We start from the raw sequence: 116634 nt of genomic DNA, 5'->3' as shown, positions 1-116634 counted from the left end.
AGTGTGTGCTGGACATTTGGGAATGTTATCCCACAGACCTCCTCCTAGGTAGGTTCTGTGTGGTGGATAACAAGACGCCAACGACCCAAAGCTCTCTCAGCGAGAAGGCTGGGTTCAGAGGAGGGTATCTTTTCCTCCAGGACATGGTGAGCACAGTGCCACAGTTACCATTTAGAGGAAAGCTTCCAACCACATGTGAGGAAGTTCAGAGGCCCAGGATGCTGGGAAAGAGTCACAGACTAGTAGGCCTCTTGGTAAGGCTAACAAAAGATTTTCTCCTTTTCTTCGCATTTCCTTATCTATGCTTCTTCCTCCAGGCCAATTAGCTATCTTCTGGGGTCTTTGCAAGGTGACGTGACATTGGTCTATAATGTACATGAGAGCTGAGCTCTGAGAACATGCATTTCATCCTCCTTATTCACTGATCCTGGGTTTGTGATTTTTCCCTATTTGTTAAACTTTATTTGCAACCCTGAACCCAATACTCCTGGTGCTGTAGCAGAATTCGTGGACATGCACAGAGCAGCACAAATCTGATTCATCCAATGTGAATGTTCCCACTTGATGTGGAACAAGGCAATGCTCTGCCTTCTTCTTTCAACTCTTATTGCACACGAGGGTCCTTTTGGTGGTCTAGGGTAGTGCCAAGATTTTTTACATTTTTGTGCTTTTTGTTGGTGATTTCATGGCTTAGATTGACCTCTAAGCCTGATGTTGAAGTTGGCTCATGTCCTGGCACAAGAAGTATTTGCAAATCAGTGCTCGCAGTGACTTGATAGAACATAATTACTGGGAATAATGAAAATCATTTGTATTTGATTGGGATATGAGTTGTAGTGGCTGAGAGATTTGTTTTTTAAATTTTATGAGTATCAGTGGGGTTGGTGATGTAAGAATGCTATATGGCCTAGGAGCATTTTGGGAAAATAGGATGCATGAAGGATACCACTGGATGAAATAAATTGTGTGTATGTGTATGTGTGTGTGTATGGGGGGGGGAGGGTATCAGATAGGAAAGAACCAAATGGATACTATAGGAATCCAGGGCTCCCCTGGCTAAGTATCAGGATAAAAAAAAGTAAGTAAAAAATGATTTGGATTTTTGGTCTTTAATTCAGGGTAAATTGACCTGAAGGTCAATTTCTTCTTGAGATCGTAATAATGGAAACCAGTATAAATTGGGGGACTTTTTTGGTTGTTGGAATTGGGATATTGTTGTATTATCATTCTGACTTACTGAGTATTTCTTCTGATCTATATGGATATTGTATTTGGCCTAACTTAAGGCTAGAAGGAGATTAAGTTACGCCATGAGTTTTTGTCCTCGGTTGAGAAATATATTTGATGTGCTGTGTCGACCCCTATCCTATTTGAGTGCCCAAACCCATCTTCTTTCTCCTAAGAACAGAGTGTACTGGAACAGTCTCAAAACAGGAAGCAACACTTCCCTGATCAACCACATATCTCTTATATATCAACACATATCTCTTCTTCCCAAGAAGATATCAAAAGTGTAAGTCACACGCTTGCTTGCTAAGTCTGAGGAGTTAAGAGAACTCATAACCAGGGAAGGTTATAAATTCTCTATCCTCCCTTCTTCATGTTCCCCTTGGGCTTCTGTTACTGATGAGACTGGAGTCTGACTTTCACGCAGCCCCTTACTGAGAGGATGGACCTGTGGCCCTGAAATTCTATCAGGTGGGATTACTCTTTATCTCCCATCTGTTCCCTCCTTCTTATCCTTAATTCTTTCTGTCTTTTTAGATAGCAGACACAGGCTTTCCTTGCTCACAGAATCAGGAGGGTAAATCAGAGTCTTATGGTTCCAAGACTTATGTTAAGGAAGGAGGTAAGAGGTTCTATTTTTTTTCTCTAATCCAGATTTACTGTTAAGGATGGCTATATATCGTGGTCCATAGCAGATGTCTTGTATGTATTCATCAATGACTAGAATCCAGAGAGGATTAGTATCCTGGAAACCTCATCAAGAAGGAGCAAAGGGTTGAGTCCGAACTGTGATGTCAGGCAATGACTCCAAAGGTGGTCTGAGGGAGTTCCTGGGTGGCTCAGTTGGTTAAGCATCAGACTCTTGGTTTTGGCTCTGGTCATGATCTGGGGGGCATGAGACCGAGCCTCAAGTTGGGCTCCACACTCAGTGGGGAGTCTGCTTGAGATTCTCTCTCTCCCTCTGCCCTTCCCCCTTGCTCATGTGTATACACACACACACTCTCTCTCTCAAATAAATAAGCACATCTTAAAAACAAAAATCCAAAAGTGGTCTGAGGAGTCCAATATCACTGGTCAAAGGTGTAGAGGGCATTCAAGTTCAATCTGCGTGTGATTTAATTCACAAAGAATCTGACCAGCAGAAGAGGTGGATCAGTTTCAGAACTCGTACTGCTGCTTTATTTTCTCCAAGTGGGCGTCTGGTTTAGTGATTCATAGACATCTGACGACTAAGACCCAACATAGGAGAAGGGGCTCGACAACAAAGTGAGGCTCAGACTCCTTGGCCATTGGTGCAGTTGAGGATACATCTGAAGAGGAGATCTGAGGAGGTGAGGTTTCCCTCCATCCTGCCGGTGCAGTGAGGGGTGTGATCCTGCAGGAGTTCAAACTCACATGTGCATATACAAAGAGCTGCTCCCCTTGGCAGACTCACTGTACACAGGGACAGAGGAGATTTTCAGATCCTCCTTGTTAGGGAAGAGAAATAGAAAAAACAATAGTAATTGAATTAAAAATGGCCAGAGGAGCAGAACATATTTTTTTTTCCTAAAGAAGACATATGAATGGCCAATAGGTACATGAAAACATGCTCAATATCACTAATCATCAAGGGAATGCAAATCAAAACCACCTCACACCTGGAAGAGTAACTATTATCAAAGAGACAAGAGAGAACAAGTGTTGCTGAGGATGTGGAGAAGAGGGAGCCCTCAAGCACTGTTGGTGGGAGTGTAAATTGGTGCATCCACTGTGGAAAATAGTATGGAGCTTCTTCAAAAAGTTAAAAATGGAACAACCATATGATCCCACAATCCCACATCTGGGTATATATTTAAAGGAAATGAAATCACTACCTTTAAAAGATTCCTGCACCCTCATCTTCATTGCAGCATTATTTACAATAGCCAAGGAGTGGAAACAACCTAAGCGTCCATCTATCTAGATGAACGGATAAAAAAATATGTGGTATATGTATCACACATACAGCCACAGAGAGAAGGTGATGCTGTCATTTGTAACAACATGGTTGGACCTTGAGGCATTTTGCTTTGTGAAACAAGTCAGAGAAAAATAAATACTGTACAATATCATTCATATGTAGAATCTAAAAATGTTGAATGCATAGAAATAGATTAGAATGGTAGTTTCCAGAGCCTGAGGGAAATGAGGAGACATTGGTCAGAGTACAAACTTCCAGATATAAAATGAGGAAATTCTCGGGGTCTAATAATATACCACATGGTGACTATAGTTAAAAATACCACATTGTAGGGGCTCAATCCACTGAGTTTCCAACTCTTGGTTTCGGCTCAGGTCATGATCTCAGGGTTGTGGGATCAAGCCCCACACTGGGCTCTGTGCTCAATGTGGAGTCTGCTGGAGATTCTTTCTCCCTCTGCCCCTCCCTCTTCTCATTCTCTCTTTCTCATATATATATATATATATATATATATATATATATATATATATATATATAACCTTTTTAAAAATACTGTAGTGTATAATTGAAAGTGGGCAAGAAAGTAAATTTCAATTGTTCTCACTATATACACACAAAAGAAGAAGGTAATTATGTGAGGTGATGGATGTGCTCTTGTAGTAATCTTGTGGTAATCACTGAGCAGTAGATATGTGTACAAATCAGCATGTTGTACACCCTAAATGTACATAATGTTACATGTTAATTATATCTCAGTAAGGCTGGAAAAAATCTTCTAGAACATTCTGGAAGCCTCTTGTTCACTACTATCCATAAGCTATCCCTTTGTTCCTGTCATGTCTGGCTATGGCTGCTTTTTACGTACATTTCAGCCCTTTTCAATCAAAGGGAATGCAATTCTGAAGGTGTCTCTTTACTTTCTTACCTAAACATCTGCCTCTGCTGTGTCATCCTCACCCTTTGGTTTCAGTCTGATTCTACTCACCATCAGCAATTAACTGAGACAATCTGTGCAAGTCATTGGATACATGTGACTGTTTTGAAGTGGTGCATTTAAATGAAGCTTGGGAGCAGGCTGCCTGGGATCATGTCCCAACTCTAGTTTTTACTAGCCTGCTAGAGATTCTTTCCTTTTTTCTTTCTGTGATTTTGGGGAAATTCTTTAACTTCTGTTTCAGATTCCTCATCCTATGAAGTGCCTGCAGTGCCTACCTCCTAGGGCTGCTTTGAAAAGAAATGTATAATAGCTATAAAGAGCTCAGCAAAGTGTCTGCCCCATAGCAACTGCTCCTACGTGTAGCTCTTATTAGTATGTTTAAGCAGAACAGGTAACTCTTCTTGACATCTTCTCATCAGAGGAAAACAACTGATGAACGGTTCTATCTTCAGTAAATGACAAAGGTTTTTGTTTGTTTTTTTTTTGAAAAAGCAGGCTTGTTTTTTGCACAACTATTTTGGGCATCTACTATGTGCCAGACAATATGTGCTTGATATAGTCTTCATATAATACTTTGGAAAATCTGTTGAAAGTTTCCATAGGTAAATTATTCCAATAACTCCAATGGCTGGTGGGTCAAACCAAGAGGTCAATATACGGTTTCATTAATAGCACATGTTTTTTTTCCCCCCAAAGTAGCCATTGCTTCACTGGCAATAGCAGTTGAGTTAATCCTTATACAATGAGCAAATGCACAGTAGGACCATTCACCTTAATTTTAAATCTTTAAAAATTTATGTGGAATGTTTTTATAACCAAATTTGAGTCTATAATATCACCATGCAGTAGCGTCCGTGTTGCAGTCACAATGATAGTGCAAATATGACAATCACCAGAAACAACTTTCTCAGAATTGTCTAATGGTGGTACATCCTGGTCTTGCCCATTTTGTGCATGAACATGATCACCTCTGAAAGTGTTAGGAGCTATATAAAGCTATATAGAGAAAACAAGGTTGTGTTTTCCCAAGGTGGGCCTTCTTTTGACAGATGCTACATCTCCATATTGTTTAATGCACAGGCAAAATGGCAGGGCTATGTGTCACAACCTGAGGAGGTGTTGGTGGGTCTTAACTGATCCATACATTAAAATGTTCTGGGTCAGGCATTCCTTTTGAGAGCTCTTTGTAACAAATAGGTCTCTAAGAGATAACTACCTACGTAAAACTAATAATGTAAAAGAAGCAAAGGAGCAAAAGTTGGACCATATCACCTTCTAACATACATTATTAGTAAGTCATATTTTGTAGAAATTTTGGAATTTGTATGGCATATCCTAATGATTTCACTGAGATTAAATTATAGGCCTACTTACATTTCATCCAATGTTCTTACCAAGATTGCATTCGACCTGCAATTAGGGCTGCTAATTCTATCCTGTAACAAAGAGCAAAACAAATGACAAAATAGCAAATAGCACCAATCAACCTCTGAATTCCTGCAAGAATCTGGATGGAGATTCAGAATTCTTCTTAACACAGCAGTCTAGGGAACCACCAAAGGATCAGATCTGATAACAAGTTGGAATCTATTAGTCATTCTTAATTTTCTAGAGTCTTCCCCTTTCTATTTTAATCAGCCTATCACATTGCAAGATAGTAACACATCAAGAAGATGACTTTGGGGAACTATTATCAGGGAGCCTGATGTGTGGGTCCTAAATCCACACAGGTGTATCCTTGGATCTGGGTTATTGCTGTGAAAATGGAGATTCATGCTATCCAGGTGAATGCAGGAGACTGCCCTGGAAGCGTGTGCCCATGAGAAGCAAAAAGGCAGAGATAAGTGCAAGAAGCCAGAAGGTAGCAAAAAAGCAGAAGGTGACGTCAGAATTTGAGATATAGGGAACTAGAAATAGAGAAGAGCCGGTGGCAAGAAGAGTATATAGGGCAAATTTAATTTAACTTTGGGTATGGGACATTGTTTGCTTCAGCAACAAGCTCATCTGCATTTGGCCTCGGAAACAGCCAGAAATCCTTGGGCACAGGAAGAAACACCTGGGATGGAGATGTGCGTGTAGGCCGCCATCCTACAGGCAGGTGTGCAATCTCGAGGTAAGTGAGGCTGTGAGGGAGACAGAGGGCCCAGGCTGAGTCAGGGGGATGCCCGCAGGTGGGTGGTGGGTGGAGGAAGACCGTTAATTTAAGCACAGAAGAGAGTTTTCTGAGAGGTATATGTTTGCTGAGAAATATAAAATGTAAACAAAGAGGTGCCTCTCTTTAGTAAGAGAAATTATAGAGGCAGAGTGATTAAAAGTGCCAGTAGTGGCACTCACTCACTGGCTTTGAACACATTTCGGTCACCGGTAACTGCAGAATGAAAGTCTCGGGTCTCTTTCTACCTCCATTTCAGACAGGCTTTTCCCCACGATGCACCCATGACTCTATGGAAAAAAGATCTCATGATCGACAATAATCACCTCCCTGCACTAGATCCTCAGACCTCTTCTCATCTAGTCTGTCATCAGCATCTAACACTGTTGACCACTCACCTTTCCTAACTCCTCTCTTTTCTGCGATTTTGATGTGCAAGCTACTCTTTGTTTTCTATTAACTCCGGAACTGCTCTCCTGTCTCCTCTTCACGCTGCTAACGTTAAAGTTGCTCAAAGATTTATGCTTGTCGCTCTTTCCTTTTCACTGGATATTCCCTCTCTGATCCCACCTGCATCTATGATTTCAGTGACCACTGAAATGGTAACAACTCGCATAGCCAGTCCCAGTATCTCTGTTGAGTCCATGCATTTAGCTGCTTACTTGACTTTCATATGAATGTCTCCAAGTCCCTCCCAACTCAGCATTTCCAAAACCAGATTCAAGTTCTCTGTCCCACAAACCAGATTATGGATGCCCCAGTCCTTTTCCTGTGTTCCACAGCTTAGTAAGTGGCACCACCATCTGTTCTGCTGCACAATCTAGAAGCCTCTCCCTTTTCTTCATATCCATTCAATCACCAGGTTCTGCTAATGTAACCTCTTTAGTACTTTTCTCTACCTCAGCTACCACCACATCAGTTTAAGCTACCCTCATCTGCCACTATCTCTACTGAAATGATGTTATTTTTGATTTCACTATCTTAAACATTTCCTCTAACTGAAGCTCTTCGATATATCTCCTATTGACAAGTGAAGTCTATGTTCTGTGCCGTTGAAATCGGCTGCACTTGGGACTGCCCTGACCAATAAAGTTTCATTAAAATAGCACTGTGTTACATCAGAGTCGAGTCCTAAAAGGCAGTGCAACTTTATCTTGCTTGCTAGAATGCTCATGTTAGAGCCCTGAGATGCTCAGATCCCCATGCTTTTAGGAAATCAAGCCATATGTAGGCATTTTGGTTGGCAGTTCTAATTTCTGTGCTATCTCAGCTAAAGCCTAGACAAGTGAGCAATCAAGTCATTTAGGTGGTTCTAGACCCTGGCCATCAATTCACTCCCAGTTTTTAGTCTTTCCAGCAAAAATCCTAGGCCACATAGAATAGTGGCAAGTCATGCCTGTCCTTCCTTTGCCTTCTACTCTCTCCACCTTCCACCTCACCCCTATCTGTCCAAGTTGTAGAAGCACTAAGTCAATCAGCATAATAAAAAGATTGTTCTAAGGCATGAAAGGGACAGCATAGGGAATATAGTCAATGGCATCATAATCACATTATTGGTAAGAGATGTTGGGAGTGTAGCCTCATGTACAGACTTATCAAATCACCATGTTGTGCACCTAAAACTAATGTTATGTGTCAATTATATTTTGATTGAAAAAAGCTGAGAAATTTGGGGGTAATTTGTTGAGCAGCAGTAGTAACTGAAGATATCCCATTTGTGCCTGCACTTTGCTACTTTGCTCTTGGCATTGCAGAACCACGCTGGTCTCCTTACTTAAAATTGCTGTGTCTCACTGCTCTTAGGCTAAAGATGGAAATTCTTCTTTGGCTTTTAAGATTTATTTATTTATTTTAGAGAAAGAGAGGAGCAAGAGTGTGTGAACCAGTGGTGGGGAGGGGGAGAGAGGGAGAGAGTCCACAGGTAGTCTCCTTGCTAAGCACAACGCCTGATGTGGGGCTCGATCCCAGGACCCTGAGATCATGACCTGAACCAGAATCAGGAGTCACCTGGTTCACTGGTGGAATCACCGGGCCACTCCTAAAGATGGAAACTCTTAATGTGACCTCAAGGACGGAACCAGGCATCTCCACCCTCATCTTGTAGTGCACACACAGCCTCTGTCCTCTGATTTCGGTTCTCTATGTTCCCCACCCTCATTCCTGCCATGGTGCCTCTGTTCAGTTTCCTTTGCCTGCTCTATTGTTCCTCCCTCTCTTCACCAGAAAAAGGCAATTCATGCTGTCTGTCACATAGCAGTCATGCTTCCTCAGGGAGACCTCCCTTGGCTGCACAACTTTAGGTCACATTTCCTCATTGCATGCTTTCACTGATCCCACGTACCTCTCAGCAGGACAGTTACCACTGTCAGAGAGTTTGCACTTTCTTTGGAAGGCAGTAGGAAACCACTGAATGATTTTAAGCAATTGGCAATGAGATATAAAATATATTTAAGTGAAGCATGGATACGTTTTTCATATTTTGTTGTGGTTGTTTGTTTTTGTTTTTGGTAAATATTTCATTGGTGTCTGTCTCTTGCATTAGACTGTCAGCTTGACTGGGGCAGAGACCATGTCTGTTTTTGCTTCCAGTGGTATTCTTGCTGCTTTGTATGGATCTTTGGTCTTTAATTTATATAGCACTGAGTAGATGCTTGCAAGATGAATGAATAAAACTTGGGGGTTTAGTTACAAGGTCAATGTTTTTAACCATTATGGTTTATGGCACAGCTTTAAGTTATGGGAAGAGTAAAGAGATGAAGTAGTTATAAGTCTGTTCTTCAGGAAATTACAGTTTACTTGGGGAGAGATGCATTACTAGGATATGTACATCAATACCTCTGACGGTTGAGCTTTTATTATAAGACAGACACTATGCTGGTTACTTTATATAAATCCTGGTATTTATTCTTCACCACTCCTATGGGGTATATATGGTTCTTATCCTTATTTTACAGATCAGAGAACCAAAGCTCAGGCAGGATTTGAACCAAAGGCTCTGATCCTAAAAACTAGGTGGAAAGCATGAGATTTTTCTTGGTAGAAAAAATATTTTAAGAACAGAGGTGGGAAATAAAGTAAATTGAATCAGATTTTCAGGCTAAGGCATTTTGAGTTTATTCTATAAATAGTGGTGATCTACTAAAAGATGTGCAGGAGACTGCTGTAATCAAAATTGGTTTTTCAGTATCATGACAGAGTGGTGTTGGACTAACATTCTTACCACAAATAGTTAGAGAACTGGACAATACCTATGAAAAAAATCATCCAAACTTTGGACAACAGGCACGGTATACCTTTAAAGAAGGAAAGCTATTTAGGGAATTCCCTCATTATCTGAGATTTCTGCTTGCAGGCACTTTCTGGACTGCGGTGCAAGGTAGAGAACACAAGCATTACTGTGGTCATACTTAGTGATCTGAGTTTGGAGATATCTAGATGGGAAAAGAATACAAAAGGAAAGGAAACTATACAGAGAAGCATCAGGAATCTGCAAGGGAGTCCTTTGGGGATTTGGCTAAATACTAAGCTACATAAACACAGAACGAGCAAAGAACATCTTCTAGGAAGCTATGAGCTAAAAATGAGGTCCAAATCTCTCTAAGAGGTAGGAGATATTTTACTCCTACTTGGAGATACTTTATTGTATCTCCAAGCCAAAGTGGAGAGATCTTGTTGAAACTCTGAGAAGTAGGTAGAACTAATTCACCAAGAGTAAAGGCTATGCTAGGCAATCCCCACCCCCAAGTAAAGTTTTATAATCAAGCAGATCCACAAGTAAATTACTTCTTCCTAGAATGAGATTCACATTGTTTGAAATAATCCAAGGAAAATAACAAAATACAGACACACAACAGCATAGCATCCCAAATATCCAACATACAATAAAAAAATTACAAGACATGCTGAAAAGCAGGAAAATGTGACCTCCAGATCAAGAGAAATAGAAACAGATATGAGAGAGATGATTGAATTAGATGACAAAGGGTTTTTAAATAGCTATTTTAATTACTTTCAAAACTTTAAAGAAAATAGGACCACAGTAAAGGACCAAATAGGACATCTAAATAAGGAAATGGCAATAAAAAAGAAAAAATGGAAATCCTATAACTAAAAAACATACAATATCTGCATTGGCAAAGTCTCTCAGTAGGCTTAACAATAGATTTAACTGTGCAGAAGAAAAAAAATAAAGGGACTTGAAAACAGGGTAATAGAAACAGACTATAGCATAGAAAGAGGGAGAAAAGGTGGAAAAAAGAAAGAAAAGAGATTCAGAGACTTGTAGGATAATATTAAGAGTCTTAGAAGGAAGAAATAAATTTATGTACAAAAAATATTTAATGAAATAATCATGAGAAAATTTCAAAATTTGATGAAAAAAATAAATACACAATTCTAAGAAGCTCAACAACCACAAATAGAATAAATACAAAGCAATGGCATGCATAATCAAATTGTTGAAAACCAGCAATAAATAGGTCAAATATTTTTTACCTGAAAGCCAGGTCAAAAATAATGAAACAACATCTGTAAAATGCTGACAGAAAAAAAAAAACCCAGTTAACCTAGAATTTTATATTCATGGAGAATACCTTTTATACTGGAAGGTGAAATAAAAAATATTTGTATACAAAGCAAAGCTGAGAAAATGTATTACCAGCAGACTTCCATGAAAAAGGCAAGTTAAAGGCAGTTCTTCAGGGTAAAGAAATGTGATGCCAGGTAGAAACAAACTTAATGAAGGAATGAGGAGTGTAGAAAAATGGTAATTATGTGGGGAAATACAAATTAATTTCTTTGTCTGATAGTGGATTTAAGACATAATTTACTGGTTAAAGTAAAAAATGACTAACCATGTATTGTAAGGCTTTAATTCATGTACAAGTAATATGTATCACAGCAATAGCCTAAAGGAAGAGATAAAATATATTGCTTTAATGTTCTTTCATTTTATTGATATGGTATAAACTGCTGGAAGGTAGACTATGAAAAGTTAAAAGGCATATTGTAAACCCTAGAAACCTGTAGCAACAATAAAAATAAAACAAAGACTTTGAGGTAAGGAGCCAAAAGGGAAAAAGATGCAGTATCGGGACACCTGGGTATCTCAGTGGTTGAGCATCTGTCTTCACCTCAGATTGTGATCCTGGGGTCTTGGGATTGAGTCCTGCATTGGGCTTCTCACAGGGAGCCTGTTTCTCCCTCTGCCTGTGTCTCTGCCTTTCTCTGTGTGTCTCTCATGAATAAATAAATAACATCTTAAAAAATGCAACATTAAAATAATCCAAAAGATGCCAGAAAATGATGAATTAAGAGTAATAAACAAATAGCAAATAAGTAGCAAGATGGTAGACCCAAAACTAATATTAGTATTTACATTAAAATATTTAATTCTCTAAAGACAGAAATTGTTAGACTGGGTAATAAATAATAAATAATACCAATACCAATAATATCAATTTCTGGTGTCATTCAGATAATATTTGGCTATTTACTAAATAAGTCAAATCATGGTGGCACTTATCAGCTTGTACAGTGCTTCTCTTGAATAAGAAAATCTCTGTGCTAACAATGCTTTTGATTTCTTCTACTGCAAATAGGAACTTGCAAATTCATTTCTTTTTTTTTCTTTTCTTTTTTTTAGAGAGAGAGAGAGAGAGAGAGAGAGAGAGAGAGAGGCAGAGACACAGGCAGAGGGAGAAGCAAGCTCCATGCAGGGAGCCTGACATGGGACTCGATCCCAGGTCTCCAGGATCATCCCCTGGGCTGAAGGCAGCGCTAAACCGCTGAGCCACCGGGGCTGCCCAGGAACTTGCAAATTCAAAACCAAACTTGTGTAATTCAATTCTGCAAATATTTGAAAAAAATTAGAAATGTCTATAATTCCATGTAGCTACCACATCTGTTTTGAAATAATGTTTCAGAGTAATGAGAATATATAAAACAAAGCATTTGGCTATAGAAACATTGGGAAAACAAACAAATTTAAGAGATGTTGTAAATTATAGATCTTTATCTTATAAAGGTAATCATTTTGAGTACAACCTGAATAAACATTCTTAGTTGACTCAGTAATGTGGAGCTAGTAGCTGGAAAAAGAAAAGCTTATGGTAATGGGAGGAAACTAACGGGAATTCAGTTCACTGTGTGCATGAAGCAAATACGTCGACTTGTGAGTGTCTAAGATATTCTTAACATTGCCGATGAGTGGGATCCAGATCTACTCAAGATAAAGTAAATTATACTACAGAATCATAGAATTTTAGAGCAGTTAAAAAAAAGAAAGTAAATGGACTAAATGCCCCAATTTAAGACAGAAAGCATCAGTTGGGATTATTAAAGCAAAGCCCAAGTATATGCTGTTTATAAGGCACACATTCAGTAAAAAGACACAAGTATATCATGTACTCTATCAGAATGCTGGAGTGGCTCTATTAGTATCAGGCAACGTAGGTTTTAAGACCAGGAGTATTGCCAAGAAAGACATTTCATAATAGTTTAAAAAAAGGAAATTCATCAAAGAAAGTAATTATAAAAGTATATGCACCCAATAACTGAGTTTCAGAACACAGTAAATAAAAATTGCCAGAGCTGAAGTGAGAAATCACCAAATCCACAAAAATAATTGGAAATTGCTTTGGTTTTCTTTTAGTAATGTACTCTTAGCCGTAAAACAGACCAAAAACACCACAGCCTCTTTATGATATAGAAAGCTTGATAAACACAAGTGATTCACTCAAACTACCTGACATTTACAAACATTTCACCCAATAACCACAGAATCAATATTCTTTTCAAGTACATACGGACCATTCACCATGATAGATTATATTTTACATCCTAAAGCAAGTCTCAATGTTTTAAAAGTATTAAAATCATACAGAGTGAATTATCTGACCAAGAGAGGATTAAACTGGAATTCAATAACAAAAAGTAATCTGAAAAATTCCTAAATTGTTTGGATATTAAATAACGCATTTTTATATGATCAATGGGTCAAAGAAAAAGTTACATGAGAAATTAGACCATACAGGGAATAGAATGTGTTCAGGTGTGTGTGTTTATATGTATATATTTGTGTGACAAAATTAAAGCGCCCTTAAAGAGATATACATAGTTCTGATTTATAGTACTCATGAGTTATAGTAGAAGATAAGGAAGGATTAAAATCACTGAATGAATATCTATCTTAAGGAAGATAGAAAAAGAACAATACAAATTTGAACTGCCTGGGTTCATTTATACATGCTTTCTTGTAATAAAAACATAGAACTCTAAATATATTGTCTCTAACTCCTGCATTGTTCAAGGGTCAACTGTAATCAAATACAAACTTTAAACCTAAAGGCAAAAAGCTGAATATTTTCTCCTTAAGAACAAGCAAGATATCTGCTTTTCCCATTCCTATTCAATATTATACTAGGGGCCTTAGCCTGTATAATAAGATAAGAGATAAAAGACATAAATATTGGAAAGGAAAAATAAAATTATCTCTGTTTCTCAAAGAAATAAGTCTGTATGCAAAAAATCACTCAAAGGAATCTAAAACATAAAAGCTTCCAGGGCTAATAAGTGAATTCATAAGGTTGTAAGATATAAGATCAATATATGGAAATCATTGTTCTCCTATACTAACATATATGAATAGTTAGAAAATAAAAAATTATGATATGTATAAAACCTTTCTTTACATTTCAAACTATAAAACACTGCTGAGAGAAATTAAAGTAGGTATAAATAAAAGAGATATAGAACATGTTTGAGTTGAAAGTCTAAATAATTATAAAATGTTAATTCCCTTCAAACTTATCTACTGATTCAATGTAATTCCAATCAAAATTCTGGAAGATTTCTTTTTCCTTTGCAGAAATTGCCAACCTGACTGTATAACTTATATAAAACATAAAGAACATAGAATAAGCCAAAATAATTTTGAAGAAGGAAAATTTGGGAGACTCATAAACACCTGCTTTTAGTACTCACTATAAAGCTATGGTAATCAAGACTGTGTAATACCAACAGAAAGAGAGGCAAACAAATGAATGATGAAATAGAGAGTCCAGAAATAAACCCACATGTATATAGTTTTGACTAAGACACCAAAATACTTTACTGAGAAAAAGATTGTTTTAAGAAATAGGAATATAAGAGCTACATATCTCTATAAAAAAGTACCTACATTCATATTTTACATTACATAAAAACTTTAAGATGGATTAGACATTAAAGGTAAAAATTAAAAATACAATACTTCTGTAAGAAAACAGGAAAAAATTCACTCTACAACCTTGGAGTAAGCAAAAATTTCTTTAAAAGGATAACTTAGAGAGAAAAAAATATGTTAGACTTCTTCAAAATGAAAAACTTCTGCCCATGAATATTCACTCAGCATCATTGTTTTTAATAGCCCAAAGTGGAAACAACCCAAAGGCCCATCACCTGGTGAATGGTAACAAAATGTGGTCTAACCCTACAATGGAATACCACTCAGCAGTAAGAAAAGGTGATGTTCTGATACACAGTAAACATGGAAAAGCTTCCCAAACATCCTACTAAGTGAAAGAAGTCAGGCACAAAGACCACACAGTGCTTCCAGTTGCATGAAATATTATAGCAGACAAATCTACAGAGACAGAAAGTAGATGTGGTTGCTGGCGCCAAGAGTGGGAAGAGAGGTTCACTCTGTAAATGGGCCTCAACTGTCTTGTTGGAGTGATGGGAATATCCTAAAACTGGATTATAATGAGGATAGCACAACTTGCTAACTTCACTGAAAATCGTTTGATTATACACTTAAAATAAGTGAATTTTGTGGAATTAAATTATTCCTCAATATAATTGTTAAAAAATCCTTCAAAACTGTATAGACAGTGAGTTAGAAGAAATGAAAAGATAGAACAAAAGATATAAATGGAAGCACTCTTTAAAATGTTTACAGTGGGCATTGTATAACCTATTTTTTTAAAGATTTATTTATTTATTTATTTATTTATTTATTTATTTATGATGGACATAGAGAGAGAGAGAGAGAGAGAGAGAGAGAGAAAGAGAGGCAGAGACACAGGAGGAGGGAGAAGCAGGCTCCATGCCGGGAGCCCGACGTGGTACTCAATCCTGGGACTCCAGGATCGTGCCCTGGGCCAAAGGCAGGCGCTAAACTGCTGAGCCACCCAGGGATCCCCCATTGTATAACCTATTTAAAAATTAAACATTTTTTTAAAAAAACAATGACTTTGGGGGTAAACAAAAAAGATGTTATTGATAACAATGAAATATAAATACATATCGAATGCTTGAGACTTCTATGATTAAAATCTCTAAATCTATAAAACCTTTCTAAAAAAGCACAAAAGAGGACAATGCGTGGAATGGCATGTCATGTATTTGGAAAAGGACTCTCATCATTGTAAAGATAGCCCTTCTCACTAAATCAATCCATAAACCACATCAAAATACTAAAGACTTTATTTATTTTATTTTTAAATATAAAGACTTTAAAAAATGAAACCTAGAGACTTGACTCTAAAATTTATCTTCCCTATTAAATACACCTATTAAACAGAAAGTTACTGCTGTAGTAATGGACAAATACAACAATGGGACAAAAGCACCAATTTTCATAAGAGGATTCAAGTCTGGAAACAGGTTCAAATATTGGAACAAATGAGGAAGAGGGCTCCTCACTGAATTTGAAATACTGCCAACTCAGTAAAAGCAAATTTAAAGTATAGACTCAAGGTTAAGTATACAGGGAAGAGGATTTGGTGTACTCCTCATCCTCATCACTGTTTTCATGTCACATTGGGGTGACCCTGAGTATGGCGACATCTCTGTCAGCCTTGTCCAGGTGTCCCACATGATGTATCCATGCTAAGGGCTCAAATGTGAGCTGGGGAGCACCTGGGGTGAAATGGGTGGGCTGTGTTGAGAGCCTTTACCTGCCTGCAGAGTCTCTAGGAGGTATTTGGATCTCTGGGTCTTTCCCAGAAATGGTAGAGCCCTAGCCAAATGAGCCTGGGATTAGGAAGGTGCTGCCAAAATACCTTCATCCCTTATTGGGACAGCCGACTTGGCCTCTCCTGTACCCTTTTACATCCAGTTCATAGATCTGGACCCACAGACCTATCTAGCTTAGTTGTGCCCACTCTTAGAGAACCATTTGGATCCAGCCGATAATAAACAAACAAACAAACAAACAAACTTCTGCTCAAACAGGAAGACAGCATTAAGAAAATGGATAGGCAGGGTGCCTGGGTGGCTCCATCAGTTAAGCAACTGCCTTCGGCTCAGGTCATGATCTTGGGGTCCTGGGATCAAGCCCCGCATCTCGCTCCCTGCTCAGCAGGGAGTCTGCTTCTCCCTCTCCCTCCCTCTGCTGTTCCCCTCTGCTTGTGCACTCACTTACCTTCTCTCTTTTTGTCAAATAAATAAATTTAAAAATATATTTTTTAAAAAGAAAATGGATAGGCAAACTACAGAACAGGAAAAATATTCACCAAAATTTATATTTGACAAAGTTCTTTTATCCAGAAAAAAATGTATATCCAAAATACATATGTTCCCTATGACCCCATAGTTCCATTTCTAGGTGTGTACTCAAGAGAAATGAGAGCATATATTCACAAATAAACTTGTACAAGAATATTTTTAGCTGCCTTTTTTTCATAGTGGCTCTAAATTAGAAACAATTCAAACTTTATCAACAGGGGAACAAAGGAACAAACTGATAGAAATCCATAAAATGAACTATTACTCAGCAATAAATATGAATGAGCTACTTGAAATCCGTAACAACATGGAGACACCTCAGGAAGGTTATGCTAAGTAAAAGAAAGCATGCAAAAAAGAGTACTGGATATTTGTTTTTGTTTTTATGAAGTCCTAGAATAGGCAAGTTGAATCTATGGTGAAAGAAATCTGAGCCATGATTTCCATCATAGGGCGAGGGGGTGGGAGTGGTGGAGATTGACTGAGGTGGTATGGTAGCCAGCCTCCAAGATGGCACTGGATGATTTCTTCCCCTGATGTTCTCAATGTTGTATAATTCCCTCCCTCATCGTACCAGGCTTGGCCTGGGTGACCAATAGAATAAGGCAAAAGTGAAGGCATGGTACGCTTCTTCTGAGATTAGGTTACAGACTTTGTAGCTTCAGCCTTATGTTCATTCTCTCTCTCTCTCTCTCTCTCTCTCTTTCTCCCTCCATCTCCCTCTCTCTCATTCTCTCCACTACTCTGGATCATGTCATGAACATCCCTAAGGAGAGGCCAACATGGTAAGAAATTAACTTCTTGCCAATAACTAAGTGAGCTTGGAAGTGAATCCTTCAGCACCAGTCAAGTTCCCCAGAGCCTGTGGTCCTTTCCCCAGCTTGACTGAAGCTTCACGATAAATGCTGAGCCAGAACCACCCAGCCAAGGCTCACCCAAACTCCTGACCCTCAGCAGCCATGTGAGATAATAAAACAGAAAGCTTGTCGTTTGACATTGCTAAGCTTTAGGGGGTAGCTTGTTGTTGAGCAAGACGAGATGTAACTAGTACAGGTGGGCATAGGGGAGCTTTTAGGGGGAACGGACATGTTCTATACCTTCACTGAGGCATTGGTTATACAGGTTAATATATATGTGGAAAAAGCTCATAGCATCATATGATTAACATCTGTGAATGTATATAAGTTGTAACTCAATACAATATATTCTGTATATAAAAATATTTAGGCTTAGGAAGTTTCTTTCAGTCAAAGTTTCTTTTAGTCATTCGCTTCTTAGAGACGAATTTGTATAAAGTCTGGTGTATTTGAGAAATGTTCCAGAATAGTATGTGAATGATTTCTCAAAATATGTAGTTGAGGGGTTTTTATGTAAGTATCCAACACTCGGGCAGGGTCCTGGGGAGATGAGGACTGTTTGGCAGACACCAGGGGCACTTGAGTAGTAGATCATGTTGTTTCTCATGGCTTCTGTCGTACTTTGTAATATCTGAGCAGACTTTTTAGTTCTCTTCCATGGCTGGCAGTTTGGGTGGTGAGAATGCTTTTGAAAGTAGGTGCCCAATATGAAAGTGTAATTGTCAGACTGCAAAAATCTTAATTCTTGTATAAGTAGGTATATCTGTCAAATTTTAATTAACGGGGGAAACAACAGAACATCGGGATTAATTCCTTGAGGTTATGAGAAGCTGGAATGTTGAGATAATATTGGTGAGCTGGATACAAAATTGCTTAATTTTTTTTATTACGTTATCTTACATACCAGATAGGAACAAACACTCATCCTACTTATCATTTTTCTGCAAAGTAATCTCTTACTTTAGAGAGTTGCAAAATAGCTGGGCTCTAACCAATTTTAAGTCAAAATTATATTTTTTGAAAGAATATGATGATTTCCAGACTGGCTTGTTAGAAAATGTCCTACTATTTTTTTTTACATTATTTTCAATATATCTTAAACATCAGTCAACCTTATGTTGATTTCAGATTGGGGATCTCCAACTCAGCTTTGTCTTTTGTCTTTCATGCTCCCTAGAATGATTGTGTTGGGGAAACTAGTCAGCTGAGCAGAGGGTATACAGGAAACAAGAGAAGGCCCCAGAGATGGTCCAGGTGATGGACAACCAGTGCCTGAGGAGATGTTGGTGGTGGAAAGTGAGAGGACATATGAGAAAGATACTGTGTTGTTAGAATTGATAAGGTTTGGCACCTGGTTGGACATGGAGAGTGAGGGAGAGAGTTCCAACTTGCTGAGCCAGCGGACCCATTAATGAAAACAGAAACCTTCTGCACGTAGGGGCAGGGAATGAGAGTGAGACCAGGAAGGAGGGGTCGGTGGAGGGAGTAAGAGAGCCAGGAAAAGGCAGAAACTTGACTTGGTGTGCCCTTGTCTGATGGTCTGGAACATGGCACTGGACTCCTATAGGTTAGGGTTTACCTTTTGGCTCCCTGTGTATGCCTTGACAAGTCACATCATCTCTCCATGCCTGTTCCCTCTCTAATAAGATGGGGAAGTAATAGCTCCTGCCCTGGATCATCATGAGGATTAAAAATGACTGTAAATGTTCAGGGCAGTGCCTGCCACATAATAGCAATACAGGGGTCACTCAGCAGCCGACATTATTCTCGAAGAGTCATGGGTGCCTCTACATGCAAGGGAAGCTCCAAAGGATGACGTGGCAAGGACAGATTCAGGAGTATGGAGACTGGGAAGAGTCCCTTGGATTTTGTACTTAGGGCATTGCAACTTTCAATGAGAACAGTCTTAAGAGACAAGCAGGTGGGGGTAATCTATTTCAGGGTTAAACAGCGAGTGGGGTCTTGAAAAGTTGGGCGCAATGAAAATACAGATTAGTTTTTCAGTGGAGTTGAGAAGGCAAGCCTTGGGGGTGGATCAGGGAGTGGCAAGGCTGGGGAACATTCTTCTTCGTGCTGGCTTTTCTAGAGCAGGGAAGACTGAGATAAGCTTGTAGACCGAGAGGAAGAGCCTAATAGAGGCAAGAGGGGGTGAGAGCTGGCATAAGATTTCAAAGAGATGAAAACATGGTGGAGGGAAACTTCCTTTCCACAGCAGAAGGAGGGAGGAAGGAGACAAATGGAAGAAGATAAAGGGAGTTTGAGTTGAAGAAAATTGCAGTGAACTATATATCTCTGTCTATCAGGGTCACAGGGGTGATAAGCTGGTCTGCAGAGACTGTGGGAGTGGGGTGTGCCCTCCAGGGAGCTGGGAGCTGCATGGTGTGGATGCAAGTGGGCAGAATCTGATAAGGAGACCATGCAAGAGCTGAGAAGCGGGTGTGGGGCTGGGTGAGAAGGAAGGAGGGGTGACATGGCCTGTGTAACCAGGAACTGGGCTGAGGAAGGGAAGGGCTAAGGTCAGGTCAATGGCAGCTTTGGGAAGAGTAAGGCATGTGGCAGACTGGCAGGGTTTTTTTGTTTTTTGTTTTTTTTTTAACAATTTTATTTATTTATTCATGAGAGACACAGAGAGAGAAGCAGAGACACAGGCAGAGGGAGAAGCAGGCTCCCCTCAGGGAGCCTCCCTCAGGGAGCCTGATGTGGGACTCTACCCTGGGACCCCAGGATCACGCTCTGAGCCAAAGGCAGATGCTCAACCACTGAGCCCCACCAGCGTCCCTAAGATCAAGTTTTAAGTCCAAGGATGATCAGTCAAGATCAGTTCCAAGGTAGGTCTCTGCCTCAGCCACGTTGGAGGTGAACTTGGGTCAAACTGTAGGAACTTCCAGGTGGGAAGTAAAGGCAGAGAAACAGAAGCAAGAGAGGTGAGTCAGCAAGTCCCTGGGCTCAGTACTCACCCATAGCATGGGGGTGTCCAGACCGGAATCACCTTGTGAGAGTCCTATCAAGGGTCAAGGTGGGCATCACTAACAAACGGGCGGTTCTGCAACCAGTTCCTGAAACCCAGAGCCTCTGAAGGCCTGTTGGGGACAGGGAACCTTTGGCTGGAGTCAGGGAAGGAGCCTCCATTCTCTTGTGATTCAGCTTCTCTCAGGGAGAACTCTCTGGGCAGTGGTAAGGGGCAGGGGGAGTGTTTGGGATACAAAGTTGCTTTTCCAGCTGACATTTACCAGAAATAGAAGTCTGTTGTGTCTACTGCACCCATAAACCCCAAACCCCACATAACCCCCATACTCCAGTGGGGGAAAATGACTGTGCTTCCCAATTAAGCAGCATGGGCAGAAAGGCTGGAAATTTCTGAAGAGAGGAAGCTGATTTGGCCTCAGAGCTTCTTGTTTGTTTATTCAAATTAATGTTTCATTTGGAAAGTCTTAAACCTCCTAGGGTTATGATTTCTATTTGTTTCTGATGGGACTGTTTTCACCCTGGAAATAGAAGTATGGGACTGGCTTGAGGCAAGGTTGCAAAGCAGAAGTTTTCCAGGAATCTCTTTTTTACAGATAGTCCAGGAAATTCTAGTTAATTATATGTGGGAATCACAATTGAGAAATACTGCTGTAAGCACACATTCCAGCTAAAACCCCTCTCACCTATGTATCAGGCAGGGAAAGGAAACTGTACTGATTCATACTAGAATGTGAGTGGCTAATAAGAAATTATTGTGTTCAGCCTCCTGTATCTCAGAATGCAGTTACGTCTTAGCAGGGACACACGTTTAACTCACAGGAAAGGCAGTGGTGATGGGGTGTCTTCCCATGTTCTGTGAATTCACATCATATGGCAGAGGACTGTAAGGAAACATGTCCTCATAACGAATGGAATGTGTTCTATAAATGATGAATGAGTAAATGTTCTCTTGACTCTAAAGAGTTTATCTGTGTAAAGGCTTTTCTACTACACATTCCTTAAAAAAAAAAAAGCAACATTCTTTGTGGATTTACAAGTCTTTTAATGAGCATCGAGCCACATAATAGATCCCTGAGACAGAAACCACATTTTAGGACTGCATAGCTCCGTAATTTCAAAGTGTTCATACTAAATCCTCCAGCAATTCTATTAGTACCATGATTATTCGCAAGACCGTTTGCTCTAAGTGGTAAAGTTAGAACCCAAACTCCTGTCTTCTCATTTTAGCCTCAGATCTGTCTAGTGTCTCACAGTGGCCCCTGACATCACAGCTGACCCCCGCAAAGCCTCCTTCAGACCAGTCCTCCATCAGAGTGCTCCCCAGGCCATCACTTAACCTGTCAGATATCTTCTGTTCCACAGGAGATGGTCATATTCCCAGGGTTTGTAAACATCTAGCTAAATTTGTTGCAGTTGTCTGGTTTCATGTTGAGAAAGAACACGTTTGTTTCTATTAGGAAAATATGCCCGTGGTTTTCCTCATTAAAGAGGGTAAGACTTGAACTTGAATGAGAGGAGCCAAGTAGCACAGCTGGCAGGTCTGGGAGTGGAGAGAGGAGTTCTAAAGATGTCAGAGGGAGGAAAAGATCACAGTAGGAGGAGTGTGGGAAGGAGGAGAAAGAAAAAGGGAGGGAGCCAGGAAAGAGGAGTGGTTTCTTCCAGGAGGGGCCCAGGAGGTGTACCTGCCCGATGGCAGGTGGAGGGTTTCTAAGTGGATGACCCTAACGGTTTAACTGCCTCTTGGGGCAAGTAGTTACATGAGGGTGGGGTGTGATATGGGAAATGTGAGGTGCTGCGCCTTTGCAGCTGTGATGGATGCCATCAGCAGGAGGCACTTCTCATCCAAAAAGACTTCAGGACCCTCTTTGTAGTATTCCTTGCAGAATGTGTCATCAAAGCAGGTCCCTGCAGTCTGAACAGAAATAGTATCTACTTAGAAGTACGGTGTACACAAACTTCCACCAGAGTCAACAGTGAAAGATTCCTCACTGAGACTAGTAGCAATGCTTTATTTTTATTTTTTAAGTTTTATTTAAATTCCACTAGTTAACACGCAGTGCAATATTAGTCTCGACTGTACAATTTGAGTGGCTCCACACTGCTGTACAATGCTGTGGTGGACTCATCGCAAGTGCCCTCCTTAATCCCCATCACCCATTTGCCATTTGCCCCTCCTCCTTCCCCCCACTAGCCTCCTCTCTGGGAACCATCCATTTGTTCTCTATGGTTAAGAAGGAACAAAGGGGCAGTGCTGAGTTGTCAGCACTGGCAAAGCAGCCCCACTGGTAAATACTGGTGACTTAGGTTGATCTTCGTATTCTCAGTGATGGGAAGTGCGTCTTTTACCACTCTGTCTGTCAGATGTGCTTTTCCAAGTGCCTTTGAGGGCAGGTGGTTTTGGGCATAAAAGTCTATTGGGAAGTTGCTGTTGGTTTTAAAACTAATATTCAATTTGTCAAAGTTAGAAATTTTTTAAAAATCTACTTTATTATGGGTGGAGTTCACCTTAAAAATCACATAATGCCATTTATGAGTCTAGCACATTTTAATAAACATTAACACCAGGTTAATCCATTTACTAATTTAGTAAACTAAATATCTTCAAATATTTTCAAATTGCATTTATAAATTTAATGTATTTGATTTTCTTGCTTTCTTTTCTCTGACTAAAATCTTTCTAAATATTTCTTTTATTTATTTATTTATTTATTTATTTTTAGGGTGATATGGAAATTTTTATTTTTTATAAATTTATTTTTTATTGGTGTTCAATTTGCCAACATATAGAATAACACCCAGTGCTCATCCCAGCAAGTGCCCCCCTCAGTGCCCGTCAACCAATCACCCCCACCCCCCGCCCACCTCCCCTTCCACCACCCCTACTTCGTTTCCCAGAGTTAGGAGTCTTGCAATTTTAAGTAGAATCCTTACTAAACTTATTTATACATAACATTTAAGTTTATATGTAGTATTGGAAGCCCTGAGAGAACTTAAACATAGAAGAATTAATTAATAAATATTTCTTAATTTCTCTCTCAGGGCTTCCAATACTACATATAAACTTAAATGTTATGTATAAATAAGTTTAGTAAGGATTCTACTTAAAATTGCTAGTCTAAATCATTGCTCAATTATGCCTTTTTCTCTTCTCTCCTTTTCTTGTCTTTTCTCTTCTTTTTCTTTTTTCTTCAGTAAACTCTATGCCCAACATGAAATTTAAATCAGGACCCAGAGATCAAGAGGTGTGAGCTCTGCCAACTGAGCCAGCCAGGTGCCCCTCAATTATATCTTTTAAAATGGAGTTATAGGGTCATCATTCCAATAGGTTGATTTCCTAGGATTAAAAGTACATCATCTCAAGCATGCTGATTCCTTACTACACAAACTATATATGTATGATTCTCATTACATAGACATTGTGCGAATCTTCCTCCCCAGGTCTAAATACCGATGAACCCAACACAGAGGTGTGTTTCTAGTGCCTCAAAACTTTAATGATTATTAAAAAGCAACCTAGTTATTTACGCTACGCTTTATGGATGTGCCTTGATACATGGTCCCACATTCTATTGACAAATTGTATAAAAAATACACAAAATAAAAAAATACACAAAATATATGGCATATACTTGTCATTTCAGCATGTGTGTTCAGATTTTGTTAATGAATCTATTTGAATTCTACGCAAGGTCCTGACCTAGAGAAGCCATGATGGCTACATAGTGACACTTAGTACTGCCACAATGGTATTCACATCTTAAGGTCACCATGCTCAATGCCCAGAGCAAGCAAAATGAGGCACGCAGTCTCCCTTGCAAAGTGATGTCTGGAGTGTTACAAGCTCCCCCCCCCCCAATAAAAAAGAATTCAGATTTTTTATGGTGAGGATTAAATGAAATAATCTCTAAAGGCATCTGAGATTCTGTAAGTAACAGGTGTTCAAAAAGCTAGTTGCAAAAGAACAGACTGAACAGGAATTGAACTAGAAAAGGAGAAAAAATGAGTGGGAAATATCAGAAAGGGAGGCAGAACATGAGAAACTCCTAACTCTGGGAAACGAACAAGGGGTGGTAGAAAGGGAGGTGGTTGGGGGATGGGGGTGATTGGGTGACGGGCACTGAGGGGGGCACTTGATGGGATGAGCACTGGGTGTTATGCTATATGTTGGCAAATTGAACACCAATAAAAAATAAATTAAAAAAAAGAAAATTAGAGATTTTAAAAGTAGTTTTAATTCTCTGTTATGATCATCTCCTTTATCTCTCTCCTTATCTTTAGTCTGGGGGAAGAGACTGTAAACATTGCCAAGCAAGCTATGCTGCATATTGTTAGTCACAATCAACATGACTTACTCACTCTGTGTACATGATTTATTTGCATTAGTCAGGATGGAAAAATGAGCCCCCAAAATAGAGTGACTCAAACAAAACGCACATTTATTCCTATCTCACATAACTGAGTATGGGTAGCCAGGTGCTCTGGGGCTTGAAGATGGATCTGCTTCAGGAAGTCGTTCAGAATCTTGGATTCTATCTAGCTGACAGCCTCGTCACTCCAGAGGGTCTACTCCTCATCCCCATGGAGGGAACTGATTTGCCCCTGATTTTGTAGCGCATCTAAAGGAGAATATATACTGTTTCTGTTCAACTTGTGATATGGGTAACAGATGCTTGTCATACAGAAGTTAGCCAAGAACCTTGGTATTTACTTTATAGGTAATATGACCTGTCTTTCTATAGAAATATCTCACTTAAAATTTTATTCTGCTACTGTTTAAGCATCAGGATGAAAGCTTAGCTTGTAGAAACAGGAATTATCCTATATTGAGGCAAAGCATGTATCTATCTGTGTGTCATAATTGGAGAGGACACCAAGAAGTGGTTTCTTCCTTAAAATAGCCCCTCCATATGAATTTCCACCATTAACTGTGTGTTCAGTTCTCTCCATTATCACTCCAATGGTGTGAGTGCATGTAATTACTAACGTATAATCTCTGCTCCAAAGTGGTTAGTCTATAGTCACTTGGGAATAAAGTCTTTAGGGTTGGAAAGGAAATTTACAGTTAAGTTTATACTATTGCCAGACACTGCTAGCCTTTTCCACGTTATCTTATTTACACCATCCAACAACTTGGTACCATATTCTTTTTATAGATGCGCATTTGTGACTTATATTGGAATTTAGATGACTTCCTCCAGAATAGATGGTTAGAAGCTTCCTGGGTGGAGCAGTGGTCCTAAGGAGAAAGGGAAAGTCAAAAGACATGTGTCAACTACTTTGAGTAAAGAGCTCAGGCTCAGTGGCATTGTTGGGTCTGTCTTTGAACTGGCCACAAAGTAGTTGTATATGGTATTGGACACATCCTATCACATCATCAGGCTTCATTATAAAAGAGAGAGTTGAGTGTAGATATTCTTTGAATTATCTTCTGTTCAAGATTTCTACTCCATTTTCTCACCTTTGACTTCTACTGAGTATTTTGAGCAAATGCTAACTGATACAATCCATTTTACCAAGAAGGTTATCTGATGACACTTTAGCTGAGTTTCTAAAAGTGCAATGTTTTCTTTTTGGCAGCTTTTTTTGAAGTGTTCAGAACCTCTGTTTCATTTTTACAGTTGGCCTTTCCATGTGAAGTGTAAAAGGAGGCTGTTGAAAAACCCAGAAGGTCTCTTCCCTAATGTCACTTGGCTGATGGGGGCTTTGGTGAAGGAAATACTGGGCTTCCTCTCTGATTTGGCCCTCTAACCAACTTACGGGTCCTGGAGAGCTAAGGACTTTACTCTTAAGCCGAACATTTAAAAAAATGTCTGACCTTTACCAATTTGGTAGTAAAATGTTCTGGTACTGACCAAGATTCTGTATCCAATACTACTATATGTGTGTGGAGGGGGGTGGGGAGGTGGTTCCCACACCAACAAAAAATTCTTAGATAGTGGCAGATCACACATATAGGGGCCCAGTCCCACAAGGCTGCCCTCACCCCTACCCCCCAGCCCCTCAAACACCAGTTGCAAATCCAGGTAGGTGTCCCTTGTGCTTCTGACGAACTGGCTATGGATTAGAGGTTCTAATGATCCCCTCTTTGGGTTTGATTAATTTGCTAGAGTGGCTCACAGAAGCATTTTACTTACTAGGTTATGGTATCACAAAAAGATATACGACAAGGACAGTCAGATGGAAGCGATGCATGGGGACAGGGCTAGGAGCTTCTATGCTCTCTGAGTGCACCACTGACCCTGAAACTCCATGTAGTCACCAACCTAGAAGCTCTCTGAACCACCTATTAGTAGGATTTTATGGAGGCTCCATTTCCAGCCCCTGTCCCTTCTCTAAAGGATGTGGGGAGAGGGTGAGACTGAAGATTCAAAACTTCTAATCATGGCTTGATCTTTCTGATGACCATTCCCGTCCTGGAGCCCACTCAGAGCCACCTCAACAGAACAGAAGATGCTCCTACTGTTCTTTTCACTTAGGAAATTATGAGGGTTTTAGGAACTCTGTGCCAGAAACCAGGGGCAGAGACCAAAATATATATTTTCTGTTATCTCACAGGTAGATAAAAAAATGCAGTAATTATTTAAATTATATTTTTCATATGATGCCTCAAAACATTTATATGCACTTATTGGTCATGGTAACGTCTCTTACTAAGGTCACTAAAGACTGACATAGAAAATTAATCTTTTTTGGAGCACCTGGGTGGCTCAGTCGGTTAAGCATCTGCCTTCAGCTCAAGTCATGATCCCAGGGTCCTGGGATTTAGCCCCACATCAGGCTCCCTGCTCAGTGGGGAGCCTGATTCTACTTCTGCCCCTGCTACCAGCCTCACTGCTGGTGTTCTCTCTCTCACTCACTCTTTCCCTCAAATAAATAAAAAAAAATTTAAAAAGGGAAAATGAATCTTTTTATCTTCCAGTTTTTCATTTGCCTTTTATGTGTTTCAAGATTTATGTATTTATTTAAATTGCAGATGACAAAGAGTTAACATTTTCATCCCAGAAAGCCTGAAATTTGGGGAGATATCAATATTCCTAAGGTTTTATTGACATATACAATTTAAAAATTTTATGATTATAGCTATATCTTTTCCCTGATGCTTTCTTGTGCATTTTATATGGTTACTAGTCTAGATATGTCTCCATGAAGATAGCAAATGCCTGTTATACCATCTTATTCTTTTAATACCTAATAAGGACCTAAAATATATAGAACACGCATAGTAAAAGTTGGTCTAGTAAATAAATAGAAGGTGCATGAGAAACAATTTTCCTATTTGCATATGGTCTCCTGAGTCACTTTAGTAGTGATTGAATAATCAGGATCCATGTTCATCCTTGTATTGACCAAAGTGGGCTTGGACCACCAGGAATAGAGGTGGTTGACCACTGGCCGTCAGGTTTAAATTATACGTGCAGACTGGAGAACAGAGTTTGTAAACTGATTTAAAATGATGACAGAAGGTTACCGGAGGAATTTTCCAGAGAGAAATAATAAACCCCATCTGCCATTACTGAGGCATCTGTTATGCCATAATTTCCTCATCTTGAGTCTCTATAATAAGGAGATTTGTTGTCTGAATTTAGTCTAGGTATCATTTTGCCTGGATTTAGAAGAAGGATTGAATATCCTCTTATGTTTATCTGGAACATGCCCTCCTATGGACCTTCCACATCTCAGAGCCAAAATTCAGAAATTTGCCAATGCCTCTTCATTGAGAATATCATAAAAGTGTGTGTGTGTGTGTGTGTGTGTGTGTGTGTGTGTGTGTGAAACAGGAGCCCTCCTGATGTAAATAGGGATATCTAGGGTTATCTTTGGCTTTAGGGTATGTGATCTTGAATCACCTTTTAACTCATGTAATATCCTTGATCCACAGCTATATCTTTGACTTTTGAACAGCACAAACTTTTGGACTTGTGTATACTCTAGGGTCTGCTTTTGCAGGCATCAAAGTGTATTTTCCCAGAGTGGAGACTAAAGTTCTTCATCATCACTCTTATATAGACATAATATATAGAAATGTAATTTAAAAATTCACAAGTTAACAAAAACAAAAAAATAAAATAAAAAAATAAAATAAAAAAATAAAAATTCACAAGTTAAAGTCAGAAACACATTTGCTATAATATAGTTCACAAATAATACATTTCAATGTAGGAAAGTAGAAATTCAGAGAGGAAGAGAGGAAAACAAAAATCATTTACCCTCTTACTCATGCAGATAATCATTGCCAAGAATGTAAGTTATTGTCTCATGGAGCTTTGTCTCTCTCTCTCTCTGTGTGTGTGTGTGTGCATATATAAGTGCATGTACGTGTGCATTTGTACTTGCAAATGTGCATGCTATTACAAATTGAGGTCATAACTTACATTCCATTTGAAACCTTTTTTAGAGCTTTATTGAGATATAATCAACATATAGTAAATTTCTCATATTGAAATTGTACAATCTGATAAGTTTTGACGTATGGATAAACCTTTGAAACCATTACTGCAATCAGAATAATTAACATATTCTCTACCTCTAGAAGTTTCCACATGCCCTTTGAAGTCCCTTTCTGCTACCTCTCTCACTTCATCCCTAGGTATCCACTGATTGTTTGGTCCCTATCAATTAGCTCACATTTTCTAGAATATTATATGAATGGAATCATCTTGGCTTCTTTCATTCAGCATAATGATTCTGAAATTCATCTATGTTGTTGCATGTATCAATCTGTCATTTCGTATTATTCCTTTAAAAAGTTATTTTATTAAAACTTTTTATTATTTTCATTGTTCATAGTGATGTCAATGCTCTCAATAATCCTGATATTGCAATTTGTGTCTTTCTTTCATTTTTTTTTTCACCCAGTTGGTGTGGCTAGAGATTTAACAACTTTATTCATTTTCTCAACCAACCAGCTTTTGGTTTCATTGATTTTTGTCTTTTGTTTTTCTGTGTTCTATTTCCTTGTTTTTTTTTTTTTTTTTTTTGCATTGATTTATGTTATTTCCTTCCTTCTGCTTAATTTGTGTTTCTTTGCTCTTTTTCTGTGTTCCCCCCCGGGGGGGGGTGCTAGTAGCCACGACTATTGATTGGTGGACTTTATTCTTTTCTGATTTAGTGCTGTAAAATTTGCTATCAGTGCCACTGAACTCCATTTTCCCAATTTTGATGTGTTGTGTTTTTGCTTCCACTCAGTCAAAATACTTTTGAATTTTCCTTTTGATTTCTTTGACCCATGGGTTATTTAGAAGTGTATTATTTAGTTTTCAAATATTTGAGGATTTTCTAGATACCTCTGTTGTAGATTTCTAATTCAATTCCATTTTTGTCGGATAACATACTTTCCTTTTATGCCTTGAACCTTTGCAGATTTATTAAGACTTGTCTTTAGAGACTGGAATATGGACTTTCCTAGTGAATGACCTGTGTGACTTTGAGAAGAATAAATATTTTGCTGCTGTTGCGTGGAGAGTTCTATAGATGTCAATTAGGTCCAATCTGTTGACAATATTTTTCAAGTTTCCTATATTCTCACTGATATTCTATTTATTGTAAAAGTTACTAAAATAGGGATGTTAAAATCTCGGACTCTAATTCAGGATTTCTGTATTTCTCCTTGCAGGATTATGAGTTTTTCTTTCATGTATTTTGAAGCTCTATCATTAAAAACACAAATATCTGGGGCTGTTCCTCTATTTTCTTGATGAATGGACTTTAATATCCTTATGAAGTAACCTTCCTTATTCCTGGTAATATATATTTTTTGCCTTAAAATTGACTTTGCCAGACATTAAGCTTACCACCCCAGCTTTGTTTTCGTGGCAATAATATGGTACAGTATTGTATATCTTTTTTCTGCCTTTTATTTTTTTGACAATTTGTGCTGTTTTTAAAATTGGATTTGTACAGGTAGTTTTTTGCTGGGCTTTCATTTTTTAATCCAGTCTAATAGTTGGTGTGTTTAAGATCATTTTCATTTAAGGTGGATATTGAGGTGGTTTGGTTTAAAACTCTCCTCTGGGGTGTCTGGGTGGCTCAGTAGGTTGGGTGTCTGACTCCTGGTTTTGATTCAGGTCATGGTCTCAGGGTCATGAGAGTGAGCCCCACATTGAGCCCTGCACTGGATTCCTCGATCAGCACCGAGTCTGCTTGAGATTTTCCCCACTCTCCCTCCACCCTGTGCTCCTTCCCTTGCTCACACACGTTCCCTCTTTCTCTCAAATAAGTAAATACATATCTTTAAAAAATAAAGCTCTCATCTTGCTACTTGTTTTCTATTCGAGCCAACTGTTTTTTTGTTCTTTTCTCCTTTCTCTTTTTTTGATAGTTGCATGCTTTTTTATGAAAGCAATTTTCCTCCCCTTAAAGCTCTTCACTGTTAATCTGTTGTTATTTAAGTGGCTTTTTGAGGATTTGTAGTATACATCTTTATTTTATTTTTTATTTTATTTATTTTTTTGAGAGAGTGCACATGTGTGCTTGAGCAGATGGAGGGAATGCAGATGGAGAGGGAGAGAGATTTTCAAGCAGGGTCCACACCCAGCACAGAGCCCAATGAGGGGCTCCATCTCATGACCCTAAGATCATGACCGGAACCGAAATTAAAAGTCACGCACTTAAAGGACTGAGCACCCAGATGCCCCGTACACTACACATCTTTAAATAGGAGTCACCTCCAGGTGATATGTTACCAGTTCACTTACAGTATGAGAGATTTACAGCAGGACACTTCCATTTCTCTAGATCCCCTAACTTTTGCGCTATTGTTTTCATATATTTCACTTCTGCATGTATTATAAACCCCACACTATGTTATAGTTCTTTTTTATTTAAACAACACATTACATTTTAGGTGATTCCAATAGTAAGAAATAAACTTTATATTTACCCACATGGTTAAGTTTTCTTGTCTGCATTCCTGTATATAGACTCAGATTTCTATCTGGTATCATTTCTTTCTGTGTGAAGGACTTTCCACTGAAATGTCTCATAGAACTATTCTGTTATTGATGAATTTTTTTCAGCTGTTATATGTCTGAAAAAAATCTTTATTTCATATTCATTTTTGAAGAATGTTTTCATAGGGTAAAGTTTTCTAAGGTGATTTTTTTTTCTTATAGTACTTTAAAGACTGTTCTACTGTGTTCTTTCTTGCAGGAAATCTGATATAATCTTTAGCTTTGTTACTTTGTAGTAACATATGCTTTTTTTCCCCTATGACTTTTAGGAGTTTTTCTTTATCATTGGTTTTGAGTGATTTGATTCTGATGTGCCTTGGGTTAGTTTTAATTGTTTTTCATGTTTGAGTTCTACTGTGTTTCTTAGACTTAGGGTTTTCTAAACCTTTCATCAAATTTGGAATATCTGGGGACCATTATTTCTTCAAATTGCTTCCCCTCCATCCCCTTTCTACCTCCTTTCCTTCAGAGATTCAAATTATAATACATGAGTTGAAATTTTCCCACAACTCACCGATGCTCTATTGTTTCCTGGCCTTTTTTCTTTCTGTGTTTTATTTTGTATAATCTGTATTCCCATATGATGTATTTTTTTCCAAAGTATTTTCATTTTTATCTGCAGGAGTCATTTTTTAAAAAATATCTATTATATCTCTTCTAAACACAATCTTTCATGTGGTTTTTGGAAACACATGGAATTCAGATACACTAGCAGTTTCTATGTCCTTTTCTACCAATTTTTACCATGTGGGTCAGTACTGGGTAGGTTTCAACGGACTCTCTTCATCAGGGATAGTATTTTCCAGCTTATTCATGTCTTGATACTTTTTGATTGGATGTCAGACCACATTAATTTTACCTTGCTGGGTACTAGATATTTTTGTGTTTCTGTAGCTGTCCATTGGTTATGCTCTGGCTCACTGTTAAATTGCACAGAAACAATTTGATCCTCTTGGGTCTTCAAGTTTTCTCATGTGTAAGCGGGGAAATATTTAGTCAAGGTTAATTCATGTTACTGCTGAGACAGAACTTTCTAGTAAGCTATTTGATGACTCATGAATTATCTCATTTTCCATCCTGGATAGTAGGAAAAGTTGCTATTCCTGGTTCTGTATGAGCTGTGATGATTATTCTCTTTAATCTAATTTCCTCACAAGTGTGAGCTGTTCAGTACCCTGCTGAGTAATGGAAGGGCCCCTCTGTAGATGTCTCAATGCAGTGCTCTCTGAACTCATTACCTTGGCCTTCCCAAACTCCCAGCTCCGATACTTCACCTTAGAGGCACCGCTGGGCCCCATCTCTTTCCCAGTCCCATGCCACAGCCCAGAAACTGTCCAGATGATCAGCTGGGGGGTGACCGTAGGCTCCTCTGTGTGCTTCTCATCTCTCAGAGTTCTTCGCTACTCGATGCCTGATAAGGGTATCTTGAAAGCTGTTGGCTCCTACACTTTGTCCAGTTTTGAGTTGTTTTAGGAAGAAGGATAAATCTAGTCCCTGTTATTCCATCTTGGCTGGAAGTGGAAATCACAAGACTTGTTCTTTAAATACATACACACAAACTATATAAGCTATATATAAATATATACAGTTTGAAGATTTCCCCAGGCTTTTGCTTGTCATTGTATATTCAGATGTAATGAAATTAATTTGACCTTTGTCACTATGGTTTCTGTCTTTATCATTGTGCTTCAGAAAGCCAAATATTACTCCTACCTCAGAACCAAGTTAATATTTCATTCTATGTGTTCACAGCCTAAAATATCTTTCTTTCTTTCTTTCTTTCTTTCTTTCTTTCTTTCTTTCTTTCTTTCTTTCAACCTTTAATTCATTTGGAACTTAATTGTTTCATCAATTGAACTTTATTTTTCTACTGGTTGTATTTTATAATGCTTATATTAAAACATTTACCTTACTTAGGTAAATTTAAATGCCTTTAACACTATTTATTTAAAATCTATTCTTGTCTTCACATTTGTTAGGCTGTTTTTGGTCATGTCATAAGTTCTTCTGAATGTTTAGAGCTGCTTCTAGATTTTTTATTCTATTCCATCAAGCAATTTGTCTCCTCCTATAGTTATTCCATATTATTTTAATTACTGAGACTTTATTGGACAACAGGAGGCCCATGAAAAAATATTTGGAAAGATAAATCACTCATTCTCTCAACCTTTTATTATTATTATTTTATTATTTTTAACATTTTCCTGGAGAATGCTATTCATTTTCTCAAGTATTCCTGAAAAGTTGAGAAGCAGCACAGATATTGGGTAGAGTATAGGCTTCACTTTCCTGGGTTCAAATCAGCTCCCCAACTGACCCAACAAATTAATCACTTCTTCATGGCTCAGTTTCCTTATCTACAAAGTAGGGGTACTAATAGTCCTTACTTGATAAGTCTATTATGAAAATGATTGGTAGTATGGTGGCTGGAACCAATACCTAGAAAACATGAGAACTTCATAAAAAATTAGTTTTGCTATTTTTATTTATTTTCCAATTTAATTTTAGAATTATTTTGCCAAAGTCCAACAAAATTCATTGTGATTTTTATTGTGATTTACATTGTTATTTTTTGGGGGTTTTTAAAAAAATTATTTTTTAAAAGTTAATATATGCATAAAAGGAAACTGAAAAACACAAGAAGCAAAGAACAAAATCATCCATAATCACAAGCAGTTTACAGTTTGACTTCTAGGTCTCGTGTGTAAATCTATCTACACAAGTAAGCATTTTAATGAAAGATTGTACAGTTATATTTCATGCTTTTACACACCATGAATATTTATCATGTCAAAGTCCCCAAACTATGAGTACTTTGATAACCAAGAATACACTACACCAACTCCATCTGAAAAAAAAAAATTAATCCTGCCTTTCTTGGTGACAAAAATGGCAACAGGCCTCTAGATAAAGATATTGGCAGAGTTACAATTAAATACTGCATTCCCTTAATGCTCAATTAAAACTGAGACATAAAGTAACAGAGTACACAACATATAATGCTTCTAAAAAAATCCATCATCCAATCTATAATATTCAATTAGCAAGGAGGTATGTTTCCATTGAATTACTTAATGTATTCCTATAGTACAGCCAAAGAGACTAATACACGTTAACAGTTATCATTAAAATGTAAATATGAAAACATCTGCATACAACTCTCCTTCTATACTTCCTTCTGCCCCTCTGCTGCCAACCTAGTAAGTTCTGACATTTCTCAGAGACAGCTTAACAATCTCATGTCCAAGATGCTTCCTTCCTATCAATGATAACAAAAAGAAACTTATAAATTGGTTAATTCATGTTTTTAAAAATATATATATTTGCCAACGTACTTGCATAACACAGAACTCATGACATCTAACAGGTACTGTGGTTATGTCTAAAGCCCAAAACAACAGAATATTAAAATCATGTGTTTCTATGTTAAGTGATGTTCAGAGAAGACATTTTGAGTATTTCTGAGTGTTATCCCTAATACTCAGAAAATAATTTCCAACATGTTCATATATTTCTAAGCCCTACTTCTAAGAGTGTATATGAATATAATTGTGCAAGATATGCATAATTATGTATAAATATTATGTATATAATATATACATGACCAAAAGACATGAAAGAGACAAAAAAAGGGAAAAGAGAAGTTGTATTTTTAGAAGAGATAATAATAAATCATAATAACATAACTATATATATATATATTAAAACATGTAATCAATGAAGAAGTTAATTTTGGGAGAATCTTTACCCACTTACCAGGAGGCAAAGGACAGGATCCTGCAGAGAAACTTTCTTGAGTGGATGAGTAAAGTGACTTCCTAAAAATGCACGCGGATGGTCTCTGTTGAAATCCCCTTCTTTCCTTTGTTAATCTTTCTAAATTCTCTTGGGATGCTTCAAATTATCTGGACTTATCATGAATATTGACAGGAGTGAAGAATTTCAGCAAATAAAGTCCATACTTAAGCTTTCACGAGTCCTAGATAGAAGTTTGCTTCTGGATTTCTAGGTTTAGGACACCTAGGATCATGAAGGAAAATATTGACATTTATTTAGATGAGAGGAAAGAATGAGAAGATGACTATAGGTTGGCCTTCCTCTTAAGCTCTTACATGAAAAGATATGAGAAGTGACTGAGACTTCAAAGAGCAAGGGCCTCCACACAAGGGAAAGATGGAGGACATGACCTATAGATTGAGTTTTCCTCTTACGCAATCACTGTGTGAGAAGCCAAGGCATTTGCTTGAGATTCCAGGGAGCAAAGGCTACTATAAGAGGAAGGCATCACACTTTCCTTAGAGACCTGTCCCCATGAGGCCTCTCGAGATGTCTTTGCTGACCTGTACAGACATGGTATAGACCCTAGAGTTTGAGGAAATCACCATGCAATATTGCTTTCTATGATAAAACAAGTTTGTTTCCTTCATGGGGCACCTGTGCAGTTGCTTAAGTGCCTGACTATTGCTTTTGGCTCAGGTCCTGGTCTCAGGGTTGTGAGATAGAGCCCCATGAGCGCCATGCTCAGCATGGAATCTGCTTCAGATTCTCTCTCCCTCTTTCTCTGCCTCTCCCCCACTCACATGCATTTTCTCTCTAAAATAAATACATAAAGCTTAAAAAAAAGAATTTGTTTCCTTTTGGTAAGTGGGCAAAGATCTGTTTAATACGTAGATGATGATGTAGTTAATCTGATAAGACTAGGAGAGAAGTGCTTTCAAGAACTGTGGCACAGTCTCTCAAACAGGAAGTCCTGATAATGCAGAGAGCAGAAAGTCTTAAGTAGGAATAGGAGTTGAATTTTTTATACTTTTTAAGGGAAATACAATTCAAAAATCTATGAAGATCAAGTCATTTCATTCTAGCAGGGACCCAGACTTCTATCTCCTCATTGATAGAACCACAAGGAAAATAGTTGTAGACATGTTATTATTAACAAATAGTTATCTACTATTGTATAATAAATTATTCTAAAATTTGGTAGCTTACACAATAAACTATTGTCATCTCGCATGTTTCCTGAGGATCCAGAATCTAAGAGTGCCTTAGCTGGATGGTTTTACTTCAGGGTCTTTCATGAAGTTGAGGTCAACTCGCCAACCAGAAGTTGTCATTTCTCTCAAGACTTGACTGGGCCTGAAAGATTTCCCTCAAACTCACTCTTGTGACTTGTTGGCAGGAGGCTTTGTGATCTTTCCATATGCACCATTCCCTGAGCTGTTCACTGCACAGCTTCTCGTAGAGTGAGAGATTGGACAGAGATCCCTAACCTAATATTGAAAGTGGCAAGTGCTCACTTGTCCCATATTTTATTGGCTATGTAGACCTGCCTGGTACAGTGTGGGCAAGGACTACACAAGGGAGGTAGACATCTTCAAGGGCCATCTTGGATGCTGGCTGCCACACCTACTGAGGATGCATTTTCTTGGACCCTCACAATTTCTAGCTACCTAATTTCTCATCCTTTTGTTTAAACTACTCAAGTCCAACAGGGAACACATGAACCTTGTTAAAGTGTGGAGCAATCTAAATGTATTTTATAGAAGTCATTGACTAAACATCTTTCATTTTTTCTTTTGGAGAAGGAAGGGATGTGTGTGTGTGTGTGTGTGTGTGTGTAACAGAGAGAGAGAGAGAAAGAGAGAGAGAGAGAGAGAGAAAGAAAGAAACAGAGGCAAAGAGACAGAGAGAGAATATAAAAATCGAATCTTTCAGCTCAAGATTGTTTTTTCTTCCAGTCAAACATATGGCTTCATCATAGCTCCCATTGCTCAATTCCCAAGCGAAGTACCTCTGTTAACTCAGCCAAACAGGACTTTTTAAAAACATTGGAATAGGAGTAAGGGGATAGGGGGGCATTTGCATGCTTGGTTTTACTTTTTTAATGTGAAAGAAAGAGATAAAGAGTACTGTGACCCAAAGCTTCTGACCTACATAGATTATATAAGGATAAGTGGGAGCCAATTATTAAGGGTAATTGCTTCAATAAAATCATGAATAGCCAATTAAAGTCCTGAAGATACGAAAATTTTTACCTACCTACAAAATCATAAAAGATCTGAAAGAACTTAGTAGAGTGTTACTATGAATTAAGGTTGAATTTTTATTTCCTCTTAAATAGGAGGAGGAGAACAGGGATACAGGGTGAATGAAGGGTGAGATAGAGACACCCAGGCTAGTTTGATCAGGAAGTAAAGTTTCTGATTATATATTTAATTTGATTTGAGTTTTCTGAGTGAAAATACTACTCCTACATTTTTCTGGGTTTTTTCCCATAGATTCTGAGATTATTTTATAAGTTAGTTAGATTTTGCATTTATAAGATTTTCCTACTTTTCAAGTAATTCTCTACTCCTTGGGAGAATAAAGCAGCAAGGCTCACCAGTCAATATATTCAGTGGGTTGTAGCAAGCAGGTAAGAGGTGAGAAGGTGCGAGAAGGAGGGAAAGGGTATTCATGAGGAGGAAAAGGTAAACCAAAGGGGGATGTGACAGAGAAAATGAATTGGCAATCTATAGCTTCCGTTTCTTTCTAAAAGGGAATGCAGCCTTTTTAGCTGCCTAGCACCTTGGTGGATTTGGGGTGTGCAGAAGGGAAAGGCTCCTGAGCTCCTCTGGGAGGGAAGAGGTGGTGATGAACAGACGTGAGAGAGGAGGATGGAGAGAACGCCCGCATGGGAGGAGTCCATGGTATCTACTTAGCTTGGTGTGCCACATTTTAGAATTGTTTGGTATAAATGGATTTCTTGGGTCCACACTGGAAAAGGAACTAGTTCTAGGCTGCTGAGCAAAACAGAGATGGGACCCATGTTAGGGACAGGGGGAACCTTGACATAATGAGCCCAGGAATTAGTGGACATCACAGGGAGGACTTGGGTTGTCATTTGGTTGTAGAATTGGCAGTGGGTCTGAGCCAATTATTCCTTGGGCTCCAAGGTGCAAGGAAGACTAGCTAACCTCTGGGTTTGGGCCATTTGGTGAGATTTTGACATCTGAAAGCTCATTTTGGTTTGGGTGTAGAGCAAAGATGTCCCCTCCATGTGGACAAAACCCACTCACAAACACACAAACAAGCACTGGCACACCTGTGTGCACATGCACACGTGCACACACATGCACACCCACAAGCAACAAACATGTTGCTGCTCTTCTGGCAGTGCCAATCTGTTGTTCTGCTTTCAGATGAATGAGTTTGGCCAATTTTTATCTTTCCTTTCATGTCCTAGAGTGGCGAGTTGCCACAGATGTTGCTCTGCTTTCTCTTAGAGAAGCATTGCCTTCTGTTGGTTCTGGGGTGCTTCTGTTTAGGGCAGTTACCTCCAAGGAGTCCAGTCAGTTTTAGCGAGTGTGGCCTGTAGGAAAACCATACTTGGAGTGCACCATCTTCAGGCTCGGGAAGAGAGTCTAGAGGGGATTGGGCTCTTGCCTTTCCCAGCCTCCTAGTCTTTCCCTGTCGGTTGAGGGCATCAACAGGAATCTCCGAATGCCTCATTTTTCTGAGCCCTTGCAGCTAGATGGATGGTTGAAGAGAAGTTTTATGAAGCTGCCATGGCTGCGAGACCCCTCTATCTTCCTTCACATAAACGTGTTGCATCTTGAGAGACATTGGTCACCTTGAACTTCAAATTGCTTAAACTGTTGATAGAAACATTGAAAATGCCATCAATCATTTTGATCATATTAAAATATGTAAGTACCAATGCTGAGAGGATCTTTGAAAGATAAATTCCACAGCAGAGTTGGCCCAAGTTTCTTAACAAAGCTGTTTCAACACTCATGTGATGGTAAAGGATATCAAGAGATCTAGAGTTAGGGGAAGCCAGTAGCTCAACCATGCCAGAAGGATTTTTAGAATTCCACTCCTGAATGAAGGTGGCTTGCTAGTATCTCAATAACCTACCCTATTTTTAAAATATATCCAGATTGTTGCAAATTTGTGTCCAATTTAAGCTCAAAATTTTCAGATTTGTAAAATGCTATGTTCCCCCCCACACACCTTATTTTTTCTTTCGAGAGTTTACTTCCTTAGGGTCATGAGTGAGTCTTCCAGTTCTCTTACATCTTTCAAATTGCCCAAAACCATGTTGAGTGCATCAGTAAGGACTGTTTGGTTTCTTGTTTGAGCATATTTTCCCCAGGTCTCAAGCAGGGGCCAAGAAATACTAGATGACCTCATGTAAAAAGCATGTTCCATATAAAGATTATGTAGTGTGAAATTAAATGCTGCTGTCAATTTTCATCTTTTATGTATAGTAACCATAGGTAAGGATAAGAGGTACTCTGACTCCCTTGTTGAGACTGGGTTCTTGAAGCAAGGATGAAAAAAAAGTAAACAAATTTTGAAGTGTGTGTGTGCACGAGTGCGTGTGCACACATGTGCTTAGTATACTTGTGGTGGGAATAGGTTGAGTCCATGATAGGGCAGGAAGCCATTGGTATCCATTAATATCACTGACCCTTTTTACAGATCTTTCACTTCATATTGATAACAATACCCTTTGCACAAAAGTTTTAGAGAGAGTAAGGAATTTACCCAAAGTCTTACTGCTGTTAAGAGGAAACCCAGTATGTATCTAAAGCTCATGCTCTCTCTGCCATAGCAGAGAATTCCTTAGTAGATAATACATCCTGATTATTTGAAAGTCACCAACATTTTGAAACAAAAATCATGTAAATGATTAGTGCTGGTTCATCCAGAGCTCTTATCATTGTACTATGTGTTCAAAGATCTGTATTACAACCTTCCCTGGTGGCACAGGGAAGAAGTTCATTGATGGAGGCTTTGGGTTCTGGGTTTTTCTTGTAGAGCCTGTTGCCTTGGGTAAAGTAATCCTCAGCCTTTCTGGCCTCTAATAACGCTGTGAGAAATGCATGGGATTGCATGTGTAAAGTGCCTGCACACAGAAACAGGCGCACACTTAAGTACCTGATATACATTAAAATTTTCTTCTTTTTTAAAGATTTTATTTATTTATTTATTTGAGAGAGAGAGAGCGTGAGCGGGGGGTAGGGGAAGGGGCAGAGGCAGAGGGAGAAGCAGATTCCTCACTGAGCAGGGAGCCCAATGTGAGGCGGGATCCCAGGACGCTGGGGTCATGACCTGAGCTGAAGGCAGACACTTAACTGGCTGAGCCATCCAGGGCTTCTGTTTTAGAGTTTTCAAGCCATTCACACCGAGGCACCAGCAGCAAAACTTGCTACAGGAACATGCACAGTTGCTTTTGGACCTGCAGCTTTCAGGAAGTTACAGCTGCCAACTCACTTTCAAGGCACTGAATGACCTGCCACCTACATGGAGATAGGAGGTTTTGCTGAGAAAGTCACCCACAAGGGAAGCAAAGTCTACTTAAGGTGAAATGTAACCATCAGCAGAGATAGTGTTAACATCAAGAGGGGAGCATCGTCAGAGATCTTTGAAAAACAGAGATGTGGTGAAAACTGTAGTGCATTTGATAACAGCACTATTCATGAATTTTAGCTTATCAAGAACCTGGTTCCTATGTCTTCAATGATAAAGAAAATGGAGATTTTTAAAGAAAAGTGGCTATTGTGTTAAACAGAGGTCTATTAGACAAATTGATGTTCAGAGTTAAAGTCTGTTGGGAGAGAGTTGGGGAAAGAAAGACCTTGAGTACGACTCGTTGATGGTAAGTGCCCTTGGGTTGTTTTTTAAATACTTTCATCTCAAAGGGAATGACATTTTAAAGCAAAAATTTACGTTAAAAATAATAATTGCTATCCATTTTTTTGTTTATAAGAAAAATAGTGTTACCAATGGGGAAAATCAAGCTAGAGATCGACAGAGTCTTTGGTAGTCTTGTTTGTATAATATTGAACTTTGGCCTCATTTGTTGGAAAGTTCTGATGGAGGGTGGGAGAGCAAAGGGAGCCTCGCAGTGTACACACAGAGTGTGCATATATCAGCTATTCTTTCTGGAGTACATGAAAATCCAGACGTGGAATCTTGTCTGATGGTGACAGGGGAAAGAACTCAGGGAGGAAGGAGCTCTAGGGCTGTAGGGGTGAGGGAGAGACACATGGTGTGGGAGGCGAAGTCAGCCATCAGGGTGAAGGAAACACAGCCTGGAAAACAAGTGGTGGTGGATATAAGGAGGAGGGCAGGGGTGAATAACTGATTTCAGTTCACGATTATCAGTGGTGCCTGTTTGGAGGACTTGCTTGGTGGCTCCATTGTCTTTCTCACCGAAGGCTGCCCAACCAAGTGTGTAGATCCAAAAATGGCAGAGCTGGCCTTTAAAGTTTTACCCACCGAGTGTCAGCTTTTCCTAATAATTTCCTCCAGGAGCTGAGACGTGGGAGGTGGGTTTCCCCATGGCAGCGCCGGTTCTTTTACCAGCTTTGGAGGTCAAACTGTCTGTGTGTCATTGTCCCCCAAATATCAGTATGAACATTGTTATTCCATTTTTGCTATTCTATGTAGAGTATCTGAGACATAAAGCTCTGGGGTTGCACAGAATTGGATTTAATCCCTGTTCTTACACTTAATGTGATGCATGACTCTAAGCAAATCATCCAACTTGTTTTCATTTTTATAGTCCTTACCTATGAAATGATCATGTTAGTACTATTGTCAGACTCTGAGGGTAGTTTCTAAAGATTAAATGGATGCAGAGTACTTAAGTTCAGTACCTAGCTGACAGTAAATACTGGGTAAATGTCAACCCCCATCATCATCATTATTTGTTTTCCTTTTCCACTCTGGGATCTCTTATGTCTATGTCTTACAGACCAGCTGCCAGGGATGCTGATTTGGGCTTTACAGAATACCCAGCAAGTCATCAGGTTCTTTCTGTTCTTAATAACTGGTTGTTTAGATGCGGTGATTGGTCCCAAAGTATCTTCCTAACTGATGCCTCTATTTTGGAGACATGGGCCAATAGCTCAAGGGGACCTGGGTGTCTGGTTTTCAGACACATGCTTCTCTGGGAAAGGAGCTCTTCATCTACATCCTCCAAAATACTCATCCTATGATTGGGAGGGTCTGTCTTTTTCTGCTCACCCCTCCACCCTTCCCAGTTTTCTGTGAATGCAGAGATGGACAGCTTCAAAGGAGAGAGTCTCCAAAGTTCTGGGTGACATTGATATATAAACACAAATGCACTGCGGTCGGTAGGCAACAAGGCAGGAGTCTCCCAGCAGGGGGATGCTGAAACTGTGTGAGTGTAGCCCGTGAGTGTATGTGTGTGCAGGTAGTCGGGTGCTAGTTCAGGGTGAAGGGGAAAAAGGCCCTCTTGTCTGGATCAAAACTCTGACAGCCATCAAGTCCAGGTTTCAGAAAGAAGAAGGGAAAGGGCCAGCTGGGCTGTCTGGATTCTAAACAGGGGCCTTTAATTCTTTTTTTTTTCTAATTTTATGTAGTAAAAATCTTTAATGTGAGACCCACCATTTTAATGAAGTTTTAAGTGTGCAATCCGGTATTGTTGACTAAAAGCACAATATCGTTCAGTAGATCTCTAGACATTATTCATCTAGTTTAACTGAAAACTTATGCCTGTTGAGTCCTAACTCCGATCTTTTCCCCCTCTCCTGAGCTCCAGGAAGCACCATTCCACTCTTCGAGTCTATGTATTTGACTATATACATCACTGGACTCATGTAATATCTGTTCTTCTGTGACTGGTTCATTTCACTTCTCATAAGGTTCGGGCTATTATTCCATTGTATGTACACACCACACTTTGATTACCCGTTCATCCCCCTATGAACTTACATTGTTTCCATACCCTGGCTCTTGTGAGTAGTGCTGCAATGAACATGGGAGGGCTAATATCTCTTTGACATCCTGATAAATAATAAATACCCAGAAATGGGATTGCTGGATCACTAGTTCTGTTTTCTGTCTTTAACTTGTTCAGGAACCTTCATGTTATCCTTAGCAACCGTACCATTTTGCATTCCCACCAGCAGGGTACAAGGATTCCAATTTCTCCACATGCTTTCCAATCCTTATCTTTTGTTTCTTTGATAATAACCATACTGACAGGTGGGAGGTGCTATCTCATCATAGTTTGGGTTTACACTTCCTTGATGGTTAGCGATGTTGGGCATCTTTTCATGTACCTTAGCCATCTGTAGGTCATTGGATAGATGTCTATTCAAGTCATTAGCCTATGTTTTAATTGGGTTAGTCTTTCTTACTATTGAATTGGAAGAGCTCCTTATATATTTTGGGAATCAATTCCTTCTGAGACATATGATTTGCAAATGTTTTCCTCCATCCCATAGGTTGCCATTTCATTCTGTTGATCATTTCCTTTGCTATGCAGAAGTTTTTAGTTCAGTGTAGTCCCTCTGTTTTTCTCTCGATTTTTGTCTATATTACTATGCTTTTGGTGTCTTATCCATGGAATCATTAGCCAAGACAAATGTCATAAAGTTTTCCCCTTGCATTTTCTTTTAGGAGCTTTCCTGAAAACTGAGTGCAGACTCTGGGGGTGGGGATTGGAGATGTGAGGTGATGAAAGGGAGTTCGGTCAGGGGTGGGGAGGCTCCAGCTTGTCTGGGACATAGTTGTGTTTAGCACACTTGTAATAGCATAGCAGAAGCAGCAACAATAATAATATATTGAGTATTTGCTCTGTGCCAGAGCCTGAGCCAAGTGCTCTTCATGTACCATATCCTGTTGTCCTTATAATTGTTCTGTGAAGTAGGGGAGAAACCTAGCTCTGGCTGATTCAGATCCTGTGCGTTCAACTCCTATGCCCTGTGAATGCTGGTGAGAGCTTGGGCTCACTGCAGCAAGACTGAATATGAGCACAAAAAGAGTTGGGTTGAGTCTGTGGGATTGGCTCTGGAGCCATGTGTGGCCCAGCCCTGGGTGAAACGGGTCAGTGCCCTGATGGAAAAACTACATAAAGTTGGTTGGTGTGCACCACAATGTAACTGAGATATAAACAAGACCTTATACCTTATTTTCTGGATGGATGGATAACTTTGAATTTCAATAACTGCAGACCCTACCCAAGACTATTGATGACAACTTCCTTAAAGTGACTCCAGTGTGGATATTAGGTGCCAGTGTGAGCCCACTGTAAGCTGGCAATCCAGACTTCCTCCCATGTTCCTCTCAGAAGCCCTGTGGTCAAGGTGTTAAAGGGACTAGACTCCTCTGTGCACTGGAGCTTCCACACTCTCAGCCCTACTTACGCAACTGAGGATCTCAGGGTGGAGGCTTATCCTCAAGGAAAGGAAATGAGGTGGTGTGAATGCATCTGAGGTTGCTGGTCCCTCTTTGTGCTCCTCATGCTCTCAGCCCACTCTGGACCGACCAGCACTTTCTAAAGTCCTCTTCACCCTGGGTCCTTAGTTGGCCAGAAAATATCAGCCACTCTCTGCTGGAAGCAGAAGTCTTCAATTCACCATCAGAGCGGTAAGCTTCAATGCTAAAAAATACCAGTCTCTTGAACCCTGAGTTCAAGAGAGACAAGTTTCCTTGGGTTTTACTACTCTGTAGGAATGGTAAGCAGAGAAGTAAAGACACAGTGTTCAGTTGTGAATTCCCTCATCTTTTTTCTCCTTTTGTGCAGGGCTCTGAGAGTTTCTGGGCTGGAATGTTCAAAAGTGCCTTATCTTTTTTCATTTTGATTTTTTTGAGGTGGGGGGTGGGTGGCAGGAGTTAGGCATTGTTTCCTGGAAATTTAAGCATGTTACAATCAACAAGTCTTTGTTAGGTCATTGCTAACATAAATATCAACTTTTAAAGGACATCAGAGAAATTACTTTTCTAAAGATAAAACAAAAGATTAACGTTTTCCAAATGTGATCAACATTAAGCTTTATAAAACAAAGACGTTTTAAAATAAATCATGGTGACCAAACAAATGACCTTAGAATGACTTTGCCTCCTGCCATCATTAAGAAGTATTTTGAACCAGAGGTTGAATTCAAACATGAATCTCTTGGCTTTTCTTTTTGCTCTGTCCTTTGGTATATGTGTGTTCCCACTTTAATTCTCCCTTCCTTCAATTTCTTAGGGTTTGTGCCATCCCTGGCCTCTGAGCCAAATGCAGAGCTAATTCACATACCTCCTATTTTCTTAAAAATATTTTATTTATTTGTTCATGAGAGACACAGAGAGAGGCAGAGACATAAGCAGAGGGAGAATAAGGCTCCCTGTGGGGAGCCTGATACAGGACTTGATCCCAGGACCGCGGGATCACGATCTGAGTCAAAGGCAGATGTTCAACCACTGAGCCACCCAGGCATCCCCCCACTTCCTATTTCTACTTCCACCTCTATAATGAAAACTTCCTTAAATATAACATCTTTACAAATAAAAGGGTTTAATTTAGTATCAATATATTTGGAGAGGAAATTAATCTTCATGCTTACCTAACTATGTTCATTTGTTCAATCAAAAGCTATTATTGAGTAACTACTCTGGGATATGTAAGGGAACAAAACAGAAAAAAAAAATATATATATGATGTATAAGTCAAGGATATTGTGTGTGAGAAGGTCATAAAAGCCATGGAAAAAATAGAACAGAATAAGGAGACTGGGAATGGAGGATTAATGGAGGCAGAAGGTAGACCTCATTAAGGAGAAAGTGAGGGAATGAGTGGATAGATGCCTGGTTTAAGGGAATCTAAGATAGAGGAATCAGGTGGTACAAATGCTCGGAGGTGGTGGCAAGTGTGGGGTGTTCAAGGAAGAGGGAGGAGAAAGTTGTGCACGGAGTGGAGTGAGGGTAGGGAACATGGAAGAACCCAAATCAGAGAAGTGTAAAGGGTGGTATACCACGGAGGGCCATTTATCCATTACAAAGAGCTTGGCTTTCATTGAATGAAAGAGAAGTTTTGAGAAGTGGGGTGATTGAAAGGGCCATGATGGTTTCTGCTCCGAAAATAGATTTTAAGAGCCAAGGGAAGGACCAAAGAGATAAATTTGGAGGCAACTGCAAAACTGCAGGCAAGAATTGGGGATGGCCTGCACTGCTGGCGAGGGCCATGACCCCCTTGTCATGGGGTCACATGCTTGGGCCCTGAAGAGACCTGTAAAGTAGATTCATCAGGACTTGCTGATGGATTAGAAGGAATGTGTTGGGGAAAATAATAAAGCCCTGCCCATTCCCCACCAAATTATGCCAAGCAGAAGAAATGAAACACAGAAGAGTACATATTACACATTACACTTCTATGAAGCTCAATGGTTGGCTAAGTAACTTATGCTGGGAATCATAAACCATGTGTTTGAGACTGTAGGAATTTGATGGGAAAAGTGTGGGTAGGAACTTTCTGGGAAGAAATGCTTTCTTATGGTGTTGAGATGGTAATTACATGAGTGAGAATAATAATTAAATCAAATTCAACATTTAGACCTGTGGTTTTAATGGAGTGTTAGTTATTTCCCAGTAAAAAAAAAAAAAAAAAGTAAAATAAAGTCATATTCTCCCACATATGTAATCCCCTGGAGGCTTTGCCAGTGTTTCGTCATCAAACTTCCTAAAATAAATGATCTGTAGGGAAAATTGTTAATTTTAGGGCGGTAGGGGAGGGGTGGAGAATGATTACCAGCATGTCATCAGTGTATAGGTGATGTTTGAAAGTAGGACACTGTTCGGGAGGTCATCAAGAGAATGTGACTGCTGCTTGACAATCAAGCTGTAAGTCAAAGGCTCCTCACCTCTTCCCCTTTCCTTGGAATGTGGGTTCTGCTTGCTTTCTCTAAGGCTGCTCCAAGGGCATACACTGTAGAGAGCAAGTAGTGTTGAGACCATCTGGCTTCAGCAAGGACATGGGAGTATTCACTGACAATGACAATAGCATAATGCCTTTACCATCTCACCTATTTATTAACAAATTGAAATTTAAAGGAACAAGTAATGCAGTGTTCCCAAAGTGGGTTCAGATTCTATCGAGTTGTTTACAAAACAATCAAGCAAACTAACCAAACAAGAAAAAGAAACAAAGAAATAATTGTAAGTTAAGAACTTATTTTAACTTATGCTGAATTCTCAACACTTCCCCAGTGTTTTACACGGAAAGATCCAAATTTATCTTTTAGGGAAAGGTGAATAACTCTCCGCAGGGAAGTCCATGGTGAAAATAAGAAGTTGCTCTTTTTGCTCACTTATGGTTTATCTACTTGCGCTCTTGAAGATCTCTCAGTCTCACAGGCTTAATTTCATCTATATGCTGACAACTCCCAAATTTATATCCTTAGCCTGAAAGTGTTTCCTGAACTTTAGGAACAAGTAACCCAGTATTGACTTGCCATCTTCAGTCGTATATCTAATAGTTGTATGTCAAGCTGAATATGTCCTACACTGAGCTAATCTTATTCCAAAATCTGTTCCACCCGCAGTCTCCCCATCTCAATGAATAGTAACCCCTTTGTCCAGTTGCTCAGGCCACACCTTGGAGTCACCTCTGGCTGCTCTCTTTCTCTCACATCCCAGATCCTATCCATCAAGAAATCCTGTCTGCAATGGGTCAACATATAACCAAAATCCAATCTTCTCTCACCACCTACACTCCCATCTCCCACTCATCTGGATGACCATAGAGCCTCCTGACTTGTTCTCCTCCCTCATCCCTTGTCCTCCTTAAGGGTATTTTGAGCACCCATGCCATTCCTTGACTTAAAATCCTCTAACAGGGATCCCTGGGTGGCGCAGCGGTTTAGCGCCTACCTTTGGCCCACGAATCGAATCCCACGTCGGGCTCCCGGTGCATGGAGCCTGCTTTTCCCTCTGCCTATGTCTTTGCCTCTCTCTCTCTCTCTGTGACTATCATAAATAAATAAAAATTAAAAAAAATATATTAAAAAAATCCTCTAACAATTTCCCTCTCACTGAGTAAAAGTTCGAGTACTCAAGATGACTCATGGAGCTTTGCAGGATTTAGTTGCCAGACCTCTATCATTTCTTACTCCACTCAAGCCACATGGCTCCCTGCTGCCCCTCTGACACACCAGGCCTGCTGTGCTGGGGCCTCCACATTGCTGGCCCCTTCTGCCTGTATATCAAATGTCCCCTTTCCTGTTGTCCTTCCCAGGACCTCTACTTAAAATTCCATTTCTCCAACTCTCTTTCCTTCCCTCCTCTGCTTTCCTTTTCTAATGGTAACACCATCTAAAATCTTTTATAATTTTTTTTTACTTATTTATATTGTCTGTCATCTTTCTTCTCTGCCAGGATGTAAATTCCATGTGGGCAGTTATTTTTGCATGTCTTTGTCTGCTGCATTTGGTATACTAGATACCCCTAGTATCTGAAGCAGTTGACAGACATCTAAGAGGCCCTCACTGGGCGGTCTGGGTTCAGCATTCTGCTCTTCCAAGCCCTGTTGATGCAGAATTGGTATACAGGACCATGCTAATTATTAAAACACTGAAATATTTTCTTACTGATGAGTCAGTAACCCCTACCTCAGCATCCCTGTCCCCATAACACCCTCTGCTGTACTCCCTGGGGCCTCCCCATAATCTAGAAACCACAGGGTTAAGTCCAGCTCCTTTGCAGTGGCGGGTGTCCTTGCAGCTGGTCAGTGCCCATGTGATGTTGCTTCTGTCAAATATTTCAAGCATCACCTTTGCTCTCACCTAAGAAATGACCAATAAGCCTAGCTGGTTGGTTAAAATCTTAGATAGAAAAATTAAAATAAATTCAGAGAGAAAATTTACCTAAAAGTTTTTTGTTGTTGTTGTTTTTTTTTTGTTGTTGTTGTTTTTTTGGAGAAAAAGACCACAGAATTTGTTTTGGACAACTTGTTCCTAGAATCATTCTCCCTTGCTCCCCTGCCCCCAAATTAACAATTTTCTGTACAGATCATTTATTTTGGGAAGTTTGATGATAAAACACTGGCATGGTATCATGGTATCCCAGAAATGAATCTCGGTCTCTTGACTTCAGTACAATGCTGCTTTTATTACTTACGTGGGAGAATATGACTTTATTATTATTATTATTTTTACTGGGAAATAACTAACGCTCAATTAAAACCACAGGGCTTAAATGTTGAATGAGATTTAACGATTATACTCACTCATGTAATCACCATCCCAAACACCATAAGAAAGCATTTCTTCCCAGAAAGTTCCTACCCACCCTTTCCCCATCAAATTCCCACAGGCTCAAACATATCATTTATGATTCCCAGCTAAGTTACTTAGCCAACCATTGAGCTTCATAGAAGTGTAATGTGTAATATGTACTCTTCTGTGTTTCATTTCTTCTTCTTGGCATAATTTGGCAGGGAATGGGCAGGGCTTTATTATTTTTTATTTTGCAGTGAACTCAAATTCACTGGATGTGACCTTGTCGAGATTCATCATGATCATGGTATAATATCAGTGATTCCTTTTTTAAATTGCCTTTTCTTTATCCATTCTCCTGCTAAGAGACATTTGAATTGTTTTCTGTTTCTGATGTATGAACACGACATTCATAAATATTCTTTTGTAAGCTTTTAATGGACATGTGCTTTTACTTTTCTTGGGGAAATACTAAAAGTGAAAATGTGAAGGCACAGGGTAGATGTTCCTTAACTTTTGGTTTTGTTTATCAACTCACTGAGATGTACATGCAATAAAAAGAACACATTTTAAGTGTAAAATTCCAGAAGGTGTGGCAAATGTACACCATATGATACTATCATCTCAATTCAGATATCATCTCATAAATTTCTCTTATTCTCCCTTATAGTTAATTGACTCCCACAGCTGCCCTCCCATTAACTTTGCAGTTTTAGAACATTATAGAAATGGAATTGTACAGTCTATATTCTTTTACTCCTGCGTTTATCACATAGCCAGTTTCTGAAATCCATTCATAGTGTGTTCTTCCTTTTTTTTTTTTTTTTTGCTGAGTAGCACTTCATCATGAGAGAAAAGTAGTTTATCTATTTGTGTGTTGCTGGTCATCAAGATTCTATGAACATTTTGTAGGCATAAATTTTGGTTTCCTTTAGGTAAATCCTTAGGAGAAGAATTTCTGAGTCAATGGTAAGCAGTTACCGAATGGTTTTTCAGTCATTTATCATTTTGCCCTCCCACTAGGGATGTGTGGGGGTTCTAGTTGTACCACATCTTTGCCAACACTTGGTATTTTTGGTCTTTGTAAAGTCATGAAATAGAATCTCGTTGTAGTTTTGATTATTTACATTTCTCAGATAACTCATAATTTTGAGCATCTTTTTTATGTGTTTGTTGGCTATCGGTATATTTTGTGAAATTGCAGTTTGTCTTTTTCTTATTTTTTTTCTTATTTTTAAAATCAGGCTATTTGTTTTCTTCATATTGATCTAGATGAGTCAATTATAAATTATAGATACAAGTCTTACATCGGATGTATAAATTGTATTTTGTCTGCACGCAGTTTGGCCTATTCAAATTTTAATGTTGTCCTTCATTTTGATACAGTCTACATTATTAATTTTTCTTTCATGTTTACTGATTTTTATATTTAGTCTAAGAAATATTTGTCCTAGTCCAGTAGGAAAATTATGAAGATTTTCCACTGTGTAATTTTTTACAAATATGATCCATTTTATTTTTATTTCTGTGTATAATGTGAGGTAAAGATATGTCTTCCATCCATATAGATAGCCTGTCTTTCTATCATTATTTCTTGGAAACTATGTTTTCCTTATAGACTTATGTTGATGCTTTTATCAAAAATCAGTTTTCTGTATGTTTGAATCTATTTCTGGACTCTTTTTCCTGATCCTTTGATCTGTATGTTCATCCTTATGCCAATATCACACCATTTCCATTATTATAGCATTATATTAAGTCTCCAAGTCAGGTAATGTAATTTCTCCAACTCTATTCTTATTTTTAAACAACATTTTGGCTATTCTATGCACTCAAACTCTCAGGTAATTTTAGAATTCACACAGAAATTATAGATGCTGATTCTAATGTTGGGAAAATAAAGGCCACCAGGAGAAAGAAAGAGATACATGAAGTAAATGAAGGATGACACTTGCAGGCTGTAGGTTATAAAACAGTCATAAAGTGTTAGTCTTGGGGGGATTTTGGTTATAATTTAGTCATTACACATATGTGAACACTTAAGACTGCTGGCTAGTTTTCATATGGCCAGCATCTCTGTTTCTCCCTTCTCTCTGTTCTCAGTCCTTCTGGCTTGAAGGAGACTCTCTCCTTGGCCTCTGAGGTTCCCATGGGATGTTCCGAGAGTGCCTGGGGCCTCACCTCACCGTGAAATAGAACAGTAAAGCCAGAGTTTCTAGGGAGAGATGTACAAGCCCAGCACAAAGTACATTGCTCCCGTTGAGATTCATATACAAGCCTTTCCTTTCCAGATCAAACATTTCAACACCTAGTCGGTTGTACCAAGTCATTTAACAAACATTTTTAAGCATCTACTTTGTGCTGGGCACTATTCCTGGCCATGAGCTGTATCAGTGGACAAAACTCACAAAAAATACCTCCCTTTCTGGAGCTAATAATCTAATGGTGGAAAACAGAATACAAGCAAGAAACATAGTTCATAAGTAGAAAATTAAAAGTTGATGGATACCCTAGTAAAAGGCCAGAGCTGGATAAGAAGATAAGGGATGGGGGAGGAAATATTGCCATTTACAGTCAATTGGTCAGATACTCAAATGAATGCTTTGACACCAATGTTCATAACTGCACTATTCACAATAGTTGAAGGTAGAAGCAATCCAAATGTTCATGAATGAATGGATCGATAAACAAATTGTTGTATATTCATACAATGGAATATTATTCAACCACTAAAAGGGATGAAGTACTGATACATTCTTTAAGATAGATGAACACTTTGAATACACTATGCTAAATGAAGGTACTTACCAGATGATTCCATTTATGTGGAATATTCAGAAGAAGCACACTCATAGAGGCAGAAAGCAGACTGGTGGTTGCTAGGGGCTGGGAAATGAAAGGAAGGGGAAGTAATTACTAATGGGAGTGGGATCTTATTTGGAGTGATGAAAATATTTGGAAACTAGACAGAAGTGGTGGATCCACAGCATTGTGAGTATACTAACTGCTACTGAATTGTCACTTTAAACTGATTCATTTTATGTATTGTGAATTTAAGCTCAATAAGAAAAAAAATATTCAGAAGCAAAAGGAAGTAAGGAAGGAAGGAAAGAAAGAAAGAAAGAAAGAAAGAAAGAAAGAAAGAAAGAAGAAAGAAAATTAACCAGTCAGGGTAAGTCTTTTTGAGAAGGTACCACAAGAACATTGACTTTGGGGAGGTGAGAGAGTTAGCTTGGTAGGACACTGGAAGAAGCTGTCTAGACAGAAGGAAGAGCAAGCGTACAAACTGCACTGTTGTGTTCACAGTTGGAAAGGAGGAGTTGGGAAAATGATGAATAGCCTCAGACTGCATGGGCCCTCATGGGCTGTAAGAGGGTTTGCTCTTCCTCTGGGTGAGTTGGGAAGGTATTGGAGGCCTATACAATCTGATTGAGGTTTTAATAAAATTTCTGGAGCCTCTTTATTAGGAACAGCCTGAAGAGAACTGGTGGAAGAATGGGTAACTATTATAAGCTATTGTGGAAGTCTAGGTGAGAGACTATGGTGGCTAGGGAGAGGAAGGTGGCAGGGGAAGTGGGGAAAAGTGGTTACAAATAGCCTGTGTTTGAAGGCTAAACCTATAGGATGTCCTGATAGGTTGCAGATCAGATGTGTGAGAAAAAAAAGAGTCTACCACACATGGTGAGTTTTGGCTCAAGCAACTGGAGGGTTGGAGTTGCCATCACTGATATTGAAGAATGTGGGAGAAGTTGCTTTTTTTAGGGGTAGGCAGGGAAAGAGCATTGAGAGCTCCTAGAGTTTGAAGTGTGGCAAAGAAGAATCAAAAGATAAATACTTTGCCCACGGTGATGCAGTGGATGGTACTGACCACAAAAGCCTTCTCCCAAGACCGCCTATCATCACACAGGACCTGTCCCCCCATCTGTTACAGGTTCTACAAACACCCATCAGGAGAAATGGGAGGAAAGTGACATCCAAAATACTCTCTAATGAAACGGGGCAAAGATTTACTCTGCTTATTCTTGTGTTACTGAGTGAGAACCTGACTCACTTGGATTCATGTATGTGTAACATAACAAAAATGTCCTCACTTTTGACTTGGTTTATAGTTAAGAACAGCCCATACATAGCCAGGTCTGGAGTATGATACTTACATCATGATTTAGTTATGACACCAGGCAAGACAAATGGAGAAGTCTTGCACCATATCTTGTCAGTTATGAAATATTTGAGTGCCACAGGCCAAATGCAAGTTGCTAGCTATTACTCTGAAAAATAAGGGCTTTGGGTTTTTGTTTATTTTTTTTTAGCAGAAATGTCAGAGAATTAGATCATAAATAGGGACACACTAGATTTCAAAATTATAACCCAAAATCAGAGGACAGAACAAAATTGTGTCCAAATTAGGTGAGATTAATTTTTAAAATGAAAAGTAGTTCTGAGAAATCTTAAAAAGAAGGTACCTGCTAGAGAAACAAGCAGACACTGAAAGCTTTCTGCTTGATAGAAGTTAATGAGTGCTCAAAATCTCTGTTTTATTTATTGGTTAGAAGCCCTTGCCTTTCACATTTTGTCTGACTGAGCTATTATGACTTACCATATGTTTATGTTGGATGGTGTCATAGTAGTGAGCAGCCAAAGTGGTTTTAGTTATTTATAAAAAAGAAGCTTTTGGGAAATTAGACTAGCTTATTTTGTTTAATAACCCAGCCCACAATTATAAGAAAGAAAGCTTTACGGCTCTATTTTTTTCTTTTTTAGTTGATATTCAAGAAAAAAAAAAAAAAAAAAAGAAAGCCTTGGCTTTGAGGTTCAACAAGTTTGGTTTTAACCCTAGCCGCAAGTGAATGAGTTTGGTGTGATGATTTAACCAGTCTCATCCATGGCTTTTATTTTAGTATATAAAATTTGAATGGTATTGATAAAAAACACTTCAGAACTTTGAGTGGAAGGACTTAATCATTGAGTGAATTACTAAATTATCTTACAATAATCATTAGATTTTACTAAATGCTTCTGTAAGCTTTTATGATCATGTCAAAATTCTAACTGAAACCTTATTTTTAACTAAGAAATCTTATTTGAAACTAGGAAACCCATGGAAGTGTGGTCTAGTCTCACGAAGAAATGCCTACATTTAATCAAAATTTTTGAAAGATATTTTAGTATGCGAAATAAAAGTTCATCTTCAAGTATAAGAACATTTAGGTTCATATTATTTTATTTAACAAAATGCTATCTAGAGTTTAACCATGCTCTGGGCACTGTTCCAAGGTCACCTGCTCCTGATTCTGTTATCTCAGCGTGAAACTCATACGATCTTAATAATGAGAGCTTGGACAACTAAATTGAGAATAGAAATAAGCAGACCCAATCCCTCAAATTGACACCAAACGTCACATGATAAATCTCCTAACCATGACAAGACTTTGCATTTCTTCCTCTCAGAGCCTGTGACTGATGTCCAAATTATGACTGAAACCCCATGCAGATGGAGATGCCTGCTCAAGAGCATTGTCAGCCACAATGCTGGGGGGAAAGAAAATCTACTAGAACCCTTTGTTAGCAGCACCTCCTCTCGCCACCTTGCTCACTCAGTGGCAGTGTGACCTCGTGGTTAGGTGTCTAGCCTTTAGAGACAGCCTGCTTGGGTTCTGTCTCTTAGCAGTATGTGACTTGGCCAAGGTGCTCAACTTTTCTGGGCCTAAGTGTTCTTATCTATAAAATGGGCATTATTACAATAGCACCTGCCTCCCTGGGTGTTGTGACAATGAAGGAGTTAACACATGTAAGTCACTTAGAACAGAATCTTGGCACAGAGTGAGTTCTAGACAAAGCTTAACTATTATCATTATATTATTGTGTGGGTCTGCAATTAGTCCCTGAATCCTTTGGGGATGTGATAAGTTTTAAAAATGAGTTGCATTTACTCATAATAGAGTCACTCCATCTATGCATAGCTGAAATCTAATTTTGCAATTAACATGTGTTTTGCATGGAGTCGAAGAGTTGAAGGTATGGTCTTCCTTATAGGGCCTCCCGTGGTAACCTTCTTACTCATAGTTTCCCTCTATGCTCTCGAACTCGTTAGAAAAATTTCCCTTCTCCATCCAAACTGAAATGAGTCCCTACAGGGACTTAGAACTGAGGAGCTGAGATGCCGGGGAATCTGGCTTTGAGCATTTACAAATTTCTGGAAAGTCCAGCTTCCTTCTTGTTGCTTGTCTCCTCCTTTGTTTTTGGAACTGTCTACATCAAAGCTGCCAAAACTAGATGAGCTTGCTTGGCTAATGTCTGCCAAATGAAGTGTTGAGGGATATCTGGAAAGGCCAACCCAAAGCACCAGGATTTCAGTATCATTGAGAACCCGATGAGTAATAATATTAGGGCAATAAACAGCCAGTGTTATTTAGTTTGAGAAACTGATGCTAAAATAAGAGGAGGTAGTTTGATTATTTCCTCTTAAGGCATTACTCAGTGTTGTCCTTATGTTTAAATATTTATGTACCAAGGTCAAGAATTCTTGGTACATGATTCACCAGGACTTTTGAACAGTCATAAATCGTGGCTAAAAATCAAACTTCAGTGTGGGTGGAGTGATGAATTTCAGGACGTCTTTGAGTGTCTCCTCTTCAAAATATAAGAGAGAGGCCATACACCTGAGGAGTCTTCAGGGCAAGAGACTCGGGAGCTGGAAACTATTCCTTGCTCAGTCACAGACTTGGATTTTATTCCCTTCTGCCTTTCAGTTTGGGTAAGCCTCAATTACTTATCTAAAGTTTATAATAAAAACTTGTCCATATAAATAATAGGAAAAGTGCCAACAATTGATGTTTAGCGGAAATGTGCTTTCTTGAACTATATATATATATATATATTAAGCGATGTTGTATCTGTCGCTCTGTTTGCCAATTTCTGTATTAGTTCAATCCCTCCCGTGCCTTTTTAAGAAAAAAACATCTAGTTAAATTTTTCTTTTTTGAAAGGAAAAAGAAAAGCATGTGATATTTTTCACAGACCTTCGACAATTCTTAGAAAAATTTTGGTGAATCTTGGGGACAAGCTGAGGCGGGACACATTTTGTGTAGTGTCTAGGGCAATCACTTGATTAACACTTTACCAATCACTTTCCTATATTTTTAGTTGCTTTGTGATGACTACCTGTGTATGTGTCTGCATGTGGGTCACACATGTGTGCAGGCAAGTCCCCAGCCTATGTGGATATCTGTGGATTTATGTTAGCATTTATAACATTGTATTTTCTAGGGTCTGTTGAAATATAGTTTTAATTTGTTTCAAAAATGACAACTACTTTTCTTTCCTCCTAATTCATCTTCTTCCAGTCCATTCTCATGATACTAAGAAATAGTACAACTATTGCAAGGCCTCTGTTGTCCAAAGGTTCAGTAGGAATAAATGCAACCTCTCATCAACCTCCTAGGGGAGACCTTCACCATCATATGTCACGGATTCACCTTGAATAATCTCAACAAGCAAGTTGCTCAAGTTACTAACACTTGTTCTGGATTGATAAACTGACAATGAGACTTTGGGTCTTGGCACTTCTGACAATTCTTGAACATTACACAGAAGCTAAGTTTAGTAAGTACTGCTTTTCTTTCTTTCTTTCCTTCTCTTTCTTTCTTTCTTTCTTTCTTTCTTTCTTTCTTTCTTTCCTTTCATTCTTTCTTCTTTCTTCCTTCCTTTCTTTTTCTTTCTTTCTTTCTTTCTTTCTTTCTTTCTTTCTTTCTTTCTTTCTCTCTCTCTCTCTCTTTCTTTCCTTCCTTCCTTCCTTTTTCTTTCTTTCTTTCTTTCTTTCTTTCTTTCTTTCTTTCTTTCTTTCTTTCTTTTAAAATTTATCTATTCATGAGAGACACACACAGAGAGAGAGAGAGAGAGGCAGAGACATAGGCAGAGAAAGAAGCAGGCTCCCTGTAGGGAGCCTGATGTGGGACTCAATCCCAGGACCCTGGGATCACGCCCTGAGCCAAAGGCAGACGCTCTTCCACTGAGCCACCCAGATGCCCCTAAGTACTGCTTTTCAACTAAAATTGTAAAATTGTAAAATTAATTCCAAAAACATTTCCCTTTTTTTTAAAAAAAGATTTTATTTGAGAGAGAGCATACATAAGCTGTGGAAAAGAGCAGAGTCAGGGGGAGAAGCAGACTCCCCCTTGAGCAGGGAGCCCAATGTGGGACTCCATCCCAGGATCCTGGGATCATGATCTGAGGGGAAGGCAGACGCTTAACCAAATGAGCCACCCAGGCACCCCATCATTTAACCTGTTTAAAACTGCTTGCTTCTGGTTGTTCCAGTTGAACTGAAACCTGGAAAATTCATTTATGCTCTACAGCCATTCTGTACTACAAATCTATAAGGAAAAATTCTTCACAACAAATATATCATAATTTTAGCTTTACATAATTTTAAAACATGCGTAGGAGGCGCTGTAAGCATTTGTTGCCCTGCAGCATACTTCCTAGAGACGGATGTGGCTGCTTTCCCACTGGAGCAGTGAAGGAGGGTTAGCTCCAAGTTAACTCTATCTGTGGTACCCATCAGAACAGTTCATAAAAGATCTTCATCATTTACTATTCTTTCTCAGTGACATGTCACAAAGAGTGGTTGATTTCTAGACCTAATCGTAGAAGGATAGAATATAGCAATTATAATGTCCTTCTAGATCATTTCAGGATCAGATTTATGTGTTGTTTGTTTCTTGTATTTGCAGGAAAATCATCTTGGGGGCTGGAAAATGAGGCTTTAATTGTGAGATGTCCTAGGCAAGGAAAGTCTCGGTATTCTGTGGATTGGTATGACTCAAAAACCAACGAAAGTATAACCACGCAGAAAAGAAATCGTGTATTTGCCTCGGGGGAACGTCTTAAGTTTCTCCCAGCTGAAGTCAAGGATTCTGGAATTTATACTTGCATTATCAGAAGGTATTAACCAGGCAGCCACCATGATCTTTGTGCTTGTTCCCCTTCCTTTGATAGTTGATGGCGTGAGCTCTCCTCCCTTTCCTTCCCTTTCTAGACCTTTGTGGGACTGTTGATTTTATAAAGTGGTTTAAATAGAAGAGTACTTCTAGAAACACCATCAGGTTGGGGTTTGGGTGATTATGAACTATTTAGAGGGAGAACTGCAAAAATTAACTTGTAGCCAATTAGGAAATGACTTAGCTTTCCTAGTGACCAAGAGAATTGAGAGCAATATCTCACTTTGGCTGGAAGTAAGAACAAACTAGCAAAAAAGACCCAGCAATCTGGATGTCAGGCATCAAGGAGGCCTAGGGTGGGTGCCAAAGGGCAGTTACCAATGGCTTAAACCTGAGAGGTAAGCTGAGGGGGGTTATGTACAATCGTGTGCCTGCGGATTACTTACCATACATATACATCTTTAAATGTTTTGATCTTGTGCTTGGATTTGGTACACTATATCAGATGAACTACATCAAAATGCAGTTAGACACCTGGGTTCTGAGGTCAGACCATTTTAGTTTCAAATTTGAATTCTGTTGGCTGTGTAAAGCCAACAAGTGACTTTTCTGTCCCTCTGTTTCCTTATCTATAGAATACATATGATAATACAGCCTACCTCAAAGCATCCCTATGAGAATAAAATGATGTCATGTTAGTACCATGAATGGTCCATAGTGAACTGTCAATAAATACCAATTATCTTTATAATAGTCTGTTCTTGGCATGACAGCAGATACAGTGTATAAAGAAATGGCAAGGGAGTCATTTTCAGGGCTACCGGAGGGGTTATGTTTTATCTCAAATGCAACACAAAAAAGTATTTAGAACTCTAGATTTTAATAACTGTTTTTAAATAAGAAAAGAACCCCAGTACATCAATTATTTGAAGAAAAAAAAAGCAGTGTTACATAAAAGCTAGAATTGGATAAAGTCATTTCATAATGCTGAGTAACTTTTTAAATCATTTGACTTATTTTAGTAGTCCTACCACCAATAAGACTGGATATGTGAACGTCACCATATATAAAAAACAACCAGATTGCCGTATTCCAGATCATCTGATATATTCAACAACATCTGGATCAGAAAAAAATTCCAAAATATATTGTCCTACAATTGACTTCTACAATTGGACAGCACCTGTTGAGTGGTTTAAGGTAACAGGAAATTTGGGGGGAAATGGATGAGAATTATACAAAACAGGTGCAAGTAAAGAGTTGGCAAAAATGGAATGGAATTTTTCATTTCAGAATTGCAAAGTTCTTCAAGGACCAAGGTTTCACATACACAGGACCTTTTTGCTGATTGACAATGCAACTAGCAAGGACACGGGTGATTATACATGCAGATTTATGCACAATGAAAATGGAATCAATTACAGCGTGACAGCAACCAGATCATTTGTTGTGCAAAGTAAGCTACTGAATTTAAGAAAATAGAATATTTGAAAAAAAATAATGTAGGAGGAATTGTGCCCTTCTTGTTGATTTTCCTATAGACTCCTAGGGGACACATTCCGAACCCCCTACTGGATGCCTGAAACAGGGGATAGTACTGACCTTATATATACTACGTGTTTTCCCATCCATGCATACCTATGATAAGGTTTGATTGATAAATTGAGCATGGTAAGAGATTAGCAATAATAACTAATAATGAAATAGAATGATTACAATATACTATGATAAAAGTTACCATAGATCTTAGCAAACTCAGTGTATGATTATTTTTTTCCTTATTATGTCGAGAACTTTCACCTTTTCACTTAAAGCCTCTCTTTGGCTTTTCTGCGTTGCCAGCATCATGATTCTTGTGCATACTTGAGTAAGATAAGGGTCACCTGAACACAAGCCATGTGATACCATCAGTCTGCTCATAACTAAGATAGCTACTAAGTGACTAATGGGCATGTGGCAGACACAGTGTGGATGGCTGGACCAAGGGCCTATTCACGTCCTGGGTAGGACAGAGTGGCACACTGTGAGATTCTATCATTCTCTTTAGAACAGTGAGCAATTTAAAATTTATGAGTCGTTTCTTTCTGGAATTTTCAATTTCATCTTTTTGGGCCAAGATTGACTGTGAAAAGTAAAACTGGGAATCGGGAGCACTACTATACTTCATGATCCTCCCTAAGATGTCCTCCGGCTTCAGCTTATTTGAACATTCTCTACAATAGAGCAAAGAGCTTTTCTGAATGCACAATCAAGGGACATCTGGGTGACTCAGTGAAAGAGCATCTGCCTTTGGCTCAGGGCATGATCCCAGGGTCCTGGGATCAAGTTCCACATCGGGCTCCCTGCAGGGAGCCTGCTTCTCCCTCTGCCTATGTCTCTGCCTCTCTGTGTGTCTCTCATGGGTAAATGATTAAAATCTTAAAAAAAAAATAAATGCACTATCAAGATTTAAGAAATTTTAGAGGGAGATTATGCTACTAATCTAAAGCCAGATCTGTTCTTTCCTCTATGACTTAACTTTTCAAAGATGGCATGATCTGAATGTCAACTTAATAAACTTTTTTGGATGGCAATACAAGTATTTGCAGAGCCAGATTAACTTTTCTTTTCCCAATTTGTTGTCAGAAGTTGTGTAAATAGAAAAAAAATCCATTTAATCTCAAATATAATTAACTGGATTAGAAATTTAGTGACAAGTTCTATAAAGGGATAGAAACATATTGTGTGGTTTTTAACTGTCAGCCTGAAGCTGTCAGGAGGCAATAAATAAGCAAATTTGAAATCAAAGAATTGCAACAAATTTGGGTAGGAACCCAAATAGTGTCCCACTAGGGAGCAAAAGTCAGGGGTTTTTAAAGCAAAAAGGGAATGCCTGTATACTTTGTTTACTAAGAATTCTGTTGGGTATTGGCAGTGGAAAGCTAATCTTTACTAATATAATTGGTGACTAAGGCTATCACTAAGTGAGTCTCTTATTGTACCAAGTTGCAGATGTTTGAGCTCAGTCTTGGAATATTTGTGGTCTGACTAGTTCAAAAATTCATAGTTCCACCAGTGAGGACATGGGACCTATCTCCTTAATGGCTTCTTGGCTCTATTCCAAAACCTTTTGGCGTAAGTGGCACCATTCTATTTCACCTTTCGCACAATCCTGGTTTGCAATAATGTGTACATTATCAAGGACCTCAAGTAGATAATTTGATTCTAAAAAGTGTTTTTTGAATATTAAAGTCTATAAGACCCTATTCAGAGGAAATACCTCACAACCACACCTATCAAATCTACAAGGAATCAGGGTTTCCTTAGCATCACTTAATCCATGGATACAGATGAAGTAGCACCAGTGTGTGTGTGGCAGATTTCTCAGGGTAAAGTGACCGTGGAGACAGGTTTTTGTTTGGAAGGTTTACAGAACCTACTGAAACTGCTCTACCACTGTAGAGCACCGGACCACATTTCTTTTGATGTTTCTTATTGTTTAACATTGAAACCTGCTGGGATCTTTAATCACACTGTCCTGAAATAAATGGGAATCAAGGGGTGTAGGAATCAGCAGTGCTCCAGAAAAGCCCTTTCACTGTCTCTAGGCATGGGTGCCACAGCCAATTAGAATTTCCTTACGGGATGGGCCACAATGGTGGAAATCTGTGAGCGGAAATTATGGCTTACATGTTTGTCATATTCATAGGGCTTTTTCTTTTTTTCACTCAAAAAGCATTTAAGTACATGCTAATGTTTCATGGGACTTTTAAAATCTTCTTTACTGTAATGTTGTGCTTATTCTGTAGAATTATGGTTTTCTAGCAATTGCCAGGTCATGCAATTTATTTGATGTGTTGGTCTAACATTTGTTTTATTTATTTATTTTTATTTTTTTAGATTTTTATTTTTATTTATTCATTCGAGACACAGAGAGAGAGACAGGCAGAGGGAGAAGCAGGTTCCCATGCAGGGAGCCCGACGTGGGACTCGATCCCGGGTCTCCAGAATCAGGCCCCCAGGCTGACGGCGGCGCTAAACCGCTGAGCCACCGGGGCTGTCCTAACATTTGTTTTAATGATATAAAATAGATCAGGAAATATCAAAGAGTATCATAGGTAGTAAGATAAAGTATTACATGAATGTTTTCTTTTTCATTTGTGTGTGTATCTATTGCGGTGGGTCATTGTCAGAAAAATTTGAGGAGCATTGCCATGAAATAGGATAGAAATATGAAAATGCAAGCTTCAAACTGATGACCATCCAATGCTATCTTAATATTAATATTCTCTTTGTCTTTGATTTAAGATGAGGAAAGCCTTTCTTGGTTTCCAGTAATTCTAGCGCCTCCACAAAATGAAACAAAAGAAGTGGAAATTGGTAAGAAGACTTTAAGAATGCTATAAATGTTACCTGGAGAATCCTTCCATATGACCCTTGGTCTGAATTCCCCAGGCATGGGTCAGGCAGTTAACAGAATGGACCTTGGGGATTTAATGAAATGTCACGTAAAGAAGCATCCGCCCGGGGCACTTGCTAATATTAGGAATGCCCAGCATTTACATTTGTATTGTACTTGTAACTTGTGGTGCTTTCATAGTACTATCTTATTTCATTCTTACTTCTCTCCAGGAGGCAGACATTGTTCTCAATTTATACTTGTGGATACTTTGGGTCCAGTAGGATCAATAACATGCCCAAGGTTGTGGATAATCAATGATAGGATAAGAACTCAAACTTTCCGACTCCACCTATCTCTGCCTTCTCTGGTTCCCCACCAGAAATGAGATACAACTCAAAGTTTTTGGCCTAAAGACAAGTCCCTTCAAGAACTGGTTCCCACCGTATCCTGGACCATCTGCAACTATTAACCCCACGTGCCCCGTGTCCCCACCACACTGGCCTCCTCACAGTTGTTACACTGATGGGCAGCATTTCCACATTCTTTCTTGCTTTTTGTCCATTTGTTCCTCCTTCTCATCTCTCAACACTGAGCTCAAATACCATTCCTCATGCCACTTTCCTTACCTCCCTCTGGGAGCCCTATCCAGAGCCTCCATCCAGTCAGGTCCAAGGAAACCATTTCCGTGTAGAGCATGGCAGACCTGCTCCCTGAAATGACATCTCCCTCTGTATTCCCATGTCATTTGTCAATCTTTCTATAGAAGACTAGAATACCTTGTGTTTTAATCATTTGTGTGAACGGTTATCACCTTCTGAGACACTCTGCATTCCTCATCCCTCTTCAGATGCATTATTTCTTGACCCAGGAACCAAGGGCTCAGTGAGGGATGGCTGAATGCATGTTCCCAGGCAGGAGGGCAGTCCTAAGCTTTCAGTTCAGGGAGGAGGAAGCCTCAAGCAAAAGTTGTAATGGAGAATTCTCTTGAACAATTAAATACTGGGATTGGAGCTCGGTCAAGTTAAACACAGTTTTACCAACATAGTGGCTTCCAGAGAGATGAAGATAATTCAATTAAAGGAGAAAGGTGTAGAAGAGAGAAGTTACAAAGAAATTCTAATTTAGAGTAAAAAGAAGCCCCATCTTCTAATGTGGAATTGATGAAACCAGAGTTATTTCCCCCTTAGTTAATGCAATAGGTGAGAGGGGAGTGGGAGCAGAGTTTCCTTCAAACCATGACCAAAGGGGATAGAGGTGAGGTGAGGGCCCAGGACATGGAGGTGCTGATGATAAGGAAGGGGAATGGGATCAGTTCCTGGCACACACAGGGGGTTCTATTTTTTTTCACCCTAAATGCAATAGTATTGACAGAACTGAATGTTATTGGTGAACTTCTTCACTTCTCATCTAGGAAAACCAGCAAACATCCTCTGCTCTGCTTGCTTTGGGAAAGGCTCTCAGATGATGTCTGGTGTCCGGTGGTTGGTGAACAGAACTACAGCTCAGAACTTTGGTGAAGCAAGAATTCAAGAGGAACGAGAGCCAAATCAAAGGTATTTTTATACGAAAGTGAAAATATCCCCACACAGTTTGCAGCAGCCAAGTAAGCACTAAAAGTAACAGGTTGCCCTTTCAGTTTTAGCAATGAGATGACGTGTCAGAGCACCATTTTAAGAATAAATGACGTGAGAGAAGAGGATTTATCACTGCGGTATGACTGTCTGGCTCAGAATTTGCATGGCAAGATACGGCACACCGTAAGATTAAAGTGGAAAAGTCCAAGTAAGGAGTGCTCCCGAGACTTGGGTCACCCGAGTCAACTGCATCAACTGAGATAATTTTCTTAGGGAACAGTGTGCTGGAGTGTGGCTCCAGGGCGGGTGTTCCCCGACAATGGAAGTGTCCCATCTCATAAAATGTGCTCCTCCTCTTAAGGACACTGACCATTTGTAGTATGGGTCCCCTAGTTGCCTCTACAGCTTTACTTCCCCCTGCCCACCTGCCCCCCTCTGTTCTCCCTTCTGTCATCCCGCTCCTCTCCCTCCACTACTCCCCTCTTCTCCCTCCTCTTCCTTCTACTCCTTCTCTCCTTCCTCCCCCCAACCTCTCCTCTCCCTCCATCCCTCCTCCTTCTCACTCCTCCCACCCTTTGCCTCCACCCCTCCTTCCTCTCCTCCCCTTCCTCCTCCTCTGCCTTCTCTCCCTCCTCCACCACTCTCCTCCCTGTCCCCTCCCACCTTACCTTCTCTCATCTTAGTTCCTCTTTAACACTCAACTGCCTCCTTGGCTATCCTTCTGGTTTCATCAGCTCTCTCTGCCTCACTATATATGAAAGACAACACACTAACTGTAAACCGTTGAACATGCTGTTACCTTTCATGACTTTTATGACATGTTATAAACATGTCCCTTTTATCATTTTTTTTTTGGTCATAAAGCATGCACATTTTGTTAGTGAGGCTGGCAAAGTGGATGAAAAGGGGAAGTACTTAACTACTGCCCATCCCAGTGCGAACATCTTAGACACTACTTTGTAATAAGACATCATGTGCTATCGTTGCTGAATTTCAGAAAATAGCAAATTTATTTATTTATTTGTTTGTTTTTTTCTACTTGCAAGCCTAACGTATTTACTGTCTGGGCCTTTCCAGAAATAGTGAGCTCCCCCTGCAAAAAAAATTATTTGTGTGCTAACACTATACTGTCTTATTTACCGTATCTTTACAATCAACCTTAAATTTGGGTAGCATGAGTCTTCTTATTTTGTTCTTCATCAAGATTGTCTTGGCTATTCTTCAGCCTTCATATTGCCACATAAAAATTCTCTTCAGATGTATTTTGATTATAAACATGTTTTTCTACGAGTTATGTAGAAAGTTTTGCAACTTATTTTATAATTACTTAATTTATAGTAGAAATATTTCCATGATATGAAATGTTCTACACCAGCCTTTGTAAAGGCTTCATAGTATTCAGTTATACAGACAAACTCCCATTTAATTCAACAAATACATTGTTTGACTACATGTCTCTCTTTTTCTGTCTTTTTAAAAATTCAATTTATTTAAGCTAAAACAAGGAAAAAGAAAATAGTTCACTTATTTCTCCCACCTCCTCACCCCTTTCTCTGGAACTACAATCTAGATACAGGTGAAATTCACAGGAAATCTAGTAGCTCAGCTCATTTCTTTACTGTATCTGTTATTCAACATGCAATTCAGGTACCTTTTATGAAGAGCCTTCCTTGGCCATTAGTTTGGAGTACATCTGTTTCTTTCAGTTGTTCCCATAGGGCCCTGTCCTATCTCTACACTCATCACACTTACAAAAATCTGTTTGGGAGTCTGCTGAACGTGACTATAAGCTCCAAGAGGGCAGGAATGACATCTCATTCGTCTTTGTGTCTTGGTCTATAGTGCAATGCCTGGTACCTAGCATGCACTCAACAAACATTTGTTGAATGAATAAATGAACACACACCAAAGTTATCAAGAAAAACCATTTTTTGTACATCTCCATGGCTCTAGCTTATAAGGCTTAATTATTCAACGAAATAACAATTTACATTTATGTTTGTTAAGCTGGATAACCTTCCCAGTGACTTCAAAAGGCCAAATTACTTATAACTTCCCTATAGGTTTATCTGAATCTAGCATGCCTTTAATGACTTCATTATAATTTGATGCAATAAAAGATAATTATAAAAAATAGGAAGCTGATTATTCTTCAATAGATCACATTCAGACACTATATATAATCTTTTAAAATGTAACATTCTCTTTCACAAATAATCAGCAGCATATGGAAGCAAGGTGCGGAGAATGATCTGTCTTGGGTATAGGTAACAAGAGGACACATTGTCTGTAAGAATCCAAAACAGTAATAAGACCATCAGAGAGTTTTTGTGCTTTTATTTTTTTAAAGATTTTATTTATTTATATGAGAGAGAAAGAGCACAAATGGGGGGAGCAGCAGAGAGAGAGAGAGGAGAAGCAGACTCCTCTGCTGAGCAGAGCTCGACTCGAGGATTGATGTGGGACTCAACCCCAAGACCCAGGGTTTATGACCTGAGTCAAAGGCAGATCTTAACTAACTGAGCTACCCAGGCAGCCCAGAGTCATTGCACTTTTAATCCTCACCTTTCCCATTGCTAACCAACGTCAGTAATGACACATTCCTCCTCTGGGGGGCAGAGTGCTTCTTCCTCCCACCCCCTTGGTATGTCACTGCTTGCAGTGATGTCAGCAAAAATAGTTTTACAAGCATTTCCTTCCTGAGCACCTGTCAACTTCCTCCCTTGTTTGCATTTCCAAGCAAAGACATCCTGTTTGTTAGATGAAGTATTTAATCCAGTATAAAAGGGCGAGGGGGAGAAAAATATGATATTTTTACACTTGTTATTCCATGCACAACTATGTGGAAATTACTTAATGTGTTTGTCACTTAGCCACGGGAAATTAAACCCTCAGTTGATAACCCTAAGTGGAATTATAGGCTGGATTAACTTGGATAAACATACAGAGGCACAACCTGATGAAAAAAAAATGGAGATGATGGAAAAGGAGGCCACCAATTTGATGTGTTTGTGATTAAGTCTCTACTTGAAGTGGTGCTTGGGATTTTTGCTTTAATTCAGACTTAAACCATCAATTTGTAAGTTTTTTTAAAAACAAAGAGAATCATGATATTGAGTGCTATCAAGTTCCACGGGTTGCCAGGTTTCACGCCAGGACATATGGACCATGTCACAATGTTCTATCTGGGCAGTCTGGTGGTGGGAGCTGGCAGAGTGGATCCTTGAGGAGAGGGGAAGCCGTGCCCCCAATCCAGCACTGTCATTGCCTCAACATCCCTACAATGTAAGCCTTGCTTACGTTGTCACGTTGTGAATGTTCTCTGATTATCTGTGTATTGGAATTGTTTTCATGTTACATGTACTTAGTGACTTTTTTCCTTCTAGTTTCTTTGTATGTATTACCGTCCCCCTGTTTTTCTTCAAATTAACATGGTTATGCTCTGTTTCGACAACTCTGGACATTAAACAAAAACTTGTTATGGCAGTTTGTCACAATGAATTCCTTTATTTCTCATCACAAAATAAAAGAAATCGCAATATTGTCTCAAATTTCAAAAACAAAAACTTTAAAAGCTTATGTTCCCAAATTATTTGATGTGATTAAATAAATATTTGATACTCGTAATGATAGTAGTACACATTTATTCATTGTTTCCTTTGGACCTGTCTAATTATTTTCCACTTAATTTCTTATGTATTGGAATAATATTCCATGAGGAAGAGACTGTTACTATCATCCAGTTTTGCAAATAAGGAAACTGAACCCAAGGAGGTTAAATATCTTACCAAGTATTATAGTTAGAGCCAGATTCAAACTTAGGTGGTGTTTTCCTGTTTACAAACACTTTCAGAAAGTATTTAGTGTTTAGCTACCACACAGGGAATTATTTATACACGTATAAAGTCGTTAACAAAAAGATATTGAACTCGAACTTTCATTCCTGTCTTGGATTAACTTCTTTCCTCCAAGTGGCCAACCACATGCACAGTCACTTCACCAGGATCCTCCTAAGATATGTAGGTTCCCAGAGGGCATCCAGATGGGACTTTTAGAGAGAGAGAGAGAGAGAGAGAGAGAGAGAGACCTGGAGGGGAAGCCTGTTGAAATGCTTAACTTTGGGAGTATTTATCATTTAAACTGATGACAGTACAGATAGTAAGCTCTGCCAATTTGCAACCTCCACCCCCCGCCCCCTGGTTTTGAATCTCTTCACCTGGCCATTCTTGATTTCATGATGCTGGATACTCAGGATGCTGATGAGCTATGGGAGGAATCTGTGAATATGGATGAATGATTTTCTATGACAAAACTGGGAACCCGTGCTCTGAGACTTCAGATAAAAATACGGGGGGAATGCTAGAATAGCCAAATCTTTGAGCTTCTTGTCACATTCATCCTTAAGTGGGACTACTTGTAAGTGGATACTTAATTTTAAAGAGAGAAGTAAACTTAAAACAGCCAAAAATACCATTAATGAGTACAATTCTTGTATTCAATTTGTATGTATCTGTTGCAAGTCCTTGAAATCGGAAACCATCTTGTGCATGCACTTTGTGGGGCAGTGAGTACAGGACACAGTTCCGTGATGAGAAAAGGAAGAGGTGTGTTTAGAACCTAGAGCCCCAGTAATTTGACTTCCTCATCAATTATGCTTTAGAGACTTACATGATCCTGGTTTCTTCCCTGCTTTTCTATGCAGTAAGACCCCAGGACCATTTGATTCGTTCTCCTTAATGCCCTAACACCAGACATATCCGTTCCTCTGTCATTATTACACAAATCTGAACCCTCCTTATCTCTCACAAGTGTTACAAAAACTTCCCATTCATTTTTCTCTTCCCACAGAAACAAATCTTCTGCTACCTTTAGATTAGTCTTGCTTGTCAACCACTTTCATTGTTAACACCCCACCCAACACTCTTCAGTGGCTCCTGGGACCTTTCCAAATAAAGGCAAAATCCTTAATAGGAGCCCCAAGTCTGGCCAGAACCTAGCCCTGACCCACATTTCTTATTGCGTCTTCCACTAATTCCCCAAACTGGAATATCCCAGTTCCTCAGAGAACATACCCCATCTCTGCCCTTGGGCTTACAGCAGGAGTACATTTGAGAGGAGTGCATTTTCCTTATCTTGCAGTTCTATAAATTTTAACTATTCTTCAGGGACCTCATCCTGCAAGAAGCCTTGCTGGCCCAGTCTAGCATGGAATGAGCACTCCTAAGAACCTCTACCAACTCAAATTACACTTTTAGCTCCTATCTTAGTTAAGTTTACATTTGCCTCGGCACCTTTTATGCTTTGAGCATCCCCTAGGATGCCTAGCTCACTGCCTTGCACAGAGTAGGCACTCAATAAATGTTCACTAACTGATTCTTAAAGCAGCCATGGAAATTCCAGGTAAGCATGTCTTGTATGAATCTGTTGTACTCTCAATAGAGGTCAGCATCCATATATTTGTTTATTTTGCCTTGTTCTAGTAATAATAGTGATCTTTTTTGTTCTGCCTTTATCTTTTGAATAGTTGACAAGCAAAGCACCTACTTCATACTTGCGGGATTTAGCGTCTTGTTAATGCTAATCAATGTCATGGTGATAATATTAAAAGTGTTCTGGATTGAGGTTATTCTGCTCTGGAGAGACATAGCTAAACCTTACAAAACTAGGAATGGTAAGTAGCAAGTTTCACATTTTTTTTTTCAAAAGAAAAAGATCCAAAAAAAAAAAAAAAAAGAAAGAAAGAAAAAGATCCATAATGGTTGTGGGTTACTTGTCTGTTGATCTTTTAATAGCTATGCTACTAAACTTAGATTTTGCTCACTAACATTGTCAGCAGACCTTTCTTTATCCTCTGTTGAGATTCATTTCAACAGTTCAAATTTCTTTCCTCTCTAAATTAATAACAGAATCGGCCCAAGCCCAGAAAAGTTTAAACAGTTTGGAAAATGTGCTATTGGTAAAACTTTATGGAATTGCAAACATTAACAGAAGTGTTGCTGTTTTCCAGATGTGAATAGCTTAGAAAGAGCCATCAGAATGTAGGTGTAGTTTACCAGAAAGCCCACTCCATAAAGAGTCCTATTTATGCACATAAATGAAAGAATACATTTATGCCTGCTAAATCAGAACACCATTCTTTCCTTTGGAGGCAGGTGTACTTTACACTTTCCATATGGTCCACTCAACTAGGACTAATTATTTGATTTCTGGGACATGCAGATCGTTTAAAAAAAAATTTCCTTTCGCATTTTCACTTCCTAGGGTAAGCAACAACAGCTAAATTGAGCTCAACTCCAAACAACAGAAGATTCCTTACCAATGAAAATAAATATTTATCAGTAAATTATTAATTAAGTTTGACCATGTGGTGTGTGCAAAACTGGACTGACTCTTGTCTACTCTCTATCATTCAGTCTGAGACAGGAAAGAAGCCAGCTTTGGGATTAAGATTGATGTCTTGATGACATTTTATGGCAGTAGATTGTTGTCACCATCTCTGGATTCTAGAATATTTGGGGGGACAGGTGGGATTCATGCACCACCAACAATAAATTCAGTGAAGAATATGTAGCAAGAATCAAATGGGAATTTTTCTAGCCAACTACTAAAGTTGTATTTCTTGTTCTCATTTTCAGACGGAAAGATCTACGATGCTTATGTTATCTATCCACGGAACTATAAAAATAATCCAGAGAGGGCCAGTGCTGTAGAGTACTTTGTCCACCAGATTTTGCCTGATGTTCTTGAAAATAAATGTGGCTATAACTTATGCATTTATGGGAGAGATCTGCTACCTGGAGAAGGTAACGCTACCAACATACTTCAAGGACAGAAATTCACATTCATCAGAAGGCCAAGAGATAGGTGAACTTATCCCTCTGTTGGAAAGGAATTACAATAACTACTCCAGGCCTAAGACCAGAGCTTTTAAATATTTCTGTAGAAGAAGGAGATACTTACTCTTTGCTCCTCCTGCCCCCATGGCCAACCTGATCATGAGGTTTTCACAAGAGTGTCGGTGCTGTGAAGCCTTGGTAAGGTGTGCTGCCTGGGTGGATTTAGCAAGGCACTGCCCCTACTTGACTTCCCATGCCCACTGCTAGGATACCTGACATATCTTAATTGTCTCTAGAAAAGCTGAAAGAAGACTCAAAAAACAAAGAATTTTGTTCTAATATCCAGAAGCATTGGCTAAAATATTTGCAAGGATTCAGAGGTCTTTAGGATTTTCCTTGTATTGGAGAAACATTTGTAAATGTATATTCTCACAACAACTAGAGCTGTCTTCGGTTTTGCAATATTTCTGACTTGGAATATTTCTAGTAATTCCATGCATCTTTGAAAGTTTGTTACAATTCTGGCCCTTCAGTAGCTGTTCTCTGCTTCTCTCTATATTTATGTCAAGTACACATGAGCCCTCCTTACAGCCCTTCTTGAATTCCTCAGAGACCAGGAAGTATTTGGAATGTGAATGAGGCAGGAGCCTCATGACAGTAGGTCCAATAAAGTTAATGCTTAGTAAACTGTGAATTTAAACTGGCATTTCCACTGCAAAGAGGGATTCAAGCATCTGTAGATTTAGAGGAACACAAAGCAGCTGAATCTGGTTTGTCCTGGAATATTCAGGCAAAGTTAATTACCCCATAAGGCTGTGAGAGACTCATAAAATGAACAACTCAGGAAAATGTAACCCAAATTTTCTCTAGAGCCTATCTCCCCTTGGCTACTCATGCTGGTAGAGAGGAATGAGTCATGGTGCTCAAATGTTCTTTTCGTGTTCCACATCTGCTCAGGAAGCTGCCAGGACGCCAACTGTTTGTGGTGTCACACTACATGCTATGTCTGGCTGTAAACCCTTCATCTCTTTTTTTCTCTGATCCATTGACCTCATTTCTAGTTCTGCCTCTCTCCAGCCCAACGTGAATGTCAGCTCACAGATGCTCCAGCTTGCATGGCCTGCATTGTGTTGTTTTTCACCTGGGAAATTTCCCATGACCCCTCCTCCAACTATGTCCTCTGACCTTACTTTATTTTTTTATTTTTATTTTTTAGAGAGAGAGAGAGAGGCACAGATACAGGGAGAGAGAGAGAAGCAGGCTCCATTCCATGCAGGGAGCCTGACGTGGGACTTGATCCCGGGTCTCCAGGACCACACCCTGGGCTGAAGGCAGGGCTAAACTGCTGAGCCACCCGGGCTGCCCCTCTGACCCTACTTTAATCAAAGTAAAGTCCAATCTAGCAAAACAACTTCACTTGCCCCTTAGAAAAAGTTAGTGACTGGCTGCATTGGTGCATTTCTTCCCATGCTAGTGACCTTCCGTTTGCTCCTTCAAATCCACTCTGCACCCTGACCATCCAATGGCCCAGGGTAGTGAGTCATTATGGAATCCATGACACCCCTGCCCTCTGCTCAATGCCAGGTTTGGCCAATGGAAGCACTGGCAGGAGTGCAGAGGCAGGCATCCTGGGAGGTTGCCAGGGTAGCTGGGCTCTTCTCTCCCAAGACATGGGCTCCCATTTGCTGCCTTTAGACTCATTAGGTTCCATGACTGCTTCCTCCCCTTCACACCTGGAGGGTGGTAATGCCTCCCTGGTTATTTCTAGTGCTGGGGTTCCAAGGCACCTCTCGTTGATTTCTCTTGGTTCTGTCCACATCTTTTATAAATTGTCCTTTTATTAAACTCTCTTAAGTTAGTCCTTTTGAGTCTGCTGAGCTTCCAGTTAGGATCCTGGTTGACACAAGGTCTCTACCTGGCACCATTCAACGTTTATTTCCCTAGGTCACGCAACTACAGGATTTAGTCTTTCAGCTGCCACCCTCTGAGAATATCTTGAGTGGTTTTGTCCACAGTTGTATTTCTTTGATCATACTATTGCCTTCTTGCAGTGAGATCTGAGTATTTTACACTTAAAAACACAGCAACAGGAAATCTGACCCGTGTCCTTTATTCCCAGATGCAGCCACCGCAGTGGAAACCAACATACAAAAGAGTAGGCGCCACATTTTTATCCTGACTCCTGAGATCACACACAGCAGGGAGTTTGCCTACGAGCAGGAGATCGCCTTGCACAGTGCCCTCATCCAGAACGACGCCAAGGTGATTCTTATAGAATTGGAGGCTCTGAGCAAGCCAGGTGGACTACAGTTTGGGGAGCTTCAAGATTCCCTCAAGCACCTTGTGGAAGTGCAAGGTACCATCAAGTGGAGGGAAGACCATGTGGCCAACGAACAGTCGCTGAATTCCAAATTCTGGAAGCATGTGAGGTACCACATGCCTGTGCCCAACAGACTGCCAGGGAAGACATCCAGTTTGGCTTCCCTGAGTGCCCAGGGGCAGTAGTGCTTGCTTTGATGTGCTAATGCACCCGATTTCCGTTGGCCTGAACTCTTCCTGGCTGGATTATGCCATTGGACCAGACACTGGAGCAGAGGCATGAAGAGTGGGAATGTCAAGATTGTGCAGGCTTCGGGTTTCATCCATCAACTCTACTTCCATTTTCCTGATTCTGGGTGGTTGCAAAAAGCCCAGAAATGTTTATCCTTGCTCCCCCTCTCTTCAGCTCACTTTTCCTTCCTTTTCTCCCTTTGCTGATCTTTCTCCAGGTGGCCTAGGATCTCTTCATTATGCTTTTTCCACTTTCTCTCTCTTTCCTGTTTTCCTGCTCCTTATTCCTTGTCAATATTCAGCACATTGAACTTCAAACTAGATGTGTTAGAGCTAAATTTTCATGTAACCTTGAAGAACACTTAGATTCCCACAAGCAGAACTTTAGCAGTACATCTCATTCCTCACATACCAGAATATATTACATTTTATTTGACCAGATGCTGAGTTTTATCATCTCAATGTTGCTGATGTTACTGGAGTGCCGTCCCCAGTTGCCATTATAATCAAGTTTTTGCAGTTCTAAAATTTCTTTCGTAGATTTTATTCTCTTTAGAAATATTTTTATCTCACTTTAAAAGTTACAGAAGAAGAGAAAAACATGAAAGAAGAAAATAGCAAAAATTATCCATAAATCCATCATCCTAAGATAATGACTTTTAAACATTATGGTAAATTTGAATTTGTACCAAAACATATCATTTATGTAGCTGAGCTCACGTGGTGTGTGGTTTTTTATATTTTGTTCTATTTTACTTCATGAAAAAAAAATTGGACATGTCACTTAAATTTTAACGTTTTATTTATTTATTTTTTAAAGATTGTATTTATTTATTCATGAGAGACACAGACAGAGGCAGAGACATAGGCAGAGGGAGATGCAGGTTCCTTGTGGGGAGCCCGATATGGGACTCGATCCCAGGACCCCAGGATCATGACCTGAGCCAAAGGCAGATGCTCAACCACTGAGCCACCCAGGTGCCCCAAATTTTAACATTTTAAATATTCACAGAGTTCTATTTCATGGCTGTGCACACCTGACATGCCTCATTAGTTATTGTTGTATATTTGAGTTGTGTTGAATTTAAATGGCCATCATTATACTTAATTCAGGAATGATCATGTCAGTGTATCTTACATTTCTCAATTATGATTTTCTTTTTTAAATTTGAGAAATTGTTTTGTTGTAACATTTCCATGAAATCAGTAGGGCTTTTGGCAGAAACATTTGGCAAAAGTGAAGTTAAGGTGCACAGTCAAGGCCACTCCCATTAATTCCCTAAAGGAGTTCACCCTCAGCTGAGATGCTTTTAAAAGTATACAATTTTGCATTTAACTGCAAAAGAAAACTGCACTCCAGATCCTTGACAGGGAGTAAAATCTTGACTGTCACTCATGCTTTACAGAGCCTTGCTTGAAAAGAACTTGTTTATTTCTGAAAGGTTGCCTAAAGGATCTGTGGTTACCTATCCCTCTACATACCCTATAATCTGAATCTATACTCCCTGGATTAAGGTTGTCAGATAAAATACAAGACATCAGTTAAAGCTGAATTCAAAGAATGAAATCTCATCTGAAATTAAAATTTCACTGGGAATTTTTATTTGCTAAATCTGCTTTTTTTGTGGTGACATCTGATTTTATTGAACAACTAAAAAAATCAGCCTGTGAGAAGGATGCCCTCAAGTTGATTGGTTAACACCACATAATTTGGAATCAACAAGATATCCTCTGTTCTCCACCAGCTGTGTGACCATAAGTAATACTGTCAGGAGTAGATGTACCTTTAATCCAGCTTCCCTATCTACCTAGACTTACAGACAGGTGTTTGATTTATGGACATAGATAATTTTGGAAATGATTTTATTTTCCTCTTTATATTAGCTACTTGAATGCCTCGAGCCAAATTTGGGCCCTTTCTATAGGATATAACAAGGAAGTTATAATCTCTTTATTTTTATTTTTATTTTATTTTAAAGATTTTATTTATTTATTCATGATAGACATAGAGAGAGAGGCAGAGACACAGGCAGAGGGAGAAGCAGGCTCCATGCAGGGAGCCCGACGCGGAACTCGATCCCGGGTCTCTAGGATTATGCCCTGGGCCAAAGGCAGGCGCTGAACTGCTGAGCCACCCAGGGATCCCCAATCTCTTTATTTTTAAATATATTTTAACTGCCCAAATTGTAAGCTACTTTGCAAATATCCAACATTTACATTTTTCTGAACATGTGCTAAATATCTCTTTGAAAGGGGCAGAGAGAGGAAAGGCTGTGGAAGGATACATAGGGGAATTAGGCACATTCCTCTCTTTATGGGTTTCAAAGCCACAGCGGAAACCAGGAGGGGTTTTGTGAATAGAATGAATTCAGTCCAACCCAGTGAGGTGTCTATTGTATGATCCTGTTAAAAAATTCTGGTGAATTATAAAAACACAAGGAATTGCCCTTACTTGAGTCAAATTTGCATACAATACAATGCAGATCTTAAGTTTGATGAGTCTTGACAATTACGCATACCTGTGTAGTTACCATCCCGAACAAGAGAGAAATATTTCCATCAGGGGTGCCTGGGTGACTCAGTCAGTTAAGCATCTGACTCTTGATTTTGGTTCAGGGCATGATCTCTTGGGTCATGAGACTGAGCCCCACATTGGGTTCCCCAGTCAGTGGGAAGTCTGCTTGAGATTCTCCCCCTCTCCCCCTTCCTTAACTCTTGTGCTCTCTGTCTCTCTGTCTCTCTCTCAAAAAGAGGGATAGATTATAAATCTTAAAAAAAAAAAAAAAAAAAAGAAATATTTCCATCACCTTCCCTACTGGAGAAGTTCCATCCTGATATTTCCCAGCCAATCTCTCTCCTTCCTCAGAGGCCAATAATGTTCTGATTTCTATCTCCATTAGTTTTGATCAGATCATGAAATTTCTATCAGTAAAGTCAGACAGACAGTGCTGTGACTCTGTACTTTCACACAACATAACGTTTTGGAGATGCATCCATGTTTTGTATGTGTCCATACTTTGTTTCTCTGTATTCCTGAGTTGGATTCCATTGCATGGCTGTACTCAGTTTAACCTCCCCCTGGTGATGGACATATGGGTTGTTTCACATGGTACCTATAGTGAATATGGAGATTGTGAATATTCTTGTGGACATGTGTTCTTATTTCTCTTGGCTCAATACCTAGGTGTGGTCCTTTTTAAGAAACTGTCAAACTGGCAAACTAATTGTACCATTTTCATTTCCTCCGGTTATGTACAGGACTGCTCTTATTCCTCACCAATGATTGGTATTGTCAGGTTTCTTTGAATTTTAGTTATTTCAGTGGGTATTCAATGAATCTCATTATGGTTTTAATTTCCAGTTGTCTGATGATTAATGATATTGAACATTTTTTATGTCTTATTCACCAGTAAGATTCATGTGTCTATCACTCAGTGAAAGTAAAATCTTCTACACGTTTTTAAATTGTGTTGCTTCTCTTCATGTTGTTGATGTGTGGAAATTTTTTAGATATTCTGGATACTAATTCCTTTTCAGATAGATGTAAGGTGACAATTTTTCCAGGCTTGCCTCCTTACCTCTTTCTTTTTTTCAACGGTATCATTGATTAGCAGATGTTTTTAATTTTGGTAACATTCAATTGGTCAGTTTTTCTTATATGGTTAGTGTTGTCTGTGTCTTTTCTAAGTTTTTTTAAAATTATTTTTTATTTTTTTATCTCAAGGTCTGGAGATATTTTCCCATGTATCTTTATGAAATATTCATGGTTCCAACTTTTATATTTAGGTCTATGGTCCACTGTGAATTAATATTTGCATATGGAATGAGGTAAGGATCAACCTCATTTATTTTTTTCCCATAGAGAGGCCCAATTGTTCCTGCAACACTTGTGAAAGGCTTATCTTTTCCTATTGAATTGACATGATGCCCTGGTAAAGATCAATAGGCTATATATGCGTGGATCTATTACTCTATATTATTTTCTATTTCTATGCTCATGCAAATATCACACTATCATGATTAGTATTGCTTATTGTATGCCTTCAGGTCAGCATAAGTCCTCTAATTTTGTTCTTTCCCAAGATTGGTCTGACTATTCTAGGTGATTTGCATTTTCATATAAATTTTAAAACCAGTTTCTCAATTTCTTTGAAAATTCCTCCTGGGATTTGGATTGTAGGAAATATTTAGACTCTATAACATATAGAGTCTAAAAATGTATGGACTCTATAAACTCCACAGTTTGTACAGAATAGATATCTTAACAACGCATCTTCCAATCCATAAATATGGTATATCCATCCATTTTTTGTCTTTTATTTCTCTTTGCAGTATTTTGTAGATCTCATGGTAAACATCTTGTATATGTTCCAAAGGATTTATATTTTGGTATTTGATTTTTTTATGGTATTGTAAATGGTATTTTAAACAAATTTAATTTTTCAAATTTCCATTACTGGAATATAGAATTCTGATTTATTTTTGCATATTGGCTTATTATTCCATGATTTTGCCAAACTCATTTAGGACTTCAGCAGCTCTTTTGTAAACTTCGAAGGGCGATTTACACAAAATTATGCCTTCCATCAGAACCAATAGTTTTTATCTCTTCCTTCCCAATCTATTTGCTTTCTATTTTTATCTCTTTACTTATTACAAAAGGATTGTCCCAGGTGAGAGATGACATCCTTATCTTGTTTCCCATCTTAGGAAAAAAAGCAAAGTGTTTCAATATTAATGATGAAGTTACCTGCAGGCTTCTTACAAATGTTCTTTATCAGATTAAGAACGTTCCTATTTTTAGTGTTCCTAGTGTTATTCATGAAGAAAGGCTGTTGCATTTTGTCAGATGCTTGTTCTTATTGCCTTTATTGAGATCATTGTTTTAGTTTTCTCATTTATTACACGATGAATTCTTTTGACTGAATAAAAAGAATGAAAAGGACTCATTAAACCCTCTCCCTATCAGCCGTGGGGTTCATTCTTCTCTTTTGTTGGAAAGATCCTGCTACAGACCACTCTCAAAATGTACCCTGCATTCTTCCACGGGGTGAAAACTTTGAAACACACGTTCTCCTTTGGCTTCCTTTTCTTAACAGTGTAAAATCTCAGTTCAACACCTCCGCCCCCTCTCTACTATTTTCCAGGAGAGAACCCTTCGCCCACGCAGAAGGCCTCAGCACAGATCTGAGGCTTGAGGGCTTCAGCCGACGGCCTCCTCCTCACTTTGGATGACCTGGGGGAGCCGTCCTGTGTGTGCTCACCGCCCTTCCCGGGCCTCCGTCCTGTCTGGGGCCGCCCGGGCTCCCTCCCCTTAACCGCAGGTGGTGCCCCTCGGCGGCGGGCGCGCTCCCTCTCCCCGTGACCCCGGTGCACACCCGTCGGCGGCCTGCAGGGCGCGCAACGAGCAGCCCCGCGCGCCCGGGCGCTCCGGGTCCCCCGCCACCGCCCAGCCCCCGGGAGCTCCCGAAACTCGCCGCGCGAGCCTGGGGCACCGGTGGCCTCGGCGCAAGGGCGACGCTCCGGACTTTCCAGCCGCGCCCGCGACCAAGCGGCTCCCGGAACCCCGGGGCGGGGCGCCCAGGTGGAGGAGTCCGTATCCCCCGCGCGGGGGGGGGGCTCCCCAGACCAGAGCACCCCGGAGGAAAGCCGTGTGTACCCCCGATCCACCGATCCACCGACACCGCAGCCTGGGAGGATTCCCGCCCCGCCCCAGGCCCCCGACGGGGAGAAACCCCCGACGACGAGCGTCTCTGATTGGAGCATCCCAGGCCGGGACACGCCCCCTGGCCCCGCGGCGCCCCACTTGGAGCTCGGGGACGCCGAGCCGCGCGTCCCACCCACAGCCTCCGCGCGCCGCTGCCAGGCGCCTTTTCTTCCTTCTGACCCTCTGTTCCGTTTGTTCGTCGTGTCCCTTTCCCCAGCCTTCTCTGGTTGCCTTCCATCTTTCACCACACGTGGGGCGCCTCTGTTTGCTTGGGGGGCGCACAGCGCTAGGGAGACGGCGGGTCGCAGTTTCCCGCCCGCCTTTGGGACACCTGCCTCCGCTGCCGCGACCCGAGTGCAGGAGGGACGGCCGCCCCCGCCCCGCCCCGCCCCGGCCCCGGCCCCGGCCCCAGCCCCAGCCCCAGCCGCGGGGCACTCCCCTCGGAAGGTAAGGAGCGCCCGGCTGCCAGCCGCACCCCTCCGCGCCCCCTGCGCCGCCAGCCCCGCTGGCCAGGGCCAACCCAGCCAGGCCACAGGGGTTCTGGAAACAAGATCGTTAAAGATGTGTGCCGCTAGGTGTAGCAGGTCTTCCTCCGCTGATGGGGGGCGGGGGGCCCTGGAAAACCCAGACTAGGTTGGTAATATCCGAAGTCACTGGGACATGCGGTTAATCCGTCTAACCTCCTGAACATCAGGGCTCAGCCTACCTGAAGGTGCGCAGAACCCTTACATTAGCCTACAGCTGGGTGAAATCCTCCAGCACGACGCCTAGTTCATAATAAGCTGTCGAATATCTCATTTATTTGATGGAATAGTATACGGAAAAGGAGGAACAGTGGTCGCATGGGGTACAGAATGGTTGTAAGTGTATCTGTTGTTCACCCTCATGATCCCCAGGCCGACTGGGAGTTGCAGCTAGTGAGGGTCAGAGGGCATATCACTAGGATGCGAAAGATTCAAATTCAAAGTGCAAAGTATGGTTTCCACTGAATGTGTAACTCTTTTGCACCATCATACAATCAAAAAAGCATAAATGGAGCTGTCATAAGTAGGGATTTTGTGTATATATATATATATATATATATATATGTATACATGCAGATATGCATATACATCTATATATATAGTTTAAAGTATTATTTATATAAATAGATGTCCAGGTGTCTGCATATATACACACATATATGTGCACCCGTGCACACATGAATAATTGGTGATACAGCATCCATTTTTCCAGCTAGTATAATTTCAGACCGTAAAACTTGCCCTATAATTCTTTTTTTTTTTTTTCTAAAAAAGTGAGAAGAGCTAAAATAATTGGTAGCTTTTACAAATTAAGCACTTATCTAGCATGGTATAGAAAACTTTTAGATGCATTATTTTCTCTCAATCTTCCTGTAGGCTGACTGAAGTAGGCACTATCATTATGCTTAATGAAAGGAGGAGAACCAAAGCACAGAGATGTTTAGTCATTTATCCAAAGGCATCCAGCTTACTAAGTAATAGATTACAGATTCGCACCAAAATTTCCCTGATTCCAAAATCTTTACTTTTAATTTGAGGTGCTTCCAGGAGTTAGAACCCCAAGCAAGTTGCTTTGCAGGTTAGGAGACAAACTAATGACTGGGTGATCCCTGTCAGGTATAGACACGTGAGGTTATTGTATTAATTTCACCCTCTTCCCTTGTTCTATTCTTGGGAGCCTCAGCAAACACTCCTTTTGGTGCTGTGCAGTGCTGGGATCTCGGGCGCACTTCTCATCCTGAGGACCTTGAGTGGCTTGGGAGGGTGTACATTTGGGAGAAACTGGGTTTATTCAGGTTCTGGGATAATGCGACTGCTAACCAACCCTTCTCCTCCCTGCCAGCACAAAAACACATACAAAGGCTGTGAGCAAGAGCTCTGGGAACACAGAAAGACAGGGTCCCAGGGCGCGGGGATGAATCCAGGGGTAATGGGAATGCCGCGTGGTGCAGGTGTGTGGACAAAGGCTGTTTGGGGCACTGGCAGTTGGAGAGCTTCCCTGAGAAGGTGATCATTGAGTCAGGTTGTAAGAATTGCAAGGACCCTGCAGTTAGAAGTGGGAAGGGTTCGGGTAGCAGGACTAGCACAGGCGCAGGTGGAGTGGAGGAGGCCTAGGGACGCCACAGAGATCTGTGTGACAAGGACTATGAAATGGGAATGATTCTCCTGGCCTTGCAGATGAAAAGCCTAATTCAACATAAATTCTGCTTTCCTTAGAGTGAAAGCATGTGGAAGCATGTGTGTGTGTGTGTGTGTGCATGTGCACCTGTGTGTGTTTTATGTCGAAGATCATTTTTTTCCTCTTTGCGTTCGTTGTTTTATCATCTCAATGGTTGAGTGAAACACTTAGGCACCGAACACTGCAGAGGAAGAGTTATTTTACAAATCACTGGTGTTAAGGTTTTCCTCAAGGCAATTTATCTTAGGAGGTGCTCAATTTTGATTTGCTGGGTAGAGTGATTTACATCGAGGAGATCTACATCTATTCCTGTGTGAGTCAGTGTAACGCTCTATAATCTGGGCCAGTTCACTGGTCAAGTCTCAGCTTCCTTCGCAGAAAGAACTCAGCCTCACAACTAAGAAGGCTACCAAGAAGTAGCCTTACAACTATGGGCTTCTGTGAATTAGGTTTTTTTAGAAAATGGTCACTTTTATCAGGGTAGGGTATATGAACAGGGCAAGTGGGCAAAACCTTCCAGGATGAGATTCAGACACTCCGCAGGACCCTGGTCAGAGAGAACGGTTGGCTTGCCCTTGGTCACACGATTTTTAGAAGAGAACCTTTTTCATTTAGGGAAAACTTCATGCCATTCAGTGATTTAGGGGAAGTTTGTGAATGTTCTTTGTGTGTGTGCACATACATATCTACATACATATACATCTGCGTATGTGCACATATACTTAATATGTCTTAAATAGTGAATTATTATTAAATGTGTATTTATGATATATTAAATGTACTTTTAGGTACACAAAGAAGTCCGCTAGATTAGTGTCTTCCTACCGTGGTTGCGTATTAGAATCGCCAGGAGGATTTTCAGGTGTCTGGGTGAGGACCTAGGTATTGTGATTATTATTTAAGATCCAGGGTAGAATGAGTGCTCTAGACTTCACATCAGTTGTTAAAACATATTTTCCAAGATATCATGCTTTAAGGAGCATTTCAAAGGTAAGATTATGCAGATGTAACAGTGGATCAGATGATCACCTAAGACACCAAACTTTATATATTTAATGAATTTAATGAATTCATCAATTCAGCAAATAATAAACATAAAATAAAGTATGTCAGTTAGTGATGAGTACTATGAATGAAAAAACAAAGCACAGTGGAAGAGGAAAGAGTGGTGTGTGTGTACATGTGTGCAAGCACGTACACACACATGCTTGCATACATACACACGCTTGCATGTATTTGTACCTGAGCGATCATGCTGCTAGATTTCCATAGAATGCTTGCAGAGAGCCCTTACATTATAACTATGCTTTCAGCACATTGTAAAGGGAAGATGGGACTTTTAAATTAATTATAGAGAAATAATTAGTAGCTCTTTGAGAAAAAAAATTATTTAGACCTATCTTCATACCAAACAAGAAGATTAATTGTTAATGAATAAAAAATTTTAATGTTAAAAAAAGCCCCTAAGCCATAAAAAGGAAGAAAGCATACCTTGAGTATACACCAGACCACTGAGGGGAAAGGAGTGACCTACATGCAAAAGTAATGGAAAAATCACCAAGAAAAAGCATAGTGGGGTTGACTGCATAAATATGAAGTCTCCCATATGTGAAAACAGCAAAAGAGGAATTTGAAGGGTAAATTCAATAAGTTGAAAAAAAAAAAAACCCGCTAAGACACCTAAGAATTGGACCAAGGTGTAAAAAAATAGTTCATACACAAGGGAATAAAATAGCTAAAAACATATATGCTTAATATTCTTTTTAAAAAGATTTTATATATATTTCAGAGAGAGAGAGAGCATGAGCAGGAGAGGGGCGAGGGGCAGAGGGAGAGGGCGATGCAGACTCCCCGCTGAGCGGGGAGCTGGAGGCAGGGCTTCATCCCAGGATCCTGGGATTGTTATCCCAGGATCATGGCCTGAGCGGAAGGCAGACCCTTAACTGACTGAGCTCCCCAGACACCCTTATGTTCTGATTTATAGCAATAGAAACGCAGGTTAAAAAAAAAAAAAAAAAAACATGAAACACCATTAACCAATTTAAAAAGAGAATTAAAGAATGAGAATGCAGGATGCTTATGTGGGTGTGATAGATGGATATTATCTTGCACAGCTGAGGAGTATGAATTATTACATTTCTAGAATGCAGTTTGGTAGTATGTGTTTATCTCATTTAAAATGTATTCTTTAAAAAAATAAAAATAAAATGTATTCTTTGATCATAGATTGTATTGCCATTGTCATAACACCAAGAAAGGTAGATAAATAACTAACATTTAAGTGATACTTCTTATGCACCAGATACTTTGCAAAGGTAACTCATGAAGCCTTCACATCAGTTCTGGGATGTAGTATTGTTATTCTCTTTCCTAAATAAAGGAACTAAAGAGCAGGGAGGATAAGTGACTTGCCCAGGGTATTCAGCTGGTAAACAATAGGATGAGGATCCAAATTCAACCAGTTTGGCGCCAGAGGTCATGCCCCCCAAACTGATCCATACCCTTTGACACAAGAAGATAGTCATGAGGTTATTTTGTAATAAAAATATCTTATAAATTATAATAGTCCTGTATCGGGGGATATATGTAGCAATTAAGGTGATGTTAACAGAGATTTTTGTGACACAGGGGAGTGTTCATTTATTACGTGGAAAATGCAGGATATGAACATTTTGAATATCTGAATTATTTGAAAGTCATGTAGAAGAAGTACAAGGCAACATGTTAAAATATTATGCATATTGAGATCATTTTCTTCTTTTCAATCTTTATTTTATAATGGCATCATATATTGGGCACATAATACTTTGGAAATAAAAAAAATTGGAAGAAAGAAAGGAAGAAAGAGAGAAGAAAGGAAGGAGGAAAGAGAAAAATTGAAAAATTATGGACCGGCAAAAAAATCAATAACAAACATAATACTGAAAAAACCCCAAACGTCCTTCATGCAAGAAATTTAATATTTATATTCTATGTATATTTTATTAATACTTACTAATCTGTGACATTTCCCAGAATAGCTTTTCTTTTGAAAATGAGTTCCATTATTTAATAACTTAATCTTTTAAATCCACAATAAGTACATTATAATTTATATACCTACAGAGCAGCCCAAATATCAGCTACTTTGTATACTGGGATCTTAACATGTTTCATATTGAAATTCAGAGTTAACTCATCAGAATGCTGGATTATTTCATGGTAAATTTATTTCTCAGTAGACCTTGAAAATTAACAAAAGCCAAAACCAAGAAAAAACAGCAGTGCCCTTTATGAGGCTGTGTCAGTCTTAACCAGAGGAAACACTTTTCATTCTATTTGAGGTAAGAGAATAGATAGTTAATAATAAATGTATGAAATATGTGTGGGTGGGGGATTGATTTCAAGCCACATAACCATAGAAATATTCTAATTTGAATAGTTGGTACTTTCCATACATTCTTAACTCTTTTGTCTTTACATTATTATTATCTATTGGAAATTACAGCAGAAGCTTTGTGATGTTATTCATAAAGATTGATGTAAGTAGTTTGATGGTTTTGCTGTTAAACTTCATCCAGGATTTGAACATTAACAGCCTTTTTTTTTTTAAGTATGGGAGGTGAGTGGCAGTTGGTAAGAGAATCATTTGGGACGGAGAAACTACCATGCATCCAGAAAGCTTTCATTGCTTAGGCTGATCTAATTACTCAATAATTTTGGTGATAAGCCTTCTTACTAATTTCCATTTTGGTAATGAGCAGATAGGATCTGACACTTTTAAGTAACTTGCCTAAGGTTGCAGAGCTAGTCAGGGCTCCAGATGGAATGCCAACCCAGGGTTGTGTGCCCCAGAAAGTGAGCTTTTTCATCACGCTATGCTTCCTCCACCCAGTGGAGCTCAGTGTGTGTTATGCAGGGAACATGGGATTGCTTCTGAAATATTCATACTCAGTGTAAGAGTCCCACTGCCCCCTTCCCTTGTTCTACTCTCTAAATTTGTAATTCACGGAACAAATGATGGGTTGGAGTAAGGACTTAAATTCAATACAGATCTGAGTTGACGGCATCCATGTATATTAGACATTTGGAGTATAGGGAATTTCTGCTTCGTCTCTCTGTTTCCTAAAATAAATTTTTTTTAAATTTTTTTTTATTTATTTATGATAGTCACACAGTGAGAGAGAGGCAGAGACACAGGCAGAGGGAGAAGCAGGCTCCATGCACCGGGAGCCTGACGTGGGATTCGATCCCGGGTCTCCAGGATCGCGCCCTGGGCCAAAGGCAAGCGCCAAACCGCTGCGCCACCCAGGGATCCCTGTTTCCTAAAATAAACACATGTGGGTGTATGTGTGTAAATACACACACACACACACACACACCCATACACCTATACCCCTGTAACAAGTGTTAGTGCTTACTATGTGCTAGGCATTGGTCTGGACTCTTATGATGCAGTAATGAATAAAGTAGACAGTTTCTAGCTCATGAAGAACTTTGTTCTGAAGAAGGAAGATGGATATTTATTTATTTAAGATTTCATTTATTTATTTGAGAGACTGAGAGAGAGAGAGAGAGAGAGAGAGAGACAGAGTGAGAGAGAGGGAGCACAAGCTGGGGGAGGGGCAAATTCCTTGCTGAGCTGGGAGCCTGATGTAGGGCTCTGATCCCAGGCCCCTGGGATCATGACCTGCTATAAAGGCAGACACTTAACTGACTGAGCCACCTAGGCACCTGAAGGTGGGTCTTTAAAAAGTCAAGTGATAAATGAAGATCATGATGAGCATTCTGGTGTGATGAGAGAAAAAGGAGCACACACAGACACAAACACACCCCTATTTGGGCACACCTGCCATACATGTCTTGGTAAATTACAGACTGTCTATTGATAGACCAGTAGGTTCTCTGGAAATACTTTTGTCTTCAACTTTGATCTTTGAGGTAAGATTTAGTAGACCAGGCTCAAAGTACAGCAGACTCTCTTGTATTAGAAAATTGCGCTAGTAGGAAATTTTCTGGATGCTGAAATTCATTACCTTGAAGTTTTATGAATTCTGTGTAGCTGAAAGTTCTGAGAATACTTGATGACTATATTAAAGGATGTGAAAACTTCCTGCACTGATTTCTTTTTAAAGTCTGTGTGCCAGAAGATTTTTAAAAATTCTCCTTCATGACACAGGTGTGCTTTTGTTTGCAAGTTTGGCCTGAACCTGTCTTATTCCATTTTCCAGAGAAAGCATTGGAGGCAGAATCCTAAATATGCATCATATAGAACTACTCTTGACACTTTTGGCGCTTATGTTTACAAGAACCTTAGGTAAGTAATTATAGTCATTCACAAGCATACTTAATTGGTAGTCTAGAGGGAATATGAAGGTTTCACTTTTTTATGCGGAGGTGTCTACTGAAGATGCTGAATTTATTAAAATTAGTGGTTTTGAATTTTATTTTGAAAGTTACCACCCATTTGGTGCCCCTGGCATAAAGAAAAAAACGTTCATAGAAATGATATCAAATAAGAATTATATGGAACTACTGAAAAAGAAAACATTTAGCCCTTTGAGTTTATGTAGAGAGAGAAGGATTGTATCTGGAAACAAATTACATTTGTCAGAGATGAAAATCTGCTTTATGTTATTTAAAACTGAAGAGTTCACAGCCATCGTTATTATTGATTTTTAGAAAGTTTTACACGCATTATTTTTCTCCAAACATGAAGGCCAAGAGTGATTTCATTATTTAGGTAGTGAAGACAGTGAGTGGGAATACCTTGCAGGGCTGGGGGGAAATATTAAAGTTAGAAGGACTATGTAAGAAAGACTGCATAGACCGGAGAAAACACGTAGGCTTCATATCAGGTGGCAAGTACTAGTTTTAACTGAGCGGTGATGGCTTGGAGACTTTTATCAAGAAGGATTCTGTGGCTTCATAGGATCCTTTGGAGAAGAGATGCATGACTGAATAGCAAGGTTCTCCTTATGCTTTGGAGGAGCAGGTGGGAACAGAAATATTAATTTGCCTTGATCTGTTATCTAGGAAAGGGTAACACATGAGCCCATATCTCTACTTTGAAAATTACTGCTGAAGAGATAGGGAATTTAAGTGAGTGATACTTTCAAATAATTCCAGTCCAATATTTACTGAAGTGGGTCCATGTTTGTTGGAATGCAGACAATGCAATACTACCCAGATGTTAAAGGAAGGAGATAGATCTGCTGCTTTTGATATGGAATAATCTGTTAGAAACTGCTGGGTGAAAAGCAAGGTGCAGGAAAGGGTGCATCATGGGTGCCTTGCTCTATAGACATACACTAATAACCTTGCTCCCAAGTTACAATGAACTATGTTTCAGGCTGGAAAATAGCCATGCAATCCATTCTAAAGGGTTACTAAGGTCCCAGCAATTTGTCCTTTCAGGAATCGGAAGAGTACCTTTCATAAAGGTTTCGCTCTAGGCAAATATGACAATATTCTACATGAGGATTCATTTAACCTAGTAGAAGCTGAAAGACAATATCCTATTTATTGTCCAAACTCAAGGCAATTTCAAAGACAGACATCATTTCAAAGGGTCTAGGTTGTTGACCTTGCTGGATTCTTACTCTCTGTTCCTGTAAGAATGGGAGTACCTGTTCTGGGCAGCCCGTATACCTGAATTCCACTCTTTTTTTTTTTTTTTCAATGAAAACTCATTTCCTTTTTTAAAAGATTTTATTTATTTATTCATGAGAGACACACACACAGAGAGAGAGAGAGAGAGAGAGAGAGAGAGAGAGAGAGAGAGAAAAGCAGAGACACAGGCAGAGGGAGAAGCAGGCTCCATGTGGGGAGCCCGACACAGAACTCTACCCCAGGTCTCCAGGATCAGGCCCTGGGCTGAGGGCGGCACTAAACCACTGAGCCACCCAGGCTGCCCTCAAAACTCATTTCTTTTTTTTTTTTTTTCTCAAAACTCATTTCTATTCAACAACACCTATAGTGTTAAGCATAAGATTAGGTAGCTGAAGCCACTAGCAGCCAGGGAGGTGTGAACGGAGTATGGTCAGTAATATTGTAATAACATGTGGTGACTACATTTATCATGGTGAGCACTGAGTAATGTATAGAATTGTTGATCTCCAACCATCTACCCCTGGCGAGTATGTAATCCAGGTTAGGTTTCAGCAAATGATAAGTACTCCCCAAAAGAAATGATGAATGTGTCTATCACAACAAAGACACAGATATTTTATGGAAGTGGTTTTTTTAAAGGTAGGCTGAAACATAGAAAGAACATATATATTCAACAACAACAGAATGGATAAATTGTCAAATATGACAACTATAAAAACTATGAGAAAAAGAACAAATCACTGCTTCTTGCAGCAACATGGATGCCTATCCAAGACATGATGGAGTAGGGAAGAATCCAGACACAGAAGAGCACATACTGTAGGATTTGTGTACTTTGTCTTATGTATAGTATATCTCTGAAACAGGAAAATAAATTGTTTTTGACATACCATCCTTTCGGATGTCAATTAAAACTGACACCAACATTTACACGTGTATCACAACTTCTGTGTTAAAGTACTGAAATGTAAAATGGAGTTTCTATAACAACCAGCAAACACAAGGTTGATATTCATTAACACTTGTACTTTGAGGTAGATTTGACATCCCATGTTTTCAAAGAATTCTTCTATCATTTGAGCCACTTCCTTTTTACATTGTGGTTAACAGCATCAGTTTAAACTAGACAGTTGTTTTGAGAAATAGACCCTAACTATAAAGAAGGCATTTTCTTCATGCCCTCAGAGAAATACTCTACTTAATTTAAGATTCTCATTCTCAAAATTCAGTTAAAGGGTACTGTTTGTGGGGATGCAAATTAGTGCAGCCATTGCGAAAAACAGTGTGGAGGTTCCTCAAAAAATAACGAATAGAAACGCCATGCAATTCAGTGATTTCACTATTGGGTATTTATCCAAAGAAAACAAAAACACTGATTTGAAAACGTACATGCACCCCTAGGTTTATTGCAGCATTGTTTACAATGGTCAAGATAGGGAAGCAACCCAAGTGTCCACCGATAAATGAATGGATAAAGAAGATGTGTTGTATATACATACATGCAATAAAATATTCCTCAACCACAAAAAAGAATGAGATCTTGCCATTCGTGACAAGGTGGATGCACCTAAAGGGTCTTATGCTGAATAAAATAAGTGAGAAATACAAATATCATATAATTTTGCTTATACATGGAATCTTAAAAACAAAACAAATGAATAAACAAACAAACACAGACTCTTAAATACAGAGAACAAATAGGTTGCTGCCAGAGGGAAGGTGGGTGGGGGGGATGAATGAAGTATATAAAGGGGAATAAGAGTGTAAACTTCCAGTTATAAATAAGTCACAGGGATGAGAAATACGCATAGGTCAAAATATGGTCAAAGTATGGTCAAAAATATTGTAATAACATTATATGGTGACTACATTTTTCATGGTGAGCACTGAGTAATGTATAGAATTGTCGATCAATATGTTGTGTACCTGAAACTAATATACTATTGTGTGTTAATTATACTTCCATAAAAGGCCAAGCTGAAGCCACCAAAGAATAGGATATGGAAAGGGTCCATGAGTGCTGATGTTGAACTATCAGATATTCAGAGGGAGGGGAATGATGATCCTGTTAGCTGAAAGGAGCAGATAAATTTCCAAAGTCTGAGCATCTGGGTTAATGGAGAAAGAGGGAAGGAGTGAGGGAGGGAGAGAGCGAGCCTGCAAGAGCGCTCAAGGAGGGAAGGAACAGATACCCAGGTTTGGAGTGATATTGTATTAATCAATTCTTGATGATCCACATGGTAACCCAGAGAGATGATGAACTCACACACACTCTAAGCTACATGGGAGTACCTTAACCAACCCCCTGCCTGCCCAGGGAATGGTCAGGTGAACTGACTGAGAGCAGGAGAAGTGACACTTCCGGTGAGACAGATGAGGAACCCTGAGGCCTCTAGATTTCTTGTTTTCATTTCCACGGAGATTACCCCAGCTAGAGATGTTTTGGGGTAGGTGTGGCACCACAGTGACGTCTGTGGCCTTCCTTAGGAGGAAGTTGTAATGTATAATATTTTCTTTGAAAAGATTTCACTACATTTCTCTGTCTTCTAGCTATGGTAGGTTAAGTTTTGGTACTGTCTGTTTGGGAAAAGCTGTTGGAAATTTTGTCTTCATTTATGTCCTGAGAGTGTCCTCATGTTGCAAAAAGTATTGACCCTGAAATAAGAGAACTCACAAGATTGGGACACTGAGATTGCTCAGGACTTTCTTACCAAGCTGGCTTATTCACCTAATGCATTAGGAAAGAAAAAGTTTACATTTGTCATTCTGTTTTTTTTTTTATTTTACTCTGCTAATTTTATGAAGAAACTTGTACTTCACGTTTTAACATCACTGCGGTCAGAGGGGAACCTTTCTATCTGAAATATTGCCCATCAGCATCTGAGCACAAGAATGACGCAACCACCATAAAATGGTACAAGAGCAGTGGATCACATGGGCTCATTGAGCTAAATTCAAGCAATTCACCCAGAATTATTCTGCACGATTATATTTTGGAGTTTTGGCCAGCTGAGTTGGAGGACAGTGGATCTTACTTTTTCCAAATGGGGTGAGTATAGCTTCTCTTGTGTTAGTATTTTTCATAGCACTCTTGGAATGAGTTCAGCAAATCAGATATACAACAATCTGAAAGGATAATCCATGTATTTACTCTCCCCTACCCTTCCTCCAACATGCATAAAGCCTTCATCATTGACAAATTAAATTAAATAGTTGCCCTTGTGTTTATCTTCTTAGTGATCTTAACAAAGGATTACCTTAATTTCTTTTAGGGGATCCTTCCCAAAGATAAGTGGGTACCAAATGAAAGTCATTTTACAATTCAGCTGCTCCCATTGTATAGAGTTGCTGGTCAAATGGAATAGGTGAAGGCTCCATAGTGAAGCCTTCAGGGTGTGGTGAAGGGGGGCAACCTCAGCTTCCCTGGGTGGTATCCTCAGACTGGGGAGAGAGGTCAGAATTGGTACTGACACATCCTAGTCCAGTTTTCCAGGGTTTGTAGAGTATCAGGGGGTAGTGTGAGTGAAGGGTGCAAGCCAGTCACAGACCTACAGCCAGGGCCAGCAAGAGAGGGGAACACAGAAAGAGCTTTGCACCGCCTTCCCAGGACATACCCCTATAGCCTCTGCCAAGACACTCATAATCAAGAGTCATAAGTTCTATGAAATGAGAGAAACTAACTGAATGTTTCAGTGATTGTCACTGAACTAAGTTCTCTTTATACTTTATTTGGTAAGCTGGGAAGGAGTAACTGGGACAGGCGATGTTCTATGTAATGGCTTATTAGGCTTGATGGCATGGTGTTGATCTGGCACATTTGTGGCATTGTGTAGTACTTGCATATATATATGAGTATGTGTGTATTTTTATAGAGATCTGAAACTGGCTGACCTGTGGAAGATAGCTCAGGGCCAGGTGAGTGAGTGATGGTGGTGTGCTATCAGATGTAGTAGATTTCTGGGGTGGGTCCTGATCATTATCAATAGTGCTATTGAAAGCAGAGGGAGATAGTGCAGTGAAACCTTGTTATCACTCCTGTGGTTTTGCACAAAATGAGGTCATTTTGGTTAGTTTTTATACATAGGAACTCCTAGGAGTCAGAAAGAAATTCAAGAACTCTTTCATTGTTTGTTTTGACCAGTGAATTTTATGTGTTCATTTAAGAGAGATAATTCTAGAAATAGGTCACAGCTAGGTCTTTCCACACTAATGTAGAATGAATACTCACCAATGGGGTAAAAAAAAAATCTCCGCAATCTGGATTGAATAAGGGCACAATTTAAATGAAGAAAGCAGGGGTGCCTAGGTGGCTCAGTGGTTGAGCATCTACCTTTGGCTCAGGTCATGATCCTCGGGTCCTGGAATTGAGTCCCACATTGAGTTCCCCGGGGGAGCCTGCTTCTCCCTCTGCCTGTATCTCTGCCTCTTCCTGTGTCTCTCATGAATAAAAAAATACGATCTTTAAAAAGAAAAAGAAAGAGAGAAAGAAAGAAAGAAAGAGAAAGAAAGAAAAAGAAAGAACCCTGGACGGGGCAGGAAGACCACACTGAGGGGAAGAGCCAGCTATCCAAAAATGTTACTTGGAGACAGGTAGGGACTGTCTAAGGGACTGTCTAATGTCTAAGGCATTAACTGTTGCCCTGTTATGGAAGGTGGAGAACACAGCCTGGATTAGGAATGAAAAGTGGAAGCATCAAATAGAGACAGGCTGTCAGAGAGGTGTGGAGAATCAGGAAGAGGAGCCCAGAGGGCAGGAGAAACAAGGTGGCTCAGTGGCTATGGTGATGAACTTTGAAGGGTCTTGGAGGCTGATGAATAACGAATAACACGAGACTAAAGTGATGGAATGAGAAGCGGCCTTGAGGTGGTTTTGAAAATTAATGGGTGGGGTATTAGGGGGTGGGAGTACAGTGCCTGGGTGGCTCAGTTAGTGAAGTGTCTGCCTTTGGCTCAGATCATAATCCTCCCTGCTCAGTGGGGTGTCTGCTTCTTCCTCTCCCTCTGCTCCTTCCTCTGCTCATGCTATTTCTCTTGTTCACTCTCTCTCAAATAAGTAAATAAAATCTTTTAAAAGATAAAAAAGAAAAATCAATGGGAACCTATACAGGTTGTTTTGGACACCTAGGGGTGCTAAAGATGGGGATTTTTTTTTTCAAATTCGGTGCACTGGTGAAGGTATCCTGTTTCCCTCAGAGGAGTGCGTGTGTGTGTGTGTACATGTGTGCATGTGTGCATGTGTGCACAGATTTAGGTGAGTGAGCCTCTGTAATTTCATGTGAAATCCATTGAAGACCAGACTCCACTCCTGGAATCCCTCCATTAGAACAATAATCCTTTCATTTTTCAGGACTCCTCTGCTAATAATCAAAGGCCTCTGGAGACATGCTTGAATCCTGAAGTCAGATCAAATTTAAGGAGGAAATCCACCAAGAAGGGAGGAGATGCAGGAGAGAGGGGGTTTCTATGATAGATGGGAGGGGAGGGCATGGAGATAGAGAGAAAAGTGCATGCAGAACTCTCAGGATCATGTACCAGCTTGACAAGCAGCAGGATTGACTTGGTAAGGGGTCTCCCAAGAATGAGCTAGAGCTTTTCAAATCCCTTCTTGTGTGGCAGGAGTGGCTTGTGTAACCAGGAATGGATGGCCTTGTAGGAGAGGAGGCACGGTCACAGCTTTGGGTCAGTTGCCTCAGCTTCACACTGGCCTTCCAGCTCCTTGAGCAAGGACAGTGCCCACTTGAGCATTCCCAGTGCGGTGGCAGGGACACAGAGGCATTCTGCTACGGTGCTCACCGAGTGTTAGGAACTGGGGATTGCAGATGTAGACAACAGTATGGCCTGATAGGATGGAAATATGCATGTGCTCTCTTTCTCGTAAGTGACAGGACAGAAGGATCTAGAAATATATCTCTGTCCAGCCCAGAGGGGCTGAAGTCGGGAAAACATTAGATACACATGAGAAGAGGATGATGCCAATGGGATTCTGAATCCTTTCCAAAGGGCCGGTAGCTGTATTATGTTCCACGGCCATAGACTTACCTACCTTTCATCTTTAGGACAGCTTGTCAAGGCACCCACCACTTCCTGCCCAGCCCTGACCAGTCTTGTATGAATACACCCCCGAGGGAGGGGCCAGACTCACATTGACCCTGAAAGCATAGTATTGGGCAATACAGTACTGCCTTTAGTTCCAAACTGATGTGGTTTGCATCCTGACCCTGCTGCTGACCCTGTGGGAATTTGGGCGAGGTACTTAGCTTTATGTGACGATTATCTTAATTACCTCACATTAGAGAAATCGCCATCCCCATTGCACACACACGTGCAATTCCTGGAGCTCAGTAAATGCTAGTCTTCCTTCCACACTGTAGACCTGGAGGGGGACTGCAAGAGCCTGGAGTGGGTGGGTACAAATGTGTCAGACACAAAGGACAACCTAACACATGGCTGTTGTATTTAGTATATGGATCCATATATTGCATGTGCTGTTTAAACAAACATCAGGTTGCAAACATTTCCTTGCTTAGAAATTCCTTTTTAAAAACTGTGTTAAAGTTGTTTCCTCTTGCAGACTACTAATTTCTAATCGGAAGGAACAACATCAAGATCTATTCAAACTAATGTTAGCTCAGTAAGGCACATAAAGTGCTAATAGAGCTATGCAGCCACTCCACAGTTGGCTTTACTCAACAGTAATAGAAGAGAAGAGGATTGGAAGAAACTGCTCAGAGAAATATAAAAACCCAATGCATATATACAGACTTCCAGAAAACAAGTTCAGGAGTTTGTGGACTTCAAAAACCTGCTGCTGCTGTCCCATCCTGGGTTAAGAATCTTTGAACTTGTCTATCTCCAAAGATCATTGAAGTTTTAAACATTTCTGTCCAGACACCCATAATATATGGTCAGCAGTAGGTTTTGTGTGTGTGTGTGTGTGTGTGTGTGTGTGTGTGTGCGTGTGCATGTGCGCGCGCACGTAGAACTGCTCAGGTTTTTCTCTTTCACTGTCCCTTACCATTGTCCCATGACAATTGTTAAATACTTGCTGCAACTGAACCAAAATGGGGCAGAGCAGGGTCTGGGCATCAGTGAATGAGTCTCTTATTTATAGACAAATAAGGAAAGATTTTCACTGGATTGGTTACTAAAAGGTGGTATTTGCAAAGTCTGTACTAATTATAAAATATCTTTAAATCTTTATTTCATAGAAATGATACCCGTGAATGGAAATTAAATGTCATTGCAAGAAGTAAATACAGCTGTTTTGCTGAAAAACAACTAATTAGTAAAATTGTGGAAGTTCAAAAATCTTTGCATATAAACTGTGAACATACATACTATCAAAAACTGTCCAATAGAACATCACTGTATAAGGTAATGCTTTTAAAATATTTTAAGGGGCACCTGAGTGGCTCAGTTGGTTAAGTGTCTGACTCTTGATTTCAGCTTAGACCGTGATCCCAGGGTCCTGGGATTGAGCCCCGTGTCGGGCTCTGAGCACAGCAGGGAGTTGGCTTCAGATTCTCTCTCTCCCTCTGCCCCTCCCCTCTTTCTTTCTCAAAAATAAGTAAATGAATCTTTAAGAAATACTTTAACTTAAGACTTGAGGAAAAAAAGACAAAAATCCAAAATGAGGATCTGCTGGCGGAGGAGTATTTTTGTCTTGTCATATGCAAGCTGCATGAGCCCCCCCCCCCCCCCACCCACAGCTCAGCTGGCCTGTCTAAGCAAAGTGCCCTGGCAGGGAGGCTGAAATGAGTTCCTGCTCCAAATTAAATGTTCAATAAAAGATAACAGCTTCCTCTTCCTTGCCCCCCCCTTTATTTTCCTTCACTTTTGATAAATTAATTTTTAGGAATGCTAGCCTAAGGATTTTCATTTTCTTCTGCCATATATATTTAAAAAATTAAATTCTATTATATATACTTTTTCCCTAATCACACAATTCCTTTTATAAAAATGGAAGATGCAAAAATGAGCAATGAAGATAGTAGAGCTCACTCAGAATTCCACCAGCCAGAGACTTTGGGGTTTGTGTGTGTGTGTGTAAACATTTGCTTTTAAAAAGTGGTATTTAAACTTCTTAAAAATAAAAAATGGTATTTTTAATGGCTTGTAGTTTTCCTCTATCCACTAAAAATTATATTGTGATTATTCCCCTACATCTTTAAACACTCTTACAAACGTGGGCTTCCATTGTGTATTACACTTGTGTCTAACTAATCCTCTGGTTTGGGGTATTTGTTAGTTTCCTTGTTTCCACTATTATTTATAAGGCTAAAATAAATATCATTCCCATAAGTCTTAGGGTGTATGCATGATTTTATTCTTCAATCATATCCCTACAAGTAGAATTATTGTATCAAAGGCTATGAGCAGATTTATGGCTTTTGCTCCACATTATTAAACTCCTCTCTCTGGAACTACACTAGTTCTAAACCATCTTTTCAACCACCACCACACACACTGGGAAGTCATACTGTTAGAACATTTATGAATTTGACATGCAAAATTTCTGTAATTTTTAGTAGCTTTTCCCCATTTCTTTTCTTAATAATAAATTGAACATTTTTATATATCGATTGCACCTTAGTATTACTTCTTTTGTGGATGATCTATTTTCTTCAGCTGGCATACCTTTTACTTGAATTATAAGAGCTCTTTTAGACAATACTATAGAGATTATATATATATATATATATATATATATATATACATTCACATATGTATTATATATAACCTTACAGTATACACATATATAATATATACACATGCATAGTATTCATACATGCAGATGCACAATACAAATTATATTACTTCTATAGAAGAACAAACCTGAAAAATGTGACTCTGTTATGCAAATTTTAAAGATATTTATGGGAAAGTGATCCTGACAGAAGCCTTTCAGAAAGTTGAAGCTACAGATGATTTCCTAGAAACCTTTGTTTGCATATTTTGCTTTACCACTCTTGTGATTTTTCAGGGAAAGCTCTTATCCAAATGTTTTCTAAATGTCTAAGCCAGTCTAGTTGACTTGATTCTATTTCCTGTCATGTGTAAATATTTTAGAGTAATACAAATTTGTGAGGTTCAGTGTACTAGATTTCAAGAAGTCTCAACATGAGGATACTTAAATTTAGAAAATAGATCTATTAAGGATGTTTCCAGCTCTATGGTTAACCGCAGGGTTCAGCATTCTCAGCCTAATTACAGATCATTGCCTGAAGGGAGGAGAGCAAGGAAGCTAAATCAACTGATTGGAAATAAAAATGAAGTCTTTGATATTTTAATGTGCCTTGGAAAAAACAGTTTGAGTTCAAAAATTTGACATATAAAGAAACAATTTACTGAGGTGAGGGACATATGTGAGTGCTTCACCAAACCATGCTAAGTACCCTCTGGGTCTAGCCCCAGTTGCTGCCAGTTTTAGCACCTTCAAGAGAAATCTGTGAGTGGTACATTCTCCTTGTTCAGTGTTTGTGGGAACAATGTCACATAGTCAGGGTTAGCAATTTAGCTTCCATTTTCTGTATCTGGATTTTATATTGCTTTAGAACCTCTTCTGTGGGTGACTGGAGGCTAGATTGAAGAAGGTGGCTTTTTTTGCTATTATTCATTCCTGTGACCCATATGGAAATTTGTGATGAAGAGACACGTTTGTGTGTGCCTATGGATTTGAATGTCCTGATACATTTATGATCAGTCCATCAGTCCATTGTCTTCTGGTGGAAGACATCAAGGGGGTGGGTGTTCTGCTAGGTACTTGGGTTTCTGAAAAATTCTGCTCCCACCTCCACTACCCACCCCCAGGATGGGTAGTCCTGAGTATATGAAATTAGATGCGGTGCCAAGTCACTGGGACATCACCTCAGAAATTGCTAGTTTTCATTCTGTTTCCCTTTTTTGATAAATATCTTAAAAATTTTTGAATCAATATAATGTGGTACTGCTTTTACTTAAAATATTTTAACTTTATTATTTTTTTTGTACAAAACAGAACTGTGAAAAGATAGAGAACAATAAAAACCCAGCTTTACAGAAGAATGCAGAATTTAATGATCAGGGATATTATACCTGTGTGTTTTTCATTCATCATAATGGAAAACTATTTAATGTCACCAAAACCTTCAATGTAACAGTAGTTGGAGGTAAGAGAAATTTTAGAATCAGAAAGAAACAAATGTGTCTTTGTAAAATGGAATTTTTTTTTGTAATGCAGCACAGGAATCTAGAGGCAACTTACTTGGAGTTGTGACCACATCGCTAAGTCAAATATAAGGGTCAAGTCATTTGGGCATCATGCACCACACTGGAAGGATTTTTTTCTGGGAGGGGTAGTAAATGACCTTTATGAAGGTGAGCCTCCCATGAGTCAGCACTCTTATTTCATGTTTGAGTAATTTATGGAATTTCTTGTTGTTTAGTTATACTTTCACTCAACAGATATTTGTCAAGGGTGTTTATATTCAAAGAACTGTACTAAGCATCAGGGAAATAGGAAATGAAGTAATAACTATTCTCGAGGAACTTGATTATAAGGCAGGAGAAGTAATAAGCTACACAGGAATACCCTAGTATATGAAACTGGATTCATCTGTGGGGTGTGAAGGGTACAGGGAGAGTCCAGGAGACTGAGCTAAGTTTAAAGGTTGAATATGACAGATGGGCAGGATGACATGCTGGGGACAGGGTCTCTGGGTTTTCAATGATGTACTTCAAGTTTTAGTAGATGGCATACTGTCTCAAAGGTGTCCTTTTATACCACCTCTTCCCAGGGCTCCCACTGACGTTCCTGAGGGGGGAAGAAGGATGGATCCAGAGAAAGATAACCAATAACAATTTTCCACAAAACCACCTCTTGCCCCTTTGTCCTTGAATCCACTCATGTCCCTCAGTATTCTCAAGACCTGAGAGTTCTTATTTCTCTGGGAGACATCCCAAATCCTGCTGTCCACCTATATGAATTCCAGGCTTGCGCAGAGAATCTGAATCCCAGAGGAACCAAATCTGACTTGCTGGGGGCTTCACTTTGCAAGTTTCATCTTCTAGCTCTTACCCACACAATCACCACTCTGTTCTCTACCCTTCACTCTGCAGCATCACACTTGCTGAGAGGGCTTAGGTAGGTGAGGGTGCTGCAGGAGAGCTCCCCAGTCTCCTTCCCTCCTTGTGCATAGTCACTGTTTGCTGAGCACCTGTAAGCCCCAGGAATTTGCTGAGCACCTATAATGACTGTTCTGTACCTTACTTGTAAATGCCCCAGAAGCACCTGCTGTACGAGAAGGGAGAGTCTAGATCATAAAGAAAGTTGCCAGTGCTGACAGTAAGACTATCAAGAACTTGACAACATTCAACATTCACTGTATGCTCTAAGTGTTCTGCAGTTAGTAGCTGCCCTAGGTTGTTTGAAAGCATTCAGAAAGAGGCTGAGGCGGAGAGTTTATGTACCTCTAGTCAGGGTCAGAAGTCACTCAGGAACAAAAGCAGAGCTAAGCCCACAGATGTGGACACCCCCGCAGGGCCAGAACTAAGGTGAGGCAAGGGAGGCATTCAGAGCATAAGACTGAAGGGGTGTTCCCCTCTGTGCCTGCACGGGAAAGGTCGACACCTGAGAGCGAGTGCCTTGCCTACCGCATGGAGTTTTGTTGTAGGTGTTTTGTATTGTACTGTTTTGTATTATCAGGTGATCGAAATATATTCTTGAATTAAATCCTGTGCCCAATAAATCTATCTTCGAGGAGTCGAGGGGGCAGACAGAAGGAATAAAGGCACTTCCACATGACTTTGCGTCCTACAGGTGTGCTTGTCCGCCTGGATGAGCATCTTCCTCTGGTTTTTAGTTACAGAAGCCACAGATTTGAGTTGAGGGAAACCAAATGCAATGCATTTTCTCCAGTTACATTAGCTCTGAGTGGACAGAAAGCAAAACATGCAATATCAGCTGCAACTGTTACTTAATGACAATAAGGCAGAAGTAAATGTGAAGGGATGACTCTCAGAATCTGTGTTATAGGGTGTCAGTGTGTCACAAGTACCTGACTTAGAGAAGCTCAATGCAATGCTGACTCAGTTTTCTTTTCTTCTTTCACTTTTAGATCGCAGTAAAATAATTCCTGTTCTTCTTGGACCAAAGCTTAACCATGTGAAGGTGGAATTAGGTATGTTTTGACATATATATATATATATATATATATATATATATATATATTCTGCATTTAAGAATGGAAGGGGGTTAAGTGAGTCTTTCAAGGCTAAATCTGATTCATGATTAATCAATATTGTGTGTGCATCACACATGTTAGGTTTAGTTAAGAATATTACAAAGGGAGGAAAAGCCTGTCATTGTTTGCATGTTGCCATTTTTAGGCTGATGAAAATGAAGTCTGTTGAAAACATAGAACCGCTTGTGGTTTTTAGATAGGGTTTTGGTTGCCCTGCTGTGGCTTTTTTCTAATAGTTTTTATGGTAACTTTTAAATATGAAAATTTTGTGAAAGACTCTCTAGAAGAAGGATTCAGACTTATTCTGTGGTCTGAATATTTGATTGATAGATCAATGGGCTTTGAATCAATGGACTTAATTGTACATTTAAGATTTGTCTAGATAGGTCTTGATGAATCAACACCTCCAGTTATATATAAGTAATTCCTTTCCAGAAGGAAAGGAAGTTTAGAAATTCACATATGCTAAACCATGTTTTGTACTAGGTTATTGCAATATATTCTTAAATTAAATCCCCCAAACAACTCCAAGAGCTATTATTCCTATCTTGTGGATTAGGTGACCAAAGCCCAGAACGGTTCAGTAATTTGTCTAAAGTTAAACAAGTGAAAACTGGCAAAGCTGGGGTTCAAGGCTTTGGTACGTGTTTCCTAAGCCCACACGTTTGGCCCATGGCCTGTCACAGTCATTTGTGGGACCCCACCTACCCAATATAGCCCGAATATGTTGCCATTTGTAGTTTTAGTTTGCCCGCTTTTGATTGATTTCTGAACTCAGCTTTATTATTTCTTTCTTCTCATTTTGTGCTTAATTTGCACCTCATTTTTCATTTGTCAAGATGGAGACAAGGAGAATTAATGTCAGCTATCCTTTCTTGTAGCACATGCATTTTTAAGCTCTAAAGTTCCCTCTTATCACGACTTGAGCTGTTTATTAAAAAATACGGGTATGCCAGAGTTTCATTACTATTCAGTTCAAACATTAAAAAACTTCTCTTGTGATTTGTTCTTTCATTTATGGATCATTTGTTCTTCTTAATTTCCATGTCTTTGGGGGAATTTTCTAGTTGTTTTTTGTTGTTGTTGTTACTGACATCCAGTTAGGTTCCGTTCTGGTCCAATATTTAACACTGTATCAGTTCAATCTCATGACATTTGTAGGTAACTTGCTTACAGGCCAGAATGTGGTGAGTCTTGATGAGTGTTCCAATGCATTTGACACAAATGGATGTTCTGCAGGTTTGGGTTTTATCATTCCGTAAAGACCAATGACGTGAAATTAGCCAATGGTATTGTTCAGCCCATCTATATTTTAGCCGGTCTTTTTTTTTTTTAATAATAAATTTATTTTTTATTGGTGTTCAATTTGCCAACATGCAGAATAACATCCAGTGCTCATCCCATCAAGTGCCCCCTCCGTGCCTGTCACCCATTCACCCCCACCCCCCGCCCTCCTCACCTTCCACCACCCCTAGTTCGTTTCCCAGAGTTAGGAGTCTTTATGTTCTGTCTCCCTTTCTGATATTTCCTACCCATTTCTTCTTCCTTCCCTTCTATTCCCTTTCACTATTATTTATATTCCCCAAATGAATGAGAACATATAATGTTTGTCCTTCTCCGATTGAATTATTTCACTCAGCATAATACCGGTCTTTTATGTGTTTTCTTTATCTGTTACTAGGAGGTGTTAACATCTCCAACTATGATAGTCAATTTATCTCTGTATCCTTTAGTTCTGTCGATCTTTGCTTTATATATGCTGAGGTTCTCTTATGGGCACATACAAATTGATGCTTATTGAATCGATCCTTTATCATTATAAGATTTTTCTCTTTATCTGTCATACTTCTTTCCTGAGTGCCTAAGTTCTCCGATAATAAGTAGACATAATAGTTTTCTCTTGTTTGGGATTGGCAGGCTTTATCTTTTTTAACTCCTTTTACTTTTAACATTTCTTTGTGAATCCAATACACAAGATGTGTTTCACATAAACAGCATGTATTTGGATCTGTTTTGAAATCCAGTCTGCATAGTGCGTAGCCTGTTTGCATTTAATAAATTACTGATGGAGGTGGTGTGAAGCCTTTCATCTTACTGCCCGTTTTTTAGTGGGCTTACATATTCTTTCTTATTCCTTCCTTCCTTTTGGGTTCATAAAGTATTTTTCTTTCCTTTATTTAATCTGCTTGGTTTTCCCTTTAGCTACACCTCTCGTATCCTTCATTGGTAGTTCTAGAGATTGCAATATGTATCTTTGTCTTACTGCAAAAGAGAAATGTATGTCTCTGTACATTTATCACTCCACAGCTGGTGAGGACCTTGTGACAGTTCATTTCATTTGTCCTCCTACCTCACTTTGTGCTGTTATTTTATGTATTTCTCTCCTGCATATGTGCTAAAACTCACAATAAATTGACCTTGTTATTGCTTTAAATAACCCACATTCTTTTATAATTACTCAAATATTTGTGTTTTCTTATGCTCTTCATCTGTTCCTGTAGTTCCCTTGCTTTCATCTGAGATAGTTTTTCATGAGTCTGAAAACTTTCCTCTGTGATTTCTTGCAGTTTGGTTATGCTGCAGTGAGGGGAGGTGTGGGGTGCACTTAGGGGCTTTAGTCAGGTGTTTGTTGCACACCTTTTACTCTAAGTGGGACTTTATCTCCTAAGTACGATGAAGTACTTATGTACTTAAGTACTGTAGGCAAAACCATTCAGCCTTTGCAGCCTCTACAGCAATAATCCTGCAAGCCATGTGGCTGTCAGAATTTCCACTGGGCTCTCTTTTCTCTGTGAGATTCCCTCTACACCATATAAACCAAAACAAATTTCTCCCAGGAATAAGATGGCTGGCTATCTCAGCTCCGATTGGAAGGGCTTTTTCCTGACTGCTTTTTCAGCTCTGCTCTCTCTCTTTGTTTTCCCTGCACTTTGAGGTCTTTAATTTTTTGCTAATTTAATTTTTTTGTGTGTGATTCGTCCATTTTGTTTTTTTAGAAGTTGCCATAGGAGTGTTGGCCTGACACTCCCTACTAAACTGTATGTTGAAAAAAATTCCACTGGCTACTCCAAGTTTTAATAATTGATTTAAAGGTAAACATTTGAAGAGAAGCCGATTCATAATCTGATGATGACTTATAATTGCTTACCTAATGGCTCTGCCTTATACATTTTTTTAAAATTTTAAAAACAAGGTACATATCTGTTTTATTGCTGGGATGTAGCACTTTATATATTAGGTTCAGACATATTGATTGTATTCATTTTAAACCTTTGGGAAATCTGAGTTTCCAATATCAGAACATTGGCTGTCAACTTTTACATAGGAAAAGATGTAGAACTCAACTGCTCTGCTTTGGCGAATGAAAAGGATGCGGTTTATTGGAACGTGTGGGAGGAAAATGGGAAGGAACCTAACGTACATGAAGAGGACATAACAAGAATTAGGTATGTATATCTGATGTGTTATATATCACGATATATACAAATCACATTGTATTGTAGATACATGATATAGAAAACACTAGAGTTCCTGGGCATCTGTGCTCTTTCCATAGTTTGGCTATTGTGGACATTGCTGCTATGAACTTTGGAGTGCATGTACGCTTTGGAATCAGTATGTCTGCATCCTTTGGATAGATACCTAGTAGTGCATTTGCAAAAGAGCAACAACAACCCCCCCCCCCCCAAAACACCAGAGTCCTGAAAGGCTGACTGGATGTTTAAATTTTAATTATAATTTACATATTTTATAATTATAATTACCATGCTCTAAGTTGATGAATTATGCAGAAGTCTTTTGCCGAGATCTAAACTAGAAAAAGAAGGTCAGTGAGGATTTTCCTCATCACCTTACAAAAGGAGCGTTTGATCAGTCAGGTTCTGACGGGGATGGGGATTTTATTTACACATCTTAAAAAAAGATTAGCTAGGCCACAGTTTTTTGGATTTTGAAAATTTAAAAATTATTTTTAGTAATGTGCCAGAGAAAAGACCAGGTCAGGAGACTGGGGTTTGTGTAGGTTAATTTGCACACCTTGTGTGCAGGAGGCATGCCTTGCTGTGACGCCCACACATCACTGCAAGATCATGAGGGAGTCTGTAGATTGCAGGGTATCTTTCCCTGCATGGCCCTGGGTCCCCCCCCCCCCCCCGCAGGCCATCTACTGCTACCTCTCCAGATCCACATCCTGTACTTTACTTTCACACACATACCTTCTTTTTTTTTTTCCGATTGTTCAAAAAAAATTCATCATCGGAAAGTTGAGAAATACAGAAAATCCCAAAGAAGGAAATAGTCATTTGAAGACAGTTTTATATGTGTGGGGAATTCTTTGATAGGCATGAGATCCACTGACATAGATTTTGCCTCCTGTGCTTTAGAGGTAGTCTGTAGCTTCTTTTTAGAATGTTTATTGCAATGATTATCTTTCTTAAAAGTAAGCATGAAGGTATTTTATCAAGTATGGAAGAGTCTCCAAAGCTTGTCAGTTGTAAGTTTTCAAGGAAGCACTAATGGGCCCGTCACCTACCCTGTGACATTCATTGTTGGCAGATTGACATAGAACATAGTTATTATGGCCGCATTTTGCTGTCAAGAGTCCATTAATGGAAATCAGAAACACCATAAGAACAGGTAAAAAAAGAAAAAAGAAAAAGAGCATTGGTCAGATATAAATATCGAGGAGGCAACTTTAGTGCAGGAAGTTTCAAATCACATGTGTATTAATACTTGCATAGCAAAAAAAAAAATACTTGCACAGCCTATGTTCTTCCAGTAACACAATAAAACAAAACATGCTATGCCTGTGGTCAGTGAAGTGTTTTTAAATGACTCTGGGAGATTCCCTTAATTAGTAATGTACTGATACACTCAGGTTTAGTGAGTAGTGATCCCAGGGTGTCTGTCACTTTGGCTGCACATTTGAGGGTTTTGATCCCTGCTTTTTACACTTCAAAACCTTCTTTGTCATCATGCTAGCAGCTCTCCATTCTTGCTTACAGTTGCCCCACAAGCTCCTAACAGTGTGTGTGGTGGGGGTCTGTCACCTTGGCCTGTAGCAGACATGTGAATGTTGGTCCAGGGGAACTGTGTGGCTGTCCTCCTCAGCATCAGACCTTCACTGGAGCTCTGCAGGTCCTGCTTCTAGTGACCTATTGCTAATCTTTGGAGGGATAGAAGACCAACTCACCAAACTTTGAAATAGAGCTTCAGTTCAGCTAGGAGATCAGGGTGGTCTTTCTTTAGAGTTAGGTGCAGGCGCTTTTTCTGTTGTCTGTTTTGGCTTCTCACTGGCCTTTGGTGCCTTACTTTGGGGTCTTTCCCTGAAGTCAGATAGTTGATATTTCTGGATTGGTGACTTCTGTACCGAATTATGTTCTGAAATGTATTTGAGACCGTTCGAGGCTGTGGTGGGTGCTGTGTCCCAAGTTCTAGAGACACCTGCTGCTGGGGGTGTGGCAGGTGAGTGACCCCACCTGCGGAGTGCTTTCAAAGTTGTCCCTGGCAGGGAAGCAGATGTCATGAGTAGTTGCCTGGCATCAACGACAGAGCAACTTGAATCTTTTAGGAAAAAGACAGCTTGCTGCTACTGGTCATCTAAGTTATTTTCTGATACTCTCTGAGCAGCTTAACTGGTATTTCTCATGTGCCTGTGGGTATGTCTGAGAATAGTATGCCTTTTTTTTTTAAAGATTCTTTTTCCTTTTTTTTAAACATTTATGTTTTTATTTTAGAGAGAGGGAGAGCATGTGAGCAGGGGGTGGGGCAGAGGGGGAAGGAGAGGATCTCGAGCAGACTCCACACTGAGCTCAGAGCCCAATGCGGGGCTCAGTCCCAGGACCCTGAGATCATGACTTGAGCCAAAATCGAGAGTCAGACGCCCAACCAACTGAGCCACCCAGGAGTCCCGAATAGTGTCATTCTTAAGTTTATTTTCAATGCTGAATAAAATAAAAGCAATCTTTAGGATTGCATGGATAAGCCTCATAAAAGTCTGTATCCATGCCGAACCATTTGCAGCCTTGTCACTATTGGTGAAGACCTCCGTTAGGAGGAACACTAAGTAATTAGGAGAAGAGAAATAGGGACAAATCATTGAGAGAATGTTTTCTTGTGTTTTTAACTCAGCATTATTACCTTCCAGCATTTTCATTCTGGGCAGTTCCCCAGGTGGCCTGAGGAGGGCTGTTTGTGTTTGCACTAATGCTCCCTGGAGGAGCAGAGGTTTGTGGTGGCCCACGCTCTGAGCGCCCATCAGAAAGGGAAGGTTCCATGGAGCAAACAGATCCACTGCTTTTGAGTATTTGCACATGTGAATTCCTCTCTCGTGGGCAATGTTGCTGGCAATAACCAAAGCCTATTGATGAATTATTTCCTCTTTTACAGGACCCTGGAAGGCAAATTGTATGCATCAAGAATATTGAGAATTGAGAATATTAATGAAAAAAATCTACTTTTTTCATATAATTGCTCTGTGGCCAGCGAGGGAGGCACAGACACCATCCACTTTGTCTTGCTGAAAAAAGGTATGTGAAAGTTTTATTTTGATAAGCTTGTGGAAGCTTAGAATGTTGCAGCTGGAGACCCCTCCAAGATCACCACTCCCTCCTTTCACACCCCAGGAAACAAGCTCTGGGAGGTGAAGTGGTCCACTTTGTGTCACAGGCCTTCGGGCTCATTGGGGCTCAGTTGGAGTTCGCTGCGTGTTGATTCCATGTAGAGAATGAAAACACAAACTCTGTTCCTTCCCGCTCAGTCATACCGCAGACCTAGGTAGAAACCGGGAGACAGAGATGTGTGGCTGAGTGTCGTGGGGGAGGCAGACAGGGCAGGTCTGGCACATTCACAATGATGGGAGGCAAGCTTGCAGCTCCATGGAGGATGAGGCCAATGACACTGGGTGTCCTGCCACCTCCAGCCTACCTTAGCTGGTCCCAGGGCACAGGGGGCCCTTGGGTGCAGTCATTCACTCAACAAAGATGAACCGAGGCCTCCCTTCCTTGGGCCAGTCCCTGGACCTGGCAGGTAGACAGCTGATGGCTCACATCAGTGGACTCCTAAAGTTTTTCACTGCCTACCTGATGGAGCATTCCAGAGTCATCCCTCTCCATCCTCCACCAATACAGTACAACCCAGGGCCATTGGTCCAAGAGCTACTCAGAAGTGGCTTCATATTATGGATGAAGACATGAGAGTTAAGGGCATCAGTGACTTTCCCTGGGACACAAACTGCGTGACGGAGCCAGGCGGGGAGCCTAACGATCTTTCTCTTTCAAGACTACACAGGTCCATTTATGTTCTCAATGTATGAGCTGAGATTAGGTTTGGGTCCCTCTGCATTTCACTCTAGTATCTTATCCTCCTAGAGACTTGCCTTCCTCAAGTAGAGATAGGCCATATAACAAGCTTTCAGTTCAGGTCTCTGAATATCCTTGTACACACTTTTATTCTTTAAAAATTGAGGTAGAAAGAGCAGTATTCCAGACTAAAAGCAGGAGTGTAGACTAAGGGGAGGGATATGTAGGGTAGACAACTAGATGAGTGTTCAGTGTAAAAACTGACAGCTGGGCTGCGGTGGTGGAAGACACTGGTAAACTGTCTTTCATTTATTATTCCCATTTTTCTTTTTCTTTCTAGAAGATATGGCTGATATATCAGGCTACGTCTTCACCAGAGGAATGATCATAGCTGTTTTGATCTCAGTGGGAGTTGTGTGCCTAGTGATTATAGGTGTCATTTATAGAGTTGACTTGGCCCTATTTTATAGACATTGCATGGGAAAAGATGAAACATTGACAGGTAACGAATATTGGAATGCTGGGATTTCTTATCTCATGGCTTCATTAAGAAACCAAATAAAGAAACATTAATCTTCATTTCGTTTTGATTATATTGTTGTCTTAGTGTGGGGTAGAGGTTTCCATAGGAAAAATTGATTTGAACGTATCATTGTGAACGTTGTCTAGTATCATCTTTTTTTGTGTGCATACTTATATGTTGCCAAAAGTTGTTCTTTAATTGTTCTTTTTCTTTAATTGTTTTATACATGTATGTCATGTTCTCCTAAATGCCCTGTGAGAGGTTGTCATTATTCACACACAATCTGGGCATCTTATGCAATATGCACATTCAGTAAACTTCATATAAATGGAATTGCGTTGTTTTAACCTGTCAAAGGAGGCTGCATCATGTGTTTGCAAGAACCCTGTACTAGAAGCCGTATGATCTGGGTTCTAGCTTCCTAGATCTGTGTTTTTATCTATGGCTGTTTCTACTCGGTGATTCTGTGTCTCAGTTTCTCTATTTCTAAAGGTGCTTTAAAGAAGTTCTCTTGATACTTGATACTTGATCTCTTGATACTTGATACTTCTTTAAAGAAGTATCGAGGCCCATTACTGAATTATGTCAAGTATACTTTAATAAAAAAAAAGAAAATTACTGAATTAGAAATATCAGTCTAATCCATTGCACTTGTGTGTGTGTGTGACTCACATAGTTCAAAAAGCAAAAAGTCTAAGAAATGATACAGTAGAAAATTTCCCTGTCAGCCTGATATTGATTGATATTGTCAGTCTGTTATTGATAGTATATCCAAAATATATGAACATAGGATCAAATTTCACTCTCATTTTAGAAATAAATCTTGGGGGTGCCTGAGTGGCTCAGTTGATTAAGCATCTGCCATCTGCTCAGGTCATGATCCCAAGGTCCTGGGGTCAAACCCCACAAGCCTTAGTGGGGAGCCTGATTCTCCCTCTCTTCCTCACTTGTGCTCTCTGTTGCTTTCTCTATCTGTCTCTCTCAAATAAAGAAAATCTTTTAAAAAAAATACAAATAAAATAAAACAAGTTTTGGCATATTATGTACACTCTCCTGAACTTTGCTTCGCTATGCCTTGGATGCACTTCTCTATGAGTTCATAAAGTCCCTTATTTGTTAGAGTTGTACAGTGTTTTATTTCTGCAGATGTATCACTGCTTACTTGATCACCTTTTGTGTTTTTCACAACCTTTTGTTATTATGGAAGTGGTATGACGGATAGTTTTGTAGAGTCATCGTTTCATCTGTGTACAATATAACTAAAGGAAAAAGCCCCTAAGTTGGAATTGCTGTCATTATTAAAGAGCGGATACAGTTGTTAATTTGACAGACATTGCCAATTTGCCTTCCATACTACTATACTACTACCATCTTTAAAGAATGGGGGTAACTTTTTTCACATGGCCTTACCCACAACCTTTTGGCTACGTGCCAATCTGATAGGTAAAGTTATATCTCAGTTTATTTACATTGCACTTACTATGCAAGAGTGTGAGTAATTTTTCATCTGTTTAAGGCTCATTTGCATTTACTTTCTCAAAGTACTCATTCATATCCTTTGCCATTTTTCTATTGCGTTGTTGGCTTTTTTTCTTGTTTATTTTTAGGAACTATTTATATTTTAAGGAGGTTGACCTTTTGTCTATAATAGAGATAAAAATATTGTTTCCAGATTGTAATTTGTTTTTTGACTTTGTTTATAGTAGTGTGATATGTGGAAGACTTTTTTTATTATTCTTAAAGTATAATTGACACAGTGTTAGTAGTTTTAGGTATACTTTTTTTTAACATTATGGGAGATTTTTTTTAATGAACTCAAGTTTATCCTTTTATGGTTTCTAGATTTGTGGTCACAAGTAGAAATACCCTCCTAGCTTCAAGTTATGAAAAAAGTCTCATGTTGTTCCTGTGAGATTTTTCTAGATTCATTATTCACATTTACAGCTTTTAGTTAATAATATAAAATTAACAGAGCTAATTAATTCAGCTTTGAGCCTGCATGTATATGCAGTTTTGGAGATGGAGAGAAATGCTACAACCAGCTGAGAGGTTTATTTTTGGTACCTGTTGAACAGGTCTCTACTTGCAGTGCCATATCTCAAAATGGGCATTCACTAATATCTCTCTTTCTGATCTTCAACTAAGGTTTTTTTTTTCCTCTCTGTGGTGTTTGACCCAACTCACAGATAATTTGTTCAGTTCACACTTTCTACCTCCCAGTGTGGTGTGCATAGAAACATTTATAGATGTGATCTCCATCAGCTCCACTTAAAATGTGACCCATGACAGAGATCATTTGTGAAAAAGGCAGAAAGAGAGATATAAGTACAAAAATTAAAAATTTTGTAGCAATTTGATATTGCTGCAATATCCAAGAATGTTTTCAGTATTGGCGTATGAAGGATTGGAAATGAAAGAAACCAATCAACCCAAACCAGTCAAATTAAATGAAAACACGGTCATTCACCAAACACAGTTTGAGAAGCACTAGCCTTAGAGTCCCAAATAGCCATTCACATGAGGGTTTTGTTTATACAGGACCCAAAATAATTATTATTAGCTTTCAAATACCTTATCTTGAATACTTCACTTTGTCAGTTATCAAAGCCAGCAAACTCTTCAATTACCTGGGTTTAAAATAAATTTTAATATAAATTACAAGATTTGTTAAACCAGGAGGAAAATTGTTTGAAATTAGGCATTTGAAAGTTAATCAGTAGTTGAAAAACCATTTTTTCCATTTTTCATGGTAAGAGGAAAACTCTATTACTTATATATCACAACACAAATTTGACTGAATTGTCTTACTGGTTTTTAACAATTAGTATAACATCATGACTCCAAAAAATGTACCTTTTCAAAAAGTGTATTTATTTATTTCTTACATCTTGATGTCTGATCTAATTACTCACATAATGGCTACTAATGGAGGCACAAGCTCTGACACTATTAAATACTGTATTTCACAGCAATCTAGCAGAAGTACTTGGGGGACCCACTTACTGATTAAACTAGGAACTGGCTCTATTTTTTTTTTTTTACCAACTTTTCCTACCTTCGATATGCATGTTAATTCTCTAGTTTTTACTAAAATGTCCTTTCTTTTATATGCACGCAATCTGCCAAGCAGTTGTCTTCACTCAACGATAGGTTCTGACTTGAAGTGCTGAACCTCAATGTTGTAGGTAGAATTTAAGATTTACCCGAAATGGAAAGTGTTTTGTGATGCTGGACAGCACTAAAAATACTGGGCTGAATTGTGGACCATACGTGATGGGGCACCACAAGGAAAATGGCCCTAAAATGGTTTTGTCCTATTAGGTTTTGATAAAGGATCCAATAATATTTAGCTTTCAACTCAGCAGCAAATTCATAATCTCAGTAATACAATAATACAAGCATAAATCCAACCCCTGTACCATCTAACCAATTATCACAAGACAGGGATAGACCATTCCCCTCCCGCTTTCCCTTCTTCCTCTACCAATCTCAGGTAGCATCCATTGTATCATTTAGGACCTGACTCAGAATTTCCTTTTCTCAGAAAGTGTGCCCCTGGAGATCACTCCTTCCTCTATAACCACATTGATTCTGTTTGTTTTGCTTATTGTGCTACACTGCCTTGCATCTGCTCATGTGTTATTTGTAAATGTTTCCAGGTCGTTGTATTTGGCTGCTTTGTCTTCTCAGATAGATTGGATGAAGGTAGAAGAGAGAGGTATATATAATTTTGTGGTTACCCAGTAAGTACAATGGTTTTTGTTATTTAGGTAACACTTTGGTCTTGACTTTGTCCCATTAGCCTCCTGAATACTCCTTCATTATCAGGAATTAAAGAGGAGCAGGTGTTATTACCAATGAAAACCTTTCAACAGACCAGAAGTTTTCATATTGGCATCATGGGCCATATAGTATTTTTAATGTCACAGCATGTGTTGCTGTAGTGTAGTGTTTAAATCACCTCTCTTGTTTCTTCCTGCTCACCAGTGTAAATGCTCAGCTTTGTTTCTTTTTTCTAATAATAAATTTACCTTTTATTGGTGTTCAATTTGCCAACATACAGAATAACATCCAGTGCTCATCCCGTCAAGTGCCCCCCTCAGTGCCCGTCACCCATTCACCCCCACCCCCCACCCTCCTCCCCTTCCACCACCCCTAGTTCGTTTCCCAGAGTTAGGAGTCTTTATGTTCTGTCTCCCTTTCTGATATTTCCTACCCATTTCTTCTCCCTTCCCTTCTATTCCCTTTCACTATTATTTATATTCTCCAAATGAATGAGAACATATAATGTTTGTCCTTCTCCAATTGACTTATTTCACTCAGCACATGCAGAAGAATGAAATTAGACCACTCTCTTTCAACATACACAAAGATAAACTCAAAATGGATGAAAGATCTAAATGTCAGCCTTGTTTCTGTCTTTGTATTTCCTAGGGGTCATTTTGAGGGTAGACATATTGGGATGCTGGTAGAATTAGGTGATACGAGAAAGCCAAGGTGAGATTTGTTTTCTACTCCTGGAACAAGGACATATTTGGGCTCCTTGGCCTTTTATTGCCCTTAAATTCCTTTACTTCCTGGATCCTATGTCTTTTATTTCTCACCATCACTCTATGGTGTCAAACAGTGAGAGTCTTACAGTCCATGCTTAGAAAACACTTTGCTAATTGGTTGCTTGATTAGCATTTGACATTTGCACATACTATTTTTTGTTTGTCTTTAATAATAATTGTATTTATTTCTTGGTTTTGATAATTTGAAAAAAATCAGAGATAAAGAATAATGCCTAAAAAGAATCAGAGCCAAAAAATACTTGATGGACCCTATGAATTACCTAGTTTAAATATTCTTGTTCTATTTTTCATTGGTCTTCTAGCAAAAATATTTTCTGTGTTCTTTTTTGAATGCTTCATTGAACTCTAATCGAAATACAAGGAACTCCACATATTTAATGAGTATAATTTGATGAGTTTGGGCAAGAGGAGGCTCTATTTAATTTTTCCTTTTCAATGGTTCCACTTCCATTTTTCGTGACTTTCATTCAAATTTGTACTTAAACTTTTATTTACACTGTAATATTTAAAAGATTAAAACTTATTTATCCTAGATGGGAAAACGTACGACGCTTTTGTGTCTTACCTAAGAGAATGTGGACCTGAGAATGGAGAGGAGTACACCTTCGCTGTGAAGATCTTGCCCGAGGTGTTGGAGAAACACTTTGGGTATAAATTATGCATATTTGAAAGGGATGTAGTGCCTGGAGGAGGTAAGAAAGGGAATACCAGATAGAAAACTAGTGGAGAGATTTTCTTTTTAAAAGATGAATAGTTTAGCCTTACAAAAGGCAATCCTGGTTTGTTTAAAAGCAAAGGAATGAACATGATTCTCTAAACCAGAGATAACCAGCTAAATCGGTATAATCAATAGTGAGAAAACAAACTAACTACATTGCTTCTGAGAGTGGCATCTCTGGGGTTGGCCCTTTTACTGGGCTTCCTTTTCCCCTTTGGGGAAAGGTTGAGAGATGAGTAGGGTGACCCGCAGGGTCTGAAATATTCACTATCTGGCCCTTTACAGAAAGTTTGTCGGCTTCTGGTCTGGAATAATGGGATATATAAATATATATTATATATATATATATATATATAATTATGATTTCAGTGTGCTCCTCCCTGCCTTTGGAGAGGCAAGGTAACATCACGATTAGAACAGGTTCTCCAGAAGCAGACCACCTGGGTTCTGATTCTGATTCTGCCTTATACTAGCGGTGTGACTCTGGCTGAGTTACTTAACGACTCTGTACTTCAGCTTCCTTATCTGTAAAATGGTGGTGATAACAATACTTTCTTCAAAGGCTTATTGTGATGCTTTAATGAGTTGACTGATATAAAATAAAACATTTAGAAGAGTGTGGCACAGAGTAAGTGCCAAGTGTTCAATATTACTGTTACCTAGATGGTTATTTCTAATAGGTATACAAAATTGAGAATAAGTGGTTTGTCTTGAAAAACTTATTAGTGAAGTAAAGTTAAATAATACAAAATTAGACCATGCAAAATGATTTTCGTTTCCCATCTGCCCTTTTTGTTCTCCTTAATTACTATGCTAAATCTTGCATTTTCAGCTGTTGTTGATGAAATCCACTCATTGATAGAAAAAAGTCGAAGACTAATCATTGTCCTAAGTAAAAGCTACATGTCTAATGAAGTCAGGTATGAACTTGAAAGTGGACTCCACGAAGCACTGGTAGAAAGGAAAATTAAAATCATCTTAATTGAATTTACACCTGTCAGTGACTTCACGTTCTTCCCCCAATCACTAAAGCTTTTGAAATCTCACAGAGTTCTGAAGTGGAATGCTGATAAACCTCCATCGTATAATTCAAGGTTCTGGAAAAATCTTCTTTATCTGATGCCTGCAAAAATGGTCAAGCCATGTAGAGCTGAATCTGAAGACTTGACTGTTCTTTCAAAGTTCTGATCTTTAGGAAACCTGAATATAAGAAAGAACTCTTGATGCTCTGGGCCCAGAGTCGATGAACCTGTTTTTACCAAAGGGTACTATTAAAAATATTGACCTCTCTGAAAATCCTACTTACAGTTTGAAGATGAAAGCTGTCATTAGGTTGCCAGGAATAAGACTTGCTCCCAGGGAAACATGGAATTCAAAAGCAATGGATCTCCCGTTTCTCCCTCCTCCATAACTGGCTACAGGTGCTCATTCTCAATCCATATTCAGTAACTGTGAGGCTGGACACGGAGCAAAATACCTGTGCCTTATTAAAAGGGCATATCTTTATATTTTTAATATCAGTGATTGAACTAAAGGATTTTAAGTTAATGAAGAGCATTTTCTATGATCCAGTAGGTGACATAATAACGGGAATGGGGCCTTCACTGTAGCACAGGGCAGCCTACCTCTAAGCACCATGGACAGTGCCTGGGAAGTGGCAAAAGGCTGCTGGGGCTGTGTACATTAGGGGACCAAGGCGTGGCAGGGCCTCAGCCTCAGGACACATTTAATGTGTTTCAGCTGCAGCTGCAAGCAAAGCACTGAAAAGGGCTTGCTTAATTGGGCCTGTTTGGAGGGAACTTCCCCAAATTGTTTTATTATTCATGAAAGACACACATTTTAATTAAGGTAATTCTGTTGGGTTTTTCAAAACTGGCCTAAAACATTTATTTATTTAACAGGTATGTTTACAGGCAGGGTAGATGCCAAATCATATTTTCCATATTAGCCATTAGTCACTATTATCTGTTAGCCACAGTAAATTATGGTAGTTACTTGCTTGAATTTTTTAAAATGACATATTTAACATGCCTTTAAAGTGGAGGTGGCATGGCATGATGGTTGAGCATGAGCCATGCACTCAAGTCACTCGAGCTCAAATCCTGGGCTTGCTACTTACTTCTGTGAACCCCTAGAACCTTTTTTTTTTAATTCACGAGTGACACAGAGAGAAAGAGAGGCAGAGAGAGAAGCAAAGAAGTAGACTCCATGCAGGGAGCCTGATGTGGGACTCAATCCCAGGACTCCAGGATCACTCCCTGGGCCAAAGGCAGGTGCCCAACTGCTGAGCCACCCAGGTGTCCCCCATAGAACCTTTTGAACCAATCTGTGCCTCTATTTCCTTATCTGTAAATTATAATTTATAGTAATTTTACTTCACAGGGGAACTAAATGACTAAATATAAATAAAGTACTTACAAGAGTTCTTGGCACAGACTTAGAAGTGTATGTGTGGTTAATTCTATTATTATTATTAATTGTCACTATTAATTGTTATTATTGTTAGATGAGTTATTTAGCAGTGAATGAAAATGGAAGGCAGAGATCTGGAAAGAAAAAGCGATCTGGAAGGAAGGCAGTTTTGACTTGAGGACATTTGTATATAGAGAGAAGCGTATCAGTAGGGTAAAAGATATTTCTCCATTAGACACATGAAACTTTTGACACTGGAAGACATGTGTCTTATCTCCCCCAAAGGTGAGCCCAGCACTGTGGGTGGGCCTTCTTGGTGGCCTTGGCTATCATGGCTGTCCGTGGGAATCACTGAGTGAGGGACAAATATCCGCCTTACACAGAAAGTAGAGTTGGGTAAATCTGGAAGCCTGGTTAAAATACATGGTTGCAGCATGAATGTCCCAGAAAGGTTTAAAGCAGACTGTTTAAAACAGCTGTGGTGGAGGGGCACCTGGGTGGCTCAGTGGTTGAGCATTTGCCTTAGGCTCAGGGCGTGATCTTGGAGTCCCGGGATCGAGTCCCACATCGGGCTCCCTTCAAGGAACCTGCTTCTC

The 116634-nt window shown here is 39.5% G+C and overlaps 2 protein-coding genes across 4 annotated transcripts; both read left to right on the top strand.

Moving 5' to 3' along the window:
• The first annotated feature begins 1627 nt into the window (after positions 1–1627).
• IL1RL1 (interleukin 1 receptor like 1) lies at positions 1628–74341 on the top strand. Of its 3 annotated transcripts, none has more exons than XM_055328633.1 (11): positions 1628–1698; positions 56954–57114; positions 58245–58455; positions 59474–59651; positions 59745–59907; positions 62739–62810; positions 64244–64385; positions 64469–64614; positions 69931–70077; positions 71042–71209; positions 73362–74341. In XM_055328633.1, the coding sequence occupies exons 2-11, from the start codon at positions 57054–57056 to the stop codon at positions 73745–73747; spliced, it is 1674 nt and encodes a 557-aa protein (XP_055184608.1). In that variant the 5' UTR covers positions 1628–1698; positions 56954–57053; the 3' UTR covers positions 73748–74341. The 3 variants fall into 3 exon arrangements, with proteins under 3 accessions (XP_055184608.1, XP_055184607.1, XP_055184606.1); XM_055328632.1 differs by lacking the exon at positions 1628–1698 and adding an exon at positions 56196–56266 and having other exon boundaries at positions 56856–57114; XM_055328631.1 differs by lacking the exon at positions 1628–1698 and adding an exon at positions 56206–56266.
• A 6988-nt stretch (positions 74342–81329) lies between these two features.
• IL18R1 (interleukin 18 receptor 1) lies at positions 81330–115693 on the top strand. The gene is made up of 10 exons (XM_055329437.1): positions 81330–81474; positions 91098–91341; positions 95501–95666; positions 98290–98440; positions 100388–100450; positions 103839–103959; positions 106901–107040; positions 108155–108313; positions 113442–113600; positions 114459–115693. The coding sequence occupies exons 1-10, from the start codon at positions 81330–81332 to the stop codon at positions 114812–114814; spliced, it is 1704 nt and encodes a 567-aa protein (XP_055185412.1). The 3' UTR covers positions 114815–115693.
• The last annotated feature ends 941 nt before the right edge of the window (positions 115694–116634 follow it).

Source organism: Nyctereutes procyonoides, unplaced genomic scaffold (assembly GCF_905146905.1).
Source record: "Nyctereutes procyonoides isolate TBG_1078 unplaced genomic scaffold, NYPRO_anot_genome, whole genome shotgun sequence".
NCBI classification, from domain to species: domain Eukaryota; kingdom Metazoa; phylum Chordata; class Mammalia; order Carnivora; family Canidae; genus Nyctereutes; species Nyctereutes procyonoides.
Note: the sequence above shows the minus strand (reverse complement) of the source record. Positions and strands in the feature narration are given on the sequence as shown.

Excerpts from the sequence above, each read along its gene's own strand:
- IL18R1 (XM_055329437.1), top strand. The coding sequence starts at position 81,330 with ATGCGACTGCTAACCAACCCTTCTCCTCCCTGCCAGCACAAAAACACA. Across the intron at positions 81,475-91,097 it reads GGGAATGCCGCGTGGTGCAG|AAACTTGTACTTCACGTTTT; the intron begins GTGTGTGGACAA and ends AATTTTATGAAG. Across the intron at positions 103,960-106,900 it reads GAGGACATAACAAGAATTAG|GACCCTGGAAGGCAAATTGT; the intron begins GTATGTATATCT and ends CCTCTTTTACAG.
- IL1RL1 (XM_055328633.1), top strand. The coding sequence starts at position 57,054 with ATGAGACTTTGGGTCTTGGCACTTCTGACAATTCTTGAACATTACACA. Across the intron at positions 57,115-58,244 it reads TTACACAGAAGCTAAGTTTA|GAAAATCATCTTGGGGGCTG; the intron begins GTAAGTACTGCT and ends TTGTATTTGCAG. Across the intron at positions 64,615-69,930 it reads ATTAAAGTGGAAAAGTCCAA|TTGACAAGCAAAGCACCTAC; the intron begins GTAAGGAGTGCT and ends TCTTTTGAATAG.